Source organism: Malus sylvestris, chromosome 12 (assembly GCF_916048215.2).
Source record: "Malus sylvestris chromosome 12, drMalSylv7.2, whole genome shotgun sequence".
Taxonomy (NCBI): Eukaryota; Viridiplantae; Streptophyta; class Magnoliopsida; order Rosales; family Rosaceae; genus Malus; species Malus sylvestris.
The window spans coordinates 22363103-22506507 of record NC_062271.1 but is presented as its reverse complement, the minus strand read 5'-3'; the positions used below and the strand labels follow the sequence as shown (position 1 = coordinate 22506507).

The following is a 143405-nucleotide window of genomic DNA, read 5'->3' as shown; positions in this document are numbered from 1 at the left end:
TTTTCAAAATAAATCCTTCAGGGCGACGGTCAATATCATGCCCGTATCAGTCATGAAAGCATTACGACGATCCGACGACGAACTCAACCCATCAGGGATAACCATGAGCAGCTTCGTCGGTAATAAGTCCCAAACCAAAGAAGTGCTACCCTTAGAGGTAAACATTGCAGGTCACAATCACATGACCATATTTTTCATCGTCGACTCCAAGACCGAATATAATGTTTTGCTCGGTCGGGATTGGATTCATCAAATGAATTGCATCTCTATTCGTTATACCAAGTTCTCATTTTTTGGGGCGGCAAATCGGTTGTGGTCCACCCAGCCGATAATCAGCCATTCGAAACCAATATGATTCAAGCCCGCTATTATGACGATCACGTCGACTACATTACTATACAGGGTTTTGTTAAAGATGTACGGTCGACTTAGATCTCAGTCCAGAAAGCCATCGAGGTAGGCGCTGAGACTGTACACCAGGATTTGGCAAGACTCGGCTTGGCCGACTTAATTACCAACACTGAGACTGACGCCACTAGAGAAAAACGTCAGGCCACGGTTTCATCCGCGATGGAACGTCTGCTGGCTCATTGGTATGCTATTTCCAAGCGTCCATGATCAGGCATTAACTTAATTGAATTTTTGGCTGAAGAAGATAACGACCCAGTACTATCGTTAGATAAAATTCAGGCCGCACCGGCTGAACTCGAAGACAGTCGACCCCAAGTTAAGGACCCCTTAGAAGAAATAAATGTTGGAACGACCGATGCCCATCGGCCGTTATTTATTAGCGCATTGTTACCCCATTCCATGAAAGTCAAACTCAGTCAATTACTTAATGAGTTTAAAGATTGTTTTGCTTTGAGTTATCACGAGATGCCAGGCCTTGATCGGATCCTTGTTGAACATGAATTACGCATCAAAGCTGGTTGTAAGCCTTTCCGCCAGACCCCTCGCCGGTTCTCAATAGAAGTACAGCTCGGCATAAAAGATGAACTAGTTCGACTTTTAAAAGATGGGTTTTTTCAGACCGCTCAATACGTCGAGTGGCTGGCCAATATCGTCCCGGTGCTAAAGAAAAATGGCGCCCTACACATCTGTATCGATTTTCGTAATCTGAACTTGGCAACACCCAAAGATGAATACCCGATGCCGATCTTTGACTTGTTAATTGACGCCGCATCACATCACGAGATCTTATCCTTTATGGATAGGCATTCTGGTTATAACCAGATTTTCATCGCCGAAGCTGATGTCCATAAGACTACTTTTCGTTACCCCGGGGCACTCGGCACATACGAATGGGTCATCATGACCTTCGACCTCAAGAACATTGGTACTACATACCAACGAGCTATGAACACTATTTTCCATGATTTAATTGGTACCATCATCGAAGTTTACATAGACAATGTGGTCATCAAATTAGCACATTGGCATACACATTTGGATGACCTCCGTTAGGTGTTCCTACGCATGCGCCGACACAATCTTAAGATGAATCCGGCCAAATGTGCTTTCGGTGTATCAGCCGGAAATTGTTTAGGCTTCCTTGTACATCACCGCGGTATTGAGGTGGACGACAACAAGGCTCGTGCAATCATTAATGCTCCACCCCCGACGATAAAGAAATAGTTACAATCGTTGCTCGGTAAGGTCAACTTTCTTTGAGGATTTATTGCTAATTTGGTCGGGAAAATGAAAACCTTCTCCACGCTTTTGAAACTTAAAGACTCCGACACTTTTGAATGACGTGCCGAGGACTAAGAGGCATTTACGCAGATCAAGGTCTCTTTAACAACTCCACCCATCATCGTCCCACCACGAAGGGGTCGACCTCTTAAGCTATATATCTCAGCGGTCGAAGAATCCGTCGGATGTCTTCTTGCACAAGATAATGACGTTGGGCGAGAACATGCCATTTTTTACCTTAGCCGAAACCTTAACCCACTAGAGATTAATTACTCCGCTATCGAGAAGCTTTGTCTCGCCCTATTTTTCACCGCGTCAAGACTCAGACATTACATGCTCCTGTCAATCACTCAGGTCATCACCCAGACCGATGTCATTCGTTACATGCTCACTCGACCGATTGTAAAGGGCCAAATTGGCAAGTTGACGATAGCCCTTTTTAAGTTTAGCTTGCAATACGTGCCTCAGAAAGCTGTTAAAGGTCAAGCTTTGGCCAATTTTTTGGCCTAACACCCTTTCCCGTATGAGTTCAGGGGCAATGACGTTGACATTGGCCTAGTACAAACACGTGATAATTACTGGATGATATACTTTGATAGATCCAGTACTTCAGTCTCGGCTGGCGTTGGGATCGTTATTTAATCCCCCAATCATAATCGTTGGTATTTTTCTCTCAAGCTCGATTTTGATTGTACGAATAATCAGGCCGAATACGAAGCGCTTATTATCTGCCTCGGCGTGCTACACGATTTACGGGCAACTCGTGTCCTTGTTCTTGGTGACTCCAAACTTGTCATTAATTAACTCAACGAGACTTTTTGTTGCATGAGTTGTACTCTGGCGCCTTACCATATGGTTGCCAGTTATTTGGCCGAATCTTTCGACGGCGTTACTTTCAAACACATTTCATGAGTTCATAACACTGACGCTGACGAATTAGTTCAAATAGCCTCCGGAGCCCAACTCATGGGGGGAAAATTAGGTCGAGAAATACCTGTGTCACGACAAGCACATTCGGCCTTGATTAATCAACAAGTTCTTCAACGTGATTGCGTATACACGGGTCATGTCTTTACCTTCGTTGTTAGAACGAAATGACAATATTGAGGTTTGTGCCGTCGAGGCATTATCGGACGATTGGAGAAAGATGATTATGCGATATATTGATAACCCCAATGAAAAACACGACCGAAAGATAAAAGTTCATGCCATAAAGTACGTATTATACCAGAATGAGTTGTATTGCAAAGGTGAGGATGGGTTACTGTTGTTGTGCCTTGGCCCGCATGAAGCTACCTAAGCAATGGCAGAAGTACATAAAGGAATTTGTGGAGCCCTCCAATCTGGATGAAAAATGCGTTGGCTACTTTGGCGGCAAGGCTATTTCTGGCTGAGTGTTCTGAAGGATTGTATTGAGTACGCAAAGGGTTGTGTACAATGTCAAATCCATAGGCCTATACAGAGAGTACCGGCCGAATCATTACATTCGATCACCAAACCATGATCGTTTCGAGGATGGGCCATGGATGTTATCGGTAAAATCACACCATCTTCTGGTGCAGCCAAATATGCGTGGATACTCATTACAACAGACTATTTCACCAATGGGTCAAAGCCAAGTCATATGCCAAGTTGACATCTAAAGAAGTTTGTAATTTCGTTGAAGAAAACATTGTGACTAGATTCGGCGTGCCAAAAACAATCATAACAGACAATGGTACGATCTTTACGTCTGACAGATTTAAAGAATATACGACAAGTCTAAAGATTCGACTCAAGCAATCTACGCCGTATTACCCGCAGGCGAATGGACAGGCCGAAGCAAGTAATAAGGTTCTGATCGGTATTCTTGAAAAAATGATAAAAGAAAGGCCAGGTATGTGGCATTTAAAGATAAATGAAGCATTATGGGCTTATCAAACTTCTCTACGGACAGCCACTGGAACGACTCTTTACGCGTTGACTTACGGACACGACGCAATGTTGCCAGTTGAGCTAAGTATAAACTCGTTGCGAGTAATTGAACAAAGTAGTTTGTTTAACGCCAAGTACGATTGGGCCATGAGACAAGAGTTAGAAGATTTAGAAGAAGTTTGGCTCAATGTTTATAACTTATTAGTGGCACAAAAGAAGATTACCGAGCGAGCTTACAATCAACGAGTCAGACAAAAACGTTCGGTGAAGGAGAGTTGGTTTGGTAAACTGTACTACCCGTAGGAATTAAAGACCCCAGGTTCGGCAAGTGGTTGCCGAATTGGGAAGGGTCGTTCGTTATTTATAAAGTTTTCGGCAATGGAGCATACCGTCTTAAGGACCGAACCGATGTAGTTCACAAGTTGCCAATCAACGAGAGGTTTTTAAAGAAATATTATCCAGTCACATGGGACATGCGGGAATAAAAGTTCATTTCATTAAATTCGCAAAAATGTGTACAAATGAAGTGGGTCAATCAGTTACAATCAAATAATTCTAGGGCGATGGAGGTAAGAGAGATTCAAGAATGGCTTTCAACTCCAACCACCGCACTTCGTCCATCATGACCTCAGCTTGCCGATTCCTTTTGTCCATCTTCAGCTGTTCGACCAATTTCACGCTAGCCGCGTATTCGGTTAAGCAAGATTTACCGCTTGACTCAAAATCCTTTTCAAGTTCGGAAGCAATTGTCGACTTTCAATTTTGGAGTTCGGCAATTTGACGGTCAAGGACGGCCATGGTCTCATTTTTCACCTTTAACACTTCGACCTTTGGACGAAGAGCGTCTCAAATGGATGTTGCACCTTTCAAGTCGTCGTCAGCCCGAAGAGCTTTCTTAAAGATATCGAAATATTCTTGGGTCTGTTCCAAGGCAGAAGACGCTTGAGTAATAGCCTCGGTGCTCAATTGACCATCAGATGCGAGATCATTTAGACATGCACCCACCGAATTAAGGCCCTGGCGCTCGAGAACTTGTGAAGCTGAGAGAGATAAGAGATCCTGCAATTGAACAAGAATAGTCGATTCGGTCGGTTCGGTTGTGGCTGCCGAAGGGCTAGCTGCTCTCGAAGTACTCAATAGGAGAGCATCGAATTCGACTTTCCACGAAGACTGCACATGAAAAGAATTTAGCAAAAAAGAAAATCATAATAGAATATAGCAAAGAGAATTTTTTTTTAGACCTGCTGAGAGGAGACTTCGACCATGTCTCCTGGTTCATTGCTTGAACTAAGAGAACTTAATGGCCGAGCCTAGTGTTTTAGACTGCTTCTTAATTCACGCGACCGATGAAGGCTATCTATGTTCGACGGCCACTGGGGTGGCCAGGAAATATAGATAACACCTTTCAGTGCATAAAATTTTTAGTGAAATGAACGACTAAACACCTACCATTTAATATTTTTCTCAGTTCAGACTCGTTATAGCAAAATTAACAAGAGGAAGTAATCGAGCCTTACAGAAGCTGAAGTCGCTTCTTGAAAGGGGATGCCGAGGTTTTGATCCTGCAGATGAACTAGGGTTTCTGGTGTCACTTCAGGCTCGACGAGAGGTCGTTTTCCACGATCAACTGCTGGAGGATTGACCTGATCAGCCGCCTCAACCATAGGGGGAAGATCGATGGAAGAAGGTTTAGTTGGTCGAGGGTGGCTCGCTGGCAGAATCTCGTCGCTTTCGTCATCCTGAAACAAAAAAGCTGTTAGTACTTTCGAATTTAATGAGTGAAAGGAGTTGCCATCATAATTATACCTCTTCTAAAATGATCGCTGATGTTTTGGATTCTTGGGGAGATTCTTCTCGATCGAATGGGTTGTTTCCCCTAAGACGGGTGCTACAGTCGGCCCCAGAGTTGCAGGCGTCTCAACTAACGGTATAGCAACTGGTTTGACCACGACCTTGGTGACTTCAAAGGTTGGGTGAGCTTGGTTGGAGTTTGCCTGTTCTCTGTTGAGGCCTAGACAACAGGAGCAGGAGGGAAGACACTAGGAGCGGTCGTTCTGGTGGTGTGGCTGGAGATAACATGGATCTCCTAGGCTCATTTCTTCACTAGTTTCTTGACGCATTTTGTGGGACGAAGGGCTTCACCAACCGTCTCGGTGTTCGGGCGAAGCCGTCTGCTTGTTGTGTTTTGTGCGGTGGTTGTAGATTGCTTGGATGAAGAGGCCAATGTTTTCTTGACCGCAGCTGGGGCGACCACGTCTGCCTGTTTCAATACCCGACCACCTGAGAAAGTGAAGTCTAATTAGTAAAATCATTTAAGTGTTTGAAAAATAAAGGTAGGGATAGTCATATACCTTGGGGCATCTCTTTAGGTTGAGGGGCAGAAGTTTTTTTAGGTCTGTCATCAAAAAATTTGTTGACTACGTCCTCAACCGAAACGCCAAAAAGGTCATGGGTATATGCTTCCCACCAGTCGCCGAATGTATCAGCGCCAAGAGATTCAGGAACAATTGGTTGAAGGTAGAATTTCTTACACCGTTCCTGAAGCTCTTTCTCAGTGTCTCTACACTCCATTTCTGAGGAGCCAGATAGGTGTCCTTGGCTTAGAAGGGAGAGAGAATTAAGTAGAGGCACCGGGCAACCTTGGAGGTAGCCAAGTTGTCGGGTAGCAAAGTGTGGGTGGTAGACTTCCCAACTTGCTCGGCGAGCATCGCAACTGAGGGGAAGGTCACGAGTTAACACGAACGACCCCCAGTTTTGACGAAAACCAGCATCTTCGCTTTCATTCCAGGTTGATGTGGGAATCTGACTGAGTGAGGGTGTTCCTGACAACGACATACCAAAAATTCATCGTCGGAAAAGACGTCTAGAGCAAAGAAATGTTTGAAGACTTCTTCAGCTCGGTGAGGAGGCACTGGTCGAGAGGCCAACTGAAGGCCGAGTGATGCAGTAGACTGAAAGTTGGAGATTTCTGGCCGAAAGGTGGAGAAATAAACTTGTAGCCATAGTTAGAACATCCAGAGAGGTCCATTCTGTTGTGGGTCGATCTTATTGACGGTCGTCTCAGCGAGGTAGCGTAGAAGATTGGCAAGGATAACTGGACTGAGGGCCAGAGAGTAACCACTGGCCAAGGCTTCCACCATCGGCATATTTTCGACCAAGCACTTATTCGACTTGATACAACAGATAAACTTATTATACCAGTAAAATAGGAAGGCCTCATATTCGCCCATCCGCAGACCCATCTCTCATCGACCGGCAAAATGGAGGATGAGGGTGTTGTAGTTTAGAAAATTCTTATGTAACTTCTGAATTTCCCCTTTTGAAGGCTCTTGACCTTCTTGGCTTAACGTCTCGATGGTGCGTTCGTCGAACAGCGCTTTGAGGTTGAGGTTTGATGGGCATCCAATAAGGGTGTCGTCTATTGGCATGCCAGAAGGAGGAGTCCCAAGGATAGCCGAGATGTCGAGGATGGTGGGGGTCATGGGGCCGAACGGAATGACCAATGTGTTGGTGGTCGAGCACCAGAAGCTTAGAGCTGTCATAAGAAGTTCTTTATCCATGGAAATCTCCATGGTCGAGAGCTTAATAATGTCATGGATGCCGAGAGCCTCCCACTCTTTGCCAAAGAATTTTTCAATTCGTACAACCCAAACCGCCCAGTTTGCGTTGGTCGAAGGCCAGGCTCCTTGAGGCTCTGTCTGCCACCACTTTGACCAATCAAATCCTTGCAGCAAATGTGTCAGGTAGTGCTTTTTGAATAGGTTGGTGATGGATGATGGCACTGTGTCCTTAAAGAGTGGGCCCATGATTTGGTGAGTATTGTTTAGGTCACTCTTAAAACGCAGAGTCTTAATGGCGTTTCGATCGATAAAGTCCTTGCACTTATTGTACTCGTTGGAGAATTCTGAGATGAAGGGGGCCATTGATGAAGGCTTAAAGATTTCTGAGATTAAAGCTTAGGGTTTTCTGGTTTTTGAAAGTTTTGAAAGCAAGGTGGCATGAAAGTTTCAAGGGTTTTGGAAGACGTAAGGTATGAATGGAAAGGATTCAGGTATTTATAGGCATTTGGGAAAGAATGCTAAACGTTTGATTTTCAAAATTAAGGATACAATCGAGCGGGAAAGTTGCTAATCATGGTAGATATTCAGAGAATCCAGGCAAAAAGACTGAGGCTTTCGCGGTTTGAGGACGCACAATTGCATGATGCGGGCGGGTTTAGTGCAAGAGAGACGTTTCGGCAATCGCATGTTTTCAAGGGTCATGATTAAGGGCTGCTAGGTTAACCAGGGGACCGACATGTGGCAGGACGGTTGGGAAAATCGAGATTGTGGGATCATGTCTCATAAATGCGCATAGTGGTATTTGTCCATAGGATTCAATGATTGTTTTTAGGTCGGTTTCACTTCTTCAAGGTCGAGGCTTGAACCAACGAGTGTAGGTCGACGACCTCAGAAGCGAGGGGGCAATGTTTGGGCCCAAAATATTGGTTTGGGTCAAGCACTAAATTGTTCTTGGCCCAGAGGCTGTACTTAGGAGTCATTGGGGATCAATCGATTTATGGGCCACATAGCCAAGGTCGACCGTGTCCTATTAGGAATCCATATGTAGTTGAATCCTAATATGAGAATGAGTTTCGATAAGATAATGATGTTGGAGTTTGGGATTGAATCCGACTTGATAACGGGTTGAATTCAAAGTCCTAGTAGGAGTAAGACTAGTCGAGATACGGGGGGATCGAGGAAATGAGTTATGATCCGAGAATGGTTGTTATTCGATCGGAAGCAGGTTAGCTATTATAAATAGAGGGAGGAAGATACCATTCAACCCCCTCCAATTCAACACACAAATTGCCCTGCGCAAACCCTCGCTTTTGCGAAACCTCTTAATAATCTTGAGATTTTTATTTTCTTCTTTCGCCGACATATCTTCAGTTTGGATAAACAGCACTGTGAAGGCAACCGGTGAACATCTTCAGTTTGGATAAACAGCACTGTTGCCGTAAATCAGCCGACCGCAATGCACCTTCAGTTTGGATAAACAACACTGCGTCGAGGCTGACTGGTTATCTATCCAAGTCTCAATCGAGAAGGATTTTCGAGTCCTTATTGGCAGAGGTCATCCCATTAGCCTTCTCGGCGAGGTGAGGTGTTACGAATTACTAGGCTCGGCACATTGAACGCCGAGTTGTTGATGATTGGTTATTCACAAGTAAGTTTTAGAGCTCGGTATTCTGACTGCCGAACCACTTTCACAATCAAGACGTACATTTGTTTTGAGTATTTGTGTCCCTATACTCTAGTGTCGATTCGGTGTGCTTGTACTTTTACGAATATAATCACTGTGACCGAATTCGACGCCGACGATTTTTGAACTTCGCAGAACTAGTTGCCTTGTCTTCAGGCTCTAAAACCCGAAGGCCGAGACGTGTTCTTTCCTCGGCTGCAGTCGCAAGATCAAGAAGTCAGCAGCGCACCCAACGCGACATCAACAAATTTTTCTCTTATGCCAAGCTCGGCCGACGAGTTGGCATGCCCCGCACACAACCGAAGGACGTAGTTAGCTCATTAGTTACTCGGTCTGCACGCCACGTAGGCTTGGTAGTTTTTAGGGTCAACAGTATGTCTTCTTAGTTCTTGCTTATACAAATACTATATAAGTTTATTTTAATTTTGGACAACAACATGTTAAGTAAAATTTATCCTAATAATGGTAATAAGGAACTCTCATAATAAAAATAAATAATGACAAAAACTTTTTTTTTAAACTTATATAGAATAATAATACAAAACTATATATTTAATATAGAATATATTGTATATATTAATATGGCTATTGTATTTTATAATTAATCTTTTAGTAATTAAACTTTAAAATTATCAAAATAATTTTTTTCTTAACGGGTTACCCACGTGTTACCTGCATGTATACCCATTAAGAACCCGATAATGACCTGATAAGTTATCATATTGACCCAAAATCCGTTATTTTCGTGTCATGTCAGAAACTGCCGGATCTAATTGGTGGTGACAAATCGTGCACGTGACTGAAGGATTTGGTGCCAAATCGTGAAATAAGCAAATATGTTTGTATTCTATAATTGTAGCTTTTTAAAAGGCTTAGAAAGTTTAAAACCTTTAATATTAGTTATGGTGTAGCAGCTTTCGTGCCACGAAATTGCTTGGAAACAAATCATACTATACTCATCACACATGTATGAAAATAACTTGCTCACCAAATATCTTAGAAGCAGTCATTTGTCTCTCGCTCCAATATTGAATTTGAATACAGGTCTCTTGATAATGCATGAGTCGAGATCACAAGGGTTTGCTTTCTTTGTGTTCGATGTCTTATTCGGTTTTGCTTCATTGTGACTGTGGTAGCGAATTTCCGTCGTCTTCAATCTTGATAAAAATGTACCTACAAAATAATCAATACTTTTGATGAAAAAAAATATATGCCTCACGCGCCCACGTGGTGGGGTTGGGGGGCCCAATTGATTTCTGATGCCTAAGTTAGTTCCTCACTAATATATTGACATAATGGTGCAAGTATCTCTAATTGATTGAAATAGGGATTACTTACTTGGATGGAGTCAATATTCAATTGGGAACATATTAAAGAAGATATTTAGTAATTAATATCTATCTTTAATGCCTTTGACTTTTCCTTGCTATGGGCAAGTGAGCAGCAGTTGTATTCAACTGCTTTGACCTTCAGGGTGCTGAGCTGGGCATGAGAGTATTGAGAAATATGTCCATTTAATGAAGGCAATCTTGTATTTCTTGAGCAAAACGTGTCTTCTAGGCTTTTGAGATTATTTTAGGCTTCACAAATGGCCCCACACTTGCTGGGCTGCATGAAGGAAAATGACAGTAGGTGTAGAAGTCCCAAGCTGCCACCCCAGTTTGATGTAGATCTCCTACTTTGACTTGGAGATAGACTCTTCTAGGAAATGAAAACCAAATGCCACCAATATCTATTTAATTCTGCTTTTAGCAAGGGGATTAAACAAATTTGGAGAACTAATTTTTATCCCTACAAGGAAGAGAAGCTAGAGGAAATTTGTTTCCCCTTCCCTAGCTTTCTTCTTCTCTTGCCCTTGCAAATAATCGTGTCTTGTTGTTGTTCTTCTTCTCCGCACCGCACCAAGGTAAGAAAAAGTTTCATTTTTCCTTCTTAATTTTCTGGAGCCTCGAGGCTTGAAAATTTGGCTCGGCGAGGACGAGGATTGGAATTGGCGTGGCTAGGAGGCCATGGGTGCTGCTGTGCTGCAAGTGGTGCGGCGGCAGGAATGACTTAAATTTACAAAATCACAATAAAAGTAATAATCCAAACCAATTTAATCAATCCAATGCTCGTAGCATATAAGAATTTTTTTTTTTTTTTTTTTACCAATAAGTTGGAACTAGCTTTTAGAAGGCTTTGAAAGTTTGAAGTCTATAATATAAATTTGGTATGGTGCTTTCGTGCCAGGAACTGCTTGTAAACGAACCAAAATAAAAATAAAATAAAATAAAAAAACAATACCTTTTACTTCCTATAAAAGTGTGACCTACCAGAAGTGGAGAAATAGAGAACCAGCGTGACCTACCAGAAGTCGAGGAAGAGAACTTCTCAGTTCTGTTAGCTCTTTCTTGGGTCATTAAGTCCTTGCTTCCATTTCGCCAAGTACCAAATACCCCTTTAATCTAAACTGCAAGTGCTAGATTGTCTTAGCAGTTAAAGTATTTCTCTTCATCCACTGGTCCCGAGTGTAGCTTTAAAATGACTGCTTCACATCATAACATTCCATCCCCACCAGCAGCGACGCTGATTAACGGCAGTAATAGTGGCGGGTTCATGCCGATGCGTCGCCACAGGATGATGATGCATATGTCATTCTTCTGGAGCCACAGCGCGGAGGTTCTCTTCACGGGTTGGCCAGGACCCGACCGCCCGGCCATGTACGCCATTTCATTGGTGTTTGTCTTCCTTCTGGGCGTGCTGGTCGAGTGGCTCTCTCACAGCCGGCTAATCAAGACCGGAACTAATATAGTCACGGCGGGGCTTCTGCGGACGTGTCTTTACACGGTGCGTTCAGGGGTGTCGTATCTGGTGATGCTCGCCGTCATGTCGTTCAATGGGGGCGTTTTTCTTGCCACGGTTGGCGGGCACGCGGTTGGGTTCTTGGTGTTTGGGAGTGGGGTTTGGAAGAAGTCGGGCGGTTCGGGTACTGAGAGACCGTCAGATCTTCCTCCCATGACGTGCGGATAATGGATTGTGGGGTGGGTTTTACATTTAAGAAATTTTATTTGAACTCATGTAACCTCTTTTTACATTCAACTTAAATTTAAATTGTTAATTGTCTTTATTGCATAATTACTATTAAGTACAAAATGAAATTAATAATAAAACTCAAATTTATCAATAAACCTATTAAACCCTACCATCACTTCTTGTTTATTCTACGTTCATTTTGGTTAAAACCTTAATAGGTCTTGTAGAGAAAAACAAGTTTTTTTTATTAATCGATAGCGAACCTTAATAGGTCTTGTAGAGAAAAACAAGTTTTTTTATTGATGGATAGTGATTTTGAAGTTTTGAATCTTCCAACTAAGGTATGACTCAATTTATGAATATTTTGTTCGTTTGATTTCAATTTTTTTTAAAGTTTAGAAGATAAGTATTTGGGTTTCAATTTTTTTCATCAATCCCGAATGGTTTGTTAAACTTTCTGCAATTGCAATTGGAAAATTCTAAGGAAAAACTTCTTGCCAATGTTCTTAGATTGTAAACTTCCTTGCTTGTTGATAAATATAAGGGGATGAATTGTTTGATTTGTTGCTTATGCACATTAGTAGAAAGGAAAAAGGCAAATGTCTGGGTTTGGTACTAGAAAAAAAAAAAGAGTAGTCATGTAAATGCAAGTGGGAAGAGGAGAGTGGGGCAAGGATGCCTCTTTTAAAAAAATGAAAAATCCAATTCTAGATGTGTTTGGACCCAAATTTACACCATCGGCTCGAGTAATCGAGGCCGTTGAGTAAGTATAGCTTCACACCGTCGGGTAGGAAAAGTTAAGATAATTTTGTTGTTGTTATGGGATAATATTATGACTTTTAATCATAATAATTATCTTTTAATAATGAATTATCTTGACACTTTTCTTGTACGAGATAAATGCGGCGCAAGCTGTATTGAAGCAAGCATAACAGTTAGATTTAATTTGGGATTCTTAGCATTCAACACGAGTGAGGATAGTCCTAGCACGTGGTGGCATCAATTAGTAAACAAGGTGGAGTCTAATTTGAAAGATTACCTATACGTGGAGAAAGGTAATGAGATGCAAGCAGGATGGGAATGGATTTCTTGAAATTGTTATTATCCAGTTCAGGATTGGTGATAATGATTAAATGTTATCATGCACGTGGCTTGGTGCTGATCAAGATGATGGAATAATCATGTACTTTCGTGGGAAATGAGCCAATCTCATGCAATTCATGCATGTGTGGGGTAATCAGCACAAGAGTATAAGGAAAATATGGGATAATTCGAGAGGTTTAGTCTCGGTTGGTTTCTAGGAAATCATCAAGGCCACGGGATCCATTTGGGATAATTCGAGAAGTTTAAGTCTCGGTCGGTTTCTAAGGTTAAGGGATCATGCATACTTGAGAGAATATTCCCATTATTTACATCGACAATCCTAGTGTTCTGCTACTATAAATACAAGGGGTCATGCATCATTCGATGACCTCCAATTCAACACACAACTGCCCTGCGCAAACTCTCTCAACAACTTGAGATTTTTTATTTTCTCTTTTCGCTGACACATCTTCCGTTGGCATCAACAGCACTGTGAAAGCAACCGGTGATATCTTCAGTCGGTATAGATAGCTCTGTCGCCGTAGAATCAGTCGATCTCATAGCATCTTCCGTTGGCATCAACAGCACTGCGGCGAGGACGGTTGGTTACCTATCCAAGTCTTGGTTGAGAATGATTTCTGAATCCTTATTGATCGAGGTCATCTCATTAGCCTTTTTGGCGAAGTGAGGTGTTACAGCTTACTGAGCTCGGCGCATTGCACGCCGAGTTATTTTATGATTGGATACTCTCAAGTAGGATTCAGAGTTCGACATTCAGACGGCCAAACCACGTTCATTATTAAGACTCATATCTGCTTTGAGTATTTGTGCCCTTACACTTTGGTGTCGATTCGACGTGAGTTTACTTTGACGAATACCATCACTATGACCAAATCCAACGACGACGATTCGTGAACTTCGTAAGAATAGTAGCTTTTTCTTCAGGTTCGAAAACCTAAGAGGCCGAGACGTGTTCCTTCCTCGGTCATAATAGCGAGACGCAGAAGTCAGCCGCGCACCCAACGCAACATCAATAAATTTACTCCTCGGCCGACGAGTTGGCATGCCCCGCATTCATCGAAGGACGTAGTTAGTTTATAGATTACTCGACCTGCGCACCACGTAGGCTTGGTAGTTTTTAGGGTCAACATTTTGGCACGCCCAGTGAGACCCAGTGCTAAAACTACGAAGTTCACATGATATGTCAAGACCACGATCAGGATGAGATTTGGCGCCTACTCAAGGAAGTTGTCGAGCAATAAAAACACCTTGACCGGATCGTTGAAGCAAATAAAGAAAGGAAAAAATCTTTCTCTCAAATGATAAAGGTGAAGGTTCATCACAGCTTACAAGATCAATGGTTAAATGAAGATAGAGCTCGATATTATGAGTGGCTCGATAAAAAAATGCCTTTTGGGTTCAAATCAATTCCATTTGAAGAATGGTTGGCTCAAAAGACTGGGGGGCAATTTTTCGCTTCGGCCACAATTAAAATTCGGCCTAAGAAGATTGTCAAGACGGCTGAAGAAAAACCTAGGCCACTTGTTTTTTTAGTCGAGACTGAAAGTGTGGTAGGCCTAGAAGAAAACGTTCAAGTTTCTAAGCAAAAAATTGACGCCGAAACTATGCCAATCGATATGATTATCGGCGATAAAGCCGATATAGAGAAATTTCATTCGGCCAAGTTATTTGAGTTCGAAGCCGAAATTAACAACGTAATTATGCATGGGGAGCATAATATTTGTCTAACATATTGTAGACATCGAAATTTCGGTAAATAAATGTTGACCGATAAATCAAAGTTTCAACGCTCATGTATTACATAAATTTTACACGTAGCGTGTGACTCAACGAAAATTGAAATGAGTTGGAAAAGTCATCAAATAGGACACGTGTCAACACCTGGCAGAAACGACTTATTTCATCTGGAATATTATATTCAAAATTAGGCCTTGGAAATTTCTATAAATACAAGCCCATTTCATTCATTTGAGGGGACCAATTCATATTACACCTTGAAGCTCTGAAGCTCTGAAACTCCGAAGCCCTCAAGCATCCAGGTTCCCGAAGAATCAAGAAAGTTCTTCGTTCTTCGTTCATCGTTCTTCCAAGATCAAGCCCAAACGGCCCTTTGGATCAACAATCATCCACCAATTCAAGATCAAGCCCCGACGGCCCTTGAAGAAAGCACCATCGTTCATCATCCGTTCATCCAAGATCAAGCCCCAACGGCCCTTTGGATCAACAAACGTCGACAAATCCACACATCCAACCGTTCTCCAAGATCAAGCCCAAAAGCCCTTGAAGATCCGTTCATCACTGTTCTTCAAGATCAAGCCCAAACGCCCTTAAAGATCCGCTCATCACCGTTATTCAAGATCAAGCCTCAAACGGCCCTTGAAGAAACATTCATCCTCAAGATCAAGCCCCAACGGCTCCTTGAAGATCCGCTCAAATCCACCTTCAAAGATCAAGCCCACGGCCCTTTGAAGAAACTTCCAACTGTTCATCTAAGATCAAGCCTCGACAGCCCTTGGATCAACGAAACACCCATAAATACACACCTTACGGAGATCGAATCAGAGGATCAAAATAGAGAGAGATTGTAACCCAAAATCATCAAAAATACAAATATTTGTTTGTGCACGTCGTTCTTGTCTCTTTCGTTTCAGGAATTTTCGGTGTTCACAAATTGGCACGCCCGGTGGGATAATCTCTGCCTCTCATCTCTTTCTCCGTTCAAGAAATTCAAGCGCGCTTCCAAAATTAATGGCATCAAGGAAGGCTCAAACTGTTCCCGCAACCGGCGCAAAGAACAAAAGCGTCCTCGTCGCAACTGGTGTCACTTTGGGCATCACGACTCGAAGCATGGCAATAGCTACTTCTGCCGCCTCTTTCACCTCTGCATCAACTCTGCCAAGGGAACAAAAGCACCTAAGGCACGAGCCTTTGATCACCTTAGCCTCACTAAGGGCACCAAGGGGGGAAAGCCCAAGGAAATACTCTGAATCCATGCTCTCCGATGCCGATTCAAGCGACAGTTCAGCCATGCAAGTCATAACCATTGGAGCAACTTCAATCGATGAGCAGCTGGCTCAAATGAATGAAGCAATCGCAAGGCTAACCCGAACTGTGGAAGAAAAAGACTTGCAAATTGCATCACTAGTCAACCGATTGGAGGCGCAAGACGGCGATAAACCCGACCCAGAGGATGATCCACTAAAGGGAGGAGCTGGCGGAGACGAAGAACCCCCGGTGAAGAAAATCGATGGGAAGCCGGAGCCAGACCAAGCAGCGGCACTCATGGGATCTCTTTCTATCCAGCAGCTGCAGGAGATGATCACCAACACCATCAAGGCATAGTACGAAGGGAGCTCACATACCTCGTTGTTCTACTCGAAGCCCTATTCCAAGAAGATTGATGCCCTAAAGATGCCAAGGGGTTATCAACCACCAAAGTTCATGCAGTTTGATGGAAAAGGAAACCCAAAGCAGCACGTTGCACATTTCGTCGAAACTTGCAACAACGCGGGGATGGAGGGAGACTACCTCGCCAAGCAGTTTGTGCGCTCGCTGAAAGGAAATGCCTTTGAGTGGTACACTGACCTAGAGCCCGAGTCCATCAACAGCTGGGAGCAATTAGAGCGGGAATTCCTCAACCGCTTCTACAGCACCCGCCGCACTGTGAGCATGCTAGAGCTAACGAGCACAAAGCAGTGGAAGGACGAGCCAGTCATTGACTACATCAACAGATGGAGCACTCTAAGCCTCGACTGTAAAGACAGACTCTCGGAAACCTCTTCAATCGAGATATGCATCCAAGGTATGCAATGGGGTTTGCAATACATCCTTCAAGGCATTAAACCACGGACCTTCGAGGAATTGGCCACCCGCGCCCATAACATGGAGTTGAGCATCGCCCATCATGGGAAGAAAGAACCGATCGCCGACTACAAGAACAACAAAGTTCTTGGGACAAAGGTGGAAAAGGCTGCATGGAAACCCCCCAAGGAAGCAATGACGGTAAACACAGTTCCCGTCAAAATATCCACACGAGGCGAGGCGATTCAAACCGAAGCTTTTCGTGATCAAGAGATGCGTAGACGCACTTTGAAAGAGCTTGAGGAGAAGACTTATCCATTCCCCGACTCTGATGTGGTTGCCATGCTGGATGACCTGTTGGACAAAAAGGTGATCAGTTTGCCTGAGTGCAGACGGCCAGAAGAGATGAATCGTACCGACAGTCCAAGGTACTGTAAATTCCATCGATTCATCAGTCATCCGACAGAAAAATGTTTCGTGCTGAAAGATCTCATCATGAAACTGGCTCAAAAAGGAATCATCGAGCTAGATCTTGACGATGTGGTGAAGTCAAACTATACCACCTTCACTTCTGGCTCTTCCGACTCAAAGTTTTCACCTCAACCGCTGGGGGCATCCTCCAAGACAAGCAAAGTTGAAGGATGGACTCAAGTCACTCCTAAGAAATTGCACAAGAAACGTACGTCTCCTCCACAAGTCCGCCAATCGGAAACGGGGCAAAGCAGCTCTTGTCAACCTTCAAAGCAACGTGAACGTGTTGAAGATGATGAAATTTCGACATATAGATCGTCCATCCCCATCACGATGCGTGATTTCTTGCCCGAAGACTTCTTCAATCACTCGGTCAAGGCTCCTTGCTATAAAGATTGTGAGGAACGCCTCTCCAAAATTGCTTGACAAATTCACCAATGCTCCTTGTTCGCACGAGCATAAAAGGCAACACAAAAGCTCCTTGTCTGTAAGAGCCTAAACTACAAGACACAAGGCTCCTCGCCTACACGAGCCTAAACTGCATGGCACAACGCTCCTGGTCTGCACGAGCATAAAAGGCAACAACAACACTCTTTGCCTGCACGAGCTGAAACTGCAACACGGCACCAAATGCTCCTTGGCTGCACGAGTTGAAACTGCAAACGACACCAACACTCCTTGCCTGCATGAGTTAAAATTGCAAACGGCACAAAAAGAAAATACCAAAAATATGTATGTTTTTTAACTACGTTACGACTCGATCTCTTCTTTGGAGGGGTACGTAGGCAGCTCGAATATTTAATTTTTCGAGTTCAGTCACATCAAAATCAAAAGAATAAATGTTTTATTAAAGAAGGTCAATTTCATTACAAATTTATTTTGTTAAGAAAATTTGCAATTTTCTTTGTGCAAAATTAAATTACAGTTTCTTCGAAAAAAAAATTGAATACATATGTTATTATGTATTTAGAAAAAAAAAAGAAAGAAAAAAAAGATACAATTTCTTCTTCTTCAAAAAAAAAAAAAAAAAAAAAAAAAAGGGAAACATATATATATATGTCTCGGCCCAACACCAAGCTCCAGCAGCAACAAAAGGCATCAGCCCAAGCCCAGCTCTCTCAGTCCATACCTCATCCTCCCAGGCCCAGCTCTCTCAGACCCAATCCGGGATTCAGGTTATCGGTTTTCCCAAACCGCGCCGCAGTCCTCCCTCCTCCTTCACGAGGACGCCTTTATCGCCATACCCAAACACCCGCCTTTCTTCACCATGATGCAGCAACCATCAGGAGGATTGGTACCACAACAGATTCCATCCAATCCGCAGCAGCAGTACCAGCAGCAGCCGCCGCAGCAGTGGATGATGACCTCGCCGAGAAGCAGCGACAACAGATTCAGCAGAAGCGCAGGAGACCCAGTCTGCGCTTGAGACGCTGATGAATGGCGACTGGGTGATGACTGGAGAACCGGAGCAGAGGCCTACCTCGTCAATTCAGAACGCGTGTTGCCACTTCCCATTACAGCTGACATGTCAACTTGATCGGCGAATGGGTGACCAAATGCTAACCAATCCTTTGCCGACCTCTCACTAACCCACACAGGGACACCAGGGCACCTTTCCAATCTGTTAAAGATGCTGTTTCACTATTTGGTGAAGATGCATTCTCTGGGGAGAAACCTGCCATTAAAAAGACAAAAGCTCATTCAGCAGAGAGGATGCTAGCCAACGAGACACAACTTCATCTGGCCCAAAAAGAACTGTACAAGTTGAAGGAACAACTGAAGAATGTTGAAACTACTAAAGCCCAAGCACTTGTGGAGCTTGAAAAATCCAAGGCAATTCTTGAGGATTTGTCAAACAAGGTGAAAGCCCTCAATGAAAGTAAGGAATTTGCAATAAAGGCGACAAAAGCTGCAAAATGTCAGGCAAAGCAACTTGAAGAAGCAAACTGTGGCAACCTTGCGGGAACTGATGGTGCTTGGAAACAAGACTTGGAATCTGCAAGAGCACAGTACATGAGTGTGATTACTGAACTTAATTCTGCAAAGCAAGAGTTACAGAAAATCCGTCAAGACTGTGATGCATCTTTGGAAGCAAAAGCTGCTGCCATCAAGCAGGTAGCAGAAGCTGAAGATGCAGCCAAGGCCAATGCGGAGCAAGAGAGACGCCAACAGCGAGGATCTCGACCTCGAGAGGGACGGCTTCTGCAAGGCCAAGATGTGGGAAGACGAATCCCAGCGAATCGACGGCATGATGGACGAGCTTCTGGCGGTGTTGGGGTACAAGGTTCGGTCTTCAGACATGGCGGAGGTTGCTCAGAAGCTTGAGCAGCTTGAAGAATTCATGGGTTGTGCTCAGCAAAATGGATTCTCTCATCTCGCTTCTGACACCGTTCACTATAACCCGGCGGATCTGTCGACGTGGCTTGAGAGCATGATCTCCGAGATGAACCTCTCACCTCCTAATTTCGATCCTTTAATGGGCGGTGCCGTCGCTGGGGTGCAGCTTAATTAGCAGCGAGTGCAGCTCGTCGACGACCCGTTTTTTAGCTCGGGGGGGAGTCGTCCATCACCACCGTCGATTTCCCAGATCAGCGGAAGAGTAAATTCATTAGCACATCCCTAGGCGGAGCCACCGGGCAATCTGGGAAAGAAATCAGGCTGTTCGGCGTGCCACTGGTGGTCGATTCCATGGGGAAGAGCGACTGTCGTAATGGATGGCGCCGACGCCAACTTCAATTGATCCTCCTCAGATCCGAGAGCCGTGAGCACACCACTATCGACACCCAACCATAGTTGTACCTCCACCACAGCAACTCGGCCCTCTTCCTCAGCATCCACCAACTACCTCAAGCTTCATCATGCTCCTCCTTCTTCCTCCTCCTCCGTCCTCCTCTGTTCTCCTCACCACTGCGCCGCTGCCTACAACTCCAGCTCTGCCACGACCGGCAACCCTCATCACAACAGCTGCAGTAGTCGCGAGCAGGACTCTTCATCACCATCTCTGCAGCTCTCCCCTTCTGCCATCAGTTCCAAGCAGCAACGGGGACGGCAAAGTCTCCGACATCAAGGCTGCACCGCTTTTCTCTTGCACCCTCCTTCGTCTCTTGCCTCGCAGCCGCCACCAACTTCAAAGACCGCTGTCAAACGACTAGCCAGCCGAGAAGCTCTTCCTCAAACTCGAGCTCCGCTCCCTGCAGAAGTTCCTCTACCCATCACCCAAATTTATACAGAAAAAAAAAAAAAAAAAAAAAAAAAAAGGTGGTGGTGCATCTGGCACCACGTGAAAAAAGGAGAATGGTGCATCTGGCACCATAATTAAAGGCAAAATATATATATATATATAATAATAATAATAAATATATATATATATATATAATAAATTAAAAAAAATGATCTTTGGTGCGTCTGGCACCATGTGACAAAAGAAAAAAGAGAAAAAAAAAAAAAAAAAAAGGGATGGTTGTACAGCGCCAAAAGAAAAAGAAATAATATATATAGATATATATATATATGTGTGTGTGTACATAATATATATATAGCAAAAAAAAAATTGCATTGAGAGAAATAAAGTTCATTTTATTTATTTTTCTGGAAATTTTGCATAAATTTGCATTATACAGACCTTAAAAAAAAAATCAAATCAAATCAAATTTACAAGAGGGGATCTTCAAGGACGATCAGGTGCCGCCTCACCACTCGGCAGAGCTCTAGAAATGAGAGGCACTGGAGGTTGACTGTTTGAAGCCTCACCACTCGGCGGAACTCCAGGAAGAAGAGGAGCCAAAGGTTGATCATTCGGAGCTTCACTACGCGGTACAGCCCCAGAAGACGAAAGCAAATGTTGTTGGAACAAACCCACAAACCTCCGATGATCAAGTAAAATCTGACCATCAGATTCCTGCATCTGGTTAATTTTCCTCTTCATGTTTGTGGCATAGTTGTGTGCGAGCTTGTGCAACTGTTTATTCTCATGCTTGAGCCCCCTAATCTCCTGTTTGAGACTCATCACTTCAGCCGCCAACGATTCAACTTGACGGGTTCGAGCAAATAGGCGTTGGGCCATGTTGGACACAGAACCCGCACACTGCACACTAAGAGCCAGAGACTCCTTAACAGCCAACTCATCAGACCGCCTGGAAAGTAGTCTGTTATCTTTGGGGGTAACAAGGTTCCGGGCCACCACCGCAGCGGTCATATCATTCTTCATCACCGAATCCCCAACGGTAAGAGGACCAGTAGGGGATATGAAGGATGGGCGCCATATGTTATCTGGAGAAGACGGGACTACCTCTTCATCAAGGTTCAAATCAAAACGACTGTCGGAGGGTCCAGACATTTTCAAAGGTGTTGAAGAAAGAAGAGGTCGGACAAATCAAGACCTTAGAAGTGCAAGAAGGGAGTTTCTACAAGCGAAAATTCAAGTGTGCTTTGAAACGAACTGCGTACCTCTATAAAAAAAATCGGCACTCGACTGGATTTCAGAGATTGAAGAGGTGAGCTCAGAGTTCGAAAATGCCGATTCAAAAATCGAAGAGGCAAGCCCAGAAATCGGAGAAGCATCTTGCTTTTCCAGACGCGTTAGCACCTGTCACACACAAACTCAGCTTTGCGGAAATCACGGGCAATTTGTTAAAGCGCCAATCCCAGATATCGAAGAGGCGCCAGTCTTTTTCAGCCTCGTCAGCACCCGTCACGCGCAAACTCAGCTTTGCGAAAATCACGGGCAATTTGTCGAAGCGCCGATCCCAGATATCGAAGAGGCGCCAGTCTTTTTCAGCCTCGTCAACACCTATCACATACACACTCAGCTTGACGAAAATTATGGACAATTTGTCGAAGATTTCTGATAAAGAAGAAAGCACGTGAAGCCATACTGATCAATCACGCATTGGTTGCCGACACGAGTGAAAAGAATAGTACCTCTACAGGTATTAAGGGACCTCCTATAACTGTCCACCTTCACCTGTCATAGCAAGGCAGACATACAGAGCCTTTCTTCATCTCAAAAAATGTTTTCCCAACGAAACCTCTCGAGTCATTCAGTGTTCCTTATTCCTTGGGGTACCTCTGCAAGCCAATGACTCCAAAGCAAAAGTATCTCATATCACCAGGGTAGAAAGCAAGAGTATCTCATATCATGCACTCTCCTTGTCCTTTCCTTTGTCCTTGTTCCTACCTACAAAGACAAGGATAAAGAAAACAATATGCCGGAACTTCCACTCAAACTCGGGTAAGGAACCGACTGCTTGGAACCCTTCCCTGATTGCCTACCTAGCACTGCTCTCGAGTACTCGCCTTCCACTGCTGCTGTACTTTCAAAGAAACTGCCACATCTGCTTGGAGGACAGATAAGGCAAGTGAAAATGATACCTTGCAGCATGTGGAGACAAGGTGCAGAAGGAACAAGCAGAGAAGAATGCGGTCTGCACGGTCAACTCAGCAGAAGGAGTCCGAACTGAGGAACTCGAGAAGCTGCCACATCTGCCTGAAGAAACAAGCAGAGAAGAATGCAGCATGCACAGTCAACTCAGCAGAAAGAGTCTGAGATGAAGAACCCGAGAAGATGCCGTATCTGCCTGAGGATGGTGAACTCGTTTTGACCCTCAAATTCTTGGGTCGACTTACTAGACGTTGTGGGCTGCACGTGCCGATTCACCACCCTTGAATCAAATCCTTAAAGACCAAGTCACCAACTGGAAGAAGAGCCCATCAATCCTGAAGATCATACCGTTGACCAAACTGCTCAGGTGTGAATTAGAAAGATTGAACAAAGCAACAAGTCGTCACCTTCACCTCGTGCCTACTTGCCATGTGTTCGAGTCAGCCTTCAAGAATCAAGCCTCAACGGCCCTTGAAGAAGCTTCCAGCCAAATTCAAAATCAAGCCTCGACGGCCCTGGAAGAAATCACAAGTCCGATTCAGGATTAAGTGTCTACCACCCTTGAATCAAAACCTAGTTCAAGAATAAGCTGTGGAAAATCAACAATTGGAGGAATCCAGAAAATCCTTCAACCCAGTTTAAGATCAAAGTTGTGGAAAGTCAACAAGCGCAACAAAATACGTGCCGATTCACCCACTACCAAAGCCAAAGATCATCTACCACATGAAGCTCCTTGTGGTCAAATTTCAACCTTCAAGATCAAGCCTCAACGGCCCTTGAAGAAATTTCAAATAAAAGTTCAAGAACAAGCCTCGACGGCCCTTGAAGAAATGTCAAACAACAATTCAAGATCAAGCCTCAACGGCCCTTGAAGAAATCTCCAGCCCAATTCAATATCAAGCCTCGACGGCCCTTGGATCGACATCTACAGTAAGGGACTTCAAAACGCATCTCCTACACGTGACCAACACATGTATACGACGTGCCTTGAAGTGGGGGCATTTGTAGACATCGAAATTTCGGTAAATAAATGTTGACCGATAAATCAAAGTTTCAACGCTCATGTATTACATAAATTTTACACGTAGCGTGTGACTCAACGAAAATTGAAATGAGTTGGAAAAGTCATCAAATAGGACACGTGTCAACACCTGACAGAAACGACTTATTTCATCTGGAATATTATATTCAAAATTAGGCCTTGGAAATTTCTATAAATACAAGCCCATTTCATTCATTTGAGGGGACCAATTCATATTACACCTTGAAGCTCTGAAACTCCAAAGCCCTCAAGCATCCAGGTTCCCGAAGAATCAAGAAAGTTCTTCGTTCTTCGTTCATCGTTCATCATTCTTCCAAGATCAAGCCCAAACGGCCCTTTGGATCAACAATCATCCACCAATTCAAGATTAAGCCCCGACGGCCCTTGAAGAAAGTGTTCTTCGTTCTTCGTTCTTCGTTCATCGCTCTTTCAAGATCAAGCCCCGACGGCCCTTGAAGAAAGCACCATCGTTCATCATCCGTTCATCCAAGATCAAGCCCCAACAGCCCTTTGGATCAACAAACGTCGACAAATCCACACATTCAACCGTTCTCCAAGATCAAGCCCAAAAGCCCTTGAAGATCCGTTCATCACTGTTCTTCAAGATCAAGCCCAAACGCCCTTGAAGATCCGCTCATCACCGTTATTCAAGATCAAGCCTCAAACGGCCCTTGAAGAAACATTCATCCTCAAGATCAAGCCCCAACGGCTCCTTGAAGATCCGCTCAAATCCACCTTCAAAGATCAAGCCCACGGCCCTTTGAAGAAACTTCCAACTGTTCATCTAAGATCAAGCCTCGACGGCCCTTGGATCAACGAAACACCCACAAATACACACCTTACGGAGATCGAATCAGAGGATCAAAATAGAGAGAGATTGTAACCCAAAATCATCAAAAATACAAATATTTGTTTGCGCACGTCGTTCTTGTCTCTTTCGTTTCAGGAATTTTCCGTGTTCACACATATTTGGTGGCCGAAAATGAAAAATATTTCGCCAAGTCAAAAATATTTGGAGAAAATTCTTTATTCGGCCTAGGGCGAAATCAATTTCAAAATTTTGTTATTACAAGATCTTGGCTTGGAATAAAGCATCGTTGGTCTCCTCCTAACTATGGTTCGGCCACTTTTATTTCCATTTAGAAAAAAATAAAATAAAATTTATTTTCTTAATCATCTGGCTAATTAAGCTGATGCATAAGAAAATAAGGGGAGCAATAACAGTGCGGCAATCCAAATATTAGTTGGTCGAGGAAGCAATCCAGACTTATATATATTAGTTTAGGCCGAATATATGTATCTAAAAGAAGAAAAAAAAAAGTTGCTTTCGGCCGAAGTGGCCGAAGAAAAAAAAAATAAATAAATAAATAAAGTTTTGCCGAATGAAAGAAGTTTGGCCGAATGCTATATATATATATATATATATATAGGCTATATTCTCCTCGGCCTCGACTTCGGCTCGCTTTACAAAACTGTATATAACATACATGCTGAACTCGGCAAGGCATTATTGCCGAGTATGGGATCATTCATGTATACATGTATATGGCCATTCGGCTTGCCGTCTACATAATATATATATATTTTCAAGCCAACATCATTATGGCCTGGTGCCATGCGTGTGTGTGTGTGTGTGTGTGTGTGTGTCCTGAATAGAAGCTTTTGGCCGAATGGCAACCTTATGCATGCAATCACACAATAATTTCAGCATAAATGCAAAACTCGGCCAAATCGTCAACCTTGGCCTAATTTGCCAAGATTCTCACTGAGCTCGGCAGGTCTGTTAAATTTTTGCCGAGTCATGTATTGAAAAGGTTTTTGTTGTTTGATGAATTGTCCCTTTGTGGTAAATGAGTTGGTTTCAATGTCTTTCGGTTTCATGAATGCTCGGGTGTGGTGGATTTGTCGAGTGTTCAAAAAGTATAATTTCCTTAATCATTCAGCTTACGAGCCGAAGCTCAAGGAAACTAGGGGGCAATGTTTGGACCCAAATTTACACCATCGGCTCGAGTAATCGAGGCCGTTGAGTAAGTATAGCTTCACACAGTTGGGTAGGAAAAGTTAGGATAATTTTGTTGTTGTTATGGGATAATATTATGACGTTTAATCATAATAATTATCTTTTAATAATGAATTATCTTGACACTTTTCTTGTACGAGATAAATGCGGCGCAAGCTGTATTGAAGCAAGCATAACAGTTAGATTTAATTTGGGATTCTTAGCATTCAACACGGGTGAGGATAGTCCTAGCATGTGGTGGCATCAATTAGTAACCAAGGTGGAGTCTAATTTGAAAGATTACCTATACGTGGAGAAAGGTAATGAGATGCAAGCAAGATGGGAATGGATTTCTTGAAATTGTTATTATCTAATTCAGGATTGGTGATAATGATTAAATGTTATCATGCACGTGGCTTGGTGCTGATCAAGATGATGGAATAATCATGTACTTTCGTGGGAAATGAGCCAACTCATGCAATTCATGCATGTGTGGGGTAATCAGCACAAGAGTATAAGGAAAATATGCGATAATTCGAGAGGTTTAGTCTCAGTTGGTTTTTAGGAAATCATCAAAGCCACGGGATCCATTTGGGATAATTCGAGAAGTTTAAGTCTCGGTCGGTTTCTAAGGTTAAGTTATCATGCATACTTGAGAGAATATTCCCATTATTTACATCGACAATCCTAGTGTTCTGCTACTATAAATACAAGGGGTCATGCATCATTCGAGGACCTCCAATTCAACACACAGCTGCCCTGCGCAAACTCTCTCAACGACTTGAGATTTTTTATTTTCTCCTTTCGCTGACACATCTTCCGTTGGCATCAACAGCACTGTGAAAGCAACCGGTGATATCTTCAGTTGGCATAGATAGCTCTGTCGCCGTAGAATCAGCCGATCTCGCATCATTTTCCGTTGGCATCAACAGCACTGCGGCGAGGACGGTTGGTTACCTATCCAAGTCTCGGTCAAGAAGGATTTCTGAATCCTTATTGATCGAGGTCATCTCATTAGCCTTCTCGGCGAAGTGAAGTGTTACAGTTTACTGAGCTCAGCGCATTGCACGCCGAGTTATTTTATGACTGGATACTCTCAAGTAGGATTCAGAGTTCGGCATTCAGACGACCGAACCACGTTCATTATTAAGACTCAAATCTGCTTTAAGTATTTGTGCCCTTACAATTTGGTGTCGATTCGGCATGAGTTTACTCTGACGAATACCATCACTATGACCGAATCCAACGACGGCGATTTGTGAACTTCGTAAGAATAGTAGCCTTGTCTTCAAGTTCGAGAACCCAAGAGGCCGAGACGTGTTCCTTCCTCGGTCATAATCGTGAGACGCAGAAGTCAGCCGCGCACCCAACGCAACATCAACAAATTTACTCCTCGGCTGAGCTCGGCCGACGAGTTGGCACGCCCTGCATTCATCGAAGGACGTAGTTAGCTTATAGATTACTCGGCATGCGCACCACGTAAGCTTGGTAGTTTTTAGGGTCAACAAGATGTTATTTTATAAAGGAAATGGGTGTAAAGATAACTTAACCTTTTGAATAGGGTTTGAGATGGTAGTTTAAGTAATAAATTTGGGTTTAAAAAAAAATTAATTCTTTAATAAAAAACAATATGGGTGAAGAGAGTAAGTTGATTGTGGAAAGAGGTTACATGAGTTCAAATAAAATTTTCCTTTACATTTTTGTTTGTGTAAGTGCACTTGAGTGCATTGGCACTACTAACTGCATGTTTGTAATATTCCTGAATTAGAACTGTATTAATAAAATAACTTAACGAAAGTTTTATACATTCACTTCATGATTTGGTGAACAGAAATGTTAGTACGCTCTTATTTTTATTTTTTTATTGTTGTACGATGATTTAAATCGTTTATTTTTAATTTCACATCAACTCTATCCAAAATTAATCAAATGAGAAATCATTAGTCATATGATGATTATCCAATAAATGGATAAATAATGTTATTCATTTAAAAATAGAAAATTCGACAACGTTAATTGGATAGTTAAATTAATTTGGTTGATTTTAGCATAGTTGATATTTAAAGAGTGAACTAAAAAGTTGATAGTTTCGATTATCGTGGAACATTTGGAGGAAAAGGTAGAATGAAAAGGTCTGACCATAAAGATAGTAATGAAACATAAATATAATAAAAATAGGTTTTGTGGCTTAAGTTTCTATCAATTGTGAAGTGAATAACATATGATGGATCTACAGTTTCAGATCAGAATAAATGATGTAACTAGTGAATTTCAAAAGAGAGCTTATTGTCATAGTTGGGCTTTACCTTCTCATCAATTTAAAGCATATAACAACATCTTAGCTTCTTAGCACCAACTCCAAATGTGTTTAATTATACCCATCTTTGGAAGAACTCTAGAGCGGCCATTTGTCCCTCGGCCCTTGTAATCACCTCCAAACCAAGTCCCAACAACATTGTTTTCCACACTTGCATGTCTTGTTTGTAGCTATATTACACCAAAAACTACAAGAAAACCTTGCAATGCCCAAATCTCAAGCAAGGAAAGGATGGAGGACATGATGAAGATGAACATGCAGATGAACTTCCACTGGGGAAATGAGGCTACAATCCTATTCAAAGGCTGGCCTAACGAAAGCACTGGCATGTACATATTGGCTTTACTGTTTGTGTTTGTGCTAGCCTTTGCTATGGAAACTTTGTCTGCCTGGCCCGTTGTCAAACCTAGCATGAACCCGATTGTGGCGGGGATCACTCATGCGTCCATTTACGCTGTTCGAATTGGCATGGGGTACTTGGTCATGCTCGCTGTCATGTCATTCAACGCCGGAATCTTCATAGTCGCTGTGGCAGGCCACACCTTCGGGTACTTTATAGTCAAGGCCAGTGCTCTTGTTCTTGCCAAACCAGCTGCTTCCCCAGCCTAGTTGAAATTTGATTTTGTTATGCCTAGTTGATGATCTGATTTAGTTTTACCTTTTGTCAATGAATAGTTTTACCTTTAATATTTCAAGAAAATAGCTTTGATTCATCATTTGTAAGGCTAATTAAGCAAACAATTGAGGAGGATATGTCATATATTGCAAAGATCTCTAAATTTTCACCTTATTCTATAATGTAAAACATCTTGTGTTCTCCTAACAATCAATCATGGAAGTATTTTCACAGAGAAAACAAATGGAGAGAGTTACTATTTAAATCTAATCATTAGAGGAGGTCCAATTTCAACTCGCATGGATGCAACAATGATATATATAATGTCCCTACCACTAGAACCAAGTAGAAACAATTATGTAGGATTTAACCATCGTACATATATCTTTGCTTGCGCATGCAAACAAGTGCATCTCCAGTTTTTTGGTCATTGAACCTAGAAATTCATGGTCTGATCCTTGAATTTACCTAAGCCCTGCTGATTCAAAACTAATTAACTATAAATTCAGGATAATGTCGTATTGTTGTTGGAGAACAATTTAGAAACAAAAAATAATATAAATACAAAACTGAAATACTTATACTTTATTATTAAAAAAATACTTGCAATACAAAATGAAATTACACAATAAATACAGAAATTAAAATGATACTAACTTGAATGAATCAAAGGTAGAGGCTAGTGCATGTCCTTCGAACAGTATTTCTGTCTCACTTTTGTACTTGTGATTCTACAACATCTACTCACCAGGATACAACTACCTAATTCTACAACCCGCACTGGATTATAGAATTCTAGTGAATTGCTTTGTGTGTTTACTCTCTAAGAATTTTGTACGGAAGAAAAGGAGGAAGAAAAGATGATTTACGATGGAATTGAGGACTCCAGTTATATAGGTTCTTTCATACCTCTTCAAATACCTTGTGGATGTATCTAAAACTATACAAGTTGTGTCTATTAATCAAAACGTTTTTAATTAATTTAATTAAAAACTTAATTCAAAATTAAAACTAATTGATCAGATTAATTTTAATTCTTAATTAATTAATATTAATTAATATTAATGTTATTGTTAATATTATGATATAATCATCAAGACTAATTCATACCATTAGTGAGTAATCTAAGTCTCAATTCTTATTCCAAATGATCCAACATCTAATCATTAATAAAGAAGACTAAATTAATATAAGGACTTTAAGTTTCCTTGAGTTCCCGGGACTTAAAAGGAGCTCAAAACTCCAATAATTGTTTCTTTAGAAGTTTGCAAAACACAGCTCTACCACTAGGTGGCAGTATGGTTAGATCATATGGTGCACGGAATCGTACCTCTCCTAGACTCCTATCCTGAAATACCAAAGACGATTAAGTTATTAGATTCCACTAATCCTGTATTGTTTGATACGTCAAATCCTTATTAGTTCTATCAGCTTTATTTCTGTCATTTCCTTTATACGTGCCCACTCCTCCACTCCACTTTCTAAGCACCATTGAATCTTTTTATTTCCTTCTCCAATGTAAATTTAATGGACCAACGTAATGATCTTGGCCTAGATATATGATTTATTCTCGGACTGTGGATCTGAACGAAACGTTATATATATTTTGGTTTTGAAAAATTGATGTTCTAACTATACTAATTTATTGAAAACTGAAATTCAAACTTAAATGTGTAAAGATAGACACATTACATAACCAACTAACCTAATTCACATATGTCATATATCACATTAGAATAAACTTGTTCAAAGTTTTATGTTTAGTATGACAACGCAAGTTACAGAATATCTTGAAAAGTTTAATATAGTGGAACTGTGGAAATCGTAAAATTACATTAAAAGCCATATGAAACAAACAAAAGCCATTGTAAAATAAACAGAAGGCCACTCATCTCTCAAACCTCGATCGTCATCACCCCAAACGTCGTTGCTTTCCAGCTCCTCCATTTATATAATATACACTAAAATCAAGAAGAAAAAATCACCTTCCATTGCCACCAAAACCAGATTCATCCGAAGTAATCCAACCTCAAAATCTCAAACCTCTTTTTCTCTCTGTCTCTGTCTCTCTCTCTCGAGAGAGAAATGGACGACATGCCAAATATGTCTCCTCCGCCCAAGGGCGACCTGACGAACACAACTTATGGTACCATGATGATGAGCAGCGGCCTCACATGGGGCAAAGATGTCATCATCCTCTTCCCCAAGTGGCCTGACAACAACCTCGGCATGTACGTCTTGGCTCTCTTCTTCATCTTCCTCCTCGCTGTCGCGGTCGAGGTATTGTCCGTTTTGCCCAAACACAGACCGGCCGCCAAACCCTACCTATCCCTCCTCGGTCAGACAGGCGTCCACACCTTTCGTACCGGTTTGGCTTACCTGGTCATGCTCTCTGTCATGTCATTCAATATTGGAATCCTCATCGCCGCCGTGGCCGGCCATGCACTAGGTTTCTTCATCGTTAAGGTTCGTGATCATGGCCAACACCCCGACTCGCCCGAGCCCAAAGTTTGATTTGTCTTCTTGTTGTTGATCGGTGCTTAAGTTTGTGTGGGTGCTTGGGTTTGTTTCTATCTTCTTTTTTTGTTGGTCTGTTATGTAGTGCGTGACTATATTTAACGGGAAATATTTTTGCTCATTATCTAATTTATTATTGTCATATGAGTTTAAATTTTGACATTTATGTGATTAATAGACATAGATTTCAGAATTTAAATTCATCTAACGATGATAAATAAGATGGTGGTGAGGAAAAGTTGCCCCATATTTTATGTGTGCGCTTGTTGTGGTTGCTTTTTTTTCACCTAAGATTTTCATGTGCTTGTTGTGTTGTGTTTTAGCTAGTTTGCTTGTGGCTCTAATGAACTAATATTTGTATGATTTGCATATTTCTGTTCGAATGAACTAGTATTTGAACTACACCTCAAGAAAATTAGAGGATTCAAAATTAAACGGGAATTCTAGCAGTGGTTATGGAAGAGAAACTTAGAAAGCTTAAGCGAGAAGAAGAAGAGAATTTCGATAAAAAAAATCAGAGAATATCCTTCTGCAATTCTTCCATATATTTCGGGCATACACACTGAGCATGTGAGCTTATAGACCAACAATATAACCGTTGGAGGTGAAAGAGAGATAGACGCATCTCAAAATTCAATCTCAGCCATCCATTACATCCTACACTAAGATTAAGCCCTATGAGACTTAACCCAACACATCACATTCTAACACACAAGCTCAGCCTATGAGCTGAAGCATAACACTAATACAAACTTATAATCTTCTTTAATCAGTTCATCAATTACACACTAACAAATCCTACTTCATTACTCTACCCTTCTCGCACCACTACATCTGATGCACGTGTTACAATTGCAATGCGTTTGATACACGACATCAGCATGCCAAACACATCACTATAGTGAGGCTCATTTGGTAAATAAGATTGGACTAAGCTAAATAAATTAAAGGAAAACTAATGAAAAGGGCTTGAAAACTTTGAGTTTTAATGATAAGGACAAAATAAAGGGTAAAGTGAATAGTACCAGGATTGACTTTTTAGTGTAAAAATATGGTTTTTCGTTAAAGTGAACAGTACCGGGTGCTTTTCGTTAAAGTTCCCATAAATTAAGGCATGTTGACTATTGAAATTAATAAAAAAGTCCAAATAGGTAGAGTTAGATTACTCATAATCGAAACTTATTCCAATCCCCACAAACTGGTAAAACATCAATACCTCATAACTTATCCTTTTTTTTTTTGAATTAGAAGTTTTAATACCCACAAAATTATGAACCTTCACCTCAGCCTTCAAATCTTATTTCAACGTATCTTATAAGTAATCCAATCCAATCTAATCATAATCATAATCAATACCTTAGAACTTATCCCTAACCTTTTTGTTTTTTTTTTGAACAAAAAACTTTTGGACAATTTCTCGATTTATGCATGTCATCCCTACACAAGGACCATGCTAATCTTCTTCTATATTGTTCCAATTTCATCGGACATCCCCAAAGGGACAAATGATGAACCTTTTAAGTATTGAGTAATCATTACAATTAAGCAAATTTGTCATCGTCAGAAATGTATAAACTAGAATTATATTTGTCTTTAACTTGGGATTAGGAGAAACAAATAGATCAATGGATGGATTAAGGACATTTGACTCTCGCAGTAACAGCAACCGTCCATGAGATCTCGTTCGTGATTGGTCAGTGGAGCTCAGCCTACCTGAACCAGTTGACTTGATTATTGCTAAGTTGACTTGACTATTGCTATTGATGCTGTAAAGAACAAGACCGGTTCACGGTTTATGGGACCCTTGACAAAATCATTAAAGAAGTTAAAACATTAATTTCCATGATTTCCACTGTTTGTGGAGTATAGAAAGCTCTATAGTCTACAATTGTTGACACTTGACTATACTTCTAGAACCTGTCAATAATCGAACCTCCGGTGGGGCCGACGGCCGGAACAGCGTCGCAACGTTAATTTGAGACGTTGATCACAAAATCGCACATCCAGGCCGCCCTAGGGCTGCAAGTAGTCTTTTAGGCCAGAGTAGAGAGAACCAGGATGTTCTGGGAGGGTCATCCACAGTTTCATGAGATTCGTCTGAATTATCTCCGCCGGAATCCTCCTTATCATCACTCTTAGGGTTCTCTACTGCAGGCTGATCTACGTCTTCAGTTCCAACCTCTGCAATTTCCCCTGGCTTCTTGTCAAATAGGCCCTTAAATTGTTTCCGTACCTTCTTCTCAACTTCCTGATTATAAATGGCGAGACAATGACAATCGCATAAACAATTTCCGCTCCGTCTCACAAATCATAAACAAATTGTTGCTGATCAACTCACCTGTTCTTTCTGTTTAACTTTTAGCAGAGCAGCTGTAGCATCAGGTTCAGTTGACTTGTCTAGTTTAATCATCTAAAAGCATCGAGAAGCGAATTTAAAAAGGAATAACAGGAATTTAATCAATAAAAATATCACTGTATTATTTACAAGCATTACCGTGTTGAAGTCACGCTTTGCTTCCTCGAAATCCCCAAGAGTTATGTAGGCCATACCTCGGCGGTAAAGAGCCTTGACATGTCCAGGGTTCGCTTCTAAAACCTAGATGTTCCATCGGGAATGCATTACAAATCAAAGTGAAAAGACTTGACTTCGGACAACATTACCAATTATCCAGACCTTTATCTTTCAATATGAAAGTAGCAATACATACCTTGTTGCATGTCTCAATGGATTTTCTGCATTCTCCCATCTTCAGGAAGCATGCAGCAACATTCAGATGTAACAGATTCTTCAAACATTCAAAAGAGAACCAATTATGAGTCCTCGACATATAGTTATCAACCACACAGGTTGTGCAGCTCGACTTAGAGAAAGAAGATGTCTACTATTACAAGATACAAGAATTAAGCAATTACAGAAAATTATATATACAGAGGATAAAATCAATCAGCATGGTATAATGGTTACCCTTGTATTTGCAAATATTTTCCCCTCTTCATCATCTTGAGGATTAACATGATTAAATTCCCTAAGTACCTGCATAAAAACCATCCGACAGATAAGATCATACGCCTATAAAGGACGAGGGACACATTTTGAATGGCTTGGAGCAGAAAGTAGATTATGATTTCATAGAATGACAAATCATAAAAAATAAAAGATTTTGATCAGAATGTAGTATTATCACCCATCCATAAAAAAAATCAAATTAAATTGGGTTATACTTGAACAGAAACAGAGTTAATGGCAGTTAGATTCCAGGAATACAACTCAAATCATAAGATAAACTGTGGCTGTGTAGATTCCAGGAATACAACTCAAATCATAAGATAAACTGTGGCTGTGAACTCCTAGAAAAAAAAAATCAGTTTTGTAACAAGCAACAGCAAACTTGCAATGACATTAATTGACAGACAACCTCAGTAAGAAAACATGCTTCTATACGAAGGTAGAATGGACCCACACCCAATAAGCTCAAATGAACCCTTCTCATAATTAGAATGGATTCTGGTCTGGTTCAGTATGGAATGAAATTATAATCATGGAATCGACTTGATCATCAGATTATAGATAATTAAGTTCATAACCCTAGCCCATTCCCATTTTGGGTGGAACATATCTACTAATTCTTTGGTTCCAATTAGTAGGAGGGATCTAGAATATACACGTAATTTAAGGGTGAAGCATGAAAGCAAGGGCACATTACCTTGTCATACTTAGCCTTAGCAAGTTCAAATTTTCCTTCTTTGAATAGCCTGTTTCCCTGAAACGAATATAGGGTCGAAGAAGTCAAGCTTTATACCACCAGAACAATTTAATTCTGAAGATTAGCATGAAAGCACGAAACTGAGCACCGACAAAGCTTTGATGCAATAAGATTCTGGGTCAATATATCATTAGCTGTTTACGGTTTGATGCAATAACCACTTAATGTTAATAATAAATACCGTATTTCTAATCTTCTCTGCTTCCTCCATTATGCTTTGAAAATTTAAACCAGTCCAATCCTGCAATGAGTTTGAGAATTAGGCATTAATCACATTGGTAGCGTAGAGCTTAAAAGTAGGGACCTACAGAAGAAGAAAAAAAACTCAATGCATAGTTAAGACAAATGTCCAGCTAACCAGAAAAAACATACGAGCATGTCTAGTTATGCATAGTTTAGTCACAGACTCACATCAGCACCTAAAGCATTTAGAGTGCCCATAATTAAGTATTCCTCCATCAAGAACCAGTAGAGGTAATTTTAAAGACAAAGTACACAACCACTTTGAAGTTACTTTAAGCCAAAAGCTAATTCTCGAAGGTCAGAATTTCATCTCATATTGAAGCAACTGCTTGACAGAAAGTTAACACTAACATGAACAATTAAAATTATCAACCACAAATATCCAGAAACCATAACCCTACCAAATTACAAACATTATCAAAACAATTTATTTTTTAAAACAAAACTTCGAAGAAAAACTTAAGATTACCTTTGGCATCTCAAACCCAAGAAGCTCAATTTCCCATTGAATATGAGCACCCTCAGGAACATTAGCAGGCCTATGATATGGAAAGAAAAGCAGTGATACACTTGAACTGGAAAAACAATAGAAACAATGGCAGGAGACTTCCATTTGTGTGTCTAGGTGTTACATTTTAGGATACTATTTATTATCAATTATGATAGAAATTATAAATGGTAAGCTAGAATTCTCAAAATAACCTAGGAAATTTGTCATATGCATAATCAGGAGGGCATGTGACGAGAGCTATCTCTTCAGGCACCATCAAACGAACACACATTTCAAATCCCTCGGGCACCTATCATACAACATAAAAGTTTCAATGCAATGAATTTCCGACTAATCACCATTCATATAGAGAGTGGATACAGACGCACACATATTGCACAAACTGAAAAAGTGAAGACAAACTAAGCATTCTTCATAAAGCTTATGGACAACTCACAAGGCCTTCTCCAGAACAAAACTCCAAAGGCTGACCATCGTTATCAACTCTTGTATCATAGAAGATTGTCTTTTCCTCATTAAGAAGCATACCCTTATAATGGACGCGTAGTAGGCTGTCGTGAAGAGGGCAATCCATAGGAAACTCACCTAATTGTTCAAGAAATATAATAGAAACATTACACTTCATGCATAAATATAACTTATGTAGATAAAAGATCCGTGAAGACCAAAAAAACTACCATTTGAAAAGGAACAGAGTCAATGACTCAATTGGGAAAATCTGACATGAAAATAATGGAAAATCATGTAGCACGTCTCAATTTATGTTTTTAAGAAACCTTGATTTCACTGGGAACATAAAATTCTTGAACCACACCTTTTCCATCATGAATACGACGTTTTATCAGGCGCCCATCACCAAGCATGTCACGCACCTGATAATACAGAACCATAAAGCTAGATCAGAACTTGACCACCCTATAAAAGCATATATCCTTGCCAACTTTGCTATACAAATGATTACATAAAGAAGAAAACAAAGAGACATGAAGAGGCAACTTGATTTATGATACAGAAGAACTTTGCACACCTGAATAAAGTGGGCAAGCTCTACTTCAAAATGAACTTCCTCAACACCTTCTACCCCAGGCAGGAAAGGAGATGGAGTTAAGTACTTGCTGGTCACGTATATTATTGCTTTCTCTTCCCGTGTCATTGTACCAATTCCCATCTCAAGACCTTTAGGTACCTAGTTTATATTCAAAGAAATTGGAGTGAATAATATAATGTAGTAGCAATTAGAGTAATATCCAAATTGACTTTTTCCCCACTTATCCTAAAATCTTGTGTGGTCTGATTACTTCTAGTCTTAATGTACTCTTTAGTGTATGAAAGAAGAAAATTAGCACCAAAAATGCAATTTAAACCCATCATATAAGTACAGCTAAGAGCAATGTCACATGAAACAAAACAAATGAACGACTCAACACCAACAAAGCAAGTAATGAGAAATCAGTTACCAACCTCTGACTTTCCAAAATTAAAGAAAAATGGCTCTCCTTGAGTACGTGAAACAAGCACTTTTCCATCACCTGTCTTTGCAGAAATCCTGAAAACAACCATATACCTCCCTTAGAACGTTTCCACACATTCATATTTACAGTTCATTAGAGCAACAGAATACTTATTGGGAAGGGAAAAAAATAGGTGTTTACCAGGCTTTTACTTCATAAGGTTCCCTTGGTGATTCCCAACCCTGACCTTCAGTTATTATCTACATTATAGCGATTCACATCAATCATAATCGAACAAATATTCTGAAAGCGTTTGTGAGTTATATCAGCATGCTTCTAAGTCAGAACAAAAGTGCAACAATTAATTTCCCATACCTTCTTTACAACTCCCAAGTCATCACTAACGACCTGAAAATTAACCAAAATGAAATAAATAAGATCAGAACCAATGAGTAGCCTAGTGCATTGACCACCGTCCAATCAATTGTACTGCAAGCAATTTCAAGCATGAGATTTCTGTTTTGAAATTCTTGCCTTGGCTTTAAAGAAATCTATCATCTCAATTTCAAAATGAAGTTCGTCATCCTTTGGAAAGCCGCTGGGTGCTGAAACTGGGCAATCATCCTCACCGTAGTGCACTTGGGGTTTCATTTTGAACTGAAATAATAAATAATACAATTTGGTAAACATGAGCCAAAGATGCACACATTCATAGGCAAAAGACAAAGCTCACTGAACCAAGACGATATTACCATTGCAACTTCACCCTTCAGCATTGTTGGAAGTCCTTCTAGCAAACCCACTATGATCTTGCTCTTTCCCAAAACATGTCGAATAGGAGTACCCTTGCCTGTAAATAAGTATTTATTCAATTCAATGAACATAACAGAGCATTTTAACATGGAAATTCATTTACTCAAAGTCGAAATAAAATTCGATTTCCAAAAATAAAATGCATTACTTTCGTTCGACAACTTTAGGTAAATCATAGAATACAAGACAACACAAAAGCTATTTAGGGGGAAAACATATAACAAGTGTCATTTACAAGTCCACTAATCTCTATACATACTAAAATCTAATTAGTAGCATGGCACCCAACTTGCCTCCATATTCCGATCGGGACGATTCGACAACAACTCCATCCATTGTTCTAACAGTGGAATGATATACAACCTGCAAAATGCACAACGCAATTTAGCTTTCGCAATTTCCTTCCGTAACGTTATCCACCAAAATTCTTAATGTGACACAATTCAATTGCAGTAATAGCTCATCAAAAATCAACACAAGCTCTAACCTGATAACCATCCGAAGGGGTCGAATCGCCTCCACCGGGCCTTATCACCGCTTTCATCAAAGCTCCGGCCGCTATTTTCTTCCTCCTGAATTAATAAAATCAAATAAAAATCAATGAACTTCAATATAGCATTTCACTACTTGATTCCAATAAAAAAAAAAAAACTACCGTTTCTCATCTTCGGAAGGCTCCTTCGCCTTCTGCTGCGGCGCAACTACCTGCTCGGCAACTTCTTCAACAGCCATCGCCGATCGACGTCAAAACCCGAGCCCTACATGAACAAACAAGCTTCCGCTCAGCTCGACCAGCAAGAGCGGAGATTCCGTACAGTCAATTATCTTCATAATTTCACTCAGCTAACCTGAAATTCGGAAGATCGAGGACGATTCCAGACCCAGTTGACACACGAGTCGTTGATTTTCAAAGCCTCCAGTTCCGCAGCCTCGGTTGATATTTTTACTGCTTTCCCAGTCCCACTTCTTAACAAACGGTTACAAATTGAACCGCTCGAATTAAAGACGACGAAGAGCAAATTTTTACCGTTGGTAATTGGTACATGGATTTACCATTTACCATTTACTGAGGGGTTGCTGGGTCCTAGAGATGATACGGTGGTGACTCGTGCTCAGGAGCGAGATATTTGGTGCCACATGAGCAGCCTAGTTCGAGCTTGCACCGGGTTCGGTTTGTGTTTGGTTCATCGAAGTTCAACCGGTAAACTATTGTTATATGTTTATTGTATGGTAAAGTACACTAAAAATTATATCGTTCGATTAATATAATTCACAAAACACTGTATTGTAATATATAACTTTTTTTCTTACTGAACACAATATCATGATTAACGATTACTAAAGAACAATATATCATGATTTATGATTACTTTCGACCACTATTTTAAAAAGACTTTATACGGTGTTCAACTTTTAAGCCAAAACCCTATTATGATATTGCAGAAGCTTTTTACAAAATCAAACCAATTTACTATAAGAAAAAGTTCGAAACAGCTTGAGCTCGGTATTGGACTCGAATTTTTTAAGCTCGCATGAGGTCGGCTTGTGTAAGAAGTAAGAGCCAAGACAAACCTAGCTCGAGTTCAGAAAAAATTAAACAAGCTAAACTTGAGCATGGTGATTTCGGTTTGACTCGGCTCGTTCACAGCCGTACGGACAAGTGGCACCAATGATATATATTTACAAGTGATAAATTGTGGTTCACCTAATTAGGGCAACCCATGATCTACGTAAGGAACCCAATAATTCATTTTTAATTTAAGGAACCCAATAATTCATTTTTAATTTAAGATCTGATTCAGTTTTTCGTTGAGATATTTAGATGAGCACTTGATGGGGGTGCCATTATTTGCCTGAGTCTATCAATATCTTCCAAGGCTTGCTGCTTAGGTCTATCGACAGCTTCCAAGGCATGTCCCAATGCCAGTCGAATTATGTCCAAGAAGGATTTCATCGATCAATTTCAAGTTCTGTACCAGATCGTCATAGGGTCCTTCGGCGACCCTCCCCCCATATTTTCAACTTTTACAGTGTCTCATGAGTCCATGACCCATAGGACCACCAAATTCACCATGTATGTACATAGTCATAGACTTTAGTAACATCACATCTCAAATGAGTTCCAGTAAGTTGAAGCAGTGGATATTTTTGCGAACAATGAAATATCTCCTAGTAGAATGAGTTATCCTACCTTTTGATTATGGTATGGTATTGTCAGATCGAACATAGGGTTACTTAATTTGTCTGTCATATCTTCGCTAGGTGTTTATGAAATTATTATAGTAGGTTAGTCTAGTAATTAGGGGGTGGCCGGTTGCCTATAACGGCATGGAAAGCAACTCTATCAAGTAAAGCTAGTCGCCAGTCAAGTTGTGACAGTAAGGTCGTTCAGGCTTGCTTGAGAAGGTAAAGTCTGGAAGGCCTTGTTCAAGTTCAATTCTCTATATGAGCTTCGGAACCAATTTGTATACTATGCATGTAACGACTCGCGCATATATCACATCCATTGTATTATAAGATCCTATATATTTGAAGCATCTTTGTTAAATCACATGTACTGTTAACCAGCTAAATCGAGTTGATGTAATTTTGATACAACTATATATTTAACTAGATAGTGGGTGAATAAATTGAACTCATTATGTACAAAATTCAAATCTAAAATTTTTCACTTAAGAGTGTAGAGTAATATCACTAGATCATGGTACTAAGCGGCCGAATTGATGTAATTTAAGAGGAGGGACTTGTATATCATCTCAAACAATAATGTGAAGTCCAAAGTTCCGACTTAACACTTTGATTGCCTTGTTAATTATTTGGTTTGGTTCAGAATTTTACGACGGTGTATAAACGTATATGTACGCCTTTGTCTTAATTTAGGTTAATGTGAGTGCATAAAAATATATAAGGGAAATGCAAATTTCAGAAAACAATAGAGACGGATAAACTCTAATAAGCTATCGTAGATGGAGTGGACATCAATCCGACCAAATCAAACAAACTAGCTTTTTTTTTATTATTATTATTTTTAGAAATATCGACGGTACGAGGAGAATTTTATTAATATAAAAAAAAAAGGGTACACCTAGTCAGGAGGGACATAAACCTAACCCCTCAGACCAACTCCAATGATGGGCTAAAAGCCAAATTACCCCCCAAAATTTCCCCCCAAACCCACTCCAACCCAAGGAGAAAATTTGGGCTAAATGCTAAATGCTAAACCAAGGCTAGATTTCCCCCGAAATTTAGCCCATAATTCGGAATTTAAATTTTTCAATATTTATTGGAATTTAATTTTTTTTTAGATTAAAATGTCCATAAAATTAATTTACGATAGTCTACATATTTTTTTTTAATTAATTTAACAAAAACATTAGCCTAAATTCATTTTTTAATAATCCCGGGCTAAAATTTTAGGCTATAATGGTTGGAGCAGAAAAATTGTTTCTGGATTAAAAGCTAAATTTTTCAGGCTAAAATATTTGGCTTTTAGCCCAACCATTGGAGATGATCTCATAATACAAGAAAAAAGAATTAAAGATATATGAAAAAGAACGGGAGACATAAACCTTATCCTTCTAGAAATAAAAACAACAAAGATACAAGGAGGGGGGGGGTGGAGGACATGAAATCTAACCTCTTTAAAGATGAACCTAAAGGTTTAAACCTGCAAAACAAAACAAGCAACATCATAAGGTTAAGAAAAAAAAACCAAAAAATAAGACTAACATGTATGTCGAAATGCACATTAATTTGAGAAGCGGAAGCCAAAAAAGTCAACAGAGTCTAAAAATAAAGCAGCTCAAACTGCCAACACAGAGAAATCATGACATATCAAAGTTGGAGAAGACAATCTCATATTAGCAAAATTGTCTACAAACCTGCTAATATAAACTGCAGTAGTAAGACTTTCTTCTTGCCCAACTCATCATGATTCCCGAGGACAATGCCCATTGATGACTCTAGGACATTTAGGTACATGAGAATGGCCTTCCAGGAGTTGGGGAGGGGGGACCAATACTGGTGGATTCAACAAGTCTTCTTTGATCTTGTCGTAGCTTGCTAACATTGATCTGACTCGATGACGTAACAGCCCAGTTAATAACATGATTCAAAGAGATAACTCGGGGAATTCCTCTCGAGTGCTAAGATGATTGAAAGGTTTATTTTTCGGCTTGCTGGTTATCAGGAGTGAACCGGGGTAGAAGCGAATGCAAACCCCTTTCTAGTTAATTAAAAACGCGAAGGTTAGCAAGAGTTAAAAATCCATTTTCGCCCTTTTAAAGAATTTTTTTAAATCCAAGCACGCTTTGTTGTGCTTAAACAGTATCGTAACTACTTGCGACGGTATAATTTCTTCTCAAACTCGAACAGTAAGTTTACATTAAAACTTTAGAATCAAGATAAAGAAGAACTCAAGGAAGTTCATTACTGAGAAAAGTAGTGATCTCGTCTTGCTTGATGGGATCACCACTCAACAATGGTCACTTAGCAATGAACATACTACCTGAAAGCGACCGGGAATGAGAACCTATCCCTTACAACACTCATTCTCATCTTGTTATTTTTTATCCCTTTATGCAAGTGGTATTTTATTCTAAAATAGTTTAACTTGCGCGGGAGAGATACTCAAATTTGGGTACATAGAGAGATCACACCCTTTTTTTATTAGTATTGGAAGATCACATCCTGTCAAGCTAATGTGCACGCTTCCAACTCCAAGTACATACACCACGGATCATAGTCATGCTCCAGGGATGACAAGTATGGGGTGATGGAGTAGTTTAGTAGATAGGAATCTGTCAATCGTTCATTGGTCTTACCAGCTCCAAATTCTTCTTTTCTTTTATTATTATCTTCTTTTTTTTGTTTAAAAAACCACGACTGACCACCTCCTCTTTCCACCGCCCCAATAAGCACCCATAGCAATCACCAACCTCCGCTTTCCCGTTTTCTGATCTTGCTTCCATACCCCCTTTCATCTGCCAACCCATCTGGCGATCATCCCTCTAACTTTGGCGATTGCGTTGAACTCCAGACTACTAAGTGCTACAAAGCAAAAGTTAATTAACCAGAAACAACTATCGAGTTTTGACATGTTCGATAATTTGTATACTATGCATGTAACGACTCGCGCATATATCACATCCTTTGTATTATAAGATCCTATATTTGAAGCATCTTTGTTATATCACATGTAATGTTAACCAGCTAAATTGAGTAGATGTAATTTTGATACAACTATATATTTAACTAGATAGCGGGTGAATAAATAGAATTTGAACCAAAAATCTTTCACTTAAAAGTACAGAGTAATATCACTAGACCGTGTTATTAAGTATTCGAGTTGATGTAATTTAAGAGGAGGGACTTCCATGTCATCTCAAACAATAATGTAAATCGAGTAGATGTAATTTTGATACAACTATATATTTAACTAGATAGTGGGTGACTAAATAGGATTTGAACCTAAAATCTCTCACTTAAAAGTACGGAGTAATATCACTAGACCGTGTTATTACGCAGTCGAGTTAATGTAATTTAAGAGGAAGGACTTCTATGTCATCTCAAACAATAATGTGAAGCCCAAAGTTGACTTAATACTTTGCTTGCCTTGTTATATGGTTTGGTTCAGAATTTGACGACGGTGTATAAACATGCCTTCGTCTTAATTTAAGTTAATGTGAGTGTATCAAAATATATAAGGGAAATGCAAATTTCAGAAAACAAAACAGACGGATAAAAACTAATAAGCTATCGTATATAGGAGTGGACATCAGTCCGACCAAATCAAACAAACCCGCTAATATATATTTATATATATATTTTAGAAACTTCAACGGTATGAGGAGAATTTTATTGATAGCGAAAAAAAAGGTATACCTAGTCAGGAGGGACATAAACCTAACCACTCATAATACAAGAAAAAATGATTAAAGATATATAGAAAAGAAGGGGAGACATAAACATTATCCTTCTAGAAACAAAAACAGCAAAGATACAAGGTAAGACGGGGACATGAAATCTAAGTCTAAAGACGAACCTAAATGTTTAAACCTACAAAACAAAACAAGCAACATCACAAGGTTAAGAAAAAAAACTAGAAAATGAGACAAACATGTATGTCGAGATGCATATTAATTTAAGAAACGGAAGCCAGAAAAGCAAACATAGTCTGAAAACAAAGCAGCCCGAACCATCAACAGAGGGGAATCATGTCATACCAAAGTTGAAGAAGACAATCTCATATTAGCAAAATTGTCCACAAACCTGCTAAATATAAACTGCAGTGGTTGCGAAGGTTTGGTTTCGATCAAAGAAAAAGTCAAACGGTTTAAAACCAAACCAAACTATAATGATTGATTTCGTTAAAGTTTTGTGCCTTTGTAAAACCAACCTGAACCGAAATGTACCAACTACTTACATTTAACCTTTATATGATTTTGTTTTACACGTGTATTTTCTATTAGCTATTAATTAAGGATGTTGAATTTGAAGGCTGATGAAATATTGAAGTTATTGTTCTTTGAGTTGTGACTCTAGTAGGTACTAAACTTTGAACTTTGATGGCATGTAAAGATTTTGGGACGGTTTGATGTATTAGGAAATAAAAATGTGGCAAATTATGATATTTTTGTTATTTTAATTAGGTAGAAATTCCAAAAAAAAATTACAACTAATATTTATTTGGTTTTGTTTTGTTTTGTTTTCTTTAAGAATTTTTGTCAAAAATGGATCGAAATCAAAGCATTATTCCTTTTTTTTTTTTTTTGGAATAGGTTACGCCTCACAAACACAATAGACTAATCATGATGATATTGTTTAAATTTACTTTTGTTGAGAATTAAACATAAGATCTTTCAAATTTTTTTGAACAAATGATATTACCTACACTAAGATGAGGGGGTGGCTTAGCCTCATAATGGGCTAGCAATAATATGGTTCAAATTCACTTTTGACGAAAATCGAACATAAGACATTTCACTTAAAAGTGAAGAGGAATGTCACTAGATCGTAATACTAAGTGGCAACCTAAAATCTCTCATTTACAAATGAAAAAAAATACTACTAAACCGTAGTATTAAGTGATCATCAAAGCGTTATACTTAAGTGGTTTTGTTAATTTTTTATTTATAAGACCAATTAAATCCAGCCCGTCCAAAGACAGGAGGATGTGGAAAAGAAAAGAAAGTGCACGTAAGACTGAGTCAAACTCACATGCAGCAAGATGGAACAGAGATATTAACGCACACATATCCAGTAGGTAGTAGCTAGTACCACAAGCCCAACTTTCCAAGTACCTACCCACGTCCCACCACCACCATCGACCGACGTGGGTCCATACCAAACAACTATCCCTACCTCCCCTAAGCGCCAATCACGCGCGTTAAACCCCCATGACCAGTGGTAGTGCGCGCCATGTGATTTCATTTCAAAACAACTTTGCATGGCCCTCCTGGCTGCGGCGTGCTTGACCACCACTCCACCGCAACCACTTCACCACCACATGCGGCAAACAGTGGCCTTACTGGTGATGTTATGCGGGTCCCACACTTTTAATTTTTAAGAACAATTTACAAGAAGGGATTCACACATTTATTTTTATCATTAAATCTTTTGATATAGACGTTTTAGTTTTGAATTTTTAAAATCAAACATTCATGTTTTTTAGCGATTTGATTAAACTTTTTTTTATCATAATTTTGGTGTTATATGCACATTATATTGTAATAAATTTTTTTATAATCTAGCATTTTGATCACACTCTCCTCCATTAGAGATAATTGTAAAAAAAACAAAAAAAAATTTAGATTCAATTTATTTTCACAATAATGCTACAATTTAGCATTTAATTTTAAAAAATAGAGGTGTGTCACATCCCAGACTCGACTCCACCGTTGCACGATATTGTCCGTTTTGGATCCCGACCACACCCTCATGGTTTTGTTTTTGGGAAATCACATGAGAACTTCCCAGTGGGTCACCCATCCTGGGAATACTCTCATGCGAACTCGCTTAACTTCAGAATTCTAATGGAACTCGAAGCCAGTGAGCTCCCAAAAGGCCTAGTGCCAGGTAGAGATGAGAATATACATATAAGGCTTAGAGGATCCACTCCCCTGGGCGATGTGGGCTGTTGCAATCCACCCCCCTTAGGGACTCGACGTCCTCGTCGGCACACTTCTAGCCAGAGATTGGCTCTGATACCAAATTGTCACATCCCGACCCGGGCCCCCACCACATCCCGGGCTGGACTCCACTGTAGCACGATATTGTCCACTTTGGGCCCCGACCATGCTCTCATGGTTTTGTTTCTGGGAACTTACACGAGAACTTCCCAATGGGTCACCCATCCTGGAAATGCTCTCGCGTGAACTCGCTTAACTTCGGAATTCCGATGGAACCCGAAGTCAGTGAACTCCCAAAAGGCCTCGTGCTAGGTAGATATAAGAATATACATATAAAGCTTAGGGGATCCATTCCCCTGGGCGATGTGGGATGTTGCAGGTGACTATTGGTCAAAGCACTTTAATCAAATTTTAAAAAGGCATAGATATTTAATCTAAATGATATAAAAAAAACTATAGAGGATTCTAATTTTCCCTATTAATCGAGGTTAGATTGAATAAGTCTAACAGAATTTACAGTCAAATTAAATATGAACGTGTACGAAGCTAAAAAGGTATAAAAATCACTTTCCTACATTAAACGAATTCTACAATGTAGTGATCCAATTTAATAATGCAAAATCATGTGGTGTCTTGAGGTTTTGATTAATAGTACAATGTCATGAAAGGATTTCGATACAATGATACTATGACATGATGCCTTTTCATCCAATAATACAATTTCATGGAAACGAGTTAACTTCTAGTTGTTGAGATTAACTTGTATGAAATTGATTTCACTATTCAGTTCACATATAACAATCATGTAGCAGTTCAATCTAGGGGTGGGCAAACGGGTCTAGGAACCGCGGGTCGAGGCGGGTAATCGCGGTTCAAGGCGGGTACAAGCCGGGTCCAATTTTTCTAAAGAAGAAACGGGGCGGGGCGGGGTGGGGAGGTGGTATTCACGGGGCGAGGCGATTCCAAATATGTAAAAGCACGAGGCCCCGCCGGGGCCGTTTCCAAAATGGAATGAATGGATGGGATTTGTTTCTCCGAGTGGCCCAGCCTCTTTTCCCACTCAACTCATCTTTTCCCATTCTTATCTCTCTTTGCCGACATCACTGGCGCGCGAACAGATTCCAATCAAACTGTCACTGATTAACCTTCGTCACCCCAGACCTTCACCGATTCACCACCGGTGGTTCAACTGCTGGAGCAAGTATGGTTGCTATTGCTGCAGCTGTTGTCATTATATTAGCTATTGATGGAGTTCTTTATGCAAAAGGTGGGTTTCAAGAACTGTTGATGATTTTACCATTAGTAAAACAATGGGTGAAATTGGAGCTGGTCCCAGTGATTTGTTAAATGAAGCAGGACTAGCAGATGCGGCTGAAGAAAAAGAAACTCATGCATTTGAAATTGATCCTTCACAGGTAGATTGTTTGTGATTTGAAAAATGAAGCCCCTTGTTTCTCATTGTTAGCTTGTCTCTCTTACAGTTTAGACTCATGGATTTGAAATTGATCCTTCACAGGTTGATCGAGAAATCGGTTTTGGAGCTCTGTATCAAAACAAAAGCAGAGGTGGCCGAAGTAGGAATTGGGAAAGGGGAAATGGGGAGGTGGGATCTGAAGCGGCAAGGGAATAGGAAATAGGAAATTTGTAGGATATGGAGGGGCAATGAGATCCAAGATGTGGGTTTTTGTTTGGTAACTGGGGACTGAGAAATCTCAGAGAGAGGATGGAAAAAAAAAAGTAATTGGACTCGTGGACCCGTCCCGAACCGGCCCGTTTCAAACGGGTCGGGTTAGGTACGGTTTCCAAACTTACAATCCTTGTACCCAACCCCGCCCGCCCCATTACATTTTAAAACAGGTAGGTCTGGTTCCTCCAAAATTAGGCCCGCCCGGCCCATGCCCAGCCCTAGTTCAATCTAATAAAACAAAGTTAAAGAGATTTTATTCAGTAATAAAAGGTCACAAAAGCGTTTTAATTCAATAATAAAACAATATATAGGAGGAATGTAAATGAGACTCTTTGCCACCTCATATTTTTTACAATGTTTTATACATATGGCACAGAATTGACATTAGATTATGAGACGATAAAAAATTCATAAAAACTCTGACTTTTGAGAGAGTCCTAATATTTCTCTAATTTATAAAGTAAAAACTTACACATAGAACAAAAACTTGTTTCATAAAGGAATTAGATTCTCTCCAGATCTCCTCATTGGGGATCCAGATGATCAATTACTATTAATCGTTCATCAAATATCGTATGATCATAATTGAATGTTTTTTATATTTTCAAAAGTAAAGCAGTCTCATTTCGCATGAAAAATATAAAAAGAAAAAAATTATGACCGTACGATCTTTGATAAACGATTGTTACTAATTGAGCATTGGAATCCTTAATGAAGAGATCCGAAGAGGATCTAATTCCTTTCATTAATTCTTCTCCTAGCTCCCGCATGGGCCACGAGGGAGTGTGCCACGTGAAAAGCAGTGCACTCATTGGTCCCACTAATTAACATCTGGCGACGGTGGTGCTGCTTCCCTCCTAAGCAAACTCTCTGTCCGTCACTCTCATGAAATCTCAATCGTCACCTTTTTCTCTCCAAAACCAAACCAATTTCGTTTCCTTTGGATTGTCTAATCAAATGTCAACAGTTTTTCTATTTAAACTACACACCCCGTCTAAATTTTCCCCCAACAAGTTCTTTTTTCACACTTTAAATTCCAATTTTAGCCGCTTACTTAACAGTTAAACTCCCACAAAAACTAATAAAATAAAGGATGAATTGTCAATTTAGTCATTAAATTATCACTTGAGTGAAAATTATGTTTCTAAATTATTTTTTTCATAAAAATCAGTCTTGAATTATAAAAATCTGCTAATTACATATCCAATATTATATTGGAGATACTATATTCAATTTTCCGGTAATTTAAGTCACATTACTTACACGTGATACATTGAAGGGTAAATTAGTAATTTTACATATAAAAAATAGTGTAAGAAGTAACAAATGATGTGTGAGAAGTAAAAAAAGTGTGTGGATAGCACACCTCTTTCTTTTTCCATTTTTTTTAGTTAAGTTTTTCTAGGGCGGGCCAAATAAGGCTAAAATTGGAATTTTAAGTGTAAAAAATTCTATTTTTTATTTTTTTATTTGTTTGGGGGTTGAACTTAGACTGAGTGTGGGGTTTAAATAAAGAAATAATGGTAAAGAAACCAACTATTTCAATTAAATTTCGTTAGAATGTGGTTAGAAATTCATAATAGAGTCTTCCCACAATGACCGAATTGATTAGAAATCATATGATGTGATTGTTAATAATTGTATTATTATTTAATTGTTGAATAACATTTTTATTTTCTATTGACGACACATTACATGATTTATAAATGCGATAAAATTTTGGTCTACCGACATTAATTATAAAAAAAAACTCAACAGTTCAATAATTTCTAAGATACTAGTTTTTATTAAACTAGCAAGCGAAGAGCGTCAAAAAACTATTTCAACTATTTACAGCATCTATTGGAAATGAATTAAAGTTAAATTTAGTTATCTTACAGCATCTCTTAATTAATGAATTAACTAAAACTTGCTTTAATTAACAACTAAAACAAACATAATTAGTGGTTAATATGTGACCATGAAACTAAAATATCCATCCTGCCGGACTAAGGTGAAAAGCAAAAGTCATAATAAGCAGCTTCTTCTAGAGCTTTTTGAACCGCGATATAATTAGTATATGCTTTTTAGCTTCAATCTAATACAAGTTGAACAGAACCAAGTTGGCCAATATACATGCAACTTGGAACCAAAACCCAAATCCCTCTGCCCCAAAAATCTAAAGCATGATTCCGCGGACATAGTAACCTCTCGTGTCAACTGCCCCAAAAATCTAAAGCATGATTCAGCGGCCATAGTAACCTCTCGTGTCAATAATGTAACGTCTGATAAATGAAATTTACTTATCCAGCCATACCATTACATTTCATGCCAAAAACACCAACTAAGAAAGTTACAAATTTTATATCATTGGTACAAAACATCATGATAATTGTACACGTGCCGGGTACGTGACAAATAACCCAAAATAATTAAAGAAAAACAAAGGAAATTGCATATAAATACATCCATTTTATTATTATAAATACTAACTGCACTTGCATGGCCATGATGGGTGTACTGGATTAAGATTGGAATCCAAAACTAGGTCTTAACCCTTTACAATTCAGACTTCATTGATTTTTATCTGAGATCCCAAACACAAACATTATCCCAAGGACTAAAACAAAAGAGGGATAACAGTCCAGTCCACCACTGCCTTGTTCCTTGACAAAAGCTGCTTCTGCTTTTCTGCTAAACCCTAAAACAGCTTGTACCATATCCACTTTTCAATCAAAGCAGACATTTTATTTTTCACCCTAACAACCCTAATCCAAAAAAACATTTTCTTCTTCTTCTTCTTCTTCGTCTTGTCCAACCGGTTTTGCTGTCCTGTCCTGTCCTGTCCTTCTCAAAAACTACTATTATCTTCTGTTCTAAAACCTCCTACTATTGTAAAATAAAACCCATTAAAAACCCTATAGCAAGCTTGCATTTCCTTGCCTCCCTAAAATTCCCAAAATCCAAACAAAGCCCTAATAAGTCCAGTCCTGGGGGAGCCTTATCTCGCTGCCTACTGCCGCCTGCGGCCGAATGATGCGCTTCTGCTGCGAAATGGCGGTTCTGGCGGCGGCGTTGCTCCGAAGCTGAAGAGCAACCTCTGCAAATTCAACGAAACAAATGAGTACACAAAACACAAATTGTAAATTTAAGATTGGCATATCAGTAAAACTATAAATAAAAAAGTAAAACAAGAGAAAAGGTGTTAATTTTTACCGTAATCAGAGTTCAGTTTGCCATTAAAACGACGCTGAAGCTGGGGATGTTGCATGTCATCAATGTTCAGGTTCAGAGCCTGCACGACTCGAGCTGGGAGTAGAACTGTGGAGCAAACTGTACCAAAAAAAAACACAAATTTCAATCAGCCAACCAAATCGAAAGAGAAAGTGAAGACCAAATTAATGCCTTTGAAGAACAACGCCCAGATCTGAAAAAACCAGAGCCAACAAAATTTAATAACATTCAAATCTCAACCACCCAGCACCCAAAATACCCAGAAAGTCATCCAAAAATCTTAATGATGTGACCCACAAGCTTAAAAAAAATTTGAGTTCTAGGTTTTACTTAAAAAGAGTCGGATTTTTTTAACTGGGTTTTACTTAAAAAGTGAAATAAAATTGTCTGGAAGTGAAAAATGAAGTGGGGGCAGAGAGGGGGTGGACCTGGCTTCTTGCGGGTTTCGGATTCGCTGCCAACTTGGCGGGGTAAGAAGACGCCGGTGCCGGAACGCTCAATTTTGGCAGATGGGTATTGGTTTCCGAGATAAACAGCTCTCAATCCGGACCCCTTTCTGTTGTACTCTTGCTGCTGCTTAGCTTGTTGCAGAGGCGGCCATGCAGATGGCGACAAACCCACAGGCCGAGCGTTGAGAATGTTGGGAGTGTTTCTCGCTCTGGTTTGGAAGTTTGGGTGGGTCTGCGGCTGAGTCTGCGGCGGAGGATATCGAGTTTGTGCTCCCCAGACCGCCGCGCTCTGCTCCTTCATCATCTGTTGCTGCCTCAACAGCTTAAACTGCGGAAAAAACGGAGCAGAAAACATTTGAGTGTGAGGTGTTCGATAAAAGTCCCCAGAGAGATTTGAATAAAATGTTTTGAGTTTTTTTTTAGCACCTGAGCGGCTCGCAAGTGCTTGTGAGAAAGCGACTGCTGGTGGAAGCAATAAGCAGCATCTGGGTTGTTGATGGGGACAGAGACGGGGGAAGGCTTTCGTGGAGGATCCAGGAGGCCTCTGCTTTGGTTCATGCTCATCTTGGCAACTTCCCCTGCAGCTGCATGCAGCAGATCCCAGGTGGCCGGCGGCGACTGGGCGTTTGGGCTTCCGCGGCTCGAGCCCTGTCCGCAACCGCAACCACTGCTGACTGCGTAGAGAGTCGATTGGGGAGAACCAGAAGCGACCCAACCCTGCGAATCAGGAAAAAAAATCAGAACCGCCATTAAAACGGCGTCATCTAGAAACAAAACAGAAATTACTACTCTTTCTAATACCTTTGGCTTCTCGGAGGCGAAAGCAGAGTTGGAGTGCTTGAAGTTGAACTCGTCGTCGAGAGTAGAGTAAGCCATTTGGCGGGTCAGCCCGGTGAGGTAGTCTTCCTCATCGCTCTCAGTCTCGCTCGACTCGACCGGCGAACTGAAATCCGACGAAACCCCAAAAGCACCGCCGTAAGGAAACTCAAACGGCAACAGAGCCTTCGGAGCATCAGCGTCGAACCGTAATCCGAACCCCCCACTTTTCTTGGTGTTGGAGTTGAGCTCCATGGCGGGTGGGTCTTCGTCGTTGAGAATCTGGGTGGGGAGCCAAAACGCAAGGTCATCTAACGTATCAGCCATCTGGGTAGTCCTTGAAATAGCTGAGAAGAGCAGAGACAGAGAGTGAAGTGGAGAAAAGAGTAGAAAGAGAAAGTGGGGTTTGATGGGTCTGAGATATGGGGGTTTGCTGCTTGGTGAAGGTATAATAATGGCGAAGCCAGCTGGGTTTGATGGCCCTACAGAGAAACTTACAGGGACCCAGCAGATATGGAGAAGCAGAGGTTAGTGAGAACGAGAGAACAGAGGAAGAAGATATCTCCGGGACGATGAGAGGCTTTATTGAAAGTTGAGAGGAAGCCCCTAAGACCTTTTTAACAGTGAGTCGGTTTATTAAATTATTAATTTAATTTATCGAGTAGAGAGAAAGTGAGGAGAGAGAAGAAAGCAGGAAGGAGGAGGAGGGCCGAAAAGCAGTACGACGAATACGAATGGCAAACCAAAAACGCAGAAGCAGTGAGTAGAAGAAACGCATTAGCCAGCAGGGTGCTCACGCGGAAACGTGGACGTGGGTAACACGCTGGAACTCCCTAGAGGGGATGGTGGGTCCGGCTAGAAGAAGTTGATTCCATTTCAGTCCAACTGTTTTCTTCCAAGACCATTTTTCTCCCCCTTTTAACTATAAAGTAAAACTAATATTTAATGTGAAAGTTAATTAGAATTAAGTGAAAAAAATACGTGACAAATGATTAGGTGTATAGTAACATACAACATAGTTATGTCGTTTATTATCTTTAATTCATTCAATCTGTCGGATAAAAATTAAAAGAAATTTATATAAGATAAAAAAGAATGTATGGGTGCTACTAAAAAAGAGTATGTAGATAATACCATCATTTTTTAGTGAAAATAGTTTTTGGTCGATTCATGTGTTACAACGTAAATTGACGTCATGGATGATAATTTTTATGTGTGGCGAGTTGTTTTGTCATTGTGTTACTAATAAATGTATTGAAACATGAATGAACGACATGGTTGAATTTTTATTATTTTTTTTTTTTGCATGACAATCACAACCGTTATAAAGTGTTGATAGTTCACATGTTATAATGTAAATTGACATCATCGGAGATAACTTTTTCGAGCGATAACTTTTATGTGTGGTGGGTCGTAATATCGTCTGGTATTACTAATAAATATTTGTAATATAATGAACGACATGATTAATATATGACGAACTTGGCCCATGTTTGAAAATTAAGAATGGATTGTACTAGGTAAAACACTAAATTCAATTCATTTTTTAATACGAAATGAATGTTAATTTTGGAATTTTGTCTAAGCTGAAGAAATTAAATAGAATAGAGATCAAGTAAAACTTATTCCCTTCAATTCTCTCAAAATGATAAAATAATAAGGCATGAGTTTCCTTCATGACTAATTTAATCTTCTTATGAAAGTTAAAATTCACTTTTAGTTTCATACATATATTTTTTTTTTAACAAATGATATTATCTAAGACATTTCACTTACAAATGAAGAGAAATATCACTTAATTTTGGAATTTTACCTCACAATGGGCTAGCTATAATATGGTTCAAATTCATCTTTGACGATAATCGAACATAAGACCTCTCACTTACAAATAAAGAAAAATATCATTAGACAGTAATACTAAATGACTGATACGCTGAGTTATTCAAATTCAATTTAATCACAGACACCTCACGTAACCACAAACCGATGAATAATCACACAACCCATCATATTATAATATAATTAAACTATATGACGATGAAACAATCACTCCGATAAATCTCTTAATTTAAGGGATGTGAGTGGGGGCTTGTTATGAGGGATGTGAAAACCCCTCTGTGTGAAAGTGGTGGAGACGCGAAACGTGAGGGAGGGAAGTGGGCCAGTCACTCGCCCCTCGTTCGTTAGCGGTTGAGGCGCAGGATCTTATTGCACCGGAACCAGGCCTTAATTATGAGATTTTTATAAGAATTAAAAATCATAAAGAGAAAATAATTTAATTCTTTATAATAAAGAAATGAAAACTAATGAAAATAGCTTGAAAACTTTGAGTTTTAATGATAAGGACAAAATAAAAGGTAAAATGAATAGTACCAGAATTGACTTTTTAGTGTAAAAATATGATTTTTCGTTAAAGTGAACCATACCGAATGCTTTTCGTTAAAATTCCCAACAAAGAATTGTGAAATTGCATAAGAAGGGCATTTGTCCTTTACATGCTTCCACTTGGCATTTCACCACCTCATTCCCCTCCATGCAATGTAAACAAATCTGCTCTGCCTCACTGAAATTTACTTTTGTCTCTTTTGTCCCTCTTACTTTTCTTCCCTTGATTTTTTGCTTTTTTCTAGGAGGAAAAACGGATGGTTTCGCACGACAATCTACCTTTTTGGGATCAAGAAAATTCATTGAAGTATTTCAATCTTTTTTGGATACTATCGTGTAATTCATTTGTGTTAGAAATCGAAACTATCTATTAATATAACTCTATTTTATAAATGAAAAGATAATTTAATCTTCTATTTCAAAAAAAAAAAGCAATAATGTAATTTTACAAAACTAAATTTTGCTGTTTTCTATTGAAGCCTCATCTACATATGATTTTAACATATATTCATATTAAAAATAAATAAATAAAACAAAAATCTCTCTTCCCACTCCAACTCTCACGTTCTCTCTCTCCTACTCTCCTCTCAGTTCAAAAACAAAAATCTTAGTTTGGATTGATTTTTTACATAGTAAAATATAGTATTAATGTTTCTTATTATAAACACAAAATTTTAAAAAATGGTCACAGAATATTTCAAAGATGAACTTATTCTCATCTTTTAAGTAACCAAGTTAATCCTTTTAAAAATCAACCTCAACCTGGTCATGTGAAATGTAATTAACCTTTTTTTTTTTTTAAAGAAAACTAACGAAAAGTTCAAAAAAAACTTTAGTTTTCACGAAAAATGACAAATAAAGGTGTAATGAATAGTACTAAAAACAGGTAAAATGCGGTTTTTCGTTAAAAGTAAATAGTACTGAGAGTGTTTCGTTAAAAAAAAAATTCTTTTTTTTCGATAATGTTGGTACTTTTCCTTTTTCCTGTTTTGCTGTGTGAGGTGAAATGGTTGGCATCAATCGGCAGGAAAACAAAAACATGATGTACCAAATTACCAGTTGGTTGCTTGCAGCTAAAGCCTGTGGGAAGATCAGCAGCCAGCGGAAACACGATCTCTGCGCAGAGGCCATGAGCCAATGGAAATAAATTCCTTCTGTGTATTGCTGTGATGATGATGAAATTGACAAGGTTTTTGGGCTTATGCGAATTTTTCTTTTTGGGCTTATATGAATTTTTCTTTTACCATCATTTGCCGTTAAAGTGAGATTAGGGCAAGTTAACTTCACACCAACCTGTCATGTTTTAGGCAACACCACCCAATAGACTTTCTTTGTAATATGTTTAGAATTTCGGGAAGTGTTATTGGCACTCTAAAAATCTCATTTTGCACTTCTAACAAGTGTATTTTTCTTTTCAAATATAGAAAGTTTGAAGTGTAGAATGAGATTTTTGAAGTGTTAATAACAATTCCCTAGAATTTTAGGACCTAGTTAGTAGTTTGAATGAGATTTGATTGACTGGGATATGTAAAACAGGAGTTGTAACTCAGTACAAAGATATTTTGATAATTAATTTTATTGTGAATTCATAATCAATTATATCCGTGCATGTTCATTTTACATTTTGACACAACGAATAAATGATTGAATTCAAGTTCATTTTTATGAGTCATAACCTATCTCAATCAGCCCACTAAACAGGCATTTAGGGTGGATATGTTATAAGGAAGGAGAACTGTAAACAGATGGGATATGAACTGCACCAGTCAAGATTCGATTCAATTCAAAACAAAATTTGATGTGAAAATTCAAGGGATCAATTGATAAGCAAATCCATATCCCTAGAAGATTCAAATTACTCTTTCATATGTTTTGTATATAATAATAAAAGATATATGGGCAGATAATATGTACTAAGTTGGATGGATCATCATAGCATCATATTCATATTCGGTTTCTTAAGCTAAAAAACGATTGAATTTGGATTATGAACGGATTATGATAATAATCACTTTAGTTGCATCGAAACCAAATCATTCAGCTCAAAATTCGATAGATTGATAGGTCTAAAAGTAGCGGAAATCCAACAATGCTTCTTTTAAATAATCTTCTAATCTTCGCTTTTAAAGTTCAATTCTGATTTCAAAGCTATGTACTCTTTAGTTTTTCCACTTAGATGAATGAAAATTCTTAGTTTAACAGACATCAGCTGACGGTATAGAGCTCTTTAACTGATCGAGACATTTTAAAAGATTATCAACATTATTTTTTCTGTTGCAAATGCTCCCACTTTGCATCAAATCACCACCCTCTGGAAATCCCTACATATTCAAACAGATGTTCCATCCGGAAAGCAAACATTTTTAGTGAGCGGACGGCGGACACATCCTCCCTCCTTTGTCAAATGCTATTCTCATTTGCGAGAAATTTTTTATTTTGATTAAAATATGAGTGGTACACCATATATTTTTATATAAATGGTGAGAATTTTTTTTTTTAAGTTATTAACTTTGGATTAATCTCAGTCTACTATTATGAAGTTTCTTGATTTTCAACATTTGGTTCATGAAGTTTTTTTTATCCCAGAATGGTACCTAAAATCATAATTTTGGAACAGTATCATACATCTATTAAGTTTTCCGTCAGAACCTCTGTTAACTGATAGACAATGACTAGGTGCCATGTGCTAGTATGGGTCCACGTGAATATTAAAAAATTAAAAAAATTAATAATTAAAACAATTAATAATTAATAATTAAAACAATTTATAATTTAAAATTAAAAAACCAAACCTTAACCTAAAAAATCAATATGGGTTCATCTCTCTGTTTCTTCTTCCCCACCCAACACAGAAAATCACGATCCTTCCTCTTCCTCTGCCTCTCCCCCTCCGCCTCCTCCTTCGCCGGCGCCGCTCCCAATTTTCTTTTCTCTCTCCCATCCAATCCAGCGATCAACCCTTTTTTTTTTTTCTGTTTTCCCTCTCTGCTCCACCCTTGCTACTTACCCAATGACCCCTTCCCTCAATTCTCTCCTTGCTCAGCTCCAAGTACCTCCCCCCCCACGCCTCGATCAACACTGATGTCGCCCCTTCGCTCCAACAATCTTCACTTCCTCCACCGCTGCTCCGCCCTTGCTGCTTCTCCGACGACAAGAGAGCTAGGGTTAGGGTTTTGTTCTAAGTCGGAGTCCGTCTGATCCAACTGTTTTGCCTCTGCGACGCTAGAGATTGGCTTCCTCCAGATGCCGATGACAGGATCTCGTTGTCCTTTTCCATCAATGCAATTGTTATCCCACGCCGATTTAACAGCAAGCTTAACGGATATATTAAACTGTCCAAAAATTATGACTTTATGTACCACTTTGGGATGAAAAAAAATTCATGTATTAAATGTTGATAACTAAGAAACTTCAGGTAGTAAATTGAGATTAATCCTTAACTTTTTAATACACATATCCCACTATTTGTATAGTGACATGTGGTGTACCACCTCGTATGCCGATCACACTGAAAAATCTATCCTCATTTGCAGGAAACATACCTTTCCACCTCCAACGCTTATCCTTTAAATTGTATTTTTTTAATTTTTTTCTTTTCTGAATATTGCTTATTATTTCGTAGTATTTATGTCAGGCCATTATAAGACGAATCGTATCGCAGGTGAGACAACTTGAACTTAGAAAACAAAATGAATAAAAACAGACAAGAATATCCAAGATTGACGACAGGAAGCGAAGAGCACAAGTAACAAATATTTGGATTTTGGAGTCAACATAATAACAAATTAACATGCATGGGGCCATATATCCCTCAAACCACATGTGCTAAACAAAGTTTTAAGTCGTCATAAAACCCAATCGAAGTATTGAAGAGGTAAATTGTTCTGGTGAGTATGATTTTTTTGTTTAACTCATCGTGTTCTGAGTACACACTTTCATCCTCCTTTATATCGCTTTAAGTAGTAATATCCATTTGTAATGAACATTTTAAATTGAATTATAATTATTTATCGTACAATATTGGTGTGGATCCTAGCATGCCTCTTGTTTAACCAATGTGATTAACAAATTTTTACGATAAACATGTTATATTAAAATTGGCTATTTCTTAGTCACCATACGTATCAAATACATAAACAATTTATTTCAACGATCTTAATTGTCATCGAAACAGTCTAAAATAAAACTCAAAATTGACAAAATAAACATATATAGTGTTTAGATATACTTACAACCTAATTGCCAGAGTTTTTCTTTTTTGAAAATCAGTGTCGAAAAATAATTAATTTTGTTGAACAAAAATTCAATAAAAAAATATTTTGTTCTAATGAAGAAGGCAAATAAAAGAATCTGTATTTTGCAATGATTTGGCACCTTCAAACCGTCTACTATTTTATCCTAGTCAAACCCAAGCCGCTTTAACCCTTCTGTTTGTTTCAACCGTCGTCGTTTTCCGGGAAGATTATTCCGGTGCGTCGCTTTGCTTCTCCACTTGGCAAACAGCTGCCGGCGTTGGCCGACGCTCTCTCTCCTGTCCCACTCTCGTCACAAAATGTATGCACAATTGCACATGATGAAACTCATCAGCAAAAGCATCAAAACTCCACTTAATTGTTAAGCCCGATTAAATATAGTAAACATAGTTAATTAAGCATATTCTTTGGTTGGATAGAAAAATTAAACAAACCGAATTAAAGAATTAAAAATAATTAAGGGACATGCTTACTTGTTTACTGCAAGGAATACTGGATAAAGACGTTCATAGCTTTTTAAATATTTTTTATTTTGTAAATAAACGAACTTTATGTTATTTTATGAAGCCACTTTTCCACCGTTGATCATTCAAAGGTTTTCAGATCCAGAGGATGGTATATATGAAGCGCATGCTTGCCACGTCTTTCTGTTTCTGAGTCACACATGCAATGCATACTCGTGTAAAAGCATAAAATTGCTTCTAATTAGTGCCACCGTTTTGAACTTTCCCGCCGAAAGAGATATAATGTCCTTTCACATCTTTAGATTAGACTTGAGCTCAGTCTGTTGTTTATTATGTCTACATGTGAGATATACAAGACTAGACATAATGAGTTGTTAATTTACAATAAAATGAGTTATCTAACATATCATTCTACATGATTATAAATCATGTCTTACAAATCTCAATCTAATCATATTCTAAGGCTCAATCTCATCAATCCTACCAAACCAGTTAGTAAGGGGCTTGGTTTGGTTTGGCAACTTGGAAGTTATGCAAAATCTCCATCATTTTCAAATTGTTGGGTTGTATCACAAAAAGGTTTTGATACAATTAAAAGTCAGATTATTAAATATAAATTGTAAAATATTTTTCTCTCAAATATTTTTTATGTTAACTTGCATTTAACAATCTCAACTTCAAGGTTATTCGAGGATGATCTTATAGAAAAAGTAATACACATATAGTACATTTGCTTCCGTTAAGCCTCACAAAGTGATTAAATTAGACAAAAAATTAACCTAATTACCCCAGTTGGCTTATCTAATCTTATACTACCTGGTACATGCATCCACGTTGTACAATTTGACTACTGCGCCTCAAGTCCAATCAAGTCCAAAGCTTAAGTTGTAAGGCATGTGCTTCAACTGTATTATATGTAAATGCAATTGGTCGGCGCATGCATGGCTGATGTAACCCTAGCTTAAACCTAATACCCTTGCCAATTTCCATAACTAAATCAAGCCTGCCTTTTATCTACAAGGCATGCCCGTGCGTTGATAAATATTGTCAAGCTAGGGTGTACGGGTAATATTATGAAATTACTAACTTTATTGTTGAAGGAAAAAAAAATACACCTAGTCAGGGATATAAATCTTACTCTTTTAAAAACATAAACAAAAAAGATACAAGAAAAAGAAGAGGGACATGAGACCTAACCCTTCTAAAACAAAATGTAAAAGATAATAACCCGCAAAACAAGTTGCAAAGCAAATTAACAAGAAGTTCAGGCAAAAATAAATTCATTAAGAAGGGGAGACAAACTTATAGGTCGGGATGCCCAAAAAATTTGTGTGCAGTAAAGGGAGAGTCTCCAAGGGTAGAACCGGATGACACACAAGGAAAGACAAGAGCAACCCTTAATTTCCTAATTTATTCGCGACCGCTTTCTTATCTTGAAAAATATGAAAGCAACGGAAAACCATGTGTTGTAAAACGAGAAGACAATTTTTCCAACGAGTTAAGAGCTGTCAAGGAGGAGAAAAATAGTCAAAAGAAAAGAAGATCGTGTTGGAATAGTTACTTTCTAGCCACAAATTTTGACATCCTTGCCCATGAACCAACTCCATTGCGAGGATGACAGCATGATGCTCAAAACTCTGAGAAAACCCACAAAAAAAAAAAACCCATAGAATCTCGATTCACCCCACAACAAGTTGCTTTCATCCAATTATATGGAGGAGGATGCTAAAAAATAGGGACAATAGAAAGAGCATTACATAACTCAACCGAAACCTCAAAAGAGACTAAAAGTTGCTTATCTAATGTCGGTAGAAATGATTTTTGAATGAAGACTTAAAAATTAGACGGCTAAATAACTAAAACATTACAATGTATGTTTTAAGAATATACGTAAAAAACGTGTGTCCTGATCCTGACCATATCTATAATAACAGAGTCGACTCTAAGATTTTGGGGGCCTTGTGTGAGACTCCAAGGGAGGCCCTTAATAAGTATAGAATTTTGGTTGATATGTTTTCTTTTACATTTTAATTTTTATGATTATTTATAGATTGAGTTAAAGAAAAAATTTCGTGCTGTGGTTAGATATCTATTTGCTGTGTAAAAAAAAAAATTCGGTGCTGTATTTTTGGATTTGAAACTCTTTATTTTAACATACCCAATAAAAAGCCCTTAGAGGGTCTAACATTTTGTTGCTATGTTTTCTTTTACATTTAATTATGATCACATATAATTGAGATGATGTAAGGAAAAAAAAATCTTAGTGTGGCGGTTAGGTACCTATTTACATCCCCTATGTTTTTGGGTTTGAAACACCATGCTTTAAATTAAACAAAATTAAAACAGAACTCATTCTTTTAAATACCAAAACAATTAAAATAAAACACGAAAGAAATTAAAATAAAACATTAAATAAACACCATGCTTTTAAATACCCATAAAAATAAAACACAAAAAAAAGCACCGGGTAGAGTCAAACCCAATTTCATAGACATGGATTATGGATAAGAAGCGGAAGACAATTGGGCTATGAAATGACTTTGGTATATCATTGCAAATTTAAAAACTTATACTATATCTACAGGTAAAATAAAATCGTAATCGGGGGCCTTGTGCGGTGGCACCACTTGCACACCCTCAAGGCCGGCTCTGTATAATAAGCATTACTTGGTGAAGGACATGTGTGTATATATATATGAAAGAGGCCAAAATCCCCCCTTACTTTCGGTTAGTTTAGCTGTTACCTAGTGAAGATGCTTTCTAGTACAAATGAATACACAAACAAAAAATTATTAGCCAATGTTTGGTACTCATGTGGCCGGTGATGCGCACTTAGATGCGTCCATCAGCCGATATGGTCAATCGGTGTTCCATTGCAAGCAAGCAAACATGTCTCTATGTTGACCCACATTTTGTAATGTACATAAAATAATCATATCTTCCAGTGCCAAGAATCTATAGTCCCTTACCCAACATATTCTCTTGCTTCTGTTGTTGTCTAGTTTTGTATGTGTTAGATATGTGTGAGCTTAATAGGGCAGCTTCTAGTGACATTTTTGCATATAGAGATTGATCTTCATTGGGATCCTATTATGTAACTCAATGATCAAAATCTTCTATTCTTTTGGTTGTTCATCAAGGATCAAATTTTTATTTATCTTTCGCGGAATTATCTTTGTAGAGAAACGTAAATCAATCATGAACAATTATTATCGTTAATTGGAACACGTTGTTGATAATATGATATTTGCACTAGAAAATTTTCGCATCTATATGCTTAATACTCACGAATTGTACTAGTAGTTCCTATAATTCCCTTGAACTTTCACTTTAATCCATGTAGTTATTTGTTGCATTCTCATCCTTGTAATATTGTTTTGTTTTCACTTTAGTCCGATTCCTCGACTCTTAACTTGTTTTTTACATCCATATTTTTGCACATCGTCTCATATGAAAAAACCCAAGTTGGAATGGCCTTATTGGTGGATCATATCCTAATGGAATTAGTGAAACTACAAGGATGAAGATTGAAAAGAAAGTTAAAAATTACGTAAACGAAAGTGAAAATCGGAATAATTATAGGGAACATATTGTGTTATATATGCATCTTTATTACATTTTAATTTGAATATTTAAAAATGAAGATCTAACCACTTTCCTGAAAAATAGTTAAAAAATTTAATATTATATCACATCATATATGATACCTACACTATAGGTTAATTAAATACATTCAACCTGTGATGGAGACATAATATATGGAAATAAACAAAACTTAATTTACCTATCATCCATGAAAATAGTTCAAAGAAATTTAACCTACATTTATAAATTCGTACTAGTATATGTGATGATGTATACATATATAATCCATACTAGTATATGTGATGATGTATACATATATATAGTACTTACAACATTGATTAGCTTATACAATTAATCTGTGCTGGAGGTAAAAGAAAATATTGAGATACGTATTGGAAGCAGGAGAAAAGATGATAAAAATAAGCTAATGTGAATAATTAATAAACATACCTAACTCAACAAAATGGACTAAACGCAATAATATCTTACGAAATTGAACCATTGTCGAGTTTACTCTAGATATGTAATTGATTTTCATAGCTTACTATTTGGTAAAATGAAAGGCAATGAGTATGAGCAACAAATGTGCATGTTATGTTATAGATTGGTGCTGAATCCGTGAGTGGAATCCAAGGTGGTGTGTCATGTCATCTGTGGATATCTTAGTACTAAGATTATAATCTTGAGGATGAAGGGATAGTGTGAATGTGTTACTCCAATTATACAGAAAAGAGTAATGCCTAAGTTTGCTACAAATTATACCATCTTATTTGCTTTTCCACTTTTTCAATTTCTTTTTTTGGCCTTTATCTTTTTGTATTAGTACTTTTTTTCTCAGATTTTCTTTATTACTTTTCAAAGCGGTCATGTAAAAGTCGGTCATATTCTCTATGTATCCGGATTCTTCCGTTTACTTGCCTTGTTTCCCAAGCTTTCTATTTCATATTTGTTCTCCATGATCTCATTAATTAATTAAATAAGAAAGATGATTCATTAATCTTAGAGAGTCATACAGTTTAAAATGGAAAACGATTGATATTGGCCAACTCATGTCCAATAGCGGAGCTAGGAAATTTTCACTGAGTGGGCTAACTTAAACATTCAAATCTTGATATTGTATTTTTCACAGTATCGTCTAGCTTAAGAAAATTTTCACAATGTGAGTCAAGAATTTTCGTTATTAAACAAATACGTGTTAAAATTCAAACAAATCCAAACGTGTACATGTACAAGAAGTGATTAGAAAAATGACGAAACAAAAAGAGATGATTTGTAAACTGTATTATATAATTTTATATAGTTAAATCAAGAAAATTAGGATTAGTGACTAAATATATGATGTGCTATATTCAAAAATCAATAAAAATTATATGTAAAATTTTAATTTTTTATGGAAAGCTACCTGGGCTATAGCCCAGGGTAACCCTTAACATGGCTACGCCATTGCTCATGTCTTAGCTAAGGAGAACAAAATTTGACCAGCACATATGTTGCACAATAATGCCTAAAATTAGCACACAAACTACTAAAAAAATGAAAACAAGATTGAATTTTCCCATTGAGAACTTTATCAAACATATTTAGTCACTTGAAAAATTAATGATCGGACACAACCCCATCAATTGAAGCTAATAGTTGTTTATTATCAATTTATCGTCCAATTGATTTTAGAATCGTAATTCGTAAGTAGCACTCTAATATAAAAATAGAGAGGTGTAGGATTTGAAGTGCTAATAATAACTTTTTTTTTTTATTGTAGTTTCAAATACTGAATAGTGAATTCGATCATTCTAGGAGCTCGATAATGATCTAGAGTAAAACTTCCGTCAAATGGTAAGACATATTAAAATCTCACAAATTCTAATAAGTGATAATGTATACTGACAAATAATTTGATGAACAAAATGAATGACCTTAATTAGCATTATCATTAAAAGACCATCATATTGTTAGATGTAGCTATTTAATCATTAATCTACTAACAATTAAAGTAAGATTTGGATTTGGTGGAGACAGTTAAGAGAGAGTGATCATCACAAGCGAAGATTATTGGGCTGCAAAAAGGATAACAGGTGCATGCGGTATTGTAGTACCGGTTGGGTCAAACCTAGATTCTAGCACTGAAAGAACAGCATGATCATCAAATTAGAAAACTTGAAAAGTTTGGATTAAGCGTAAAGCATGTCGCTAGTTTAACCAAAATTACTTTTTCTTTTTCACTTTCTTTGTTTTATCCTGATCCCATCATACTTAACAAAAACTTAATTATTTCTGAGCTATTTTTTATTTTTATTTTTATTTTTAGTTTATCAGACTTGGAAGTAACATGGGGTGGAAGAAAATAGCAGCCAGCACCTGTGGAAGTCCAGCTGTTCAAGTGTTTAAGAATTACACAATGTATTTATAAAAGTGATCAATGTGAAGAAGTTTTCCTAGTGTGATTGTTACATAGTGCCATTGCCACATATTGTTATTAGTTCATATATAAATGTTTTAATAACACGTGAATTTATTTATTAATAATATATATTACGTTTATGATGTATCACTTATATTATCTATAAAGTATGTTAATCTCTCACCATGAGACAAATTGACAATAAGAGAAGTGGCTCAATTCATTATAAACTCTTATAGGGTTTAATACATTTCTTCACATTAATACCATATATTAGCTGACATGAAGCAAGTGAGACCACTAGACTTCATACGTGAGTTAACCAACTCTGATACTATAAAAGTTAAAATTTACTGTACAATTAATTGGCTATAGAGGAAATAACCCCCTCTTCTTATAATTCGTGATAGAATTTCTCAGTTTTCCGATATAAGAGCATCTCCAAATGAGACGTCAAATTCAAAACATCAAATTTTAATTTGATGGATAATTTGACAATTTGACATATTATCAAGATTTTACTTCCACCCGATATGTCAAAATTTATTGTTTCATTTATGTTTTTTCAAACAAAAATAATAAAAGTTGGGTTGTTGTTGGTTTAAAAATAATAAAATAATACTTAAATATACTAACATTTAAGGTAAGACAAGTGAAATGTCTTTGGAAATAGCAAAAATCATATTTGAAGGTAGCTTCAAATTCTTTGTCCATATCAACTTAGCTTTCTTTTTCATGTCAGCTTTGACATCTCAGTTAGAATAAATAGTACTTTAATTATTACTGTTATATATTTACCTGTTATTTTTTACATCTCCTTTAAAAATTGTCTAAAATATTTCTTTACATTCTCACTAGCGTGGAATGTATAGTTTATGATAAGAGTAAATTATAGCAATGGTCCCTCAACTTTAAACAAATTGGAGCAATAGTCCCTCAACTAAAAATCCATTATTATTGGTCCCTCAACTTATCAAAATGTGTAGCTATAGTCTTTTTCATCAATTTCATCAAAATTTTGTCAAAATAAGTTATGTTGGAATGACCATTTATACAATTAGGGTCTCTCAACTCATCAAAGTGTGTAATTATGGTCATTTTCGTCAACTACATTAAAAAATTTGTCAAAATGAGTTATGTTGAAATGACCATTGCTACAGTTGGGTTGAAGTTAAGAAAGCATTTCTCCAGTTGAATTAAAGTTGAGGGATCAATGGTAATGAGTTTTTAGTTGGGGGACTATAGCTGCACGTTTTGATGAATTGAGGGACTAATGGTAATATATTTTTAGTTGAAGGATCATTTCTTCAATTGAATTAAAGTTAAAGGACTATAACTACAATTTACTCTTATTATAAATATGGAGGGTGAGACTCCGAGAGAGAGAGAGAATCAACTATCGAGGAACATGTCACCTTGATTAGCGTGTGAAAGTATGGATTTTGTGTCTTAAGCTTGTCGTTTGCCTTTGAAATGGTGCGAGCGTCTTCACTCTTCAGTGTCGATGGAAGAAGAGTTCTGGGAGATTCTTTATGGAAAAAGTTTGAACATCTGTCTGCTCCCATGCAGTGGCAGTTTGACCAGCCCACAAAGCACCATTCCCAGATCTCATGCAGCCATTGTCTTTTGCTGGTCAGTGGAAACCACTTTCCTTACTGTACACAGTAATCTCAATCTTAATCTGTGGATTAAAGCTTAAACCTTAAAACAATTTTATCTGTTAACATAATCATCACTAATGGGCTACTTCCCCGATGTTCAATTGTTTCCCAAACCATAAAATAAGCATAATTATTAGAATTATTATATATTAATTTATTATTGTCATTAACTTATTAACAATTGATATAAAGGAAAACTAATGAAAAGGGCTTGAAAACTTTGAGTTTTAATGATAAGGACAAAATAAAGGGTAAAGTGAATAGTACCAGGATTGACTTTTTAGTGTAAAAATATGGTTTTTCGTTAAAGTGAACAGTACCGGGTGCTTTTCGTTAAAGTTCCCTTGATATAAAGCTAAAAGCTGCTGCTATAAACAGTTTGAACACATCCCTCTCACTCTCTCCAGGCAGTCCATTTCATTCATGCTCTAGTTTCCAATAATTATTTGCATTGACAAATTATTTTAATTATTTTTGTAATTTAAAAAAAAAATTATTAAAAAATCTAAGTACAGAGAGGAAAATAATGTGTGCCCATTTAAATTGGTGGAACTAGGGTTTTAAATTACTTGGTGGTATGGGGTGAGAGTCATGAGACAGTTGAATTAAAAATGGTAAAATATAAAAAATATATATGACAATATTGGAGAATTTCTTGTATATTCATTAATCTCCAAAGTGGAGTATATATAGGAGTTATAATTGATATTACATATACACTTCGTCAATGTGAGACAACAAACTACTATTTACACTTTAATTAATACATAAATATATAACTCGCAACACTCCCCCTCAAGTTAGAGCAAAGATGTCACACATGCCCAACTTGTCAAGCGAGTTGGAAGATACACTATTAGACATAACCTTAGTAAGCACATCAGCAAGTTGAACTTGAGATCCCACAAACGGAAAAGTAATAATTCCAACATCCAATTTTTCCTTGATGAAATGTCGATCAATCTCCACATGTTTTGTTCGATCATGTTGCACTAGATTATGAGCAATCTCAATAGCAGCCTTGTTATCACAATGGAGTTTCATAGCACCCTTGGGTTTAAATCCAAGATCTCTCAACAATTTTTTCAACCACAACAACTCACATACACCATTAGACATACCACGAAACTCAGCTTTAGCACTTGACCTAGCCACAACTTTTTGTTTCTTGTTTCTTGTTTCTCCAAGTACCTACATTACCACCCACAAAAGTAAAATATCCAGATGTAGATCGCCGGTCAGTGATAGAACTTGCCCCATCTGCATCCGTATACCCTTATACATTCAAATGACTATTCTTGGAAAAAACCAAGCATTTGCTAGAAGCCATCTTCAAGTACCTCAAAATATGGATTACTGCATCCATATGAGCTTCACTAGGTGAGTGCATAAACTGACTTACCACACTATCTGCATAAGCAATGTTAGGGCAAGTGTGAGACAAATAAATTAATCTCTCTACAAGCATCTGATACTGTTTATTATGAGTAGGAACTTGATCCAGAAATAAGGCCAGACGATGATTCTGCTCAATCGAACTATCAACAAGTTTGCAATCTAACTCACCTATTTCAGCTAATTAATCAAGAACATACTTCCGTTGAGACAGAAAAACACTATGCTTGGATCGTTCAACTTTGATTCCAAGAAAATACTTCCATTCACCCAATTCTTTCATCTCAAATTCAGTAGCTAGGTACTTTTGAAGGTGTTGTACCTTCTCCTGATCATCACCAGTCACTATCATGTCATCAACATAAATAATCAATGCAGTTAGCTTACCATTTTGTCGCTTTAGAAACAAAGTATGGTACAAATGACTTTGAAAATACCCAAACTTCTTCATTGAACTTGTAAACCCCCCAAACCATGCTCTAGGAGATTGTTTCAAACCATAAAAAGTCTTTTGCAATATGCACACAACACCTTTTTCAGGAGATATGCCAATACTAGGTGGGAGATCCATATAAACTTCCTCTTTAAGATCATCATGAAGAAAAACATTCTTAACATCAAACTGCAGTAGGGGCCAATCCTGATTTGTTATTGAAGATAGAAGAACACACACATTGTTGAGTTTGGCAACATGAGCAAAAGTCTCTAAGTCCACACCATAGGTTTTAGTATAACCCCAACAATTAATCTGGCTTTATGCTGGTTAATAGAACCATCTGCTTTATGCTTAATAGTGAACACTCATCTACATCTAACAACTTTCTTCCTGTTTGGCAATTGAACCAAATCCCAAGTGGAATTCTTTTCCAAATCTTCCATCTCAACATTCATGGTGTTGATGCACAAAACCGGAGGGGTCTTGGAACAACGTAAATCCAACCGTGAATCTGCATGAAAGTAAAGAACACAAGATGTATCGTGGTTCACCCTAATGTTTGGGCTACGTCCATACTGATGTTGATATTGTTTCACTTTGAATGGTGAATATACAAGAAGGCTAGAGGCAGTGTGCTTTCTAGCCTATTTTCTCTCTTCCCATGGACTGAATCTTGACTTCTTTCAATGAGGAGAGTAAGGAGTCATTTTATAGAATAAGGGCTCCTCACTTATTACATATTTGCCCCTTCATTTATTACATAATTACAATTGAGTCCCCCGAGTATTTATACGAGGTCTAAATACGGAGGCCCTAAATATGGTACAAACAGTAATCCCCCAAGTCTTCAGTCAAGAGAGTCTTTTGGTTGGAGACTTGAAATTCAGTCCATGTGTGGGCCGAAGTAACTAGATGTCTTCTATAATTGATACTCGATATGAGGCGGTGCTCAATGTGAAATGATGCTCAACTAGAAGTAGCACATGTTGCGAGGCTGCTCGACTTGTGGCTTATGTTGCCTTGGTTGGCTCGGCTTGTGGCGTTGAAGGTGAGGGAGTCCCTTTTATAGAATAAGGGTTCGCTCATCAATACATAAGTGATGGGTTATGAGTGATGTTCGTGGTGAGGCGGTTGCTCAGCATGCGGCGATGTTCTCTAATGATGGTGAGGGAGTCCCTTTTATAGAATAAGGGCTCGCTCCTCAATACATAAGTGATGGGTTATGAGTGATGCTCGTAGCGAAGCAGTTACTCAGCTGGCGGCGATGCTCTCTAATGATGGTGAAGGAGTCCATTTTATAGAATAAGGGCTTGCTCCTCAATACATAAGTGATGGGTTAGGAGTGATGCTTGCGGCGAGGCGGTTGCTCAGTTGACGGCGATGCTCTCTAATGATGGTGAGGGAGTCCTTTTTATGGAATAAGGGCTCGCTCCTCAATACATAAGTAATGGGCTAAGTCTCTCTCTAATGAAGGTGAGGGAGTCCCTTTTATAAAATAAGGGTTCGCTCCTCAATACATGAATAATGGGTGCTCTCTAATGAAAGTGAGGGAGTCCCTTTTATAGAATAAGGGTTCGCTTCTCAGTACATAAATAATGGGCTAAGTCCCCTAAGTATTTTTCATGAGGCCCAGTTGTGGAAACCCAATATATGGTACATAGTGTAGTCCCCCAAGTCTTCAGTCAATAAAGTCTGTTGGCTGGAGACTTCAAATTCAATCCATGTATGGGCCGAAGTGGCGGTTGTTCGGATGCGGTATTTGTATACCATGCACTGAAGCTTTGTAAGTGAAGCTTTGAAGTCGGAGCTTTGTAAATGAATCTTTCGAAGCTGGAGCTTTTGTAAATAAAGCTTTCAAAGCTGGAGCTTTTGTAAATGAAGCTTTTGAAGCTAGAGCTCTATAAAGGAAGCTTTCGAAGCTAGAGCTCTATAAATAAAGCTTTCGAAGCTAGAACTCTGTAAATGAAGCTTTCAAAGCTAGAGCTCTGTAAATGAAGCGAAGCTGATTGACATGAGTGATGCTCATGAATGTTTATGTTGATTGACATGAGTGATGCTCATTGATGTTAACATGAGTGATGCTCATGAATGTTGTGAAGAGGGATGCTCATGAATGTTTATGTATGATTGACATGAGTAATGCTCATGTATGATTTTTTGGAGTACTGGATGTACTTTTGATCACCTAGTTGGTGATAATAGCTGCAGGCTACTGAATAATTTTGGAGTACTGGACGTACTTTTGATTACCTGGTTGGTGATAATAGCGGCAAGCTGCCGAAAATTTTAGAGTACTGGACGTACTTTTGATCACCTGGTTGGTGATAATAGCGGCAGGCTACCGAATAATTTTGGAGTACTGGACGTACTTTTGATCACCTGGTTGGTGATAATAGAGGGTGAACTTTAAGTGGAAGGATGAAGGTTGGAGTTTGAAGCCATAGGGCCTGGCTCTTTTGGGCATATGGGCCTTCGCCCTCCACATAACATTCCAGCCCATTATGTTGGGCTTGCCTTTTTTTTTGTTTGGCATACTGCCTTTTTACACATCAGTATAACTATACAATAATTTCTCTAGTTTGCAGAAGACAACTTAATAAAATATTCATCAATGACAATGGGTATGGGTGTGCCATGTTTTCCACTTCCTCCTCAGCTTTTCTCCATCTCCTGACATATTTTCCTTTATTTTATTTTATTTTATTTTTATTTTTTTATACTTTTGCTTTTGTTGCTCCACTTGCATGTATGAAAACGTGGGTGGCTGCCTTATGCCAGAAATCTCATCATGTGTGATCAAACATAAAGTGACCATGGCACCTGTAAATGTCCATTACAAGAATAATGGGTTCATTTTTCAGAGCATGCTCATTTGCATATTTGCATGCCTGCTTTACAGCAAACACACATACCGTCCATACCGTCCACCAGTAAGATTCAGCTCAGCTAACTAAAAAGTTACCATTCACTCATGGCTTTCCTGGCCGGCAGTGTCTTAAATCTGGGCTTTCTCCACGGCCCACTCGAACGACGCCATTCTCCACGGTGACTTGATCCTCCTCCGCCGCCGCTGATTATAATTGGGGATTATCTTGCTCTTGATGGGCTTTAGAATCGTTATAGACTGTATCAAAATAAAGATCATCGAACAGAGACCAAGAACAATCATTTCCAAAAGAACCCATCTCCTGATTCGGGTCAATTTGGCTCGAGAAAGCCTCGGTCAGAGGATTCGCCGCCGGAGATGCACCGACCGGATTTGAGTCCAATATCTGGTAATTCTCGTCGGGACCGAGTTCGTGCTCGAGCCTAAAGTCGGAGTTCTCGAAGAGGACACCAGAGTGGAGGAGGCCAGGGCAGCAAACAGCGAGCTTGTGAAGGGCGGCCTAGCTGCCGGCAGGCTCGGTGGAGCCGGTAAGGAGATCGGAGACGATAGAGGGGATGACCTTGTAGCACTTGATCTTCCAGCAGACGTTGCGGATCATGGAAGAGAACTTGGTGCAGGAGCAAGCGAGCCAAGCCTAGTCCCGCGGGTCCTCCTCGAGCTTGAAGAGGATATTCAGAACGACGTTGTCGGAGAGCTTCAAGAACAGGGTTTCGACCATCGGATTTCGAATATATCCGAGAAATGAGGGGACAAAAAGGTTGGAACTTGACGCTGGATTTGGGTATTTTGGGGATTTTGAGAGATGGGTTAACGGAATTTCTGTTTGTTTGGTTCGATTTGATTTTCCGTTTGTTTCTGGTGAACTGATTTCGGGAGAATGTGAATGTCTGGTTAAAAGGAATGGCTAGAGAGAGAGAGAAAAATGTGGTAATGAGTAGAGATAGTGGGTTTTCGAGAGGAATAAGCAACAAACAGCAATGGGGAAGGTTTGTCATAGTTCAGGCGCTTGGCGGCCTAGAAGGCGACCACGAGATCAGACACCCATGATTCTGTCAGACCGGAATTCGTGGAAGAAGTCGACGCATCCAACGGCGCTAAACTGTCTTACAGAACTCATGAACGCACTTTCATGGCTGGTGGTTGACGGCAGCGTCTGTTAGACACGTTGCAACCTATTTCGCAGTCTAAAAAACTCATCGTTTTTACAGTACCAAGAGCACTTAATTTTCTGAGCCTCTCTTTCTTCGTTGATTTTCTAGAGAGCACAAAGTCCCCACCACCATCCAAGCAAGGGAAGAGCTTGGTGTCGTTATTGGGTCAAGAAGATTGCTTGAAGCGAATGGCTCATCCTTCACGTTTCACGTCTCGATGCTTGGAGGAAGATGGTACTAACATCTGGAATTTTGAAGGATTCTGGACCGTCTGATCGAGCTTGAGAAACAGATCATTCATCTCTCTGCAAATTTTGAGCTCAGCTCTCTGAAATCTTCAAACTTGGATCATATATACGATGAAATAGAAGTAAACTCAGGTGAGGAAAACGAAAAGACAACAGAACCTAAATGCTGGATTGGGGTAATGAGGATGAGACAAATGTGTTGAAGAAGAAAGTGAGTGAGAACAATGTGTAGAGAGAGATGTGACTGGTTTCTTGGGTTTTTGTGATTTTGCAGATTCACGGCGGAGGTGCAAAAATGAAAGAGAATCGACACAACTTTTCGTATCGTTTCCCACATACGACGCCAAATGTTGATGCACAAAACCGGAGGGGTCTTGGAACAACGTAAATCCGACCGTGAATCTGCAAGAAAGTAAAAAACACAAGATGTATCGTGGTTCACCCCAATGTTTGGGCTACATCCATACTAATGTTGATATTGTTTCACTTTGAATGGTGAATATACAAGAAGGCTAGAGGCAGTGTGCTCTCTAGGCTATTTTCTCTCTTCCCATGGTCTGAATCTTGACCTCTTTCAATGAGGAAAGTGATGAGTCATTTTACAGAATAAGAGCTCTTCACTTATTACATATTTGCCCCTTCATTTATTACATAATTACATTTGAGTCCCTCGAGTATTTATACGAGATCTAAATACGGAGGCCCAAAATATGGTACAAACACATGACATTAACTCACTTAGGGTCAGACAAAGCATCCTGCAATTTCTTGGAATTGATACACTAGATAACTGACATATGTAAGATGCATATGGTTTGGACAAACGATGAGTAGACACATAGTTGTTGATATGATACTTGGCTTTGGCATGCATATCATGCTCATAATTTTAGGTTTTCCATGATTAACTCGTGGAGGCAACTAATAAGTAGAAGAATCATCAAAATTTACCTCATGTGTATCACCATCTTGTACTAAACCATTAGAAGATCATCATCGGACAACCATCAACAAGTAACTTGTTAGTCATCCTAGCAGCAGACAACTAGTCATCAAAAGGTAATTCGTCAGACATACCAACAACAAGCAACTCGTTGGGCACATTTAACGAGTCATCAGTAGAAATAGTATCGAAAATGACAAATGACCAATTGTCACCTATAGCCGACTGGTCAGTATCACACAGCATAACAGGTTCTGTCCCTAACTCTACCTATAACATATCATCCATACCATCTTTTCGAATCTGCACTTCACTCCCCTCTCCCCTTGAAGTGGGGAGTCGGCACCATAAAATATGAAACTTCCTTATGGAAGGTGACATCCATGGTAATATAAGTTTTCTAAGTCGAAGAATGATAACATTTATAGTCTTTCTGATTGTTAGCATATCTAATAAATACACATTGAAAACACATGCATCAAGTTTACTCTGTTGATGAGAGTAGACATGCACATACGCCACACACCCAAACACCTTTGGAGGAAGTTTGGATATAGAAACATGTTTTTGTAGCACATCAAATGGTGTGTAAAAATCAAGAACCCTAATTGGAACACGATTTATCAAGTACACAACAACCAAAATAGCATGACCCCACAAATGATTAGGAACATATTTATGCAACATCAAGGAGCGAGCAACCTCTATTATTTGACGATTCTTCCATTCGGACACACCATTTTGTTGGGGTGTAGAAAGAGTAGTTGTCTGGTGAATAATACCATGGTCACAAAAAAGCATGCCAAAGTTTGATTCACATATTCTCTTCTGTTATCAGACCTGAAGACCTTAACTTTGGTTTGAAACTGAGTAGACACTATTGCACAAACTTTTTGAAGAAGTAAAGGGACATCACTCTTATTCTTCATCAAGAACACACAAGTTAATCGAGTACAATCATCAATAAAAGTAAAAAACCAACGAAATCCATTAGAAGTAACCTTCGCCGAACCCCACACGTTAGAATGTATCAAATCAAATGGCAAAGTAGCTTTATAATCACTTATGGGAAAGGAAGCACAATGACTCTTGGTCATGACATATGTTTCACACTTGAACTTTGAATCACTACAAGTGTGAAACAAAGAAGGAAATAGATGCTTCATATAACTGAATGATGGATGTCCCAAATGTCGATGCCACAACCAAATTTGATGTTTGTCATCTATTTTAGCACTTAGAACTTGATGATTATTTAAACCTGAAGCAACAATATCCTCCATAGTTAAGATGTACAAAGCCCCAATTCTTTTACTACGACCAATTATCTTCTGAGTTTAAATGTCTTGAAAATAACAATATGTGGGGTAGAAGTGAGCGAAACAATATAAGGTATCAAGTAGTTTTCCTACTAACAAAAGATTACACTTAACATCAAGAACAAGTAAAACATAGACCAGTGATATGGTCGGAGTGAGAGAGATAATGCCTTCACCCTTCACAAGAAAAGATTCTTCATTTACACTAGAAAAATACAGATCAAGAATACAGTCACGTAACTCATCAAACACTTTAGGGTCACCAGTCACATGATGAGTGGCCCCAGTATCAATTATCCATATATTTGTTCCACCAAGATGCATAACAACATTGTGATTATATTGAGTCATTAAAGGCACAAAAAATAAGCAGCGAAATTAAGATAATTTACCAGAACACTATAGCGGAATCACTATTCTGGCACTTTGGTAATGTATTGTAGCACATCACCGTTTTTTTTTTTGGCACGATACTAAGAAAGGTGGTCACAAAATTAAAGCACACAAATCACCAAGAGCGAATTGTCCCCTACAACATCAATACTGTCCCAAACTTAGAAATTACTACTTGCACAATCCGTCATTTGTAAGGTTTTATCACAAAAAGCCTCGGTGTTAATTGGAGTGCGGTTAGGATATTTAAACTTGTCTTTTCTCATTGATACGGTATATGTGGGACATTTCAACACACCCCTCACGTGGGACCCAATTAGTGGATCATACGTGGGAGATCCACACATCTCAATAACCATGTGAAGCCAAGGGGACTCTTCCTACACGCAGGGCCAAGAGACCCACCATCATCGCGTGAGGCCAAGGGAACCCACCCATTACGTGACAGTACAATACGGGCCCGCTTCCTGGCTCTGATACTAAGTTGAATTAAACATGGTAAAATACCAAAAATATATATGACAATATTTGAGAATTTCTTGTATATTCATTAATCTCTAAAGTAGAATATATATATGAGTTACAATTGATATTACATATGCACTTTGTAAATGTAAGACAACATACTACTATTTACATTTTAACTAATATATAAATATATAAACCGCAACAGAGACTACATGAGATGGGTTAAGCCCTGGTTTGGTAAGTTGTAAAACCCAGCTTTGAAAAACCAGCTTTTTTTTCACATCTGTTTTACATAAAAGTTTATCAAACACTATAATACTGCTTTTTTTTTTTTTCAAAAGCACTTTTACAAAAAAATTTACCAAACACTCTGCTGCTTATTTTCACAGTACAATTGTTGACCCTAAAAACTACTAAACCTACGTGGTGCGCAGGTTGAGTAATTAGTAAGCTAACTATGTCATTCGGTTGTATGCAAGGTGTGCCAACTCGTCGGCTGAGCTCGGCCAGGGAGTAAAATTTGTTGATGTTGCGTTGGGTGCACGACTGACTTTTCGATCTTGCGACTGCGACCGAGGAAGGAACACTCTCGGCCTTCGGGTTCTAGAGCCTGAAGATAAAGCTGCTAGTTCTGCGAAGTTCACAAATCGTCGGCGCTGGATTCGATTACGATGATTATGTTCGTGAGAGTATAAGCACGCCGAATCGACACCAGAGTATAGGGACACAAATACTCAAAAAAATATACGTCTAGATTGTGAAAGTGGTTTGGTCGTCAGAATGCCGAACTCTAAAACCTACTTGCGAATACCCAATCATGAACAACTCGACGTTCAATGTGTCGAGCCCTAGTAACACCTCACTTCACCAAGAAAGATGATGAGATGACATCTGCCAATAAGGATCCGAAAATCCTTCTCGACCGAGACTTAGATAGATAACCAGTCAACCCTGTTGCAGTACTGTTTATCCAAACTGAAGGTGCTTCGCAGTCGGTTGATTCTACAGGAACAGTGTTGTTTATCCAAACTGAAGGTATGTCGGCGGAAAAAGAAAGTAAAAATCTCAAAGTTGATGTGAGGTTTCGCATAGAGCGAGAGTTTGCACATGGTAGTTTGTGTGTTGAATTGGAGGGGGCTTGTTCAATGTCCTCCCTCTTTATTTATAGTAGCCAACCTGTATTGAATCCCAATCATTCTTGGATCAGAACTCATTTTCTCGATTCAACCTTATCTCAGCCAGTCCTACTCGTACTAGGACTTTGAACTTAACTCATTATCAGGCCGCATTCAATTTCAAACTTTAACATCCTTATCATGCCGAAACTCCTTCTCGTAATAGGCATCACCCACATCCCACAGGTTCCCGACGAGATATGGCCAGCTTCGACTGCGCGGCCCATGAGCTAGATACCTCTCAATGACACCTAAACACGGCTTCTGGGACGAGAACAATTCTACACTCGGCCCAACTAGCACCGGGCTGAGAACAATTCTAAACTCGGCCCAAACCAATATTTTTGGGCCCAAACAACAGCAGAAGCAGTTTTTTTTGCAAAGTACATCAATACCAAACCAGCCCTAAGAATGACAATTAGTTAGAATGTAAATTTAATTTACATACAGGAAAGAGGAAACTACACGAACTAGGATGGACTTTGCCATGGCCAAGATCATTGGTTGTGCTCGTGCGCCTGAGTCATGCTAGCAGATTATCTGAACTTGAATAATTTATGTAATTAGTGTGACGCTAAATGCTAGTAAAATGTTCAACTATTGATGTTTGTCGCAAAGATATGCGACTGTCCTTGGTGTGGATGATAGCACAACTCATTTGTTTAGGGAGATTTAAAAAAAAATTATTTTTTTTAGGGAGATTATATTCACACACCTCAAATTACTTCTCTCACACCTTTTTAATTTTTTAATATTTTTTATCAAGTGTTAGTGGTGTGTAGAAAATATTAAAAAATTAAAAAGGTGTGGGAGAAGTAATTTGGGGTGTGTGAATATAATTTCTCTTTTTTTATAGCGTGAGACTTGTACACACATCTTGGAATGTTACCATGGCATTTGGGATCAATAATTCACCGTCATGTATAAATTTTAAAATACATGACATCCCGTTATTCATTTAAAATACCAAAATAGCATGACTATCGTTATGCTATTATGCTTTTCAAACCACTTATAAGGGCTTATTATTATTAAACTCAAGAATTTTTATGAATTTATGCAATTTTTCTTTCATGATGCATTCCAATTAGTTAGTGGTTTGAAAAATCAACAGTTAGATCTAGTAGATATGGATCTAATAGATAATTTCCACATTTTGTGTAAACCCCATACCACTGACTGTTACGTACCATTATAGTTAAACCTAAATTTATGATCTTGCAACCTGCTATCTTGTATCAATTATCATTTCATTTGGTATGAGGAGATTTTTTATGGTTCCATCGGAGTATCGGATATGTTTTTCTAACTTTTAGATTCTTGGTTAAAAAACACAAGTCTATAAACCACAGCATAGAGACCTGAAAATACAAAATACTAGCCCAAAACTTACTAGAACTTATTATTATTATTTTTTGGGGTCAAATTATTAAATGGGTGTGTGTTTCCTATCTTCCAGTAACCCAAAACAAAACAATGTGTACACAAACTCAGCAATGCTGGATTTGGTTATTTACAGAGCGAGGTGTCCTCGACTGACTTGTCTTGCTGAATTTTCTGCATAAAATCTCTTCAATGTTTTCATGTTAGGATTTCAGAGAGACGGGTTATGGGTGGTTTGGGAGTGAGATGCTTAAAAAAAAAAAGCATCTATGAAAAAAAGCTGTGAGGGTTTTAGGTGTTTGATAAACTAAAAAAAAATATTATTTTGGAAGCTGCTGTGAGAATAAGCTGAAATCAAAGGAAAAAACTGAAGCTACCATTTGCAGCTTTGGAAAACTAGCTTTTTTCAAAGCACACAGAGCTACAGTGCTCTTTTAATGAAAAGACTCACTATCAGACTGTTTTTTTTTTCCAAAAGCACTTTTACAAAAAAGTTAACCAAATACTCTGCTGATTTATTTCACAGCCGCTTATTCTCACAGCACAACCGCTTATTCTCACAACAGTTTTTTTTCAAAGCACATCAATACCAAACCAGCCCTTAGTAGTTCACAATTAATCACTAATAGTGTTTCAATTTAACCACCTACACAACTATATACATGTTGAATTTTATCATAAAAAACTTAAATGTAACTTAATACAAAACTATTTAACAGTCAAGTTAAAGTCTTTTCACATTATTCAACAGTTATATATGTATTGTAAAAGCTGCTTTGTCGCATTTGCACCACATAATTTATTGCTTTTTTCTTTTTCTTGTAATTCAATTGAAACTGCAGCGAAGATATTGGCTACAGAATTAAGGAGATACGATCATAAGTCATACGACTGTTTTGTTTAAAAAAAAAAGAAGTCATATGACTGTATGAGTCACACGACAAGGACAAAGGAAAATGCAAATCAGCTTCCTTCTTCCAAATTCTGGAAAGCAAAACAATAATGGCAACTCATCCGCATCCATTTTATTTCCTTTCGTTTGGGGTTTTGTTATTAGGCAGCTTCGCAACCATTTGGTCCGCGGCTGGGGGCCGAAGAGGGCCGGCCCCAATCTAAAGGGCCAAAGCTGGACCCGGCCTGTACCTTGCCACTATCGGCTTAACACGAATTTTGTTTAGCTAACGCCACCTGTTATATTGTTCATCTCTCTCTCTTGTTAAGGGACAAGTGGACTAAGTTTACTTGACTCATTCATGACATGAGAATAGGAAGAGGTTATCTCTTGAATTAGAGAGAGATTTTCCAAGGTGCGGTTTACTTTTTAAGTTTACAACTAATTATATTGTTACAATTAGTTTATCAGACTGTGTTTCTAACATACTAAAAAATCTCTCGAAATCAAAATATAATAACGACACTTGTGTAATCCTAAGAAGTGAACCTTAATAATTTAAAGGAAAACTAATGAAAATGACTTGAAAATTTTGAGTTTGAATGATAAAGACAAAATAAAGAGTAAAGTGAATAGTACTAGGATTGACTTTTTAATGTAAAAATGTGATTTTTCGTTAAAGTGAATAGCACCGGAAAATTTTCGTTAAAGTTCCCTTAATTTAATGCTTGTCATACAGTGAGCAACATGTTACAAAGAGAGACCATCAAACTCGTACGGGTAATCTATCAAATCATTTTTCTTCATCATGGATGCATATTTCTCTAGTGAACCTTGTTTCTTCTTTTGTACAAGTTACAAAGAGAGACCATCAAACTTGTGAGAATAAACATTTACCACCTTTCTAGAACCATTGAATCGAACAAACATTATGATTTTCGTACTCCATTTCGACCTTCTGCACGTTTTATTTTCTATCCGTTGATTATGTTTTAATTTATTTTTTTCATTAATTAAAAAATTAAAAATAAAATCCAGTGGTAAAAACAAGAGCACAAAAATCACTCCTTTTCTTTGATTAATTAGTGTTATAAAGCTTAAGCAACCGACCCATTAAAGTATCATACATCCAATATCCATAACACTGAATCACTGCTACACCCGGCAGGCATGCCAATCCGAAACCTAATGAGTTCACGTTCATCGTGTCGTGGTGCTTCTATCACGCGACCACATCATGAAGCCCCATGTGACGATCCAACGGCCTTTAATCCCATATTAAACAAAAGTGGAACCCACCACTGGTCCCCTGGACCAGCGTGGGCGGTCAGGATGAAACGAAAAACAAATACCAGCCAACAGTAAAACCCACAACCCATTAGCATTTAGCTACAGGCCTACAACGCTCAATCTTTTCTTTATATTCTGCTTACTCTACAAGCTTCGCAACTCGTCTTTTTTAAACGTTCACGCGCAACGATTGTGTTTTCTTGTCTGATATAGAACCCTAGAGTTGCAGAAGATCGAGATCGAGAGAGAGAGAGATCAGAGGGAATGGGAAAGGATAGGAAGATTGGAGTGGCGATGGACTTCTCGAAGAGCAGCAAGAACGCTTTGGAATGGGCGATTGCCAACTTGGCTGACAAGGGTGACACCCTTTATATCATCCACATCAACCCCAACTCCCTCGACGAGTCCCGCACCCAGCTCTGGGCCCAATCCGGTTCTCGTAAGTACACTTATAATTTCGTAGATGTGAGCTATGCCAGTTAGCTAGGTCATCTTGTCCTTCTCGTCGACCAGAGTATTTTAGTCTATGGAACAAATGTCTATTCTAAATATGCCATTTGAAAATGGGTTTATATTAAACTCGCCTACAAAACTTACTGACATGTTATTGATTCAATGTCGATGCGCATAAAAATTTATGATCTAATCATTTTATGTTTTGTGTGTTTATAGGTAAAGTTTGAAGCTTTGATGATATTGGTTATGTATCTGATCTGGGATTTTTTTGCTTTTTGCAGCTCTGATTCCATTGACAGAGTTTAGGGAGCCTGAGATTATGACGAAGTACGGTGTCCAAACTGATACGGAAGTTCTTGACACACTCGACACTGCTTCCAGGCAGAAAGAGGTTTGCTTTGATTAATGGCATAATTTTGATCTGGGTTTTGATCAGTGATTTTTTTGTGCTTGATATTTGATGGGATTTAATTTGCAGGTGAATGTTGTGACAAAATTGTATTGGGGAGATGCAAGGGAGAAGCTGCTTCAAGCAGTTGAAGATCTGAAGCTGGACTCTTTGGTCATGGGGAGCAGAGGCCTTGGCACCATCAAAAGGTATCTATGCAGTTTTCTTGAATTTTATATGGAATTGAAAATTGGAGCATTGATCTGAATTTCATATGGAATTGAACTTTGGTAACTGAACTAAAATTCTGTGAGGATTGGTTTTTCGATTTTGTCACAACGTAGAGTACTAGACCTTTTAGGTAACACCTCAAGAGCTTCTATTCAAAATAGCACAAATAAAAGATAGAAGTTCTAACAAAATTATCCGAAATGACTACTACTTCACACTATGATGAGTATAGGGATGAATACAAATGGTTTTTTATTTTGGACCATGCTCCAATTTTCTCTTTTAGTTTTATAGTAAGAGTTTCTTAATTAATTTGGGATTATATGTTTAATCTATTTGTTTTGTGGAAATTAAACAGGATCCTACTGGGGAGTGTGAGCAACTATGTGCTCACGAATGCTCCAATCCCTGTGACCGTCGTCAAGGACCCAAGCATGCAACACCATTAAAATTGTATTATCGATAATTAATTACAATCTTGGATCTGGTTTTTATAATAATCTGTCATTATGAGTTCTGTCTCATCTATCTGAGCTCTTGTCTCAGTTTTGTACCCGCTCCTCAACCAACTGCTGCTCACCGCCATCCCCCTCCTCCCTCCCCATCACACCCTTTTCTCCTACCTCCCTCTTCCTGCCCTTCATCTATTCCAACTCTTAACCAGGAATTAGATCTCGGAGTGTTGGGTTCTATCTTGACTCAAGGCCCAACCTTCATAACTCACTGTCAATCCGGCTTACCGAAAACATTGGGTGAAGTGCGGAACGATTCACGTCGGAACAAGGGTGTTTTCCTGTTACTTTTGGTGACTTTTCTTGCAGGTGTGGCTATGGAGGCTTGGGCTCTTGGTGGATTGACTGTGCTTAATACTCTCAGATCTAGTTTTTGGTTAGGGTGCATTTTTCAGTTTGGTGTGATGTCTTCCTTCGTGGAGGTAGCAGCGGTTGTGCCGGTGGTGGCTGGGTTTTGGCGATTGGAGATTAGGGTTCTACTGTTCACTGCTTCTTTTGTAGCCTACGGGCCTAAATTTGTGTGGGTCTCCCTTTGTGGCTGGGGTTGTAGCTTTTTTTTTTGGGCTTGTTTTCTTGGGCTTGGTTTCTTTTTTATGTTTGCTTTGTTATGTAGGACTTTGTGTTTTGTTTAGGTTTAGGTCTTTCTTAACACAAATTGTATTTCTCTTTCATTAATAAAGCTTCATTCTTGTCCAAAAAAAAAAAAAAAAAAATCATAGCCATCCCAATTGACCACAAGACACGGTTCAATGAACATCTTTGTCTCAGTGTCATTGCGCGCATTTATGGATTTATTGCATTTCTTTGCAAGAAACAAGTCATGCCAATCTGTCAATTGATGAATTCTATCCGCCCGATCTTTCGCTATAACGAGTTGTCTAAGACTCGAGTTGAAGTTTTATTTTAGAATCAATTCTCAAAACTTATTGGTAGAGAGGAGCGATTCTAGTTTATTATAAGCACATCCAAAGTTTTTAAATCTTTGGCAGGCAAAATTCACAATTCAACGACATAATACGATAGTTGCTCTGAATGAATATTTAATAAACAAATTCAAGATATAACAATCTAGAATTTTTCTTGTAATTTATTCACGAGCTATGAAATGCTTGTAAAGCATCTATGTCGAACTTGCGCGACTAAGGATGAGGCCAATTAGGTTATCTGTAGAAGGCAGAGTTTCCTTAACGACACTGACAAACTCATCACACCAATCCCAGAGCTTAGGAGATTTCTCTTTGCTCAGCAGACCCAACTCCAAAGCTTCTTGAGCTGGTTTAAGCCAGTGGCCTATCAAGTTAGCAGCAATGTCTACGAATCCAATAGTCTCTCCCCCAAAGAACTTGTTGTCCTTGAGCTCATTTTCAAGTAGTTTTAGAAGCCCACGCGCTTCGTCCACCGCCTTCAAACGTTCCTCCTTCTCAAAGAAAGCTTTGATTATCCCCGGCTTGCACTGAACATAAATATAAAAAAAACAAAATAGACGTATTCTTATGTTGTCAAACTGTACGCCTTAAGATGTAACAAACATTCTAGTAAGAATCACCATAATCAATGATTTGTTGGAAATTATATATTATAATATGAAATATTGTAATATATAATTTTAATAATTGAATGAAAAATTTTGTTAACCAATTTCTTAGAAAGGTTATGCTGTTTAGGTGATATTCCCCTGATAAGTGATGTATACTTATAGATGAAAAGTTACATCTCTTTAATAAGTAGAAGTTGGATTCTATATAAACCCATGAAACCATTGGTATTAAATATAGAAAATTAGAGTTAATTTTTACTCTTGAGAAATAGGGTTTCCCCACTTTGTTTCTCTCATGCTTTGTGTGTCAAATTCCGAGTTGTGTCTTGAGAGTATGGAATATATAAAGTTCGCCAGAGTCTGAAGATTGAAGTGCTCTGACTTCGGATTATAGATTGTTGAATCCTGGGAGATGGACGCCTATCGAACTACAAGCACAAGAGTAGGGGCGAAATTCTATCTTTAGGACATTGCATTTATGCAAGCCTCAATCTCCAAGTTTGTCAGTTATTCTAGCTTTCACTCTAGTTGTTTATATTAATCTCATATATAATTGATGTTGTGAATTTCTTTATGATTATTATCATCGGAATTATATTTATGATTTTCATATTTTCTAATATTGCTCCAACATGATTTAGGTTTACTGTTGAGCATCGCAAGCGTGCATTTTACGTTGAATTGCATACAAAATGATTAAACTGAAACACTAATCCCTACCTTTTCATCAATGAAGCGAGCCCAGAAGCGTGCATTGGCTCTTTGGTAAGGGTCTTCAGGCAGAATGGGAGAGCCCTGATGCTTCCAAGTCTCGTCAATGTATTCAACAATAACGAGGGACTCCGCGATTGGTTTCTCGTTGTGGACAAGCACAGGAACCTTCTTGTGAACGGGGTTGTATTTGAGCAGCAAAGCACTCTTGTTCTGCAGGTCCTCTTCATAAGATTCGGCTTTCACGCCCCTCAGTCTCAGAGCTACGTCCACTCAGTGACATAACGAGCTTCCCCAAATCCCAAACTTCTTCACTTCCTCAGCCATGATATGTTATAGCGGTACGTAGTAGTATTTGTCTGTGCAGACGACTGGTTTTTTCTTCTGATTTTATAGAGGTGCGGATTTATAAAATAGGTGAATGACGAATTTATGCACATAAAATTAGTTGACTAATAACACTATGTGCGAACGGATATTCCACTCATAAATCACATGAACGGCATACAGCTTGTCTGCTGTCTGATTCTTTATAAGTATTAGTTTGCAATTGGCTGATTTTATTAAGAACAGTGGTTAGAGATGTACTTAGTTGATTTAAGAATATTTATTAATAATTACAACTGGGTGATATTAAAAGAAAATACTTTGGTCACACAGTTACTTATCAGTAAACCTTTGTTTTCTATGACATCATAGCGAACAAGGCTATAGATATCGAAATTTAGGTAAAATAAATGTTCACCAACATATTAAAGTTTTGATATTTCAAAGCATACATGACATATGTCATCTGTCTCACAAATCGTACACAAGGATGTGACTCATCAAAATCGGATGAGTCATCAAGAAGGACACATGTCAACGATTGGCGGAAATTAATATTTGATTTTAATTTAGATTAAACAAATTAATTAATTTAAAAAACAAATAGAAATGCCAAATTGGGCAAGATTGATTATTTGATTTAAAATCAAATAATTGATTGATTGATTGATTGATGGAAACAAATCACAATCCAAGCCACAAATCAAATCCTGGTTCTTTCGTCAATTAATCAAGCTCACAATCAAGACCAAATCTAACTGTAGGCAAGACTCGGGAAGTCAATAAATACAAGGCTCCAAGGCAAAGGAAAAAGGCTCAGAAATCATTCAAGCACCTAGACGCTGCCAAAGCTCAAGCACCTAAATTCCCAAAACACTCAAAAGAATTCAGAAAGCTTTGAAAAATCATCAAGCACTACTACCCGTGCCGATCCTTCAAATCGCCAAGAGCCAAAACCTCACGGCAACCCTTCATCCGAGATCAAGTCATTGTGACCCTCGGATCAACAACTTACACATCTACACATCTTTTGGAGATCGAATCAGAGGAAACTTGTAAATAAAGATTGTAACACTAAAAATTCATTAATACAAATTTATTTTGTATATGTGTTATTGTCTCATTTATTACAAGATTTTCGTGTTTATAAAGGCATTACAAATAAGCATCAAAATTTGTCATTAGTGCCACAAAGTTTACAATAGTCAAATATTATGAATACTGGATGGTTTGTTGAATCCTGATTTTGTAGAGGTGTGAATTTATAACATAGGCGGATGACAAGTTTATGGATGTAAACTTATTTGATTAGTAATATTACATGCTAGCAAATCCGCTCATAAATTGCTCCTCACAATTTCTGTGTTAACTTTATAGACGTAGTTAACATTTGTCTATTAATTCATTTTTCGATATCATAAAAAACGATAAGAGGAAATCACATGATCCGCGTACGACTTGTCTGCTGTTTGAATTGTGAGTATTAGCAATAGGCTGATTTTAAGGAGCAATGATCGTAGATGTACTTGGGTTTTTTTTAAGGATATTCATTAACAGGGTAAATTACATTTTACCACCTTAATTTGAGGTCACATAACAAATTCATACCTCACCTTTAAACATTACAATGTCATACATCAACTTACGATTTATTGCAATGTTAGACATTCGTTAAATTTTGAGTCAATTTGGCTGTTAAATGATGATGTGGTAGGCACATGGTCCACTTCCTTACCCAAATGTGAATGTGAATATGAATTTGAGTAAAGGACAAACGCAGCTGCGTTACTCAATTTAACAACCAGGTCAGTATGGATACCCGTCGGTTCAACAAATGGGATATATTTAGCGAATGAGATTAGCCACACTTCATTGTGGACAAGTCAGCAGCGTGGAGTTTTAGTGGGCGATCAACTCAAAACCTAATTCCTTATTTTTAGGATTGTTTTGAAGACATAGATGGTGTACATGTTGATGCTTCAATACCTCCTCCTGATTGAGTACCATATATTGGTAGGAAAAGAAAACCAAATCAAAATGTCATGGCCGCGTATAATTTTGACATCAATTCACATATGCTTGTGCTAGATGGGAAGCCACTGCACCTGAACAAGGATTTTTCTATCGGTTCTAAGAAGCCGGAGTGTGAATTTTCCTAAGCCCCTAGGTGGTAATCCTTTATTCTTAATTCTTAATTCTGAAAATTTTATAAATCCTTTCACTTTTGGAAATAATAATATTGTTTAAACAAAATTTACATTTGAAAGGGAAGTATTATTTGGTAGATGCATGGTACCCACAAATGAGAGGGTGTTTGGGACCGTTTAAAAGACGAAAGATATCATCTCCCATATTTTTGTAGGAGTGGCCAACCAACAGGGCATAAAAAGGTATTCAACCATAGACATTCTTCTCTTAGAAGCGTCATTGAGCATACATTTGGAGTATGAAAAAAAAAGATGGGCAATTTTAAAGGGATATCCTAATTATCCGTTCAATAAGCAAGTGAAGATTGTCACTGCTACAATGACTCTTCATAACTACATAAGGATGCATTCCGAACATGATAAGCATTTTGATGACCCTGAAGACTTTAGTCAATAGAATGATAGTGATGGTGATGAAGAAGAAGACCAAAATCACCATGATCAAAGAGAGATGGAAGCATTAAGAAATAGCATAGCATCAATTTTGAAGAATGCATCTAATTAGATTATTTTGTATATTGAACAACTTTTACATATTTACATTTTCAAGTATATGTATTATATAATTGACGATATTTCAATTAACTCGAGAATTTTAGATTATTATTATATGTTTGATAGTATTTTAACTATCTTATTTCAATATTTAAAAGTAATTTTGTCGTAATAATTATTTAGAATTGGAGCTAGGTAAAGTAAGACAGAGAAAAAAAAAACAAATTAACTAGTATTTTAACTACCTAGTTAAATTAAAATACATTTAGCAACATATCTTTTTTGGTTTTTTTTTTTACACAGAAATAGCTGTTTTATATAAAGTTTACCAACACTCTAACATTGCTTTTTTCTTTTTTTTCTTTTTTTTTTTTGCTAAAAGCACTTTCACCATTATAGTTTACCAAACACTTACCTATGTTTTTTTCACAACCATTTATTCTCACAACACATCAGAAGCAGTTTTGAAAAAAAAAAAAAAAAACACAGGAACCCCAAGCTAGCCTATACTCAACAATAATATTCAGTTGTCAAACTAATGTTGTTTGACTATTATATGAGACAACACATATCATCAACTTGATCAATGCTTAAGAGTTTGTGACATAAACATTTTATGTAACTAGACCTATGTTTTCAAGTTGTTAATCTAGAAATATTTCATACCAGAACTAACTTGATCAACAATTCATATTTTATAGCATAAACCTTTTATGCTACCATAATATTATGTGGGTTCAGACATGTATGGTCAGGTTTAATTCAAACTACACAAATATGCATTTTGAACAAGATTCAACTTAATCAATGTTTAAGTTTTAGTAATATAAACATTTTATGTTGCTAGACACAACGAACTTGTAGCTTATATACTTATTGCAAAATCACCAAGAACATACTTATATTGATAGATTATTACTCTAAACTATACATTCATGCTATAATCAACTTTATTAAAAATAACCTTAATTATCAATGATTTAGTTCACCGTCTAGCTAGATAACTTTTCTCATATACTTAATCCTCAAAGATTAATGTACTCAAGAATGACCAGGGACTCAGCTATTGGTCTGTCATTGTGCAGGACCACAGGATTCTTCTGATAAACTGGGTTGGATCCGGATTACAGAAGCTAAGCACTCTTGTTTGGCAGGTCCTCCTCAACGTATTCATATTTCACACCTTTCAACTTCAGAGCTATTTCCACTCTACTGAATGGGCTTCCCCAAACCCCCAACAGCATTACTTCATTGAAACTTGGTGCTCTTTGAAGGATTATGTTAACGTTTGTCTAATTATTATTTCTTTGACATTAAAAAACGATAATTTGGGAGACAAGATGAGCATATCTGCTATAAGGCCATTGCTATTCTATTAGATGGTATGTAGCACCGAGTAGCACATAAAATAAATAGTTATGATTGAAATAGACGAATTAATAATTGTAGAATCGAATCTAACAGCTAAAATACATGTAAAATCGAGTGCTATGTTAAAATCGAGCCCTAAAAAGCTTTAAATGATTTTTTCATTCAACGATAATTAGGATGGGTATTTGAGCTACACAATGGGATAACTATAATTGTACCGAACTCGTACTTAGAACAACAAACTTAATACCTTTCACTTATAAAGAAAATAAATTTTTTAAATGCTAGATGTATTGATTAGATTCTAGGGTGCATTTGGAAGTTACCCAAATCAAAATACTACTGCAACTGCTAACAATTTGCACCGACGAGAGAATTGGACTCCAAAATGCTATTACCTTCTGGTGCTGGGCTGCAAGCCTTGCATGTATGTGGGCGTCTTCTGATTATAACAAGGTAACCCATGGATGGAGCCATAAGGGTGCGTTTGGTACGTAGACGGGACGGGACGGGACGGGACGGGACGGAACGGGATGGAACGGGACGGAACGGGACGGGACGGGACGGAACGAAGGTGTAATTTTTGAAAAAGACATGGGGTATATTTGTCTTAAAATGGTAAAACATTGTGTTCCACATACGTGGAACAAACCCGTTCCAGGGGGGGAGGTGGAACACAAAAACACCCAAAATCTGTCCCGTGGAACAGCCCGTTCCACCCATTTTTAGCGCACCAAACGCGGGACGGAACGCTTCGTCCCGTTCCGTCCCGTCCCGTCCCGCGTACCAAACGCACCCTTAGGGCAGTTCCTCTTGGAAACCCCCAAAATTGCTAATGTGTCACTTAGAGTCAATGAGTTTAGAAACTCTTTCACGGCTAGATGCAGTGGCAGTAGTACTCATTTAGGCTAATGAGTCGTTTTAGGGTTTTGGTGGATATTGGTCTTATGAGCTTGACCTAAGATCAACAGTTTTGTTGCCTTTTTGAAGTTGATATTTTGCTGTCATAGTTGAATTGTTGAAAGGTTTTTTTAGTGAAATTTGTTATTTGATAAGAAAAACATGTAGGATTTTGCTAAAGTCAGTGGCTCACGTGTCTAAGAGATTTATAATCATTGATCAAATGTAAATTTCATAACAATCAACAATTTGAAATCATCCATACACGTGTTGGCGATTGTGTTACATTGTAACACATCTCAATTTGGGTCCACTATGCTTCTTTAACACCTCTAAACAAATGATAATAATTCCAGATTTGTCAAAAAAAAAAAAAATAGTTAGCATTGTGGTCCATCAATTGTGTAGCACATTTACATCATTTCCGAAAAAAAATTGCCAAAGGGCCAACTTCTGACTCTTTAGGATGAGAATAACTTACATGACATGAGTACACCGTCATGTGACGTGTTGTGTCAATGAAACATGGACATGTGAACAATAACTTATACATATTTTTATTTCATTGGCACAGAACAGCGTCATCATGACGGTGTATCCATGCCATATAAGTTATTCTCTGAAAAAAAAATTGCATATGAAAATTGAAATGGAGGATGGAGCCATGGCAATAAATGGAAACACAAGCTTTAACGAGGAATCAACAATTTAAAGCACAAAAGTGGTGCATCATGCTATCATAGGCTCCATTGCTTTCTTCTTTTTTCTTTTCTTTTTAACTTCTAGAGATCGAGAAGCAGCTTGGAATTGAAGTTTGCCTTTCCCTCTACGTTTATTCAAGGTAGCAGTCAACATCCAAACAACGGTTGGGAGGAGCCTTTCTTTCTTCACATACGTTTTTCATCATTTCGAACTTGGAACAACTACCTTCATTATGTCATTCATCACACACAAATTAGAATTACATAATAATGCCTTGCACGGAAAGTCACCAGACAAAACAAAATTGAGATTAGTTTAGGGGAAATTTTTTTGTGTGCCAAGAAATTTTTATTTGTGCCGGGAATACAGGCTCGTACATTAAATTCATAATACAAGTAGTTGGATACTTGAAAAAAAAAATATATGCAAACCACTTGTAACATGACACTTGGTGTACGAGCCATATTTCTGGCACCCTGAAAAATTTCTCTTAATTTAAGGCATCTGTAGTTGGTAGAGACTTCAGAGTTGTTGTATATTGATCATATATAATTAGTACCCTATTATGGATCTTAATTTTATTTCTTTCTCACTAACTACTTTGGTCAATATCATGAAAATGCTGTCCATTGTCCCATGCATAAACAAAACTTAATCATGAAATGCCCCAAATCATTAAACCATAAACAAATTTTTTTTGTCGATAAGATTTCCTAGAGATGATTAAGAGACTACTATACTGATTTTGGTTTAATCATATACACATACCAACGTGTGTGTGAAGTTACGAATCAAATGTATCGATGCAAATAATAGTGAAAACATTCATTAGATAAGATAAGGGTGTAACAGTCAAGTTCTGATGTGAAATTTGACATTCTTCAACCTCTGCATCTTAGGCCATGTATCTTTGGCCATACTCAAGATTATTTGCCTCTTTCCAATCTTATGAAAATTTTAATATAGTCAATCTAGTAGTCTTCTCCAACCGCTATTTCAAATTCAAATTAATCAATCTTGGCCATTATAGGTAAACTTGACACTTCATAGCCTTGTAATATGAACCAAACAATAGAATCTTAGATTTGTATATTCCAATTTCGTTAACTTGTTTAACTAATCTGATATAATAACTTAAAAAAAAAAAACTAGTTGCTAGTTGTTGTAGTAAATAATATCTTAGAGGGAAAGAGAGGGCAGATAGATGGAGAGAATCGACTCAGCTGTATCTTAATTAATTTGTCTTTGATCTGTGCCTTATTTATACTATTTATGATGAATTTTACTCACCTTTCAAATAATACAAATTATACAAATAAAAAATCTTCTAATTTATGTAGGATGCTTACTTAGCTTACACTCACATTTCTATTATAATATTAATTGCAACAGTAGTTTAATTATAGCACTTTTTTTTTTTGGTCAAGATTATAGCACTGTTTATATGAACAATTTGAAACTCCTTTTAGAAGATTGAGATATATTCTTCCAGCATAACTTTGTTTTATACTTCCAAAGTGTTTTGGCCTATACTTTGAATTATTTATTGGTTTTTGAACTTGGAAACTCTGCTTCTAAAAGCAGACCGGTTTTACTGGAATGCCCCGGGGTACATCTCACAATGCCAACCTTTTTGTTGGGGGTTTACATCTTTTTGGTATTTTAAAATAAATTTCCTAAAAAGGGTTTTTTTTTTTTAAATATATATATATTTTTTACAATAGTTTGCTAGGATTCAACATTTTAGTACTTGCTTTTAAATTTCAGGTGATAGCAAACACTAAAACTTGTCCTTGAAGAACAAGAAATTTTTGACCGTCAACGAAAATACATTAAAATTTTTGATATCCTTCATTCGTGGTTTAACCATTGAGTGTATGCAGAATTTTCAATCAGAGGACAAGCATATGAAAGAAATCAACATATAAACTCTGTACAATGCTTCTGTTTTACACTATGGACCTAGTTAAAGGGGTGACACAATCATATGAGCACTTGATCCCAAAATTTATAGAAGGGTAATATGGTCATTGCAACCACAACCAATGAGCTCCAAGTTACAAACTAAACAAGGATAAATTGGCAGACATCATTGAGAGATCCGTCGATTGCACGATTCCCATAACCATTCTTTATTGTATTTTTCAAACCCAAGTTGGCATTATTATTTTTAATACACATGTATCATTTCTAATCCTTGTCAAATGCTAACGAGAGAGAGAGAGAGAGAGAGAGCGAGCTACTGGCGGTTTAGGTTAATTAAAAATATTCAAGATTTAAGATGAACACATTGATTAAAGTGGATCGGCTCTTGCTATGCATCCTAGTTTAAATTTTTTAGATTAGTTTAAAGTAGTATATCTTTCACATAATAGAAAGAAGATGCTACCAATCTTCTATCATTTAATTTTGTAATGTTGTTTGATGATTAAAACCTTCTAATTTTTTGCTCACTCTTTAATTCTGCAAAAGAAAAAAAAATCAATCAAATTAGGAATTGTTTAACTGTTCAACTAACATTTTCAAATTCAATGTTTAAGTGAGAAATATAGTTTAGCCATTTATATGAATAAACACTAGATGACTAAACGGATTCATTTTAGTTAATTTTTAGAGTTACATCCAAATAACTACCAAATCTTTAGGGATGATTCCAAATTTGTGATAACATTTTAAAACATTTCAAATAACTACCTAATGTTTTGAAAAGTGGACATTTGTTTAAGTTCACTAGCATTAAGTGGTGGTCTGGACAATTATTAAAGCGGCTAGGTTCTTACTCTCAACTCTCAAGTCATCTACAAAGCTTTGAAATTCCAAATCAATGCAATTTAGCTAGGCAAATTTATAGCTTAACTTGGATAAAAAGAGTCGGTTTAGGAAATTAGAGCTCTAAAGACGACAATTAATAAAGACAAACTTTAATTTAGTATTGTCCAAAACATTAGTAAAGACTAACTTAATATTGATAAAGTCGTCACTTAATGCTGATGATCTAACATATATCTAATTTCAAAAACGTTGAGTAGTTATTTAAAATATTTTTAAAAATTGAAACTAATTTGAAATCATTCCAAAAAAGTTTGATGGTTATTGACATTTACTCTAATTTTTATCACACAAATAATCTTTAAAAAGTGAACCAAAAAAATAGACGGAAACAGTAGTAGAAGATAAAAGCTAGCATTCTCCTAGTATAAACTCGAACCAAATACGCTCTTCAAAGTTCAAATGCGCCTCTCTCTTTCGCTGTTCATGTGTTTGATCAAGCTCCATTAATCATTACCGGCTCCACAAACCTCTTCTCTCCAGAAAACCCCACCATTTTCTCTTCATATTTCACCATCTGCCTTTCACTATCAGACATGGTTGAGATCCCATGGACAGAGCTTTCACTCACCAAGAGGAAAGAGAAGGAAGAACCCACCTACAAGATCACCACCTCAAGCTCTGTCTGCCATTACTGAGCTTCAGAAGCCTCAGCTCCCACAACCCATTTTCTCTTTTCGGTTTCTGGGCGTCGAAGTATCTCCGGAACTTGCATTGCAGAGCTCGAATCTCCAACTCCTGCTGCCTGGGAAGGCTTCGGTACGATGGTATGATGGTGAACAACTCTGCTTTCTGTGATTCGCCGGGTTTTGGTGACGAAGGAGGAGCTTTAATGGAGGGTTTGGCGGAGAAAGATGACGTTATTGGGGAGAAAAGTGACGGATTTTTTGGTGAAGCTTTGGATAAAGTTGGGAGCTTTGAGGATTTGATTGAGGAGAAGGGTCGTGAGAGCAGTTCAAGTTCGGATTGTCTGACGTCGGAGACGACGGGGCACGAGGAGGAGCAGAGCCACAGCAGCTCGGAGGAGTCATCTTGGCCGCCGTCGTTGGGTTGGCCTGTTCAGAAAGGCGAGGCGCCGGATTGCACCAGTGAGAATGGTGATGAAGCGGCGGAGAAAACCCATTTGGATGATAGGAAACTAGAGAAACAAGGGTCGACAATATCAGGTATTATTCCCCTCCAATTCATAGCTGGTTTGGAACTGCTTTTGTAGGAAGCACTTTTGCTTATACACCCTTATGATGGGAGTGCATTTATTAGAAGCACCTACCTAGGGTTTAAAGTGCTTTTAGGACCTTGAAGCACGTTTAAAGTTGTTATAAAGTGCTTTTAACCCTTACAGAAGCAATTCCAAATAGGCCCGACACTCAAGCTACATGTCAATTTCATGGTTTTTCATCTAAAAATGTTTGGTTTTGGCTTATGGGATTGTAGAGACTGAGTTGATGAAGGAAAGGTTTTCAAAATTGCTGCTTGGAGAAGACATGTCAGGTTGTGGAAATGGAGTTTGCACAGCATTGGCGATATCAAATGCCATTACTAATCTTTGTGGTACGTGCTTTTGATTTACTTTCTCAATGTCTTAAAACTATGGATTGGTTGATTTGCGGCGTTGTTTAACGAAAAGTTTGTTGTAGATTCTGATGCTAATTCTTCTTATTCTGTGGTTCCCTCTTGCAGCTACCCTTTTCGGGCAACTTTGGAGACTAGAACCTCTACCAAAAGTGAAGAAATCAATGTGGCGAAGAGAGATGGAATGGCTTCTTTGTGTGAGTGATCACATTGTTGAGTTGATGCCTTCTTGGCAAACTTTTCCTGATGGAAGCAAATTAGAGGTACAATCTGATACCAATGTGGATTTTTAGAAGAGCACAATATCTTTCGGCTTTCAATACAGAAACCCTCTGCGCAATTAAATATTGTACTGAGAATGGCAACAGACACCTAAAGAATGGTTAAAACTTTCAATTGTGAGTTGAAGTGAGAACTTATAGGTATAAGTTCCCGTAATGACTAATAAAGCGTACGTCATGTTTAATTTGCTGCATTATAAATGGTGCATTTGTAATGTAAATGCAGGCTTGGAGCCTTTATGCTCATATAAACTTATGTGATAATATTGTGATAAGCAACTCTAAAGTGTAGGGCTATGTTTTTTTATACTTCAATTTCAGGTCCTAAGTGATCAGTTCCTTGAAATTGTTCTGACTCGTATATACTTCAATTCAGGTCATGACTTGCAGACCGCGCTCAGATCTTTACGTTAATCTCCCTGCCCTTCGTAAATTGGATAACATGCTTCTTGTAAGCTTCTAAACACTTCTTCATTTGCCACTTAGATCCATTTTTGAGAGTTCCATTCTGAATTTAGCCAGTCCTTGCAGGAAATCTTAGATGGCTTTGACAATACAGAGTTCTGGTATGTTGATCAAGGGATTCTAGCCCCAGATGCGGATGGGTCAACCTCTTTCCGAAAAGCGTTACAGCGCCAAGAGGAAAAATGGTGGCTACCTGTGCCCCGAGTTCCTTCCGGTGGACTCCATAAAAATTCAAGAAAGCAATTGCAGCACAAACGCGATTGCACGAGTCAAATATTAAAAGCTGCCATGGCAATCAATAGTATTACTTTAGCAGATATGGAAGTCCCTGAATCATATCTGGAATCTCTTCCAAAGGTTTGAAACGTCCTCAAGATTCCGGTGATGTGTAATTGCAAAGACATGGTTGTTAATCTTTTGTTTTAACTTGGTTTCAGAATGGAAAAGCAAGCTTAGGGGATGTTATTTATCGATACATTACGTCAGATCATTTTTCCGCAGAATGCCTGCTTGATTTCCTTGATTTGTCTTCTGAACATCAAGCCATAGAGATTGCGAATAGAGTGGAGGCCTCGATCTATCTGTGGCATAAAAAAGCAAACCCAAAACCTACAAGTATTGTGAACAGATTTGGTTCGAAGTCATCATGGGAAATGGTCAAGGAGCTGATGATTGATGCAGAGAAAAAGGAGTTGCTTCCAGAAAGAGCAGAAAGTTTGTTAATGTGTTTGAAGCAACGGTTCCCTGGTCTTCCACAGACAGCCCTCGATATGAGCAAGATTCAGTACAATAAGGTGCCGACTTTACCACTAAAAAATTTGTTCTCATTCATGCCTTCTAATTGTTTTTTTCTTTGTACTTATTGGTCAAATTTGATCTGCTAGGATGTCGGGAAATCCATCTTGGAGAGCTATTCAAGGGTTTTGGAGAGCCTGGCATTTAACATTGTGGCACGCATCGATGACCTGCTTTATGTAGATGACTTGATGCGGCATTCTGATCAGTTCCCATCAATCTCGAACGTGAGTCTGATTTCACACAAGAGCAATCCTACTCCATACTCGGTGCCCATCTCAAGCACACCATACAAAACAGCTTTCACCACACCAAGCTTTTCACCCGCACAGCTAGTTAGCCCTCTGAGGGGAGACAGATCACCATTCATCACCATCGGCAAGATCCCTCAGCGTGGGTTGGGTGTAAAAAAAGTTCTGACTGATTATCTTAACATCGATGCAAAAGGAAAGGACTACAGTGATCCAATTGAGGAACCAGATTCAGTATCGAACACAATGCAAGAAACGATAGGGTCTCACGTGCGAATGGATTCTTTTGAGTGTACAAAAGCATCAAGAAGCCCGGAATCACAGGACTCATTCACGCAGGAATGAATCCATCGGCTGCCCACGCACGAGTGTTCAGCCACTTCAACTAGCTCCTTTATGCATGTTTTTATGAAGGAGATAGGAGGACATCTGAGAGTGGGGAACCCGGGAAGGTTCATTAGGTTGTCGAGTCTCGTTAGAACGAGATGTCTGCAACGGTGACGAGTTGAGTGTTTCATGTTTAGATATGCATCCTGTATTACAGTTTTGAGTTTGTTGCCGACCCGTGTTGCTGTTTGACATGGATCAGACAGTAGTTGTAAAGAGAGAACTGAAAATTTTACATTAGTTTGGATTTAGAGTATATGAATTCTTATTATTTTCTCGTGCAGTGGATATGAAGAATAGAAGAAAACAATGGCGGCAATTTTCAACATAATTACGTTATTATCTATGAATTCAAAAATCATAAGAAAATAAATACTGGTAATTGTTAAAATACGGAGAGAAGGATATATTGAGAAGGGAGTGCTCGCATCATCTCCCATGGACAATAAAAACTTGCAAAAAGGAGGGGCATTCCGAGAATTGAACTCGGGACCTCTCGCACCCTAAGCGAGAATCATACCACTAGACCAAATGCCCACTTGTGATATGAACTGATAAAGATATATATATATAATTTGCACAGAAGTCCGTTTGCCAGAATTACCTCTTCTTCAAGGGGTTTCTTCTTGCATCATAAACTCATTATCCTTCCCTCGACCTTTGTTTCTTCTTGCATCATAATATTCCTGAACCAACGTTTTATAAGGCCGCAGGCTGGAGGGGAATGTTTTATTCAAGCGATGTTGGTGATGTGGGGTTTGAACACATAGTTTCGGATGCAGAGATAAATGCTCTTAACCATTTGAGGTAGAAGTTTCTTATTACTTAGACCTTGATCATTAGGAAATGTCCAATATCTATAAACAGAAGGAACTTGCATTAAAATTGTAGGACGTCTGTTAGAGGAAACAAATTATAGTTGCACACACGTCCATATAAACAAATCAAATCCGATTAATGGAAGACAAAATTTACAGCAAGGGTTATTCGAACTCGAGTGCAAGAGGCTGATACATTATGTCGACTAGCCGACTTAATTCTTATCTGCTTTTGGTGAAGTGGTTGAACAGTTGTTTATCTTGGAAGATTTAACCTAGTGTGGTAGTTGGTTACACGTATTCACACGTAGGAAGAGGAGAAATTTCAATGGAACATGTCGGTATGGAGTTTTTGGAGAATTGGGTGAGGTGTCTCAGCAACAAGGGTTTTTTTGCGGATCTTCACTGTCAGTAATGGCTTCATCTCATACTATCTAATGATCAATGCTATATTTTTTATTGGAGTAAAAATGAAACAGATATCCCACTGGCCAGTTTCTGTATCCAAAAGTGCTTTAAAAATTAAATAAGCAATTTGGTTCTAGTGCCACTTCCACTAGTACTGGGTGAACGAATGGAAAACCCACATTTTCGGATCGGATTCAACTATAAAAACCTCATCACACAGAGATAATCCTTGTGGAATTGTAAGATATAGGACAAAATATCAACTCCAAACTTCTGTATAGTGAACTTTGTAAGGAACACAAAAATGGCAGCTGCAGTGAAATTTATTTGCGTACTAGGGTTTCTTGCAGTTTTAAGCATTGCTGTGATTGAAAGGGCTGATGGGGCAAGTGCTTGTGGAAAAGCTAGTCCAGATGAGGAGGCCTTCAAGTTTGCTCCTTGTGCAGATGCTGCAAAATATGAAAAAGCTGCTGTTTCCGATAGTTGCTGTAAGCAAGTCAAGAGGTTGGGCCACAACCCTAGCTGCCTCTGCGCCATCCTGCTTTCTAACACTGCCAAGAGCTCTGGTGTCAAGCCTGAGGTTGCCATAACCATTCCCAAGCGCTGCAACTTTGCCAACCGCCCAGTCGGTTACAAGTGCGGAGGTAAATTTATAAATACATGCAATTCTCAGTATGATACGTACTTAAAATTACTCACTAAAACATAAAAATGCAACGTTTCTTTTACGCAATTGTCAAACTATGATTTATTAGTAACAACCTAACTTTTTTTTTTGTTTAATATTATTTTTTTACTAACATAACCTAATGTTGCAGCCTATACTATGCCGTGATTGAATGTAAGGAAAGGTTGAAGGCCGTGGAGTGGTCTGGTTAAGGAATTTGAAGCAGTTGGCCACTAGTGTGACTAATTAAGTAGGATTACTGCTTTGTAATTTGGCAATAAATTAAAGCTAGTAGCGTGTATCATGTACGTATCCTTCTTTCTGGTCAAATAAAATATGCAATTTGCCAAACCCCTCGTAACTTGTTTACTTCATGATATAACTAAACGGTAAGCTGTCTTAGATTCTGTTGACATGTTTACTTAATTCAAATGAGAAGAATCTTGAACGATGATAATGAGAAATCGTGAATGAGTGTTATTTCTGATTATAAAAGTATAATATAAACTACTTCCTCGTAGTTGGCGTAATATCTTAGTTTATTTTTTAAATTAGAAACACTCAATTTTTTACTGATCATAATAGAAACCGATGAGATATCATGAATGAAAATAATACCGTTTGTTTGCACGCTCATTTCCGTTACGTAAACATACCCTTAATTAATGAATGATTGATTGGAGAAATTGGAGACAAACATTCATTGTAACATCAAGATCAAAAGCAACTTTGTAAAAGCGTGGCAGAAGAATCTTCTTTCACGCCTTCAACGCCGCCAGAACTTAATTTAACGACCATGGCGAAAGCTGTCTCACCAAGGTAGAAAATATCGATGATATCGAAAATATCGGTAGTTTAAAAATACGGAAATATCGATAGAAATATCGGGATATTATCGATATCGATAAAAATTGAATAAAAACCACGGAAATTGTAAGAAAAACTTGAAAATTTTTATTGAAACTTTACATGATGTTTATTTAGTTAATTATCTATTAGTTTATTACAAAAAATTGGAAGGAAATGCATTGCATGATGGATTTAACTTATTTAAGTTGATTATATAGCGAGCTGACAAACATTGTGAGTGTAGAAAATATGTAGTAATTAATAAAAAAAGTTTAAACACACCATAATCATTTATATATAATGAATTAGTACAATATTTTATACTTTATACATTGCATGGTAAGATATATGAGTGACTTAGTACCACATAGAGTTCCTATGAGGTTCAAAATTTTCACTATCTTCATCATCTCTATGTGTATAGTAAGTGTACTGTGAAGAGTAGTCAGCAATCATGGCAATGGCTTTCAAGAACCAAAACCCAAAAGTCAATAGGAAACCAAATACTTCGGTATTTTGGGATTACCAAACAAATGGGATTTGGAAACCAATCCCATATCGAAAATTTTGGTATTTTTTGGGATGGTTTTGGTTTGGGATTTTTCGGTTTGGGTTTGTGACTTTTTTGGTTTGGTTTGGGATTTTCGGGAATTTTTTCCAGCCTTACCATGTAAGTGACCAAATAAAAAATAGAAAAATTAAAAACCACATGCCATTGACTAAGTAATTAATTGACATAATTTAAAATATAATACCACAAAAAATTTGGAATATGTGCAAATTTGTTTCTTGTAAAAAGAATTCAAAACAAAACCATATATATAAATATTTTAGCATATTATCACAAAAACATAAGTGATATGATGGTTAAGGCGTTAAGGCCTCAAATGGGAGGGGTTCGAATCCCTCTATGTGCAAAATGGAGATTTTTAAGAAATTTTGAAGTATTTTTGGAATTAATATCGCGATATTAACTATAATATCATAATAATATCAATTTTATTTTGATATATTAACGATAATTAAAATAATAAATTACGAAATATCGTGATCTAAAAAAAATGATAATATCGACGATATATTTTAGTCCTTGTCTCGCCAGACATGGGATAGTATGCAGAAGTATTTTTAGAATTAATATCACGATATTAGCTGTAATATCAGAAGTGATCTAAAAAAACATGATAATATCAACGATATATTTTAATCCTTGTCTCGCCAGACATGGGATAGTATGCAGGTTGGATAAGGTCGACTCCAGAATTAAAGGCTGGGATAAGAAATCGAAAAGACGGTTTGGAAAGCAAAATAATCCTGGCTTTGATGGGCCACCACCGCCTTTGAGGACTGATTTGTCAGTTTCGTGCACGTTGGGACTTCCGAGTGGAATCTTAAATTTGAGGTGAGCTAGAAAAGTATTAACTTTTTATCCACTTGAGAAATTACAATGGACAGGGCACCACCATTGAGTGTATGCAGAATTTTCAATCAGAGGACAAGCATATGAAAGAAATCAACATATAAACTCTGTACAATGCTTCTGTTTTACACTATGGACCTAGTTAAAGGGGTGACACAATCATATGAGCACTTGATCCCAAAATTTATAGAAGGGTAATATGGTCATTGCAACCACAACCAATGAGCTCCAAGTTACAAACTAAACAAGGATAAATTGGCAGACATCATTGAGAGATCCGTCGATTGCACGATTCCCATAACCATTCTTTATTGTATTTTTCAAACCCAAGTTGGCATTATTATTTTTAATACACATGTATCATTTCTAATCCTTGTCAAATGCTAACGAGAGAGAGAGAGAGAGAGAGAGCGAGCTACTGGCGGTTTAGGTTAATTAAAAATATTCAAGATTTAAGATGAACACATTGATTAAAGTGGATCGGCTCTTGCTATGCATCCTAGTTTAAATTTTTTAGATTAGTTTAAAGTAGTATATCTTTCACATAATAGAAAGAAGATGCTACCAATCTTCTATCATTTAATTTTGTAATGTTGTTTGATGATTAAAACCTTCTAATTTTTTGCTCACTCTTTAATTCTGCAAAAGAAAAAAAAATCAATCAAATTAGGAATTGTTTAACTGTTCAACTAACATTTTCAAATTCAATGTTTAAGTGAGAAATATAGTTTAGCCATTTATATGAATAAACACTAGATGACTAAACGGATTCATTTTAGTTAATTTTTAGAGTTACATCCAAATAACTACCAAATCTTTAGGGATGATTCCAAATTTGTGATAACATTTTAAAACATTTCAAATAACTACCTAATGTTTTGAAAAGTGGACATTTGTTTAAGTTCACTAGCATTAAGTGGTGGTCTGGACAATTATTAAAGCGGCTAGGTTCTTACTCTCAACTCTCAAGTCATCTACAAAGCTTTGAAATTCCAAATCAATGCAATTTAGCTAGGCAAATTTATAGCTTAACTTGGATAAAAAGAGTCGGTTTAGGAAATTAGAGCTCTAAAGACGACAATTAATAAAGACAAACTTTAATTTAGTATTGTCCAAAACATTAGTAAAGACTAACTTAATATTGATAAAGTCGTCACTTAATGCTGATGATCTAACATATATCTAATTTCAAAAACGTTGAGTAGTTATTTAAAATATTTTTAAAAATTGAAACTAATTTGAAATCATTCCAAAAAAGTTTGATGGTTATTGACATTTACTCTAATTTTTATCACACAAATAATCTTTAAAAAGTGAACCAAAAAAATAGACGGAAACAGTAGTAGAAGATAAAAGCTAGCATTCTCCTAGTATAAACTCGAACCAAATACGCTCTTCAAAGTTCAAATGCGCCTCTCTCTTTCGCTGTTCATGTGTTTGATCAAGCTCCATTAATCATTACCGGCTCCACAAACCTCTTCTCTCCAGAAAACCCCACCATTTTCTCTTCATATTTCACCATCTGCCTTTCACTATCAGACATGGTTGAGATCCCATGGACAGAGCTTTCACTCACCAAGAGGAAAGAGAAGGAAGAACCCACCTACAAGATCACCACCTCAAGCTCTGTCTGCCATTACTGAGCTTCAGAAGCCTCAGCTCCCACAACCCATTTTCTCTTTTCGGTTTCTGGGCGTCGAAGTATCTCCGGAACTTGCATTGCAGAGCTCGAATCTCCAACTCCTGCTGCCTGGGAAGGCTTCGGTACGATGGTATGATGGTGAACAACTCTGCTTTCTGTGATTCGCCGGGTTTTGGTGACGAAGGAGGAGCTTTAATGGAGGGTTTGGCGGAGAAAGATGACGTTATTGGGGAGAAAAGTGACGGATTTTTTGGTGAAGCTTTGGATAAAGTTGGGAGCTTTGAGGATTTGATTGAGGAGAAGGGTCGTGAGAGCAGTTCAAGTTCGGATTGTCTGACGTCGGAGACGACGGGGCACGAGGAGGAGCAGAGCCACAGCAGCTCGGAGGAGTCATCTTGGCCGCCGTCGTTGGGTTGGCCTGTTCAGAAAGGCGAGGCGCCGGATTGCACCAGTGAGAATGGTGATGAAGCGGCGGAGAAAACCCATTTGGATGATAGGAAACTAGAGAAACAAGGGTCGACAATATCAGGTATTATTCCCCTCCAATTCATAGCTGGTTTGGAACTGCTTTTGTAGGAAGCACTTTTGCTTATACACCCTTATGATGGGAGTGCATTTATTAGAAGCACCTACCTAGGGTTTAAAGTGCTTTTAGGACCTTGAAGCACGTTTAAAGTTGTTATAAAGTGCTTTTAACCCTTACAGAAGCAATTCCAAATAGGCCCGACACTCAAGCTACATGTCAATTTCATGGTTTTTCATCTAAAAATGTTTGGTTTTGGCTTATGGGATTGTAGAGACTGAGTTGATGAAGGAAAGGTTTTCAAAATTGCTGCTTGGAGAAGACATGTCAGGTTGTGGAAATGGAGTTTGCACAGCATTGGCGATATCAAATGCCATTACTAATCTTTGTGGTACGTGCTTTTGATTTACTTTCTCAATGTCTTAAAACTATGGATTGGTTGATTTGCGGCGTTGTTTAACGAAAAGTTTGTTGTAGATTCTGATGCTAATTCTTCTTATTCTGTGGTTCCCTCTTGCAGCTACCCTTTTCGGGCAACTTTGGAGACTAGAACCTCTACCAAAAGTGAAGAAATCAATGTGGCGAAGAGAGATGGAATGGCTTCTTTGTGTGAGTGATCACATTGTTGAGTTGATGCCTTCTTGGCAAACTTTTCCTGATGGAAGCAAATTAGAGGTACAATCTGATACCAATGTGGATTTTTAGAAGAGCACAATATCTTTCGGCTTTCAATACAGAAACCCTCTGCGCAATTAAATATTGTACTGAGAATGGCAACAGACACCTAAAGAATGGTTAAAACTTTCAATTGTGAGTTGAAGTGAGAACTTATAGGTATAAGTTCCCGTAATGACTAATAAAGCGTACGTCATGTTTAATTTGCTGCATTATAAATGGTGCATTTGTAATGTAAATGCAGGCTTGGAGCCTTTATGCTCATATAAACTTATGTGATAATATTGTGATAAGCAACTCTAAAGTGTAGGGCTATGTTTTTTTATACTTCAATTTCAGGTCCTAAGTGATCAGTTCCTTGAAATTGTTCTGACTCGTATATACTTCAATTCAGGTCATGACTTGCAGACCGCGCTCAGATCTTTACGTTAATCTCCCTGCCCTTCGTAAATTGGATAACATGCTTCTTGTAAGCTTCTAAACACTTCTTCATTTGCCACTTAGATCCATTTTTGAGAGTTCCATTCTGAATTTAGCCAGTCCTTGCAGGAAATCTTAGATGGCTTTGACAATACAGAGTTCTGGTATGTTGATCAAGGGATTCTAGCCCCAGATGCGGATGGGTCAACCTCTTTCCGAAAAGCGTTACAGCGCCAAGAGGAAAAATGGTGGCTACCTGTGCCCCGAGTTCCTTCCGGTGGACTCCATAAAAATTCAAGAAAGCAATTGCAGCACAAACGCGATTGCACGAGTCAAATATTAAAAGCTGCCATGGCAATCAATAGTATTACTTTAGCAGATATGGAAGTCCCTGAATCATATCTGGAATCTCTTCCAAAGGTTTGAAACGTCCTCAAGATTCCGGTGATGTGTAATTGCAAAGACATGGTTGTTAATCTTTTGTTTTAACTTGGTTTCAGAATGGAAAAGCAAGCTTAGGGGATGTTATTTATCGATACATTACGTCAGATCATTTTTCCGCAGAATGCCTGCTTGATTTCCTTGATTTGTCTTCTGAACATCAAGCCATAGAGATTGCGAATAGAGTGGAGGCCTCGATCTATCTGTGGCATAAAAAAGCAAACCCAAAACCTACAAGTATTGTGAACAGATTTGGTTCGAAGTCATCATGGGAAATGGTCAAGGAGCTGATGATTGATGCAGAGAAAAAGGAGTTGCTTCCAGAAAGAGCAGAAAGTTTGTTAATGTGTTTGAAGCAACGGTTCCCTGGTCTTCCACAGACAGCCCTCGATATGAGCAAGATTCAGTACAATAAGGTGCCGACTTTACCACTAAAAAATTTGTTCTCATTCATGCCTTCTAATTGTTTTTTTCTTTGTACTTATTGGTCAAATTTGATCTGCTAGGATGTCGGGAAATCCATCTTGGAGAGCTATTCAAGGGTTTTGGAGAGCCTGGCATTTAACATTGTGGCACGCATCGATGACCTGCTTTATGTAGATGACTTGATGCGGCATTCTGATCAGTTCCCATCAATCTCGAACGTGAGTCTGATTTCACACAAGAGCAATCCTACTCCATACTCGGTGCCCATCTCAAGCACACCATACAAAACAGCTTTCACCACACCAAGCTTTTCACCCGCACAGCTAGTTAGCCCTCTGAGGGGAGACAGATCACCATTCATCACCATCGGCAAGATCCCTCAGCGTGGGTTGGGTGTAAAAAAAGTTCTGACTGATTATCTTAACATCGATGCAAAAGGAAAGGACTACAGTGATCCAATTGAGGAACCAGATTCAGTATCGAACACAATGCAAGAAACGATAGGGTCTCACGTGCGAATGGATTCTTTTGAGTGTACAAAAGCATCAAGAAGCCCGGAATCACAGGACTCATTCACGCAGGAATGAATCCATCGGCTGCCCACGCACGAGTGTTCAGCCACTTCAACTAGCTCCTTTATGCATGTTTTTATGAAGGAGATAGGAGGACATCTGAGAGTGGGGAACCCGGGAAGGTTCATTAGGTTGTCGAGTCTCGTTAGAACGAGATGTCTGCAACGGTGACGAGTTGAGTGTTTCATGTTTAGATATGCATCCTGTATTACAGTTTTGAGTTTGTTGCCGACCCGTGTTGCTGTTTGACATGGATCAGACAGTAGTTGTAAAGAGAGAACTGAAAATTTTACATTAGTTTGGATTTAGAGTATATGAATTCTTATTATTTTCTCGTGCAGTGGATATGAAGAATAGAAGAAAACAATGGCGGCAATTTTCAACATAATTACGTTATTATCTATGAATTCAAAAATCATAAGAAAATAAATACTGGTAATTGTTAAAATACGGAGAGAAGGATATATTGAGAAGGGAGTGCTCGCATCATCTCCCATGGACAATAAAAACTTGCAAAAAGGAGGGGCATTCCGAGAATTGAACTCGGGACCTCTCGCACCCTAAGCGAGAATCATACCACTAGACCAAATGCCCACTTGTGATATGAACTGATAAAGATATATATATATAATTTGCACAGAAGTCCGTTTGCCAGAATTACCTCTTCTTCAAGGGGTTTCTTCTTGCATCATAAACTCATTATCCTTCCCTCGACCTTTGTTTCTTCTTGCATCATAATATTCCTGAACCAACGTTTTATAAGGCCGCAGGCTGGAGGGGAATGTTTTATTCAAGCGATGTTGGTGATGTGGGGTTTGAACACATAGTTTCGGATGCAGAGATAAATGCTCTTAACCATTTGAGGTAGAAGTTTCTTATTACTTAGACCTTGATCATTAGGAAATGTCCAATATCTATAAACAGAAGGAACTTGCATTAAAATTGTAGGACGTCTGTTAGAGGAAACAAATTATAGTTGCACACACGTCCATATAAACAAATCAAATCCGATTAATGGAAGACAAAATTTACAGCAAGGGTTATTCGAACTCGAGTGCAAGAGGCTGATACATTATGTCGACTAGCCGACTTAATTCTTATCTGCTTTTGGTGAAGTGGTTGAACAGTTGTTTATCTTGGAAGATTTAACCTAGTGTGGTAGTTGGTTACACGTATTCACACGTAGGAAGAGGAGAAATTTCAATGGAACATGTCGGTATGGAGTTTTTGGAGAATTGGGTGAGGTGTCTCAGCAACAAGGGTTTTTTTGCGGATCTTCACTGTCAGTAATGGCTTCATCTCATACTATCTAATGATCAATGCTATATTTTTTATTGGAGTAAAAATGAAACAGATATCCCACTGGCCAGTTTCTGTATCCAAAAGTGCTTTAAAAATTAAATAAGCAATTTGGTTCTAGTGCCACTTCCACTAGTACTGGGTGAACGAATGGAAAACCCACATTTTCGGATCGGATTCAACTATAAAAACCTCATCACACAGAGATAATCCTTGTGGAATTGTAAGATATAGGACAAAATATCAACTCCAAACTTCTGTATAGTGAACTTTGTAAGGAACACAAAAATGGCAGCTGCAGTGAAATTTATTTGCGTACTAGGGTTTCTTGCAGTTTTAAGCATTGCTGTGATTGAAAGGGCTGATGGGGCAAGTGCTTGTGGAAAAGCTAGTCCAGATGAGGAGGCCTTCAAGTTTGCTCCTTGTGCAGATGCTGCAAAATATGAAAAAGCTGCTGTTTCCGATAGTTGCTGTAAGCAAGTCAAGAGGTTGGGCCACAACCCTAGCTGCCTCTGCGCCATCCTGCTTTCTAACACTGCCAAGAGCTCTGGTGTCAAGCCTGAGGTTGCCATAACCATTCCCAAGCGCTGCAACTTTGCCAACCGCCCAGTCGGTTACAAGTGCGGAGGTAAATTTATAAATACATGCAATTCTCAGTATGATACGTACTTAAAATTACTCACTAAAACATAAAAATGCAACGTTTCTTTTACGCAATTGTCAAACTATGATTTATTAGTAACAACCTAACTTTTTTTTTTGTTTAATATTATTTTTTTACTAACATAACCTAATGTTGCAGCCTATACTATGCCGTGATTGAATGTAAGGAAAGGTTGAAGGCCGTGGAGTGGTCTGGTTAAGGAATTTGAAGCAGTTGGCCACTAGTGTGACTAATTAAGTAGGATTACTGCTTTGTAATTTGGCAATAAATTAAAGCTAGTAGCGTGTATCATGTACGTATCCTTCTTTCTGGTCAAATAAAATATGCAATTTGCCAAACCCCTCGTAACTTGTTTACTTCATGATATAACTAAACGGTAAGCTGTCTTAGATTCTGTTGACATGTTTACTTAATTCAAATGAGAAGAATCTTGAACGATGATAATGAGAAATCGTGAATGAGTGTTATTTCTGATTATAAAAGTATAATATAAACTACTTCCTCGTAGTTGGCGTAATATCTTAGTTTATTTTTTAAATTAGAAACACTCAATTTTTTACTGATCATAATAGAAACCGATGAGATATCATGAATGAAAATAATACCGTTTGTTTGCACGCTCATTTCCGTTACGTAAACATACCCTTAATTAATGAATGATTGATTGGAGAAATTGGAGACAAACATTCATTGTAACATCAAGATCAAAAGCAACTTTGTAAAAGCGTGGCAGAAGAATCTTCTTTCACGCCTTCAACGCCGCCAGAACTTAATTTAACGACCATGGCGAAAGCTGTCTCACCAAGGTAGAAAATATCGATGATATCGAAAATATCGGTAGTTTAAAAATACGGAAATATCGATAGAAATATCGGGATATTATCGATATCGATAAAAATTGAATAAAAACCACGGAAATTGTAAGAAAAACTTGAAAATTTTTATTGAAACTTTACATGATGTTTATTTAGTTAATTATCTATTAGTTTATTACAAAAAATTGGAAGGAAATGCATTGCATGATGGATTTAACTTATTTAAGTTGATTATATAGCGAGCTGACAAACATTGTGAGTGTAGAAAATATGTAGTAATTAATAAAAAAAGTTTAAACACACCATAATCATTTATATATAATGAATTAGTACAATATTTTATACTTTATACATTGCATGGTAAGATATATGAGTGACTTAGTACCACATAGAGTTCCTATGAGGTTCAAAATTTTCACTATCTTCATCATCTCTATGTGTATAGTAAGTGTACTGTGAAGAGTAGTCAGCAATCATGGCAATGGCTTTCAAGAACCAAAACCCAAAAGTCAATAGGAAACCAAATACTTCGGTATTTTGGGATTACCAAACAAATGGGATTTGGAAACCAATCCCATATCGAAAATTTTGGTATTTTTTGGGATGGTTTTGGTTTGGGATTTTTCGGTTTGGGTTTGTGACTTTTTTGGTTTGGTTTGGGATTTTCGGGAATTTTTTCCAGCCTTACCATGTAAGTGACCAAATAAAAAATAGAAAAATTAAAAACCACATGCCATTGACTAAGTAATTAATTGACATAATTTAAAATATAATACCACAAAAAATTTGGAATATGTGCAAATTTGTTTCTTGTAAAAAGAATTCAAAACAAAACCATATATATAAATATTTTAGCATATTATCACAAAAACATAAGTGATATGATGGTTAAGGCGTTAAGGCCTCAAATGGGAGGGGTTCGAATCCCTCTATGTGCAAAATGGAGATTTTTAAGAAATTTTGAAGTATTTTTGGAATTAATATCGCGATATTAACTATAATATCATAATAATATCAATTTTATTTTGATATATTAACGATAATTAAAATAATAAATTACGAAATATCGTGATCTAAAAAAAATGATAATATCGACGATATATTTTAGTCCTTGTCTCGCCAGACATGGGATAGTATGCAGAAGTATTTTTAGAATTAATATCACGATATTAGCTGTAATATCAGAAGTGATCTAAAAAAACATGATAATATCAACGATATATTTTAATCCTTGTCTCGCCAGACATGGGATAGTATGCAGGTTGGATAAGGTCGACTCCAGAATTAAAGGCTGGGATAAGAAATCGAAAAGACGGTTTGGAAAGCAAAATAATCCTGGCTTTGATGGGCCACCACCGCCTTTGAGGACTGATTTGTCAGTTTCGTGCACGTTGGGACTTCCGAGTGGAATCTTAAATTTGAGGTGAGCTAGAAAAGTATTAACTTTTTATCCACTTGAGAAATTACAATGGACAGGGCACCACCATGGCTTCAATAATACAATGTGGTGTTCAAGTTTTTTTCTAACATTACAACAAGATGCTGTTATTAGTTTTATCCATATGTGAGAGAAATAAATTAGTTATGAACTTGTATTTTAAGATCCGTATCTAAAACCTCACTTAGAAATATAAAAGAATATCATTAAACTGTAATACAAATAACTTTTTTTTAACCAATTTAAGTAAAAAAGAGAATAAAAAAAAATTAGATACGAGTGAAAAATAGAGTTATGTTTTCTTGTCATACTTATATTATCAGAATGAATCCGAACTACACATACTCGCACAAGAATCAATTAGATTACCAATTCATAGTTAGCCTTTTCCAGAGAATTCTTGTCATAATTACATTGTTACTCTAAACGTGAACTAGACAATCCGAAAAGAGAACATTTTCCCCGAAGCATAACCCTATCACTGGGACTATGAGGTCATTTTAAAAACCAGCCACATATACAACATAGGTTCAAATTTAGGTTCATGCCCATCGATCAGATTCTATCTCAGGTCACAATCCATGGACCACAAATAGGTAGATCAGAGACTACAAACTATCTATCCAACCATCCACAGAGAAGAACAACAACAGAGAACGGAGATAAAGAGAACCACATGGACTTAGAAGTACAAACCATTCATTAAACAAACTAAATTTACATCCAAATCTTCAACCACATTAGAGCAGTTGAGGATGATTAAGTCACTAAACCAAACATCCTTTATAGTAGAACACAGAGAGAGAGAGAGAGAGAGAGAGAGAGAGTACATATTTCACAGAGAAACTAAAGAAGGTGCATACATGTGAGTACTATGTTTGGGGGGCTGGAGGAAAACAAACCAGCTGTGTCCACAACCATCTGCTGCTACCCTATTTCCTTCCTATATTATCTGCAAAACATGATACACAAAGGTCACACAAATAAAACTATTAGAGGAACATTGATCAATTTGAAACGAGAAGAACCAAAGTTATTGTTCGCAAACCGGATGAACGATTTTTGACAAAAACCTTTGTATACATATTAATAGGAGGGAAAAAACCTCTGCTTCATATGGTAAGATTCTAAAGGTAAATGTCATGATTGAACATATAGGCATGTTAAAAAACGAAATTCACCGAGGTCAAAAAAAAAAAAAAAAAAAAAAAAGATAAGGACAACGTAGATGCCGTACCACCGACAAGTGTAAATACCCAAACGTATGCTTGCGCATAGGTCAAATTAGATACGTAATTATTAAATAATTGTTGGAGACTCAACGGTGTATGACGTGCCACCGACAAGACGTGTCTATATAGTATATACCGAAACGTATGCCTTCGTCAATAGGTCAACTTAGATATATAATTAATGGCCTATGACGTGCCACCGACGATTGGTAGATGACATTCTGCTGACAAGATGTGTCTATATTATAGATACTTGAACGTATGTTTGCATATTCGCCCATAGGTCTAATTAGATATGTAATTAATGGAATAATTGTTACAGACTCACATGGTAGATGACGTGTCACCGACAAGAAAGTGTCTATATTGTATATTGAAACGTATTCTTGCATATTCGTCCATGAGTCAAATTAGATACGTAATTATTAGAATAATTGTTGGAGACATGAATGGTAAATTCCAGTAACGTTTCGTAAGTAACATACCTTGACGAGTATAAGCCTCGGCAAAGGAGCCCTTAATAATAGAGGGACCCTGCAGAGATGGAAAGTTTGGAAGAAAAAACAATGTCAGAAGTTTTAGAACAGTACATACAGATTTCTCCAGTAAACCATTGCAGTATGACTTATACCTTGCCACCAGTTTCCTCTAGAAGCACTTCCCGAATCATCCTCGGTCCCATCTTTCTTGTACTGAAATAATCACGAAATAATCCCCCAATTAAGAACAGCCATATTCTAAATGGAAACTCCTTAGTTATATAGTAATTTTGTATAATTTGCAATATCCCCTGACATAACATGCCACATAAGAGAAAATCTTGTGTGCCACAACTGTGTGTCAATATTTCTCATCACGTGACTTGTTATCTCTTGCCATAAAATGATAGAGACGCACAATACACCTGATGACAAGGCAAAATTTCCCGCCATAGAGAGCATGAAATGAACAAGTTACATCTCGATGTTCAAATTTTACACAATTACTCTATTTGTGCTTGGATTATACATAAAACATAACAGAACAAAGAAAAACGCTCACCGGAGTGTTATATTCAGGGTTCTGGGTACTCTGGGGGTGAGCATAAATATCTTGGCCACCATAATAGATTGATGAACTGAAATGGCAAGGTTGTTGCACTCTCTGGTCCCTATAGATGGAGCTTATTATGTCCATATTTGTTATGCTCTTACTCTCACCTTCGATCTCTTTCGAGGCACCATCTGCAGCAGCAACAACACGATATCCATCCGAATCAGACACTTCCCAAACACACAATTCACGCTTACAAAATCAAGAATTACTTGGATCTACAATTACAAATTTTTTTTTTTTTTTTAAAAGGTCAACCCAATTAAAACTTTTTTATTTGAAAAGAAAGTAAGCATAATTTTCAATTCAGAATGAATAGTGCAGAATCCATATCGGACCCCAAGCAATTATGCTCACGAGCTCTTTTGTTTGAAAAGTTTTAATTGGAAGCACGTCGAAATAATAAAAATCCAACTGCTTCCTGAATAAAAACCGAAAGAACTTCCCAGAAGCACTTTTAGCCATGGCCCCCTTCATAAATAATAGGTTAACCCAGCTTATGCCTAGCATGCAGAAAGAAGCAATCTAAACAAAACTGGACAAAAAAAAAATACAAACTTCGCCCATAACGTATGAAAAACAACAGATGAAAGATACAAAAAGCATACAAACCTGGCTGATCTCTGGGCTTGAAGTGCAATGGATCATCCGTGAGCTTTTTCCCAGTGACTTCAGAACGCAGAGATTCCCTCCCAAACACCTGAATCAACTGAAAAATAAAATACTATATACACAGAATCTAACAAAAAGATCACCCAGGAGAGAGAGAGAGAGAGAGAGAGATTCAAAGAGGAGATAAAGCAAAATTCAATCAAAAGAACAAACGTATACAACCATTTTATATTCTAAACCCCTTCATTAATAAAATAATGTTATCTCAGTATGAAAAATTAAAAACTTTTCTTGATCATCCAATTCAGAAAATAGACGACAATTGAGAGTTTTCACCCAATTTCACCCAACTTGGGAGAAAATATAAACCCCACCAAGATTTTAAGAGAGAGAATTGCAAAAACATCCCCCAAACAACGTAAATTGACGTAAAGGCGAAGGCTTGAAGCTAAATTCAATGAAAGAAAGGGAAAGAACAGAACCCCATTTGCCATCAAACAAAACCCAGCTACGATTCTCAAAATTCAAAAGCCAAAACGAAAAATGCAGAGATAAAAATCAGAACCTAATTAAACAATCGAAGAAAACAAGAAGAAAAAACCCATAAAAAATTTCAGAAAAATAATTCAAAAAACAGGGGAATAATACCAAATCCTTGGACGAAGGCGCAAATATGGCCCCAAAAATCCCAGAAGAAGCAGATGACTCCTTCGACCCGAAAAGCTCAGAGGTGAAGGAAGAAGACGACGACCCAGTTTTCTTTCTTCCCTCCATTTCTCTTTCCCTATTATAAACCTAAACCTCTCTCTCTCTCTCTGTTTTATATATTAGGAGAGTGCTAGGTGTATATATTATATAGGGGAATATATGTATATATATATATATATATATATATGTTGAAAAATAGCACCGTCAAACGAAGCTTAACAAATAAGAAAGGTAGAAAACCGCAGCAAGATTATTATATATTTATTATTTTGCTGCGAAATGAAACAGAAAGCAAGCGCGATTGATAAATAGACAGGGAGAGCAAACAGAAACGGAAAAAAACGGAGAGAGAGGAAAGGGAGAGACACGTGAAAGATCATAACCCTACTCAGTAAAATACGAAACCGTCGCTCCCACCCATTTTATAAGCCAAAAACGACGCCTACCCTTTTCGAATTTTCCCAATTTAATTTAATCCAAAATTAATCATAAATATTTCTCACTATGTTCTCTATTTTTCTTATGACAAAAATATATTACGATTTCGATGGATCGGTCACTAACTATGTATTGAATTAAACACATATATAATACGTCATCATCGTTTACAAAATCTGAGAACTTATACTATTTTGTACTACTAGTGGTTCTGTTTCTCTAATTTTACTTTTGCGTTCTCCTCGTCCTTCAACCTGTCGAGAAGAGTTACAGATTTGTGCCACGTGGGGAGGGAGACGTCATTGTAGGCCCTCTAAATCCTAACCTTTTATTGCCACGACTACCTAGTGGATAATAACAACCCTACCCTACAACCTGACTCATATTTGACTCCTCTTTTAGGCTTGTTTTTGGGACAAAGATTGTCTGCCCTCCTAGTTGTGGTGCCCTACCATGCCCTCCTATTTTGTGCGGTCACGGTTAAGCCACGTCAACATTTTATATTAATTTTTTAATGAGATAATAAGATAAAAAATAATAAAAATATAAAATATTAACGTGGTTTAACCGTGGCCGCACAAAATAGGAGGGCATGGAAGGACATCACAACTAGGAGGGCAGACAATCCTTGTCCTTGTTTTTGGACAATGAATAGGAATTGGTCTACCTTTGAATCTTACTGTTCGAAGTTTAGAAATAAAAAATTTACATCTTTAATTTTTGTGAAAAAAAATCAAAATTGTTAATTTGTGAGAGGTCGATCAGCAAAATAAGTTTATAAGAATTATCAAATTCTATTTATGTGGTTCAAATTTTTTAATCTCTAAACTCTAGACACTAAAAATTTGAAATGGATCTAATCCTAATAAATAGGGTTAAAGGGTAGAGCTTCTAAAGAAAAAGAGAGAAACAGACCTTTATGACCTTATCTTTCTATCTTGTCGGACCAAACAGAGATGGGACTTTTTTAAGCTTGGATTTGGGATTCGATTTTTTGGGATTTGGATTTGGAAGTTGGAAGTTGGCAGTTGAAGCATAATAATCCTAGCAATTTTCTTATTTGTACATTTACGTTTTACTTTCTTCCCCTTCTCACCATGCAATATCACCATCTATTTTCAAAATCACCACTTGAAGATCATGCCAAAAAAAAAAAAAAAAATTGAAATGTTTTAATCAACTAGTGCAGTAGTGCTTATGCTTATCTATAAATAGACGAACTATGTTTCTCACTTAAATACTGAAATTTTGACAATGTTAATCGAACGGTTATTTTTTTTTCTTTTCATTTGGTTGATTTTAAACAAAATTGATATTTAATGGGTCATCTAGATAGTATATTGTTTCGATTATCAAGCAATATTAAAAGATGAAAAAGAGATTTGAGTAGATAAAATCAGAAGGTTCAAATGAGAAGTTGCTAGCGTCATGTTTATAGTCACCTTTTGAAGAATATGATAAAAGAGTTGGTCTTGTCAGACAATCTATTATATTATGTTGCCTAACCCTCGCAAACCCTCACACTAAAATGAATTTAGGATTCTGTACCAATGCAGTCACTGTATTAAGTCAAATAGTACTTTCATTCATAATTATAGTAAAAAAATCAGTTTACTATTAACAAATTTTAGCGACGAGGTTATTTAGGCATTTGATTGAGCACCTGGCACACGTCAAGATTTGTGTGCATGACTTGATGAGGGTGGCCAAGCAGTGGAGAAATTTTTAGTTGTGACGAGAACACGGATGTTACACCACTTGTTTTTATATAAGTGGTAGAAAATTTTAAATTTTAATTTATTAACCTTTTAACACACAAAACCCACTATTTATATAGGAACACGTGGTGTATCACCTTGTGTGATAGTCCCATTGAAAAATCTCTCCAAGCAATGTGCATGCGTGAAGTTTGTCGACCCTTGTTGATAGCTAGTACAATTTGCTGACATGAGTATTTTGTCGAGCACCTAGTGGCACCATGAGGTCGTGCACGAGAAATATTAGCTGATAAAAACAAAACCAAACAAGCTCTAAATGTCATTAACGTGGAGGTGAAAGATAAAGAACAAATTGTACATTGTCTTGTTATAAAAACAAACATATCCAACCTTTATGATTGGTTGTGTTGGATAAGAAAGTTTGCACTATAAGAAAAGGATATTAATGGTCAGTAATACATGATGTTGTGTTTGAAGACACTCCTAGTGCTTGATATATAATTGGTGGAGTTGAGTTGATTATATAAAGTTGATGATGGGAAGAGGGGTCACGAGCATCCACAAGTAGAAGGTGACGACCTCACAAGTCGAGGAATGAGAGATTGGACATGGCACAAGCTCTAGTCGCGTCGTCGGTTGAATTGTGTTGTGCTGTGCAGTCTACAAGTGAGGTCGGCGCATGATGTAAGTGTGTTCAATTTTAAACCACAAGGATTGTAAGCTTTCTGTACAAATGAATCATTCACTCATTCATTCACAAAATAATATGCATTCTCATTGCCAAAATAAATAATTTGGTGAACAATAACCTTGCAATCTTTGACTCTCTTTTTAAGGATCATCTATTTCTCCTTTTTTGTTATTATCTTTTTATTTCTTATCACGTAAAATAACTAAAAATTAGAGAGGAAATTGATTTTCACACACACTTTCATTTATTTTTTAGTCCATTAAATTGAAACATCAATAATGGACGTACATATATAGAGGTACATAGGAGAAGAAAAAAATGTGTGAAAATTATTTCTCATACAAAATATGCACTACAGAGGAATTTGAACTTAAATGCAAATGAAAAAGGACACTGGTGTAGCCAACTTGACTATGCCAATTTGTGTTATCCTTTGGATTCTATATTTTGTCATCACAAAAATGAAACTTCATCTATTGAAGACACAACACAACATTCACTACTTTTGACAAGTTGCATTTTTTTTAACGAAAAAAAAAAGCAACTTGTCAAAAGTAGTGAAAGTTGACAAACGCGTTTCTAGCTCAAATAGTAAGCATTCATTCTTTGATAATTTTTTTTGAATACTTAGAAATGTTAGGTGAGATTAACTCTTTAGTATAATGATCACTTGTAAGCCACCGACTCTCCCCATGGGGTTGAGGACTACATTCAGAAAGCTCCTGCTTGTCCCTCCTCCCTTTTATTTTCTATTAATAAAGAGTAATGTTAAGGAAACTAAATTTGTAGACTAAATTAGCAAACCAAATAAGGAGTCACCAATAGAAAATAAACATGTTTATCAACGATTAAGTAATAATCTAATCACCAACTTCCATGTCATTTAGTTTACAAAATTTAATCTACAAATTTAGTTTCCTTAATATTACTCTTAATAAAATAATACAAATGAACCAAATAAAAGCGGGGGGACGAAGACCACACTCGCAAAAAGATACGATCAACGAAAATAATACAACCAACTTTTAGGAAGGTAGTTGTTCTTATCATTGGTGGCCACAGTTCCCCGCCCCTAAAAGGCTACCACAACCACAAACGCACAATAACACATTTGCCAAGCGCACAATCGTCAACGATATTGATATGTAACAATAAATACACACAATAGAGTCTGGCAGCCAAATTGGTTACCACTGAATAGTGAGTTCATATAGGGTGCGTTTGGTACGTGGGACGGGATGGGACGGAACGGGACGAGGCGTTCCGTCCCGCGTTTGGTGCGCCAAAAATGGGTGGAACGGGCTGTTCCACGGGACAGATTTTGAGTGTTTTTGCGTCCCACCTCCCCCCTGGAACGGGTTTGTTCCACGTTTGTGGAACGCAATGTTTTACCATTTTAAGACAAATATACCCTATGTCTTTTTAAAAAATTACACCTTCGTTCCGTCCCGTCCCGTCCCGTTCCGTCCCGTTCCGTCCTTTCCCGTTCTGTTCCGTCTGCGTACCAAACACACCCATAAGGTCATCGTAGTAGAGCGATACCGTACCAAGTTATCATTGACATAAGAGACCACATAACTCATCACTCAAAGATGAAAACCAATCTAGCCATCTCAACACATGCCGGTTTTGTGTTCTCATGTTCATTATATTGCTAGTTTTGTGCGCATAATTTTTCATATGCCAACTTATTAAGTTTGAGAGTTTTTCATCAGGAAGGAAGTTCATTTGGCTTTGCAGTGTTATCTTTATTTTATGTTTTGTTGAAGTCTCTTTGGATTGAGGATATACATCCTAAGTGTGTTTTTTGATATTTATATTGATTCTTAATTTTATAATAAATTTACAAAATCTCCTTTTGTTTTTTTTTTTTTTGTTTTCAAAGATTAACAAAAATTTTTTTTGGACAAATAATAGCATTAGTGGGTTAAGTTGTTAAATGTTAGAGAGAAGGAGTAATAGGGATTGAATCCACACCAAAGTGTATAGACATTATTGTTTTTCACCACCGTGGTAAAGCGCCATCTGTGATTGAAAAATTTTCATTCAGCAAAATTAATTCAGTATGTATATTTAATGGTAGTTAATACATACCCCCTATTTTTTATAGGAAGAAAAAATTACATGGAAAATTCTTGATAATTTACCATGCAGGAATCCTCGTCGTAAGTTTCACACAAAATCTTAGGTAAAGTTCATAGAATCCAATGGCCAACCATGAAACAAATATGTTAATCATAATTATTTGTTTTTATACGTGAAATGAATTAAAAGAAAATCAACCTTAATTAAGAAGGTTATCCGGCCCCAAATCTAATCAAATATGGAAATGGTATTCTTGTTGTGACCAGAGTTTTATTAGATTAAGAGATGCCGTAAATCTCACTCGTTTTTGTGTGGTAATGGCGGGTGACTACCACCATCACAAAATTTAAGGAAACAAGTATTGTACATTAATTTCCAAATCTAAATCACCTTTGATAAAATTTAAAGTATTTGCTGAATCCGGGTGTTTTATACACTAAAATTTTTAGCTGATAAATCTTTAGTTAAGGATTCAATGATCAATATCTAAAAATCAAAATTCTCGTTGTATAGAATACAGTAAAATTGAGAGCTATTATTGACACTCCAAAAAAGTCATTATGCGCTCTTCTCAAATGTATTTTTCTACTTATATCTCTATACATTTGGTGCAACATAATTTCTTACAAGTGCCAATAACACCACCCTAAATTTTTAATTCTAAATAATCAACCTGAAAATTTGTCTTATAGTTAGGAAATTTTGTGTGGCTTAAAGGGATGGAGGGGGGAAACAAGTCCCAACTAATGACTTCACATTTGCACGTAAAAGACATGGCCATAAATACAATTTACGGGAAATTAAACAACTGCCTTTTGTTTGTTTCCTTTAAGTTTTTTCTCTTGGTGCCTTTAGTCAAGTAAATTACTTGCCCACATAAGTTATTTCCATGTGATAGTGCCCAATATATTTATAGGATAGAAAAAGTAACTGCAAAAATTCAAAAGACACCCACGTTAAGAACATGAAGTCTTTTACCCCCCAAATAATAAGCTCTCTTGCTAACGTACGTATATCACTGCGAGAGTCGCGTGTCTAAAGTAGGGTCCTAATTCTTGGATTTGGCTCCACCCTCCAGTTTTTTCATCTCTTGCATGGATTCTCAACTAGTATGTCACGTGACACAGGTTATATAGTAGTGTTTTCATGATAATAATATAAAGATATACATTAATTTCTTTTTATTTATAGTAGTATTGACACAAAACGCTACTATGACGATATATCTCGTGTCACACAACTCTCTCTCATTGTTGTTAAAAGTATTTTCGTCACTTTCAATACTTATACGTCACAACGTGAGGTTGACATTTTTTACTGTTCATTTGGTTGTTTGGCATAATCTTAGTTCAATATATATTATATAGTGAACTAGTAGCCAGTTGACACTAATTTTCATGATTAATGCATCAAATTTTTCTCACAAACTCTATGGGTGAGTTTGAAAAACCGAAAACCTAAAAAAATCAAAACGAATACCGAAATGAAGTTGGAAAAAAAAAAAGAATTGAATATAAAAAATCAAACTGAACCAAATTGAAGAGACATAAAAAAAGGACTCATTTTTTCACCATATAACCCTAACTACGCGATGGTTTTCTTCCATTCTTCTATTTGGTTGTCAAGCAGAGAAGGAACAATCTTGCCATTACTTTATTTCTATTTCTCTAATTGCTCTTCAATTGTTATTATCTCTACTAATTAATAAAACACTCATTGTCAACCAAAATTCTATGAAATTACCAGTTTAACCCTCTAATTAAAACAGAACATGAATATAAAATATGGGGTAGAAATGTAATTTCATAAAACCAAATTTTGCAGTTTTTTTTTCAAAACCTCACCTACATGTAACCCTAACATATCTCTAATTTAAAAAAAAAAAAAAAAAACCTTCCCACTCCCACATTCTCTATCACTCTCGTCCTCTCTCCTTCTATTTGAAAAACAAAAATAAAAAATTCTCTCACACATTTTGTGTGTGCCCATATGCTAGTATATTATTATTATTATTATTTTCAATTGTGATTTTCCTGATTAGTTTTGACAAATATGCAGACAACCCTTTTTTTTGTCAAATGCAGACAAGACTTTTGCATCCAATCAAAGTGGGTAAATTAGAAAACAAAATTATAGGCTGTAAAATAAATTCACACAAACTAAATTTCTATTTGTCAATGAAAAGAGGATAAAAAAATAATTTTGTCTTCTATTACAAAACAAAATTATAGGCTGTAAAATAAATTCACACAAACTAAATTTTACTTTTTTTTTCAAAGCCTCACCTAAAAGTGATCCTAACATCCTTTAATTTTGAAAAATAAAATATAAAAAATAAAACTTCTCTCTCTAATCCACTTTTCTTTTTTTGTCTTCCCCCCCCTTTCTCCTTCCCATTTTAAAATAAAAAAATAAAATAAAATTCACACACAAAGTGTGGGGCATATGCTAGTATCAATTACATGAGGAACACAATTGGTTAATTCCTGAGCTAGAGCTAGGGATGGGCAAAATATCCATGGATATGGGTAACCGCGGTTAACCGTTTATTTAAAATTAACAGTTATAGTTATGGGTAACCGTTTAAATTGATAAACGGTTATGGGTATAACCGTTTATCTGTGAAATTTAAATAGGTGGTTATGAGTATTACCCACAATTATAATTGGGTACCCATTTAACAGTTTATTCTAATATATATAAAATTAAAAAAATTAACTAAAAAACCTTAAAATTATTCGACAAATCTCGGACTCCCGTCGCTCATCTCTCTCCTCGCTACCCTCTCTCTCATCTTCAGCAAAACAGTCGGTTCTCTTCAAGTAAACAAAAGAGATGGTTTATGGCTATCACTTCTCATTTTATTGATGCTTCGTGAATGCTATAAAGTCGAATTTTGAAGCAATTTATTAGTTCATATGGTAAATGTGATACATATTACTTTTTGCATAGATTCAATGACATGTTGTATTATGAAGTTTGCATATTAATGACAAAAATGATCAGTTTTATTGTAAACCCCAATACCTCCTAATGACATGATAAAAGTAGATTAATTCTTAAACTTGTCTGTTGTGATATTCATCTCTGTATTGCAAGAGAAGGAAAGGGTAATGTGGGTAGGCGGTGCCCGGCACCGGTGGTTTCTGGTATTTTACTTGCTTGGACTATTTCTTTAGTCTCGGTTTGCTACCCGTGTGTAGGATCATGGAGGATATGTTTACGAAGTTTGCAGCCCATCTTGCGCTCACTACTGAGGAGCAAAGAGTGGTGGTTGTAGATGATCAGGGGGTGCTCTATTGAAATCTTCTAAAGTCTTACTTGTTGGAAAAGTGCTTTCACAAAAAAACCCTTAATAAAGAAAGGTTCAAACGTTAGATGATGCATTTGTGGAGGCCAAAGGCTAAGGTTACGATTGTCGAACTGAAGGAGGGTTTGTTTTCTTTTGGTTTCGATTCAAAATGTGAACGAGCAATAGTGCAAAAGGGTGGACCATGGTTGTTTGATGGTGCTTTATTGGCTTTGGCGGAGGCTGATAGTCTTGCCCAGCAGGATAATATTACACTCAGTTGTCAGGAATTTTGGATCTAGATTAAGGGTTTACCCCTTGCATATATGACTCGCCATATGGGACAATTTGTTGGGAATCAGAGAGGGAAGCATATTTTGAAGGACCAAAGCAGAAAGAGTGAATTGTTGGGCAGTATACTTCGCATTCGGGCAGAGATGGACATTAAGAAACCCTTATGTGGGAGTCTTCTGCTAGTTTTGGAGGGTAATACGGTGAAGATAACTTTAAGATATGAGAAGGTTCCATTTAGTTGTTATCTTTATGGAATGATTGGGCATATGGAAGAAAATTGCTTGCAGTTTAAAGGTAAGAATGATGATGACTGTGCAAAACCTTACGGCTGATGCGGGATGTGAAGGGGTGGTAATTTCCCTTCCAACAGTCGTTTCCCACTGAGGATTTTTCTCCTTTTTTGGAGGTAACGGGCACACCATCAGGCACTTCTTTTGGAGGTGATTTAGTGGGCGTTGAGGAGGCTAATAATGACGCCATTAAAGTAATAATTTTATTTGGAGTTGAGTTGAAATGTCCACCTCCTCGTGAAATGGAAAAATCTTTAATCCTATCCACCCACTCAAATGTTAACTCTGATAATGGTCCAGTGGGGATTCTTAGTGGGCCCTTGATCATTGGTGTCAATCATATGGGCCATAAGCAAGCTATCGTGGATCACACATTCCAGGACCAAATGGAATCATGAGTTAGGTTCAGATCACTTTAATCTTATGCCTACTATTGAACACCTTCAGTTCAAACGGAGAAAGAAACAGAGGAGACTCCAACGTAAAGGGGGCAAGCAATCGAGATGTAGCAGAACAAATAGCGATGAGCTTCACCGTTTTCCAAGTACTGAGCTTGGCAAACGGCCTGTAAGGGAAGGGGAGGACTTTCTGGCTCGTCCAGTGGGTCGCAGGAAGGTGATGATCACTGAGTATTCTTTTAGTTCATCGGCGGGGATTGGCGGTGGTCAATCCCGTCGACAACAATGAGTTGTTTAGTTTGGAACTGCCGGGGGCTTGGGTGCCTCCGAGCAGTTCATGCGCTTCAACGACTTATTATAAAGCAAAGATCCTATAGTTGTGTTCTTGTGTGAGACCAAAAGTGATGGTGATCACATGGAACGCTTACGTTTGAAGTTGAAGTTTGATAGAGTTTTTGCTGTTGCTAGTCGCGGCAATTTAGGAGGTTTATATGTCATGTGGAAGGAAGAACTTAACTTGCACTTGAGAACTTATTATCAAAATCATGTGGATTTTGATATGGGCATTACTGGCAGATCATTTTTTTCTATGATTTACCACTACTACAAAACTGGCTTAATGTGTTGGATTTCCGACGGTCTTTTTACATGATGTTGGATGACAAAGTATTATTGTTGCTTATAACCGACCGGAACCAAGAATGTCAGAAAATAGTGGCGCTTTTAACCGACATAAAAATTACTGTCGGTTAAAGAACTATTTCTGGCGCTTTTAGCTGACATGATTTGTTTTCATTTTCAAACTTCCCACTTAATTTGCATGCGAAATAGGTGGTGTCGATTTTAATCGATACCATTGCAGTTTGTGTCAGATATTGATTATGCATGTTTGTCAATTTTTGAGTCGGTGTCGATTTTTCCGACATAATTTACAATTACTGACGGTTTTAGTAGACGCAAGGTTTTCACCTTAAATAAAACGTATCTCTTCCCCCATTTCCTTCGTGCGCCCCTTATCCATCCCTGTTTCCTTCTTCCCCTGCTCAGTTTTCTTCAGTTCTCATTTCTTTCTCCTTCTTCCTTTTCTTCTCATTGTAGCAGCTTTCGCCACACTTTACGCCCTTTTATCTTTAGCCTCCTCCTCCTCCAAGTCATTCTCATTCAGCCCTCCAACCTTTTCTAAAAACCCAATATTTTTCTCGCCAGAAGATTCATTTTTTCAGCTCAGAACATCCAATGTGTACAAATGGGGGCGAAATCTCATCAGCGCTCCGGTGAGATTCACGTCATCGTCGGTCCCATGTTCGCCGGCAAGGCCACCACGCTACTTCGTAAAGTTCAGTTCGAGAGAGGCGACGGAAGGTTTGACTCCCCCGCTTATTCTGTTGCATTTTTAATATTGAAGTCTGAAGGTTTGATAAAACAAAAGGTAAGAATTTTCATTTGTACTGAAGAGGAATAATTTGGTTGGCTGTTTGAGTGGCTATTAAGATGTTGAATGTTTGGGATGACGATCCTATCTGGATCTCTCTCTAGGGATTCATGGGGATCCTTTAATCTTGGCAATTCACATAAATCGTGCTGTCGCAATTAATTTTTGGTTTTTTTACGCAAGCCCACGTAATTCTTCTGCCTTTTTGTCTGTTCACCCGCCCCACCGCCATCTTCTTCTTCTTCTTCCATATTTGCCAACATATCCTTCAATTTTCTTATTCCCAACCATTTTGGGTAAAATACAAAACTACAAACCATGTTTTGATTATTTTTTTTAAGTCTGGGGAAAACCGAACAACAATCCAAAAGCCATGGTGGAGTTGGCTATATTCGCTGGGTCTGGTGGCTCTGCACCTACATCGGCTCTGATGACGGCGACACTTGCGTGTCCGCCAACCCCGACGAGTTCGACCCCACCCCTCGCATCTGCCGCCTAATTCCCATCGTTTCTCCCTTTAAACTGACACCAACTTCTGACACACTTTTTGAAATTCATATAGTGTCGCTTTAATGAAACTTGCATCGCTTTAATGAAACTAGCGTCAGTTTAAACCAACGTCAACTTCTGACACACTTTTTGAATTCACATATCGTCGCTTTAATGAAACTAGCGTCGGTTTAAACCGACGCCAACTTCTGACACGCTTTTTGAAATTCACATATCATCGCTTTAATGAAACTCGCGTCGCTTTAATGAAACTAGTGTCGGTTTAAACCAATGCCAACTTCTGACACACTTTTTGAAATTCACATAGCGTCGCTTTAATGACACTAGCGTCGGTTAAAACCGACACTAAGTCTCTCCACCCATTTCCTCATGCAAACAAGCAGGAAATTTCCCGCCTAATATTTCAAATACTATAATTATATATATATATATTAATTTTATAATTTTATAACCCTAAAACATACTATAATAATTATATATATATATATATATATTAATGTAACAATTTTATACCCCTAAAAACTATAATAATTATATATATATATATTATTAAATTAAATTTTAAAAATTGGTGACCACTGGATCAGCTTAAATATACATACCATTCAATTTCTTAAGTGTTATACATACAAAATAAATAAATTTAAATCTACTTAATAAATATATATATACACACACCATTGAACTTAATGGGATACGAATTCTACGAAACTAATTTCAACGATCCAACCGTTAAACTTGTTTGTATATGCTTCGAGATCACACCAGCAAAAAATCGCAAAAAAAAAAAACATTCAGAGATCAATTAACGAGACAAAACTTTTCGATGGTTAGAAAACGAAAAATCATGATTTAACGGTTATTTTAACTCCGATTTTGATTAATTTTTATAGCTACACTCCTTGATCCTATATGCATACAATGAATGAATTCGATCTTCAATTTAAAACATTTACATTAGTGGATACCACACAAATCTTATGTTATTCTTAATGAAAGTATAAATAAACTCTTAAGTGTTAATGAATTTATCGTTTTGATGGGATACGCATTCTACGAAACTAATTTCAACGATCCAACCATCAAAATTGTTTATATATGCTTCGAGATTGCATACGCCAAAAATCGCAAAAAAAAAAAACATTCAGAGATCAAGTAATAGGACAAAACTTTTTAACGGTTATAAAAGAAAAATCATGATGTAATGGTGATTTTAACTCTGATTTTGATGATTTTTTACAGCTACACTCCTTGACCCTATATGAATACAATGAATGAGCTCGCTCTTCAATTTAAAATATTTACACTAGTGGATACCACAAATTCTTATGTTTTACTTAATGAAAGTATAAATAAACTCTAAGAGTTAGTGAATCGATCATTTTGATGGGATATGCATTCTACAAAACTAATTTCATTGATCCAACCGTTAAACTTTTTTATACATGCTTTGAGATCGCATACGCCAAAAATCACAAAAAACAAACATTCAGAGATCAAGTAATGGGACAAAACTTTTTGATGATTACAAACAAAAAATCACGATTTAACGGTTATTTTAACTCCATTTTCGATGATTTTTTACAGCTACACTCCTTGACCCTATATGAATACAATGAATGAATTCGATCTTCAATTTAAAATATTTACATTAGTGGATACCACACAAATCTTATGTTATTCTTAATGAAAGTATAAATAAACTCTTAAGTGCTAATGAATCTATCGTTTTGATGGGATACGCATTCTACGAAACTAATTTCAACGATCCAACCAACCATCAAAATTGTTTATATATTCTTCGAGATTGCATACGCCAAAAATCGCAAAAAACAAACATTCAGAGATCAAGTAACATGACAAAACTTTTCAATGGTTATAAACGAAAAATCATGATTTAACGGTGATTTTAACTCTGATTTTGATGATTTTTTTACAGCTACACTCATTGACCCTATATGAATACAATGAATGAGCTCGATCTTAAATTTAAAATATTTATCCTAGTGGATATGACAAATTCTTATGTTATACTTAATGAAAATATAAATAAACTCTAAGTGTTAGTAAATCTATCATTTTGATAGGATACGCATTCTACGAAACTAATTTCAACGATCCAACTGTCAAACTTGTTTATATATGCTTCGAGATTGCATACGTCAAAAATTGCAAAAAAACAAACATTCAGAGATCAAGTAAGGAGACAAAACTTTTTGACGGTTATAAATAAAAAAATCACGATTTAATGGTTATTTTAACTCCGATTTTGATGATTTTTTACAGCTACACTCCTTGTTACAGCCCATCCTATGATTCTTTTTATCAAGGTTGTGAAATGACGAAATTATCCTTAACTGGTGCTAAGGTAGGTGTGTGACATATTATTGAACAATGCATATTTCCCTAAGTTTTGGAAAGTTTGAATTTTGATTAAAGGTTGTATGTGTTTTGTGTGGTTAGGGACTTAAGAAAAATTGATGGTGATTGTTTTGGGATGGACCACACACACGGGACACTTTCTCCTTCCTTGTGCCCTCTCTCTCTCTCCCCCTTTTCTGTCACTCTTCTCTCTCTTCCTTCGAAATTGTACGGACCACACCCAAGGACCATCAAAACTTCATGGATCGAAGTGGAGATTAGCACTGTTGTGTTCGTGAGTGCCCTACGAACTCAAAGGTACCATTTTCAGGACAATCCAAGCTCATAGTGAGCTCTAGGAAGTTCCCACGAAGCTCGGGGACGTTCGTTTGGAAGTTTTGGACATCGGGACACCCTAGTTCGAAGGTGGCCGGTTTTGGTGAAGTTTCCCGACGTGATTTTCGAAGGTTTTGAGGCTCCAAAGAGGTGATACCTATCCCGAGGACGAGCGCATCCAGGGACGTCACGGAGGTTACAACCATTCGACTTATCAGTGAGTGGGCAATTATTTTCTGTTATTACCTATATACTACTGAATTTCCCAGAAATTGAATTTAAATAAAAGTATGTTTTTCAAATGCCATGCATGCATATTATGAATTATATGAATTAGTAATTGATGCATATATATGTGAAATGGTGCTGTAGACACACATGTGAGTATCATGTGAGTTTAGATTGTTCATATGATTTATTGTAATGTGAATTGTGTTGAGAGCTCATAACCTGCACCCCTGGTGTTAGTGCTTATAATATTCACCGCACTGCACGCTCCCCTTGGATCTAAGTAGGTGCATGTCGTACAGACTAGGGCTGGGCAAACGGGTCCTGGACCCGCGAGTAGGGGCGGGTAATACGGGTACGGGGCGGGTACGGGGCGGGCACGGGCCGGTTCTTAGTTTTGTAAAAATAGATCGGGGCGGGGCGGGCCGGGTAATTGAAGTTTTAGGGGTGGGCCGATTCCAAAATTATAGGATCCGCGGGTACCCGGACCGGCCCGTTTGTGTTAGATTGGACGGACGAGATTTAATATCATCTCTCCATCCAATCTTAACCGTCAGTTCAAGTTTTCAACTTTCAACCCTAGCCAACCTTCCCCGAGTCTCGAGTTCCAGAAGCATCCTCAGCCTCAGCAGCCTCAGATCTCACTCTCGGATTCTCAGACTCTTCCTCGACTCCATCTCCCTGAGTCCCTCTCCATATCCCTCTCTCTCGAATCCCTATACCTAGTCTTCTCGATCTCTCTTCCCGAATCCCGAGTCCCGACTCCTCTCATTTCACGTCTCAGAGCTCGATCTCTCTTCCTAACTCCACCCCGTTCTCGAATCGTTCTCTAATCCCCCTGCATTTCCATTGAGCCAAACATCCTTCATCCGCTCCAGAGACCCACACAGAAGAACCATGTCATTGTTCTTGTACACCTCGAATTCAACCCCACTGGTAACTCTCACGATGTTGGTGCTGACGCATGTCACCTCCGAAGGCTCCTTATCGACCCGATCGCGGCGGAGCATGAGTGAGGCCGAGTCTGACGTCGAAACCGGGTCCCGTTGATTTCAACCGATACCCCAATCTCGCGTCGGAGGTGGCGGAGCGTGAGGTGGTCGGGAACGCTCCCAATCATCTCCTCCGTCTGAGTCAGACCCATATTTGTAGCGCACAACTCTGCTTATTGTCCTATTCAGTTTTAAGGTATTACATTTTAGGGATTTAGGATTGAAAATTAAATTAGGGTTTTCTAGATTTAGGGATTTTGTTGGGTTCTTGAACCTTGGACCTTTGTTATTTTCCAATTTCAAATCTTTTATTGAATTGAATTTGAATCGACTGGGTTGTTGAATTAAATTGAATTTGAATCGATTGTGTGTGTGAGTATATGTATATGTATGTAAGAATTGATGTGCAGTGCATGTAATTTTCAAATCTGTTGTTCGATTCGATTGTTATAATTTGGATTTGTTAATCTATCACAAATTTTCGATTTGATGTGCAGTGCATGTAATTTTCAAATATGTTGTTCGATTCGATTGTTATAATTTAGATATGTTGTTGTTCGATTTGATGTGCAGTGCATGACTGCTCTCTTCTTTCCGACATCTCCCGGAACGAGAGAGCTAAAGAAGAAGAGAAGAGAAAAAAAAAGGGACCCGTTTACCCGGCTCGAACCGGCCCCTTTCAAACGGACCGGGTTAGGTCTGGTTCCTGTATTAGAATTTGTTAGACCCGTCCCGACCCGGCCTATTTCTTTTAAACCCAGGTCCGGTCCGGTCCCTTCAAAATTGGGCCCGGCCCGGCCCGTGCCCAGCCCTAGTACAGACCATGAGAGGGTTCTGACATGCTAGTCGTACAGATCACTAGAGGTGGTTCCGACTGGTAGGTGACCTTAGAATATGTGCACAGATGATTGATGAGAGAAGCACTAGAGCGTATTATTACACAATTCTTGTCGTACAGACTACTTCAGGTAGTTCCGACTTATGTGCAGAGTAGTGCCGTACAGGTCACCGTGGTGACTCCGGTTTGTTGGGATATTGAGCTATGGAATTAACCGTACAGGTCCAACTGCAGGGTCTCCGGTTGATTCATTATGTCAGCTGTTATATTGATGCATTCTTAATCTGTTATTGACATTTATGGCATGGTATATTTTCTGGGTTTTGATAAAGAATTGTGATTTGAGATATATGAAGATTATATGCATATTATGTTATTTTCTGGGAAAGTATACAGGTTTTACAGCGAGGGGTTATAAATGTTTTAAATGAAATGTTTTTGAAAAACTTTGGTTTTACTGACCCACTCAATTTTGTTTTGCGCCCCTCCAGGTTCTAGTTAGCAGCGTTGGTGGCCCACGAGGATTCCCACGGCGTACTGACAGACTACATAAATGTAGGACTCACCTGCGGGTGTTGTAATTTAGTTATGGTCCTACTTGACTGCACCTAGTACTTATGCTCTGAATTTGTGTGTTTCACACTTGAACTTACTATATCACGTTACTTGGTTATTATTGCTAGTATTTGGTTTTTGTTTATTCATATTTCTCTTATCTATTGCTTCCACGTCGCACTTTTGGTTACGTCACGCCCACGTGACGGCCAGCACGCCTTGATTCTAGGATCGGGGTGTGTTAGTTTGGTATCAGAGCCTAGGTTGCAGTCCTGTATAAATTGTTAATGCTCTAATGATCTTTTGATGTCTTCTGTCAGAACTATGCCGCCTCGTAGGGAATCGCGTTGTGCTTCTGAGCCTAATTTCCCTGATATAACTCAATTAGGGGAAGCGATGGCCCATGCCTTTCAGAATGCAATCCGTCCTCCTCTTCCTCAGAGGACACCCCTGGAGACTATGTATAATATGAAATTGGACCGTTTCATGGGTAATGAAGGTCATGAAGGGGCAGAAAAGTGGCTAGACCATATTGAGAAAACTTTTCAGGTGATGCAGGGTCAAAGGAATCTTCCTGTTAATAGATGGTTTGAGACCACTACTTGGTTTTTGGGGGCGAGAGCCGGCAACTTGGTGGGTAAATCAGACTCAGTTTATGTCACTTGAGATGGCAGCTGATTGAGAAGTATTCAAAGAGAATTTTAAGAAAAGATTTGTCCCTCCGGAGTATATTGATCGTAAGAAGCAGGAGTTCACTCAATTGAGGCAAAAGAATATGTCGGTGCATGAGTATTACAGGAAGTTTACAGACTTGTCTCGTTATAACCCTGATACAGTTGGTAATCAGGCAGAGATGCTTCACCGTTTTAAGCTGGGAACTAAGAGGAAATGGCGGACTTTTGCTAGTGCGCTTCCTTGCACCACTTATCATGAGTTTTCTGATATTTTGGTTTGGATAGAGGATTCTGACAACCTTTTTAGTAACAGTGAGGATGATGAAGATAAGAATGATAATAAGAAGAAAGATGGTAGGGGTAAAGGTATCTCCACTCATGGACCCCGTAAGACACATAATTTCAAGAAAAGTGCAGCGAGCTCGAGTTCTTCCAATGGAGGATTTAGTGTCACAGGCCTGAGGAGAGGTGGAAGATTTGCTGGTGGACCCAGGTTTCAGAGACAGAGAGATTTTGGTGATGCTGGTGGTTTTGGTGCTTCGTTGTGCCGCCGTTGTAATTTTAGACATCATGGAGAGTGTATGAGAAGTGGTGGTGCTTGCTACACTTGTGGACAGATGGGACATAGGGTTGCTCAGTGTCCCCAGAGTCAGCAGAGATCTCAGCAGTCTACTATGCCACCTCCAGCGCCGATTTAGCGGAATTTTGGATCAGGCAGTTATGGTCAGACGGGTCGTGGTGATGCTTACCACTATCAGGGTGATGCTACTCCTTATATTTTCGGACAATATCAGTATTCCCAGGATCCTTATTCTCATTTTGGGTATTCCCAAGACCTTGGAGGTTATACTTCTTATCCTTCCATGCCAGCTAGCGGATCTCAGTGGCATCAGAGAGGTCAGCCTCGACAGGGAGAGGTTGCTGCTAGCAGTGTAGGACCATCTAGGCAGTCTAATCAGTCAGGACAAGGACGTACTTCTCAGGGGCGAGGTAACCAAGGCAACATAGGTCGTGGTGGACGACAACAAGCTCATGGACGTGTTAATCACATATCACTGCAAGATGCTCAGAACCATCCAGATTTGATTATGGGTACGTTAAATATTCTTGGTCATTTTACTAGAGTTTTGATTGATTGTGGTGCTACACATTCTATGATTTCTCATACGTTTGCTTAAATGACTCAACCTCACCCTACACCTCTAGGATTTGATTTAGAGTTTGCTATGCCTAGAGGGGACAAATGTTATGTTGATAATGTTTATCCAGGATGTCCAGTGATGGTAGATGGTGTAGTTATGCCAGCTAATCTTATTCCGTTAGATATCATGGATTTTGATGTGATTTTAGGGGCAGATTGGTTGCATTATAATCGTGCCCATATAGATTGTTACGGGAAGTCAGTTACTTTTCATCGTCCTAGACTACCAGTGGTTACTTTTGTGGGTGAAAGTGGTGGGGTGAGACATGATGTTATTTCTGCCATAAGAGCAATGAAGTTATTATCGAAAGGTTGTCAAGGATACTTAGCACATGTGGTGTTAAATGATGTTGTTCCTAGCAGTGTGGAGGAAGTTGGAGTAGTCAGGCACTATCTTGATGTATTCCCAGATGATTTGTCGGGATTACCGCCAGATAGAGATGTGGAGTTTTCTATTGATTTGCTTCCAGGTACAGATCCTATATCTTTAACTCCATATAGAATGGCTCCAGCCGAACTGAGAGAGTTGAAAATTCAGTTACAGGAATTAATTGATAAAGGTTTCATTCAACCTAGTACTTCACCTTGGGGAGCTCCAGTGTTATTTGTAAGAAAGAAAGATGGAACTTTGAGATTATGTATCGATTACAGGCAATTGAATCGGGTAACGATTAAAAACCGTTATCCATTGCCTCGTATCGATGATTTGTTTGATTAGCTTAAAGGTGCATGTGTGTTCTCTAAGATTGATTTGAGATCTGGCTATTATCAGTTGAAGATTAAAGATGATGATGTACCTAAGACGACTTTCAGGACTCGTTATGGACATTATGAATTTTTGGTGATGCCATTTGGATTGACTAATGCACCTGCAACTTTCATGAGGCTAATGAATGAGGTATTCCAGCAATATCTTGATAGATTTGTCATTGTTTTTATCGATGATATTCTGGTATACTCTAAGTCTAAAGCAGATCATATTCGACATCTTAACTTGGTGTTAAAGAAATTGAGGGAGCATCAGTTGTATGCCAAGTTTAGCAAATGTCAGTTTTGGTTGAATGAAGTGGCATTTTTGGGGCATGTAGTATCGGCACAAGGAATTCAAGTAGATCCTCAAAAGATTGCAGCAGTGGAAAATTGGGAACAACCACGAACTGTCACTGAGGTACGGAGTTTTCTTGGTCTAGCAGGTTATTATCGACAGTTTGTTCAAGATTTTTCTATGATTGCTTTGCCACTAACGAAATTAACCAGGAAGGATGTTAAGTTCGAGTGGGACGAGAATTGTGAGCAAAGTTTCCAGCAGTTGAAATATTGCCTCACTCATGCTCAGTATTGGTACTTCTTGATGATAGCGGTAACTTTGAGATTTACAGTGATGCTTCTTTGAATGGTTTGGGATGTGTTTTAATGCAGCATAATAGAGTGATTGCCTATGCTTCTCGACAGTTGAAGATTCATGAAAGGAATTATCCTACTCACGATCTTGAGTTGGCAGCCATTGTCTTTGCTTTGAAGATTTGGAGGCATTATCTCTATGGTGAGAAGTGTAAGATCTTCACAGATCATAAGAGTCTTCAATATCTTTTCACTCAGCATGATCTTAATCTTCGTCAACGAAGGGATGAAGTTAATAAGTGATTATGACTGCACTATTGAGTATCATCCGGGTCGTGCAAATGTGGTAGCTGATGCACTGAGTAAGAAACCTCAAGGTCGACTCAATGTGTTGTATGCTTGTCGTGTTCCTCTTCTTGCAGATTTGAGAGCTACTGGAGTAAAGTTGGAGTTAGAAGAACAAAGAGAAGCTTTTCTTGCTAGTTTCCAAGTCAGGCCAGTTTTGGTTGATCGTGTACTTGAAGCTCAGATGGTTGATGAAGAAATTCAAGAAATGATTCAATTAAGAAGTGAAGGGAAAAAGAAAGACCTCAGGATTCGAGAATCAGATGACATGCTTATGCAGGAGAACAGAATGTATGTGCCGAATAATGAGGAACTAAAGAAAGAAATTTTGGATGAAGCACATTGTTCGGCTTATGCGATGCATCCAGGAGGAACTAAGATGTACCATACCATTCGACCATTTTATTATTGGCCGGGTATGAAAAGGGAAATTACAGAATATGTAAGTAGGTGTATTGTTTGCCAGCAAGTCAAAGTAGAAAGAAAGAAGCCTTTTGGGTAGATGCAACCACTTCCCGTTCCTCAGTGGAAATGGAAAAATATAACTATGGATTTTGTGTATAAGCTTCCTCGTACACGAAATAGATTTGATGGTGTTTGGGTGATTGTAGATCAGCTTACCAAGTCAGCACACTTCATTCTCGTGAGGGAAAAGTATCCCCTGAATAAATTGGCTAAGTTGTTCATTACGAAGATTGTGAAGTATCATGGAGTTCCAGTGAATATTATCTTTGATTGAGATCCAAGATTTACTTCTAAGTTTTGGGTAGCTTTTCAGGAAGCTCTTGGTACGAAACTACTTTACAGCACGACTTATCATCCTCAAACCGATGGACAATCACAGAGGACTATTTAGACGTTGGAGGATATGTTGAGATCTTCAGTGTTACAGTTTGGTGATTCTTGGCATGATTTCCTAGACTTGATGGAATTTGCCTACAATAATAGTTTTCATTCGAGCATTGGTATGTCACCATTTGAGGCACTTTATGGTAGAGCTTGTCGTACGCCATTGTGTTGGTCAAAGGTTGGCGAAAGAGTGTTAGAAGGCCCAGAGATTGTGGATGAGACTACTCAAAATGTTCAGGTGATTAAGTCTAACTTGAAAATGGCCCAGGATCGACAAAAGAGTTTAGCAGATAGACATGCTATTGATCGAGTATATGATGTGGGTAATTTGGTATTCTTGAAATTGTCACCTTGGAAAGGTGTAGTGCGGTTTGGAAAGAAAGGCAAGCTAAGTCCTAGGTACATAGGACCATATGAGATCACTGAGAGGATTGGTAAAGTTGCTTACAGATTGGAGTTGCCTCCGGAGTTATCTAAAGTACATAATGTGTTTCATGTCTTGATGCTTCGACATTATGTTTCAAATCATTCACATGTGATTCCTCCTCAACCTTTGGTGATTAATACAGATTTGACGTATGATGAGAAACCAGTGACTATCTTGGATTGGAAAGACAAAGTTCTAAGGAATAAGACTGTGAGCTTGGTAAAAGTGTTGTGGCGGAACCACTTAGTAGAAGAAGCTACTTTGGAGACAGAAGATCGAATGAGAGAGATGTATCCGAGGTTGTTTTATGAATATTAATGGCTTGTTTGGTTGCATGAATTTCGAGGACGAAATTCTATAAGGGGGGAAGATTGTCACAGCCCGTCCCATGATTCTTTTTATCGAGGTTGTGAAATGACGAAATTATCCTTGACTAGTGCTAAGGTAGGTGTGTGACATATTATTGAACAATGCATATTTCCCTAAGTTTTGGAAAGTTTGAATTTTGATTAAAGGTTGTATGTGTTTTGTGTGGTTAGGGACTTAAGAAAAATTGATGGTGATTATTTTAGGATGGACCACACACAATGGACATTTTCTCCTTCCCCGAGCCCTCTCTCTCTCCTCCTTCTCTGCCACTCTTCTCTCTCTTCCTTCGAAATTGTACGGACCACACCCAAGGACCATCAAAACTTCATGGATCGAAGTGGAGATTAGCACCAATGTGTTCGTGAGTGCCCTACGAACTCAAAGGTACCATTTTCAGGACAATCCAAGCTCATAGTGAGCTCTAGGAAGTTCCCACGAAGCTCGGGGACGTTCGTTTGGAAGTTTTGGACGTCGGGACACCCTAGTTCGAAGGTGGCCAGTTTTGGTGAAGTTTCCCGGCGTGATTTTCGAAGGTTTTGAGGCTCTAAAGAGGTGATACCTATCCCAAGGACGAGCGCATCCATGGACGTCACGGGGGTTACGACCCTTCGACTTATCAGTGAGTGGGCAGTTATTTTCTGTTATTACCTATATACTACTGAATTTCCCAGAAATTGAATTTAAATAAAAGTATGTTTTTCAAATGCCATGCATGCATATTATGAATTATATGAATTAGTAATTGATGCATATATATGTGAAATGGTGCTGTGGACGCACATGTGAGTATCAGGTGAGTTTAAGATTGTTCATATGATTTATTGTAATGTGAATTGTGTTGAGAGCTCATAACCTGCACCCTTGGTGTTAGTGCTTATAATATTCACCGCACCGCACGCTCACCTTGGATCCAAGTAGGTGCATGTCGTATAGACCATGAGAGGGTTCCGACATGCTAGTCGTACAGATCACTAGAGATGGTTCCGTCTGGTAGGTGACCTTAGATTATGTGCACAAATGATTGATGAGAGAAGCACTAGAGCGTATTATTACACCATTCTTGTCGTATAGACTACTTCAGGTAGTTCCGACTTATGTGCAGAGTAGTGCTGTACAGGTCACCGTGGTGACTCCAGTTGGTTGGGATATTGAGCTATGAAATTAACCGTACATGACCAACTGCATGGTCTCCGGTTGATTCATTATGTCACCTGTTATATTGATGCATTCTTAATCTGTTATTGACATTTATGGCATGGCATGTCATATTTTCTGGGTTTTGATAAAGAATTGTGATTTGAGATATATGAAGATTATATGCATATTATGTTATTTTCTGGGAAAGTATACAGGTTTTACAGTGAGGGGTTATAAATGTTTTAAATGAAATGTTTTTGAAAAACTTTGGTTTTACTGACCCATTCAATTTTGTTTTTTGCCCCTCTAGGTTTTAGTTAGCAGCGTTGGTGGCCCACGAGGATTCCCATGGCGTACTGACAGACTACATAAATGTAAGACTCACCTGCGGGTGTTGTAATTTAGTTATGGTCCTACTTGACTGCACCTAGTACTTATGCTTTGAATTTGTGTGTTTCACACTTTAACTTACTCTAGCACGTTACTTGGTTGTTATTGCTAGTATTTGGTTTTTGTTTATTCGTATTTCTCTTATCTATTGCTTCCGCGTCGCACTTTTAGTTATGTCACGCCCACGTGACGGCCAACACGCCTTGATTCTAGGATCGGGGTGTGTCACTCCTTGATCCTATAGGAATACAATGAACTAATTTGATCGTCAATTTAAAATATTTATAGAAGTGGATACCACAAAATCTTATGTCATGAAGATCGACGAAAATTGAGGATTTTGTAAAAGGAATAACATGCAAGCTTTGAGTTCCATTGGCAAGGTTTAAACTTTTGAGAAAGGCTTCACAACAAGATTCAAGCAAACAATCCCCTTCATGCAACATTCTTTTAATTAACTCCAGTAAAGTGGTGAAGATCTCGTCTGGCATTCTCGATAAACACTTGATCTGATACAGTCTTACAACTGCTTCCAATTTCTTAAACTCCTTACAACCTAGCCACAAATCTTGATCCGCCTCTTCAAGTAACCTAAAAAAAGTCTCAATTTCGGGGTATCATCAACCAACTCTTGTCCATGTTTTACCACTTTACGAGGGCAAAATATTACGTTGACACTAAGATGCCTACAATCTTTCAATCCCTATCATGTAGGCATAACTATTAGAATTTTCAATTTCTATCTTTCAACCCTCGAACTCTACCACGATTGCAATTTTTTAATTTTCAACACCTATTATAGTAAAAACAAATTAAAATAACAACAAAAAGTTATCAAAATTATGCTCATCTAATCTATTCTAGTAAATGACAACCAAAAGTTATCAAGATAACAACAAAAACAAATTAAAATAACAACAAATTAAAATAACAATTAGAATGCAAAACAAATTAATTTAACATAATATATTCTTATATTACTAAATATTACAAATTCATGTTATATTTAATATTGTTAATTTAACATAAATGCTTATAATATTATTCATTTCCATTTTTGCATAACAATTCAAGTGACAAAATTAATTAATTTGACTAAATATTTATTAATCTAACAAAAATAGTAGAAATTTATCTAATTGTCACATCCCGGCCCGGGGCGGACCACTTCCCGGGGCCGTTCCACCACCGTAGCACGATATTGTCCGCTTTGGGCTTACCATTCCCTCACGATTTTGTTTTTGTGAACTCAGGAGCAACTTCCCAGTGGGTCACCCATCCTGGGATTGCTCTGGCCTTCTTCTCGCTTAACTTCGGAATTCCTACGGAACCCGAAGCCAGTGAGCTCCCAAAAAGCCTCGTGCTAGGTAGAGATGAGAATATACATTTAAGGATCACTCCCCTGGGCGATGTGGATGTTACAATCCACCCCCCTTAGGGGCCCGACGTCCTCGTCGGCACACACGCGGCCAGAGATTGACTTTGATACCATATTGCCACATCCCGGCCTGGGGCAGACCACTTCCCGGGGCCGTTCCACCACCGTAGCACAATATTGTCCGCTTTGGGCTTACCATTCCCTCACGGTTTTGTTTTTGGGAACTCACGAGCAACTTCCCAGTGGGTCACCCATCCTGGGATTGCTCTGGCCTTCTTCTCGCTTAACTTCGGAGTTCCTACGGAACCCGAAGCCAGTAAGCTCCCAAAAGACCTCGTGCTAGGTAGGGATAGGAATATACATTTAAGGATCACTCCTCTGGGCGATGTGGGATGTTACACTAAGTACTTAAATTAGAATTTTTAAATAAATAAACTTGTGTATCATACAATTTAAAAATTAAAGAATTTAGTGATAAAAACCTGAATTATGGAAGAATTCCGTCGTTGATCAATTCTTTATGTACTCAACTAGCTCAAATAAATTCCCTACAAAAAATAAATTGTAAATAAAAATTAAACATAAGAGGAGAAAATAAAAATATTACAAGCAAGAAAAACTTACTGCTCTGAAGAAGGAATAAATGAAGTTGGAAGAACAAATAAGAAAGATGCAAGAGAGAACACACGGGGAGGGGTTTGTCAATTAGAAGAACGAATAGGAAAAACACATGAAAGGAAGAAGAAAACACAGGGGAGAGTAATCAATCTGTCGCTTAAAACCGACACTGGGTTTCAAAATATTTTAAAAAAAACTAATTTAAAGCGACATTGGGTTTCAAAATATTTTAAAAAATAATTTAGTGTCGGTTATAAGCGACACTCATATTTTATGTCGCTTAAAAGCGACACTGTTATATTTAAAGTGACACTATTTTACTTAAAGCGACACTGGTATTTAAAAATTATTAAAATGTATGTCGGTTTTAAAGCGACACTAAATGTTTATGACGCTTATAAGCAACAGTAAATCCGACGTCATGTTCAATAAGTGTCGCAATTGTCTAGTCCGCTACTATATTATATTAAACCGACACCATCTACTGACACTATAAAACCCTTTTGTACTAGTGATAGGGCAAAAAAAGGGTCCTTATTGGAAGACTAAATAATCTGCTTGAGCAAGAGGAGATATTTTGGAGGCAAAGAGCTAAAAAAAATTGGATCAAACTTGGCGATCGTAATACCAAATATTTCCATCAAAAGGCTAATAAGAGGCAGAGAAAGAATTGGCTTGCGAGGCTTAAATATGATGTTGGAATTTGGCATGAGGATAGAACCGGCATGGAGGAGGTGGTAGTCTTATACTTTACAAAATTATTTTCTTCCAATGGTGTTATTAATTTTGAAGAAATTCTTTGCCATATTACACGTTCGATAACAGAGGCGATGAATGAAGATTAGTTGAGACCTATTACGGATGGGGAAATTAAGTCTGCGGTGTTCCAAATGCATTAAACAAAAGCACTTGGACTTGATGGTATATCTCCGGGCTTCTACCAAAAACATTGGGATGTTGTCGGTCATGACGTTTGTAATGGTATTCGTATAATGCTTTCTTTGGGGCATATTCTTAGGAAAATTAATTATACTCATGTGACTTTGATTCCTAAGGTAAATGAGGCTTAAATGATGTCACAACTTTGGCCAATTAGTCTTTGTAACGTACTTTATAAAATTGTGGCAAAGGTCCTCACGAATAGATTAAAAGGGGTTATTCCTCTTATCATTTCTCCCACTCAAAGTGCCTTCATCCGGGGACCTTTGATCTCTGATAATTACCTTGTCACTACGGAAGTAGCACATTACATGCATAAGAGGGCATCAGGGCTGAATGGTCTTATGGCTTTGAAGATAGATGTTAGCAAGGCCTACGATCGACTGGAATGGAAATTTCTTAAGGAAATTATGCGGCGCATGGGTTTTTCTGAGATATGGATTCTTATGATTTTATTATGTATTTCCATTGTTTCATACTCTTTTAAACTTAATGGCGAGCCTATGGGGTATGTGTATCCAAAACGTGGAATTCATCAAGGGGATCCCCTCTCTCCCTATTTATTTGTCATGTGCGTTGAGGGACTTTCATCTTTGGTCACGCATGCGGAGACAACCGGAGAATTACAAGGTATCAAAGTGTGTTGATGAGCTCCAAGTATACATCATTTGTTTTTTGCTGATGACAGTTTTCTATTCGCTCGGGCTACTCTGGGTGAATGTCAAAATATTAAAAAGATGCTTCAGGCTTATGAATTGGCTTTTAGTCAAGCTGTGAATTTAGAGAAGAGTTGCGTCTCATTTAGCCCGAACCTCACCGATTATGATAAGCAATTGCTTTCTGATTGCCTTGGAGTAAGGAGAGTTGATTTTCATGATAAATACTTGGGCTTACCGGTGATGATCAGAAAGTTGGAGAAGGAGACGTTCTACTACATGAAAGATCGGCTTTGGAAAAAACTACAAGGATGGCGAGGTGGATTACTTAATAGTGCAAGGCGTGAACTTTTGGTGAAAATAGTTGCCCAAGCTCTACCTGTGTACTCAATGCAATGTTTCCTCCTTCCAAAATCCTTTTGTGAAGAGTTAAATAGAATGATTGCGAAATTTTGGTGGAGCTGAGACCCGGGAAAATGGAAAATACATTGGCTAGATTGAAATTTTGTGTGTAAACCTAAACATGAAGGGGGTCTAGATTTTAGGGACCTATACACTTTCAACCTTGCTTTGTTGGCAAAACAAGCTTGGCGATTTCTTGGGCAATCTGATTTTGTTGCATATTGAGTGTTCAAGGCTCAATACTTTCTTACGATGAGGTTTATGGAGGCAAGAGTTAATACTAATAGTTCTTCTGTATGGAAAAGTATGGCAGTAGCGCAACCTGTGTTACAAAAAGGGCTCAGGTGGCAGGTTGGAGATGGAAGAAAAATCAAGATTTGGCATGACCAATGGTTACCGAGGGATTCGTACTTCAAAGTTTTGAGTTCACCCCCAAGTTCTTGGGATAAGGAGGCTACTGTGAATTCTGTAATGTTGGATGCATTGAGGCAATGGAACAAGTGGATGTTGGATTCCCTGTTTAGTCAGGAGGAAGTCAGTTTAATTACGGGGCCACCTCTCAGTTTACGTCCGGTGGAGGACCACGTCATCTGGCATCACGAACGTAATGGAAGATTTTCTGTTCATAATGTCTATCACATAGCAAAGAGTATTCAGGTGGCATCGGGGGAAGGAGCCAATGGTTCTTCGTTGTCATCAAATAGTGAAATGGAAAAATTCTGGAAAATGTTATGGCACGCTTGTGTTCCCGGTAAAGTAAAAATATATGTATGGAAAGCTTGTTTGGATTCTCTCCTAACAAGATCGAACTTAATCAAATGTAGAGTCATCTCTGATCGGTTGTGTTTATTTTGTGGGTCACACATCGAGACTATGGAGCATGTGTTACGTGATTGCAGTATGGTGATGGTAGCGTGGTTTTATACGGTGGGGGTGAGGATTGAAGCTAGTCGCATATTAACTTTGGTGCATTGGTTAAATCAGGTTGTTACTCCACTGTTACCAACAAGTTTTAAGCTTTGTTTAATGACTATTTGGACCTTAGAGAAGGCTAGAAATGATGCGTTATGGAGTGGTATCACTTTACCACTTCAGGAATTGTTAATTAGAGCTAAAAGGTGGTTGTCTGAGTATCACAAATACCACAAACCACCTAAAAGGGCAGCTGGCCATGGCATTAAGAGGTGGAAAAAACCTACAGAGGGGTAGGTCAAGTGCAATTTTGATGGAGCATGGTCATAACAAAACTCTCGAGGTGGCTTTGGAGTTATATTCGAGATCATGGGGGGAGTTTCTTGGTGTCGCTGCTGGTCCTATCCAAAATTCTACCTCTGCCCTTCACATCTAGTTTGTTGCTGCTAGACGTGTGGTTTTGTTGGCTCAGGATGGTTCCTAAGGGGAAGCATGTTGTCTTCGAAGGGGATTCCAGCATTGTGATGGCTACAATGAATGGTATTGGTACTGAGGAAGATTATTTGGTAATGGGTCCTCTCATCAATGATCTTCTCAGTTTTATTCAACTTTTGCAGACTAGTCAAATAACATACTTATCGCGATGGTAATATGGTTGCTCATCGCCTTGTCCGTGTGGGAGTGGGAAGTAATCAAGAAACTTTGTGGTTTGAGGAGCTTCCTGATTTACTTCAGGATATTTTGTTTGAGGATAGTCTCTAAGTTTTATTTTTCATATGATGATAGATTTTCTGTTATGCGAGGCACTCTTTTTCTCTTCGACCGGCTTGAAATCGCTGGTAAGGTTTTTATTGAGGCCCATTATGCACACTATCCTCAGTTTGTATGCTCCTTTACTTGGTTTAATAAATATCGTGTAAAAACTAATCAAATGACCGAGGAATAGAATTGGCCAGAATAATGGTATTGATATTAGTCTACTAACTTTATACAGAGAGTTCCCTATAAACAAGCAGCATCAGGCGACGACCTGGGGCCTAGTGCCTAAGCGACTAGGCGGGCTAGGTGGATTTAGATAAATTTTTTTATATATTATTTATTTTATTTACATAATTTGATGGTCTAAGAAAAGAAAACATTATCCAAATAATTCATATAACATATATATATAGTATAAATCTCAAACCCCTATATATAATTCCAAACTGTGTATATATATATATATTATATTATATTATATTATATGTGTTTGTACCATACTTG

At 38.0% G+C, this 143405-nt stretch overlaps 12 protein-coding genes, 3 non-coding genes and 1 pseudogene across 21 annotated transcripts; 8 read left to right on the top strand and 8 right to left on the bottom strand.

Annotated features, from left to right (window-relative positions):
- Positions 1-11168: 11168 nt before the first annotated feature.
- On the top strand, positions 11169-11956 carry LOC126592833 (copper transporter 6-like). The gene has a single exon (XM_050258618.1). The coding sequence runs from the start codon at positions 11371-11373 to the stop codon at positions 11857-11859; it is 489 nt and encodes a 162-aa protein (XP_050114575.1). The 5' UTR covers positions 11169-11370; the 3' UTR covers positions 11860-11956.
- Positions 11957-18671: 6715 nt separating this feature from the next.
- Positions 18672-19563, top strand: LOC126592261 (WEB family protein At5g55860-like). Its single transcript, XM_050257978.1, has 2 exons — positions 18672-18736; positions 18837-19563. Exons 1-2 carry the CDS (start codon positions 18672-18674, stop codon positions 19561-19563), a joined length of 792 nt encoding a protein of 263 aa, XP_050113935.1.
- Positions 19564-28031: 8468 nt separating this feature from the next.
- Positions 28032-28753, top strand: LOC126591742 (copper transporter 1-like). Its single transcript, XM_050257425.1, has one exon. It carries the CDS (start codon positions 28208-28210, stop codon positions 28583-28585), a length of 378 nt encoding a protein of 125 aa, XP_050113382.1. The 5' UTR covers positions 28032-28207; the 3' UTR covers positions 28586-28753.
- A 1710-nt stretch (positions 28754-30463) lies between these two features.
- Positions 30464-31480, top strand: LOC126592513 (copper transporter 2-like). Its single transcript, XM_050258212.1, has one exon. The coding sequence runs from the start codon at positions 30678-30680 to the stop codon at positions 31104-31106; it is 429 nt and encodes a 142-aa protein (XP_050114169.1). The 5' UTR covers positions 30464-30677; the 3' UTR covers positions 31107-31480.
- Positions 31481-32508: 1028 nt separating this feature from the next.
- On the bottom strand, positions 32509-32612 carry LOC126594653 (U6 spliceosomal RNA). The gene has a single exon (XR_007613384.1). It is a non-coding gene; the product is annotated as a U6 spliceosomal RNA (small nuclear RNA).
- A 313-nt stretch (positions 32613-32925) lies between these two features.
- Positions 32926-38882, bottom strand: LOC126593910 (peptidyl-prolyl cis-trans isomerase PASTICCINO1-like). 3 transcript variants are annotated; one of them, XM_050260080.1, is made up of 21 exons: positions 38740-38882; positions 38547-38649; positions 38379-38463; positions 38185-38254; positions 37831-37928; positions 37613-37735; positions 37454-37486; positions 37280-37338; positions 37089-37173; positions 36655-36813; positions 36442-36499; positions 36064-36212; positions 35819-35916; positions 35586-35655; positions 35055-35114; positions 34814-34870; positions 34075-34143; positions 33818-33988; positions 33604-33705; positions 33448-33519; positions 32926-33357 (listed from the first exon to the last, which is right to left on the bottom strand). In XM_050260080.1, the coding sequence occupies exons 2-21, from the start codon at positions 38621-38623 to the stop codon at positions 33097-33099; spliced, it is 1956 nt and encodes a 651-aa protein (XP_050116037.1). In that variant the 5' UTR covers positions 38624-38649; positions 38740-38882; the 3' UTR covers positions 32926-33096. The 3 variants fall into 3 exon arrangements, with proteins under 3 accessions (XP_050116037.1, XP_050116038.1, XP_050116039.1); XM_050260081.1 differs by having other exon boundaries at positions 33818-33895; XM_050260082.1 differs by lacking the exons at positions 38379-38463; positions 38547-38649; positions 38740-38882 and having other exon boundaries at positions 37831-37929; positions 38169-38254.
- Positions 38883-50138: 11256 nt separating this feature from the next.
- On the bottom strand, positions 50139-52896 carry LOC126594201 (uncharacterized). Its single transcript, XM_050260418.1, has 5 exons — positions 52171-52896; positions 51796-52086; positions 51349-51697; positions 50903-51019; positions 50139-50786 (listed from the first exon to the last, which is right to left on the bottom strand). Exons 1-5 carry the CDS (start codon positions 52510-52512, stop codon positions 50662-50664), a joined length of 1224 nt encoding a protein of 407 aa, XP_050116375.1. The 5' UTR covers positions 52513-52896; the 3' UTR covers positions 50139-50661.
- Positions 52897-71731: 18835 nt separating this feature from the next.
- Positions 71732-72367, bottom strand: LOC126592260 (phytochrome A-associated F-box protein-like; annotated as a pseudogene).
- Positions 72368-81025: 8658 nt separating this feature from the next.
- LOC126594297 (universal stress protein PHOS32-like) lies at positions 81026-83177 on the top strand. The gene is made up of 4 exons (XM_050260541.1): positions 81026-81350; positions 81649-81758; positions 81846-81964; positions 82345-83177. Exons 1-4 carry the CDS (start codon positions 81176-81178, stop codon positions 82433-82435), a joined length of 495 nt encoding a protein of 164 aa, XP_050116498.1. The 5' UTR covers positions 81026-81175; the 3' UTR covers positions 82436-83177.
- Positions 83178-83618: 441 nt separating this feature from the next.
- On the bottom strand, positions 83619-94115 carry LOC126592259 (probable glutathione S-transferase). Its single transcript, XM_050257977.1, has 5 exons — positions 94035-94115; positions 88942-89067; positions 88765-88771; positions 84756-84970; positions 83619-83951 (listed from the first exon to the last, which is right to left on the bottom strand). Exons 1-5 carry the CDS (start codon positions 94113-94115, stop codon positions 83619-83621), a joined length of 762 nt encoding a protein of 253 aa, XP_050113934.1.
- On the top strand, positions 93926-106517 carry LOC126592999 (rop guanine nucleotide exchange factor 7-like). 4 transcript variants are annotated; one of them, XM_050258834.1, is made up of 7 exons: positions 93926-94743; positions 95012-95128; positions 95258-95412; positions 95807-95881; positions 95953-96252; positions 96333-96689; positions 96780-97599. In XM_050258834.1, the coding sequence occupies exons 1-7, from the start codon at positions 94128-94130 to the stop codon at positions 97284-97286; spliced, it is 2127 nt and encodes a 708-aa protein (XP_050114791.1). In that variant the 5' UTR covers positions 93926-94127; the 3' UTR covers positions 97287-97599. The 4 variants fall into 4 exon arrangements, with proteins under 4 accessions (XP_050114791.1, XP_050114792.1, XP_050114794.1 ...); XM_050258835.1 differs by having other exon boundaries at positions 93928-94743; positions 95962-96252; XM_050258837.1 differs by lacking the exons at positions 95258-95412; positions 95807-95881; positions 95953-96252; positions 96333-96689; positions 96780-97599 and adding exons at positions 104176-104330; positions 104725-104799; positions 104880-105170; positions 105251-105607; positions 105698-106517 and having other exon boundaries at positions 93929-94743.
- On the bottom strand, positions 97794-97865 carry TRNAP-AGG (transfer RNA proline (anticodon AGG)). The gene has a single exon. It is a non-coding gene; the product is annotated as a tRNA-Pro (tRNA).
- LOC126593003 (putative lipid-transfer protein DIR1) lies at positions 98671-99572 on the top strand. The gene is made up of 2 exons (XM_050258841.1): positions 98671-99198; positions 99373-99572. Exons 1-2 carry the CDS (start codon positions 98859-98861, stop codon positions 99387-99389), a joined length of 357 nt encoding a protein of 118 aa, XP_050114798.1. The 5' UTR covers positions 98671-98858; the 3' UTR covers positions 99390-99572.
- A 194-nt stretch (positions 106518-106711) lies between the features above and the next one.
- On the bottom strand, positions 106712-106783 carry TRNAP-AGG (transfer RNA proline (anticodon AGG)). Its single transcript has one exon. It is a non-coding gene; the product is annotated as a tRNA-Pro (tRNA).
- An 820-nt stretch (positions 106784-107603) lies between these two features.
- Positions 107604-108490, top strand: LOC126593002 (putative lipid-transfer protein DIR1). The gene is made up of 2 exons (XM_050258840.1): positions 107604-108116; positions 108291-108490. Exons 1-2 carry the CDS (start codon positions 107777-107779, stop codon positions 108305-108307), a joined length of 357 nt encoding a protein of 118 aa, XP_050114797.1. The 5' UTR covers positions 107604-107776; the 3' UTR covers positions 108308-108490.
- Positions 108491-111084: 2594 nt separating this feature from the next.
- On the bottom strand, positions 111085-114436 carry LOC126593000 (uncharacterized). 2 transcript variants are annotated; one of them, XM_050258838.1, is made up of 6 exons: positions 113990-114436; positions 113342-113438; positions 112679-112860; positions 112269-112329; positions 112123-112171; positions 111085-111357 (listed from the first exon to the last, which is right to left on the bottom strand). In XM_050258838.1, the coding sequence occupies exons 1-5, from the start codon at positions 114113-114115 to the stop codon at positions 112155-112157; spliced, it is 483 nt and encodes a 160-aa protein (XP_050114795.1). In that variant the 5' UTR covers positions 114116-114436; the 3' UTR covers positions 111085-111357; positions 112123-112154. The 2 variants fall into 2 exon arrangements, with proteins under 2 accessions (XP_050114795.1, XP_050114796.1); XM_050258839.1 differs by having other exon boundaries at positions 113342-113429; positions 113990-114429.
- Positions 114437-143405: the final 28969 nt, after the last annotated feature.

Bases quoted from the DNA above. Each gene is read 5' to 3' on its own strand.
- LOC126592999 (XM_050258834.1), top strand. From the start codon at position 94,128: ATGGACAGAGCTTTCACTCACCAAGAGGAAAGAGAAGGAAGAACCCAC. The intron at 96,253-96,332 runs GTTTGAAACGTC...ACTTGGTTTCAG, and splicing joins ATCTGGAATCTCTTCCAAAG to AATGGAAAAGCAAGCTTAGG. The intron at 96,690-96,779 runs GTGCCGACTTTA...TTGATCTGCTAG, and splicing joins GCAAGATTCAGTACAATAAG to GATGTCGGGAAATCCATCTT.
- LOC126592833 (XM_050258618.1), top strand. From the start codon at position 11,371: ATGACTGCTTCACATCATAACATTCCATCCCCACCAGCAGCGACGCTG.
- LOC126593910 (XM_050260080.1), bottom strand. From the start codon at position 38,623: ATGGCTGTTGAAGAAGTTGCCGAGCAGGTAGTTGCGCCGCAGCAGAAG. The intron at 37,929-38,184 runs GCAAGTTGGGTG...ACTTATTTACAG, and splicing joins GTCCCGATCGGAATATGGAG to GCAAGGGTACTCCTATTCGA. The intron at 34,871-35,054 runs GTATTTATTATT...TATTCGTTTCAG, and splicing joins CAGAGAAGATTAGAAATACG to GGAAACAGGCTATTCAAAGA.
- LOC126594201 (XM_050260418.1), bottom strand. From the start codon at position 52,512: ATGGCTGATACGTTAGATGACCTTGCGTTTTGGCTCCCCACCCAGATT. The intron at 51,698-51,795 runs GTGCTAAAAAAA...TTTTTTCCGCAG, and splicing joins AGCACTTGCGAGCCGCTCAG to TTTAAGCTGTTGAGGCAGCA. The intron at 51,020-51,348 runs GTCCACCCCCTC...TTTTTGGTACAG, and splicing joins CGAAACCCGCAAGAAGCCAG to TTTGCTCCACAGTTCTACTC.
- LOC126592261 (XM_050257978.1), top strand. From the start codon at position 18,672: ATGAATGGCGACTGGGTGATGACTGGAGAACCGGAGCAGAGGCCTACC. The intron at 18,737-18,836 runs GTGTTGCCACTT...TAACCCACACAG, and splicing joins ACCTCGTCAATTCAGAACGC to GGACACCAGGGCACCTTTCC.
- LOC126591742 (XM_050257425.1), top strand. From the start codon at position 28,208: ATGGAGGACATGATGAAGATGAACATGCAGATGAACTTCCACTGGGGA.
- LOC126592513 (XM_050258212.1), top strand. From the start codon at position 30,678: ATGGACGACATGCCAAATATGTCTCCTCCGCCCAAGGGCGACCTGACG.
- LOC126593002 (XM_050258840.1), top strand. From the start codon at position 107,777: ATGGCAGCTGCAGTGAAATTTATTTGCGTACTAGGGTTTCTTGCAGTT.
- LOC126592259 (XM_050257977.1), bottom strand. From the start codon at position 94,115: ATGTCTGATAGTGAAAGGCAGATGGTGAAATATGAAGAGAAAATGGTG. The intron at 89,068-94,034 runs GTAATGATTAAT...AATAATAATTAG, and splicing joins AGAAGAGGTTTGTGGAGCCG to ACAAACGTTAACATAATCCT. The intron at 83,952-84,755 runs GTAGGGATTAGT...ATTTATGTTCAG, and splicing joins CTCGCTTCATTGATGAAAAG to TGCAAGCCGGGGATAATCAA.
- LOC126593003 (XM_050258841.1), top strand. From the start codon at position 98,859: ATGGCAGCTGCAGTGAAATTTATTTGCGTACTAGGGTTTCTTGCAGTT.
- LOC126594297 (XM_050260541.1), top strand. From the start codon at position 81,176: ATGGGAAAGGATAGGAAGATTGGAGTGGCGATGGACTTCTCGAAGAGC. The intron at 81,351-81,648 runs GTAAGTACACTT...TGCTTTTTGCAG, and splicing joins CTGGGCCCAATCCGGTTCTC to CTCTGATTCCATTGACAGAG. The intron at 81,759-81,845 runs GTTTGCTTTGAT...TTTAATTTGCAG, and splicing joins CTGCTTCCAGGCAGAAAGAG to GTGAATGTTGTGACAAAATT.
- LOC126593000 (XM_050258838.1), bottom strand. From the start codon at position 114,115: ATGGAGGGAAGAAAGAAAACTGGGTCGTCGTCTTCTTCCTTCACCTCT. The intron at 112,861-113,341 runs GTTTGTATGCTT...TTGCTGCTGCAG, and splicing joins CAAGCCCAGAGATCAGCCAG to ATGGTGCCTCGAAAGAGATC. The intron at 112,330-112,678 runs GTGAGCGTTTTT...TGATTATTTCAG, and splicing joins ACCCTGAATATAACACTCCG to TACAAGAAAGATGGGACCGA.